At 32.6% G+C, this 144,179-nt stretch overlaps 7 protein-coding genes and 1 long non-coding RNA gene across 13 annotated transcripts; 6 read left to right on the forward strand and 2 right to left on the reverse strand.

The window, feature by feature from the left end:
• The first annotated feature begins 18,270 nt into the window (after positions 1–18,270).
• On the forward strand, positions 18,271–36,053 carry LOC126742029 (SET and MYND domain-containing protein 4-like). Of its 2 annotated transcripts, none has more exons than XM_050448553.1 (5): positions 18,271–18,432; positions 19,036–19,389; positions 24,391–24,944; positions 35,275–35,664; positions 35,719–36,053. In XM_050448553.1, the coding sequence occupies exons 2-5, from the start codon at positions 19,039–19,041 to the stop codon at positions 36,047–36,049; spliced, it is 1,626 nt and encodes a 541-aa protein (XP_050304510.1). In that variant the 5' UTR covers positions 18,271–18,432; positions 19,036–19,038; the 3' UTR covers positions 36,050–36,053. The 2 variants fall into 2 exon arrangements, with proteins under 2 accessions (XP_050304510.1, XP_050304511.1); XM_050448554.1 differs by having other exon boundaries at positions 18,278–18,428.
• An 892-nt stretch (positions 36,054–36,945) lies between these two features.
• Positions 36,946–39,395, forward strand: LOC126742166 (uncharacterized). Its single transcript, XM_050448740.1, has 2 exons — positions 36,946–38,251; positions 39,103–39,395. Exons 1-2 carry the CDS (start codon positions 37,329–37,331, stop codon positions 39,116–39,118), a joined length of 939 nt encoding a protein of 312 aa, XP_050304697.1. The 5' UTR covers positions 36,946–37,328; the 3' UTR covers positions 39,119–39,395.
• A 3,651-nt stretch (positions 39,396–43,046) lies between these two features.
• LOC126742308 (uncharacterized) lies at positions 43,047–58,238 on the forward strand. The gene is made up of 12 exons (XM_050448949.1): positions 43,047–43,154; positions 43,207–43,503; positions 43,626–43,838; positions 43,894–44,086; positions 44,137–44,558; positions 48,960–49,112; positions 49,178–49,451; positions 49,511–49,688; positions 51,127–51,316; positions 51,433–51,753; positions 57,681–57,971; positions 58,022–58,238. Exons 1-12 carry the CDS (start codon positions 43,148–43,150, stop codon positions 58,201–58,203), a joined length of 2,721 nt encoding a protein of 906 aa, XP_050304906.1. The 5' UTR covers positions 43,047–43,147; the 3' UTR covers positions 58,204–58,238.
• A 2,097-nt stretch (positions 58,239–60,335) lies between these two features.
• On the forward strand, positions 60,336–78,777 carry LOC126742099 (inositol polyphosphate-5-phosphatase A). 4 transcript variants are annotated; one of them, XM_050448635.1, is made up of 9 exons: positions 60,336–60,520; positions 60,631–60,728; positions 61,012–61,242; positions 61,296–61,463; positions 61,518–61,775; positions 65,146–65,307; positions 65,364–65,606; positions 71,206–71,551; positions 78,308–78,777. In XM_050448635.1, the coding sequence occupies exons 2-9, from the start codon at positions 60,672–60,674 to the stop codon at positions 78,433–78,435; spliced, it is 1,593 nt and encodes a 530-aa protein (XP_050304592.1). In that variant the 5' UTR covers positions 60,336–60,520; positions 60,631–60,671; the 3' UTR covers positions 78,436–78,777. The 4 variants fall into 4 exon arrangements, with proteins under 4 accessions (XP_050304592.1, XP_050304591.1, XP_050304590.1 ...); XM_050448636.1 differs by having other exon boundaries at positions 60,340–60,520; positions 71,206–71,242; XM_050448634.1 differs by lacking the exon at positions 78,308–78,777 and having other exon boundaries at positions 60,624–60,728; positions 71,206–78,142.
• Positions 78,778–83,305: 4,528 nt separating this feature from the next.
• Positions 83,306–86,638, reverse strand: LOC126742409 (lysyl oxidase homolog 3A-like). Its single transcript, XM_050449062.1, has 7 exons — positions 86,407–86,638; positions 86,208–86,357; positions 85,989–86,154; positions 85,775–85,935; positions 84,311–84,505; positions 84,024–84,261; positions 83,306–83,968 (listed from the first exon to the last, which is right to left on the reverse strand). Exons 1-7 carry the CDS (start codon positions 86,609–86,611, stop codon positions 83,593–83,595), a joined length of 1,491 nt encoding a protein of 496 aa, XP_050305019.1. The 5' UTR covers positions 86,612–86,638; the 3' UTR covers positions 83,306–83,592.
• Positions 86,639–88,729: 2,091 nt separating this feature from the next.
• On the forward strand, positions 88,730–92,007 carry LOC126742135 (myosin regulatory light chain 2). The gene is made up of 4 exons (XM_050448699.1): positions 88,730–88,859; positions 91,061–91,219; positions 91,278–91,561; positions 91,623–92,007. Exons 1-4 carry the CDS (start codon positions 88,857–88,859, stop codon positions 91,786–91,788), a joined length of 612 nt encoding a protein of 203 aa, XP_050304656.1. The 5' UTR covers positions 88,730–88,856; the 3' UTR covers positions 91,789–92,007.
• Positions 92,008–95,876: 3,869 nt separating this feature from the next.
• On the reverse strand, positions 95,877–99,136 carry LOC126742136 (uncharacterized). Its single transcript, XR_007662493.1, has 4 exons — positions 98,739–99,136; positions 97,916–98,181; positions 96,792–96,942; positions 95,877–96,450 (listed from the first exon to the last, which is right to left on the reverse strand). It is a non-coding gene; the product is annotated as an uncharacterized LOC126742136 (long non-coding RNA).
• Positions 98,998–110,900, forward strand: LOC126742134 (TWiK family of potassium channels protein 18-like). Of its 2 annotated transcripts, none has more exons than XM_050448696.1 (4): positions 98,998–99,476; positions 105,928–106,194; positions 106,535–106,737; positions 110,150–110,900. In XM_050448696.1, exons 1-4 carry the CDS (start codon positions 99,137–99,139, stop codon positions 110,783–110,785), a joined length of 1,446 nt encoding a protein of 481 aa, XP_050304653.1. In that variant the 5' UTR covers positions 98,998–99,136; the 3' UTR covers positions 110,786–110,900. The 2 variants fall into 2 exon arrangements, with proteins under 2 accessions (XP_050304653.1, XP_050304655.1); XM_050448698.1 differs by having other exon boundaries at positions 99,334–99,476; positions 105,917–106,194.
• Positions 110,901–144,179: the final 33,279 nt, after the last annotated feature.

Consider the following 144,179-nt stretch of genomic DNA (forward strand, 5'->3'; position numbering starts at 1 on the left):
CCAATTATTTGTATATTGTTGATTTAGCTAATTAGATTTATTTGGAAAAATTCTGTGCAGGGACACCATCTTGTTGGAATCACATGTTCGCTATGTCATGAAGAGAAAACTCTTCTGAACTGGGATCTATGTAATTTTCAAGAATTCCTTAGTACCTTGGTCTTGTTAGGTTGTCATTGAATATATGTCAAATAAAACACGTTCATTTAAAATACCAATTTAAACATTAAACCCCCATCTTGTTTGCTGGTGAACTTCGCGGTTTTTAAATGGATTTTCATCGGCCCAATAAATATTATTACGGAAAATTCCTTTAATATTTTAGAGGAATATTTTCTAATAAATTTAGTGAACCTCGCGGACACCCCAAATTTCTGCAACTTATAGATCAAACCGTCATGCCACACTCTATCGAAGGCCTATTCGATGTCGGGCGTGATCATGGCGGTAGATCCCTTCGCATTAAATGAATCCACCAGACTCTGTTGTATCCGTGCAAGTTGATAATCCTCTTGTAAATCCGCACTGCTCTTCCGGGATTATTTTGAGTTCATCTAGCTCCTCTCATAATCTGCTTAGTACCGTCTTTTCATAGATTTTTCCCAGTGATGGCAGCAGACTAATGGGTCTGTAACTTTCCGGTTTTTTTATGTTTTTACCCTGTTTAGGTATTACTATCACAATTGCTTTTTTCCATTCGACCGGAAAATAGCGCAGGCTAATACATTTGTTATAAATGGTTTTTATGTCCAAGAGTGTATTGTCAGGTAGTGTTTTCAGCATTTTGTTGTTTATTTCATCATGGTCTGGTGCTTTCTTATTCATTTGGTCTTTAATTACGTCTCTTATTTCTTGTAGCCTTATACTTTTGTAGTTTGGTAATGCGTTTAGAGGCAGGTTTTCGATTTGTACGTTTGATAGCTCTATTTCTTCACGTAATTCGGGATTTTCTGGTATATCGTTTAGGTCAAATTGTTCTGTTAATGATCTGTTAAAAGTTTCCGCCTTATCCCAGTCCGAGTATACCAGAAGACCGTCTTGGTTTTCTATGGGCGGGAACTCTGTTTTTGTTCTCCCTCTCAGTATTTTTGAAACCTTCCAGAATTTTGATTTGTTTTCGTCGCCATCGTTAAGTTCTTCTAAAAAATTTCCCCATCTTTCATTACTGAAGTCGAAGACTTCGTTTTTTAATATTTTCGTAAGATTATTCGTAATTCTTTTTGCCGTCTGTTTCTTGTTCTTATTAACTTTTTAATTCTCATTGGGAAGACTATGGAGTGGGTGCTTGGGATTGGGGCTTTAGTGGTTGCTAAATTAAACGATTCTTTAATTGCATCCGTTAATTGTTTTATTGAGGAATCTATTTCCTCAATAGAGCTTGGAGTTGGGATTGGATGATTTTCTGCAAGTATATTTTTAAACATTTCCCAGTTGGTGATAAGTTTTTCAGGATAGGGATCTTGCATAGAGGTTTGAGCTACAGTGATTAGGATGGGGCATGTAACTTGCAAGCTAAAAGAATTGAAGTGGCTTAATGTGCAAAATAGAGAAAAACTTCATTACTGCAGTTTCCTATTCAAACTTTTAAAAAACAATAGTCCCTCCTACTTACGAAATAAACTTAAAACGGGAACTACCAGACATAATCGAACAACACGCACGGTTTTAAAATTTGATATCCCCCGACATAGCACTGCGATTTTTCAAAGATCATTTTCTTTCTGTGCTTCAAAGCTAATAAATAAATATAATATTAGTCACTGTACTGATAAGTCTTTCCAATCCTTTAAAAACAACCTAAAAAAGATATTGATTGAAAGCCAACAATAAATATCGAGAAAAATAGCAATAATATAAAGTAATAACTTAGAATTAAACAGTCAACTGGATAATTTTATTTCAACTTTTTTTGGGATTGTTTTTTTTTTTTAATTTTATTTCTATTGTTCTATTTAATTTTTTTAATAAGTATTTGTATTGTTAAATCGGTCATGCATATATATAGTATTATGATGTCAAGTAGTCGTTAAACTGTAAAATTTGTATTTTTCTTTGTAAGTTATAGTTAATTTTTTTTTTTGTCTTCTGTATATTTTAACATTTTTTTTTTGAAACAATTTATTTAACCACAATAATACAATGTATAACGAGTTTTAAGAATTTCTCCAATCAGTGTTTGAAAACACTGGCCCCGAAAATAACAAAACAGTAATTAATTATCTATAGTAAACAAATGTTGCAATGTTGCTTATAATTTTTTATACATAAATTAATTAACGTTTTTTAAATCTTTTAATTTTTTAACAAAAAATCTATAGTTATTTATATCTTTTATACAATGAGGTAAACTATTAAATGTTTTAATTGCATCTGTAATTGGATTTCTTAAACCTATGTTAGTTCTTGTAGAAACTTGATAAACATTATTTAGTGATCTTGTTTGATGATTATGTACATTATGGTAAAACATAATATTTATGTTACTTTTTTGTCTGTTGTTTATAATTTTATATACAAGTTTACATTGTTCTATCTCCAATATCACTTTTAATTTGTTTAAACTTAAATTTGAATAAATTGTATTAGAACTTGTAAGCCAATCAAAATTAAACAAAATTTTCAAAATTTTATTTTACAAAATTTGAGCCTTATTAAAATTAACTTCACCGCACATACCCCATACTGGCAAGAGGTACCTAAAATGTGTGAGAAAGAAGGCATTATAAATTTGAAATTTACTTTTTTCAGACAAATAATCTCTACTCCTATATAAGGCAGATAGCATTGGAACTGTTTTATCAAAAATTTTGTTTAAGTGTAGTGACCAATTTAAATTTTCATCTATTTGCAAACCTAAATATTTAATATTCGACACTTTTTCTAATATTACAGTATTAATATTAATATTTAGATTATTGCTGACTGACTTATTTTTTTGTTTGAATATCATGTATTTGGTTTTCTCAATGTTAATTTTTAATTTATTTGAAAACAGCCATTTAAGATAACATTTTAGGTCATTATTAATAAGTTGTGTTAAAGAAGTTTTATCTGTTCCAGCATATACCAGTACAGTGTCATCTGCAAAGGTAAAATATCTTGCTTTTAGCTTGGCTAACTTGAGATTCAGTACATAAAGAATATATAAGAGAGGTCCAAGAACGGATCCCTGTGGTACCCCGTAGGTGTTAGATAACCATTCACTAATAATATTGTCAAGCTTTACGTACTGTTTTCTGTCATACAAATATGTTTTAATTAAGCTGTACAATACATTTTTAAATCCCATTTTAAATAATTTGTCTAAAAGAATGTCTATGCTTACTACATCAAAGGCTTTTTTTAGGTCTATGAAGACAGCTATAACTATTTGTTGTTTATCTAATGCCATTGAAATACAGTCTACAAAATCCACAACCGCACCAAGTGTACTACTGTTCTTTATAAAGCCATATTGATATTTATCATTCAATAGATTGCAAGAGTTAATGAAAGATAACATTCTATTTTTTATTATTTTTTCAAGAATCTTGGAGAATACACTAACGACCGAAATGGGCCTGTAATTATTCATATATCTTTTATTACCTGACTTAAAAAGAGGTGTAATTTTACTTATTTTTAACTCTGATGGGAAAATCCCTTTTTGTATAGTTTTATTAATTAACCGTACCAAAACAGGTATTATGTATTCTCCAAGATTATGTATGTCCCTAACCGTAATATCGTCATATCCAGGTGCTGAGTTTATTTTAAGTTCTTTTAAAATTTCTGATATTTCCTCTTTATTAGTTAATGTTATAGAAATAGAACTATCATTGTAGACTTCATCAATAGAAAAAATCTCGTTTGATAGTTGAATCTCCGTTTCCAAATCTTTAACTATTGATTCACCGACCTGAGAAAAATATGTATTTAAATTATTTGCAATGTCAAGCTGAGAATTAATAATGTTATTTTCAATTATTAATTCATTAATTATTACTTTAGATTTTTTATTTTTTATTAAGCTGTTGATAAATGCCCATTGCTTTTTAACATTATCTCCAGCTAAATTCCATTGGGTTTGAAAATACCTATTTTTAAAAGCACGTATTTTATTATTAATTTTATTTTTTATGTTTTTAAATTCAGAGATAATAGTTAGGTTTTCGGGTTGGTTAATTTTCATTTTGTATATTTTATCTCTTTTTTTGATAAGCTCAAGAAGTTCAATATTTATCCAGGTGTTATTTTTTCGTATTCTTAATTTTTTTGTATATTGAGATTTATTTTTACATTCATTAATTAAATTAATTAATTCTTGAAAAGTTGTTACGTTAATGCTTAATATTTTTTGTATAAATAAGTTTACAAATTTTTTATAATCTACAGATTTGACTTCATAATCTACTTTTGGTTTATAAAATTGCACAGGTGTTTTAATATCAAGCAATATAAGTTTGTGATCTGAAATTGCATTTTCTTTAACATTAACTTTACAACTTAAATTACCACTATAATCGCTAAGAACATGGTCTATAAGAGATTTTGATAAACTGGTAACTCTAGTAGCGCATTCCTCATTTATCGAGTTATTATTCAGTTTTTGTAGCGCCAAGTGTATCAAATAATCACCATAACAGTAACATGACACATGATAATCTAGGTTTAATTCAATTTCAACTGGATGAGGTTGTAGCAGGAATTAATGATCTGCATCCTAAAAAGGGTGCAGGCCCTGATGGCATACCTTCGTTATTTGTCAAAAATTGTTCTAGAGGACTCTCATATCCTTTATATAAATTATATAATCAATCGCTTTTACAAGGTCAATTTCCGGATGCGTGGAAGGTTTCCAATGTAATTCCTATATATAAGAACGGACAAAAAAATATTATCTCCAACTACCGTCCAATAAGTAAGCTCAGTATATTTGCAAAATTATTTGAAAAACTTTTATATACATATTTTTTTAAGTTAGTGAAAAGACAATTAATTTTTGAACAACATGGGTTTTTTGCAAACCGTTCTATAGACAGCAATCTTCTCACCTATCTTGAATTTTTAAAGAAAAATATGGACAAACGTATTCAGGTTGACAGCGTCTACACGGACTTCAGCAAGGCCTTCGATAAAATTAACATTTCAATTTTGCTAAAAAAACTAGCTCTGGTAGGGGTGGGTGGTTTTCTTTTAAAATGGGCTGAATCTTACCTCTCGAATCGAAGGTTCACAGTCTGCATAAACGGCGTAAACTCCGAAATAGTTAATGTAACGTCGGGGGTGCCACAAGGATCTCATTTGGCCCCCCTTTTTTCATAATATTTATAAATGATATATTTAAATGTTTTAAACACTCGGAGTTTTTGCTTTATGCAGATGATCTTAAATTCTTTAGACCTATAAAATCACACGAAGACTGCCAGCTCCTGCAGGAGGATATAGAAAGCCTTGTTGAATACTGTCGGATCAATTGCCTTTTTTTAAATATTGAAAAATGTCAGTTTATTTCATTTACTAAAAATAAATTAAAAATTCAATTTAATTATAATATAAATAATGTTGATCTTAAAAGGACCCAAGAGGTGAAGGATTTGGGAATCATTTTTGACGAGAAGTTACTTTTTGATAAACATATTAATACCTTAGTGTTAAGTGCGTATAAAATGTTAGGGTTTATTAATAGGCAGGCTAAAATTTTGAAATCCTCTAGATCCTATATTTTTTTGTATTATGCATTTGTTTATAGCAAGCTTAATTTTGGGTGTGTTGTTTGGAATCCGATTTACTCAATTTATAAAAATAGATTGGAATCTGTGCAGAACAAATTTTTAAAGTGTCTTTATTATAGGGATAATTTAAATATTGTTACTAATGACTTAGGTGATATAAGAAAACATTTTGGTATACTTACCCTTGACAACAGAAGAAAAGTTTCAGACCTTTTATTTTTGCATAAACTGTTGAATAATAGAGTGGATTGTCCATGTTTGATGCAGGGGTTGAGATTTAATGTTCCATCACGGCAATTGAGACTTAGTGATCTTTTTAATTTACCTTTCAGAAATACTAACAGTTGTCAGTCATCTCCACTGTGCAGAATGATGAGATTATCAAATTTTTATAATAACATAGATCTCTTTTTTGAAACCCAAAAAAGCCTGAGAGGTATATTGAAGAGAGAGCTACTATAATTCGTATCCCAGACTTTGTGTTTTTTGTGTAAGAATTAGTATGTAAAAATTAGTATTTAAAATTTAATAGTCCTTTTCCGGTTTCGCAATTGTTAAGGGTATTTAACTTTAGTGTCTGCAAGTTTGTATTGTTTCTATATTTATAATAATAATTAAGTGGATACTGTAGTGGGTTTACCTGTTTGTATCCTTAAGAAAATAAATAAATAAATTAATTAATTTTAAAATTGTTTAATGCTATTAAATCTTTGTACTCTTTGGTTACTTGCGAAACATCAAGCAAATTAATATTCATATCTCCAACAACTAAATGATTTTTTGGGTGAGTACGCATAATATATTCTAAATATGGGAAAAAATTACCACTATTAACAGTGGGTGGTTTATATATAACACTTATTTTTAAGTTTTGTTCCCCTAAGCTAATACATATCCAGTTTATTAACTCACCCTTCCTTGATTTCTCAATTTCACGAAACTTAATAGATTTCTATTTTCTATTAGTAACTACTTAATAATTATGTGTTTTTGTGATAGTAATAATATTATTGTAATATTTATGTGTACTCGGTTAAGTTAACAGCATGCTGCCCTTCGCCGAGTATAAAATAAAGGCCTTTTTATTTATTTATTTATTTATTATTTATCAGAGGAACTAAGGGAGTCCATATTTTCAACCACAATGTTATATGGCTTAAGTTTTTCGTGACAGCTATATCTAGAATATCAGGAGTGATATGGTGATAGTGTGTAGGGTCTTTTGGTGCTACTACCCACAGAACACAAATATATAGAGAAGTGGTGGTTGCATACAAACTGAAAGAAATTCTTCTGACAAATCAGCTAGCGGCCTCTCGCTTGGCAGCGGAAACTGTTGTAACTAACTTGACAGTTTGACGTGTCTAATTGGACCAATCGAAATGGTAGAAAGGCGTGGCCAAATTAAGGCGGGAAATCACATTTTATTTAATCTGACAATCTTATAATTTAATCGTAATATCTAAAGCAAACGCCTAATCAAAAAGGTTACTCATAGAGAAAAGAGCCTTTTTGTTTAGGTGTTAGCCTCAGATATTAATCTGAACAAAAATAAAACTTCAGCTTTATTTTACATATCTAAATAGGTTAATTTACTGCAATAATCTACGAAAGTGTACTAACAATAGTGTACGACATATAACCAATTGGACAAATGGAAATAAAACAATGTTTTTTTTGCTTTAATACATTTATTATTTAATTTTCCTGGAAAAAAAATTACTTAAAATGATATACATAATATTCAATAATTCATTATAACAGACATTATATAAATTAGAATTAATCTAAAAATGTTTAAAATTATTTTATTAGCACTGAACTACCCTAATTTTATACAGATTAGAAAAGGTTGTCAACATTTTTGTGCTGTTTTCTCATAATACATCTAAAGGCATTCCCATTAGGTTAATAATATCCTTAACACATAGAGTCAATAGAGGATGAATTATTCTTATTTAATATGTACTTGTATCTGTTTCCTAAAGAAAAATTAAACAGATTTTAAAATTATTTAAATTATAATCTAAATATTAATTTGTAAAATTAATTAAAAATTCTATAACAGAGTATTATTGAAAGAAACAATATATCCATCGACAAAACAAAATAAACTCTTTCAAAATGAAAACAACTTTTTAGTATAAACATATATCACTTACATAGAATATATTTGTTGGTCTCTTATAATACTAACAACATATCTTGGAACTATAATATTACTAAAAACTTAATTCAAGGATAGATGTTTACATAAAATAAAAAGAAACTCTTAAAAAAACAAGTTGTAAGAAAAACATTAATTCTGATCCATTCCGGGTGCTCAGGTCTCTTAGCCGCTATACCTATGTCTTGTCTCAGTGAACACAGGAAGTGCTATGATACGAGCAGGAAATAAAATAAAAAAATAGACAGTGCAAACCTTATAGATCAATTTACTAAATGATTCATGTAAAAAAAAAGACAAAATAAATGTTTAAATAAATATGTATTGTAGTGTAAAGCCAGGGGTATCAGCATTATTAAAATTTGTGGAGAACTGATCAGAAGAAATTCTATAGCTCAAAGTCTTAATAATATTTACATTACATATCCCTCTCCATGTTTTTCTTGTAATATGAACTGAAGGAAATTAAAAAAATCTTTTATTACTGTTTCTCAGAAATATTTAAAATATACACACTCTTACATCAAGGTCAGGAAAATTTCAATCAATTTTTAATTGTTGAATAGAAAATGAGAGGCCAGATATTTTGTAATATGTATGTATAATAATCAAGTTAAAAATTAAATACTTGAAAAGTGAAAATTCTTCATTGAAATCAACTAAATTTGATTTTATTAAAGACTAAAGATTGACAATACAAAAACATAATAGTAATAAATAAAATCAGATTTTCTTACCAGAAACCTGGAATTGCTTGCCGCAAATTAATTAAAACACTACTCCCAATATTGAAAGAGAACTTTTTAGAAAAAAAGTCATAAATTTAAAATAACATCCTTAAAACAAATAACAAACTCAACCCACGCTGGCATTCATTGAAATGAACTTATGAGTAATTTAATATTCATTTCTCTATGAAACAAACTCAAATGGTATGACAATGACAAATGATGTTCTATCAGTCAATGTCAACAACTGTCTGTCAGCTCCCTGTCAATTTTGCCAAGCAAGATGGCCGATATATAATTCCGATTTTCACCATACAAGTTTCATCCATGATATTTTCACTTATGTATCTTTCCAGTGTGCGTCCGTTCGTGCATTTTAATCAAAATCCGAGCGTTCGCGTCGAGTTTATCCTAAGCGCCCGTCTGCGTGCGCATCGTCCTCGGAATGTCGTCCGTTCGTTCTCTCTCTACTCTCTGTCTGTAGTCCGTTGTTCCCGCCATTACTGTCGTCGACGCCATCGCCACCCTTCCTTCCCGTCTTTCTCTCCTCCACATTCGTTCATTTGCCTTGCGAATTCGGTCTCGTATCGTATACCCAGTCTGGGTGCGTCTCGATTTTTTCGGTTATAAAATCCCGCCACGTGCTTTTTTTTGTTTCAATTTTTCCACACAGTTTTCGGGTATCTCGAGTCATGTCTGCAGCTTATCGGTCAGCGATTGTGCAACACCACATAAAACCAGGTAAGCGCTGAACGCATTCATTTGTTCTATTTCGTTGAAAATTGTCACGGTAGGCCGTGTGCTTTGTCACCTAACCTCATTTTCGTCTAACTCTCAATACTATGACTCCTGATGCAGGCTTGTGTTCCGTCTAATGTTGCATGTGTTTTATTTAAATTTGTGACTAGATCGAACACTCGCCTGTAACAAGAGATCTGTCGCCCAGTAAAAGAACAACCAACAAAAAAAAATCAACATCAAACGGCATAGCAACAGGTCGGTGGCGTCATTGTTTGGGTCGGATTTATATTGTTCTTTGGTGATCTAGTTGTATGAGTATGATTTACCTCATAAAGCTGGTTCAGCAAAGCACAATGTATTCGACTATTCGACGTGGGATTTCGAGAGAATTCTAAACCGATTAGAGGAAAAGATCCGGCTTGTGTCTGCAGCATCACACAAAATGGCGGACGGACGCGTCTATTGGCAGCGCCATCTTTGGTCCTCCACAAAAGGTATGTATGTTTTTGTTTCGCCCTTATTGTTTAACCTCAAATAAATTAGATGGAAGACTCAAGATTTAGTGAGTAATTCACATTAAATAATAATACAAGAAAACTCTTTTTTTCGCTTCGTCTCAATTTATAGAGTATTTAATTGTTTGTCTGATGATATCATAGAAATGCTATGTTCCAAGGTGCTGATCTATTAGGTCCATAGATCAAATGATAGACTATTTTTATTTTGTATAGCTCTATTTACAAGCATTGATTTTGAGGGTTGAATAAGTGCAGGATTATCTCTAGAATAAAAATGTCAGTTGAAGGGAGTTTATCAGTTTAGATGAAGAATTATAGGACATAACCTCTAAATTTTAGATCAAGAATTTATAGGATATAACCTCTGAATTTTTCAAAAGTGTTATTGTTCAAAAATAAACTAATCAATTTTTTTTAAATGCTTATGCCTGTCCTCTTCCTCTTGTTTTTTATTTTTGTGTAGAAAAATAAATAGGTCCTAGGTGTTAACACCAAAAAAAAAATGTAATCTACCCTGTTTGGAAAGCACCAATTTCGGGTATCATTTACACTGAAAATATAGCCATTTGATTCAAGTATTACGTATTTGGTACACACCTTGTAAATGTAGCTATCGTAACAGTACTTTATTGTAAAGTGTGAAAAGACAGGTTTTATCAGTTTGTCCCATTTATTTATTTATCGACAGGCTTAACCCAATTTTACAAAACAGTTTATAAAAAATAATATAAGATGCAGCAGATCTAACATATAACTAATATTATCACATTACTAAATCTACTAGGAAATTTATAAAGTTAGACAGTGTTAGTAATAAATTAAAATAGTTCAGGTAATGAAAAAGAAGTCATATAAAGGCAAATAAAGTTTTTTTTAATAAAGTGTGGAAGACAATATGACAAGAACAGTATAATCATCCAATATCAATCGGTATATAACCCTTTGAGACCGGATTTATTTTTTAAAACTTTTGGTGAAAATTTTTCTTTTGCTCAATTAATTAAAGATTATTTAATATGCTTTTAATATTAAATCTTTTTTTTTGCATACAAGTTAGTTACAATGAGGTGTGCTCACTGTAAGGACACTAGGCAGATAAACAAAAAAAAAATTGGCAAAAACTAATTTTTTATTGCTAGAAAAATACATTGATTATAAAAAATTTATTTGGTATGATATTGACAGAAAAACAGTTTTTCTTATCTGAAAGGCACAGGGCAACATCACACCTAAAAAAATAACAATAATTAACTACGTTGTACAATGCCTTGGTACTACAAAAAGCACATCTTCCAGGCTTGCCATATAGAGGCATGTGAGAACGAGAGTCGTACCGAATTTCGTATGGTACAGTAGGGTCAGTTCACTGGTTCTCGGCCTTTTAACGGAAATTTTGACTTTGTAACCAAATTAAACATAGAAGGAGGCTTTGAATTTTAATTTTACCCAATGCAAAATGTTAGTCAAAGTGTTTTTAACAATTAAGAAATTTGCGTAAGTTTTTTTTTTCAAAGATTTAGCGTAAAGCGAGATAAAACTAAAAAAAGTGCCATTTCACTGTTTCTTGGCTCCCCCCCTCACAGTTCTCGGCCATTTTTGTATCGGTTCTCGGCCACCCCAAAACCTATTTTATTTAAATAATATTCTAGATTTGTCTATGTAGGGTTACACATTTTTAAAAAAGTTTTTGTTAATAGATACTTACCCATCTTTAAATTAAAGAAAATCAGTGTAAAATTTTACTTTTAAACAAGTTTTATTAAAAATAAACAGTTTAATTTAAATAAAAGACTTTAAAGATAAATAATTCCTTTTTAACTAAAAACAAACAAAACAACTTATTCTTAAATATTGAAGGTAAAATGAGCAATTATATTAAAACTAATCAGTCTCAACAAAACAGGATACTCTAGTATAATTATTCACATTAAAATGCAAAGTAATATAGTACGTTATAGATAAACTTATAATAAATATATGGAAAACTTAAAACCTAAATACTTCATTGCACGTGCATTATTAAGCGTCATCACATTCATCACACTTGTATTCTTTGCCTGCAGCAACACTATAGGGAACATTATAGAATTCCGTACATTTTTTGTGAAACCATTTTGCGCAATAGTCACAACCAATGTTTTTATGATCTTCTTCTTCCGTGTCACTATTAAGAGTTTCTTTACACATATCACATGGTATCTTTTCTTTGGTTTTTGTTTGTTTTGTTTCTTCCTTCCTTTCCTTTATTCTCCTTCTTTCTTCTTTTCTTTTTTCAATTTCAGCCTTTTTAAATTCTTTTTCCTGATCTTTTTTTTTTAAATATTCCATCCATTTGTCACTGCTAATTGCACTTGGTGCTCTTTCATTTTTCGATCGGTTTGTATTTTTGCTACGTTTAACTGGTTCAGGATATACTAGATGTTCGGAAAATGCACCATGCATTCTATCAATGTTTTCAGTACCTTGAACCGCAGTTTTTTCGTTTTTCTGGTTCTTCTCATCTTCTTTTGAAATTTTTCCTTCTGATTTATTTTGTTGGAAACTATTGTCTTTTTCCTCGTGGCACCGTTTTTCTTTAATCTTTGAACTACCTTTTTTGTTTATGTCAAGATTATTAGTATTATTTTCATTACCACATACGACGTTTGGGACATTTCCTACTTCAGTTTCAAAAATATCATCATTAAACGTTGTACCGCGTGTAGGAGCCGCTAAAATTTCAGAAATATCAATCAATGGAAGATCATCATCTTGATCATCTTTACCATTATTTAGAAAGGAGCTGGTCATAATATTTTGAATTTTTACGCTGTCAATATTCAAATTATTATCAACAAAAGATGAAAAATTTACCTGCTGATTTTCGGAAAATTCAGTCTCCATGTGAATTATCTCCACGTTTTCAGAAAAGTGTGTATCTTTATCAGGAATACTGAGATCTGAGTTGAGATCAAATATTAATTTGTCAGTATCAAGGTCGTTGTCTTGAATAATAATATCTGATTGATTTTTGTCATCAATGTTAAGAACACCTTTACTTACATCTATTAATAGTTCTAAACTGGCTTCTGATTTATTACTCTTATTTTGGTTATCTTTTTCGAGGTTGAAGAACATTGTGGTTCAAGTAAGTTAATTTCGCTTAACACTACGTCCACATTTATACCGTAGGATGTTAAATTGTCTTTTATTTTATTAATAACTTTTTTGCAAGAAGTTATGTCACGCTTCGTTATATTTTCGATTGATTTTCTTTTACTTTTATTTATCGCTACTGCTTTATCAGCCACACATTTGCTGTAATCTAGCTGTGATCTGGCATCGGGATTTAATGGAAATAGTCCCGATTTTCTGAAACCATTTTTTACTGATGTTTCGAATCTCTCTGGTTCAGAGAGTATCTCGTTAAACAGGCTACAAAAATTAATTTTGGTTACAGAGCAGTTCAGATTTTCTGGTTTTCTTTGCCAATTATGAACAGTTTTTTTCCACTCCAATTTCATTGGCTTAAACACGCTAACATCAGCCGGCTGGAGCAAGTGCGTAGTGTTGGGAGGTAGAGCATATAGAATAATTTGGTTTGCGTCACACCATGTACTTATTGCCATATTAAGGTGGGATTTATGCCCATCCACAAATAGAATTACAGGCTTTGGAATTTCTTCTTTAATTAACCAATTGTTAAAATCGTTACATATAAATTCAAAAAAGACATCCGATGTCATCCACCCTTTTTCAGACTTTCCCAACACCCATCCACTGGGCATATTGTCAATGACAGACCTAGGTGGTCTTACATATGGGAATAGAAAGTGGGGGGGCAAAATTTCCATTAGCGTTGAAAGTTATTAATACAGTAATGTTTTCTTTTTCGTTGCCTTGTTTAACAGTCAGCAAATAACGAAAACCTTTAGGACCCAAAACTTTCCCATTGGATGGACACAGTGCGGATCCCGACTCATCACCATTGAAAATCCTTGTTGGATCATTAATTATGTAAGACAAATTATTACTCTCTAAGTACTCCTTGAGGTCATGAAACCATTTTCTTACGGATTGTTCTGTAACTGCAGCTCTAGCTTTATTTATTCCCTCAGCTTCTCTGACGAATATCTCGGGATTTCTTTTTAAGAAATTTGAGTACCACGTTTGTTTTGGTACACCTTTCTTAAATAAATACTTACCAGAATCAGCGTTAATTTTTGACACTGTATCAAAAAGCATCTGCTTCGTAATAGGGAAACCGCATTTTGCCAGATTAACAATCCAATTTTTAATTTTTTCTTCACCATCAGTTAATTGAGGAGGTGGTCCGGGTTTTTGCAGCACGTCTGGTACTCTCCCTTTTATCCTATCTTGGATGGTCGCCCTGGGAACACCAAATGTTCGACTTGCCTCCCTTATTGGCATTTTGTTTTCTCTAATTTCAAAAAGTGCATTTTTCAAATTCTCTTCACTGTACTTAAACAGTTTCCTTCGAACCTTCGATGGATTGGGTCGAATAACCTTGGTATTAGTGGTTCTTTTTTTCTTCGATCTAGCCACTGAAAAAAAAGTTAGAATCAAAACTTTTAGAATTGCGTTTAGGCCGAGAACCGAAATGACTTAACTCTACAATGATTTTAATTCTCGGCCCCCGCAATATTCACAATTGCCGAAAAATGCCAGATCTCGGCCCCTATCTTTCAGGATAATTTTATTATTAAAATAAACACCATCTTCAATTTAATTTGCAGGCCGCAATCTAATATCAGAAAAGAAGCATTGTTAAACTAAATGTAAAAACTAACAAAAACCTTATAACACTTATTTTTTACAGTTTTATTTAAAAATGAAAAATAATCTTTTAAACTAATTTTCGGCCCCTCTGGCCGAGAACTAAAAAAGTTAACTTTTTTTAAACCGGATCGCGGCCACTTAATATTTTAATTGTAAAATCATTTTTTGCTAAATTTTAGCAATAAATTTACACGTTTTAACCCTTCCCTTATAATCTAATGTATATTACATTCACCTAAAACAAAAAAATTGTAAGAGACTTACTATTTATTTGGTTCACAACACTAAGCAAAATTGCACTTTTCACACACGTGTGGTCTGTTGCTTGGAAGGTCGACAACTAAATGATTTTTCGCGCGCTTGTCATTTGCAATGTCATCTTAAGCCCCGGCGTTTTTGACAGAAAAAAGATGCGGGAAACGATTTTATCATTCAGAGTAGGCCAATGGCAATAAATTTCCTTAATATTTGGCTTTTAGTCACAAAAAGGCCGAGAACTAGTGATGGCCGGATAACCGGTGAACTGACCCTACGTTTGAAATGATTCACCGTTGCTGATGGCCGACCCCTTTTCGGTAAACCTTGTTCAGCTCCCACAAGTCCTAGGCCCACTGAAAGTCGAAAAAGTTTTAGCGAAAGTTGCGCATTGGAATCCGTTCTTTTTTGATACAATATGAATGCATTTACTAAGAATAAATCTATGAAATAGAAAAAAAATCTATGCCACCACTTTTTCGACTTTCGGTCAACCTCATAAAGAGTTTTTAGCATGTCCGTCTTATCCACGTATCCCATATGCGTATTATATATTTCTTTACTAGTTAAGGACAAGTAACATCTTCGGCGGAACCATCTTTTTTTTTGCGGGAAACCCATTGATTTTTGCATGGATCCAGATAATTAGTTAAAAAATGGACTGGCCTATTATCCACCCCTTGGGTGGATACAGTCACCCCTTGTTAACTGCTTGTAGTAGATCTGTTGGTAGATTCTTTCGATCTTTTCTGACGGTACCGCAAGCGTAAATCAACTCAGTTTGCAGTTGTTTTTGCAGCTCGACCGAATTAAAATAATTGTCAAAATATATTTCGTACCCTTTTTCAACTAAGTCTCTCGTAAGGTCTCTAACAACTCTACCACCAAGAGACTTTTCGGTCATTTGACCTATTTTACCAGTGTAAGCTAAAGCAAGTCTCATTACTCGGGCGCAAGACCCTGGATTTAACACTTTGTGACACTTTTTCTATAAATAAATGTATATATTTTAATTATTTTTCATAATGAAGTTAAGACATAATAAAAAATTAATCAAATAATTTGATTCAATATATGGAGAAATAATAAAACTTGTGAACTCTGCCTGAACCTTCAGTTGTGAGATGATTTTGTGATGTTGCCAGCTTCAGGTTAAATATCAGTAAGTGTGCTTGGATATCATCCTCCCTAAATAAAATAATCTTTATTGTATGCAACCAATAAATTACATCTATTCTATATACATACAAAGGTGGAAAGTACCGCTAGGCGTGTTTTAATAACCACCACAATAAATAATAAAAGGACATTTTTCAACACACAATTTTCTTAAAAATAAAAATTTGAACAAAAATGATTCAGAGAACCATACCCCCGTATTAAAATATCAGCAGTCTCCAAAAATTTTTTTAATTTAGACTTAAAAGAGGCCATGCCTAAATCTTTAATTTCTGCAGGTAGGCCATTGTAAATACAGGCAGAAGTATATATGAAAGAACTTTTCAGAAATTCAGTCTTATGCTGGGGAATTGCGAGTGTGCTTTTATAGCGAATATTTACATTCTGTGTATCTCCCCTATGAATAAGGAATTCTGACAGATATTCTGGTTCATGAAAATTAAGTAATTTATATACAGTGCAGCTTATACCCAAAAATCTTCTTTGGGTCATATTAAGACTATAGACCTGCTTTACATGCTCACTCACATGAACCCTCCGAGGCAAATTTCTAGTAAATCTTACACAGGAATTTTGAATTTTCTGGATTTTATATTTATTTTGTTCAGTTAAAAAAGGACTAGTAATCCCATAATTCTAAAGTAGAAAATGCCAAGAAAATCTCTGGACTTAAGTGTTGAAGTGATCCTTCAGCTTTTTGATAGTTTGGTTTTGTCAATCCGGAATATGGATTAATGATTAAAGTGATTATTTTTGACATGCAGGTATTTCAGGAAATTTGTTTTATATCCCCAGGCAGGTCGTGCTAATGACCTTTTTTGAGTTATTGTTGATAAACTGTCTCCGAGTAGAAGAATTAAAATATATTTGTGCACTTTTTTTTAAAATACAGAAAAATAAAATATATTCGCCTGAGATTTTTTTGTTTTAAACAGTGAGGACTCACCATAAAGCAACCTCTATAAAAGCTCTCCCATTTATAAACTTTGTGAATCTTTTAACATTTCAGATATTGACATTCACTCAGCTAGTTTGAATCCGGCTAAGACAGTAATACTAAATAAACAGAGACATAATTGAGCTAACTATTACTGTTTAGGTATTTAGTATTTTATTGGTGTAGGTATAATTTGTGTGTTATTATGTGCATTTGAGTGCTTATTTACCTTTGTATTTCTTTAATTTTTAAGTTAGTATCTGTAAGTAGCTTCATAGCTGTTGATTACATGTATCAAATAAATAATTACTAGGCAGTTGATATCTTAGAAATTTCTTTTGCACCCTGTCAATTTTATGAGTGTGGTAAAATAGAATGAATAGTCCCTCAGTGAAATTCTCTGTGAAAATCTGCACTTACCATTGATTTATGTTAACATAACTTACAACTTTTAGGTACCTAAACCTTAGGAAAGTAAGGCAACATGATCTGTACAATACTGTAGATTAATATTGGTAAGTCAATATACAAGGGAGGTTATTTAGGATATCCTATTTCTCCTCACATATTTGCACATTTACAGGCTTAATTTAATGAAAATGCGCCCCTGATATTTATTAATTTTGCCTTTCATTATATCACTTTGATAATAATAAATGTATGGATCAATTTAAATGATTAAAAGGTCATGAGAAGCATCTAAAAAAACATCAGGACTGATTTATCTTTTGTTCACTCAAGAAATCCCTTACCTAATAACAGCGGTTTTCCTTGATCTTTAAAAACAACCTAGCCAACCCGGTGGAAATGTCATTGCAAAAAATGTAATATTCAGCATTGAATTTCTCGCAATTACTTGCACTTTTTAATTTGATAATGTACATAAAATCCCGTTGCAGTTGGTATTTATTTGTTACAGGTGTAAAGCAGCTGCTTTGATGCACGCAATGGAAGAACAGAAGGAGAAGGGATTCTGGCTTGAAGGAACTTCTGGTGTGATATGTCGATTTTGTATCATATCACAGCCAGTAGTTACCTACGATATGGAATCCCGATTACATCAAACCGTGGGAACCACGAAGTTAGTTCTCGAAGAAATTGGTCTTACTTAATTTTATTTTGGCCTATTTTTACGATTTCTGATCGCAATTTCATAGTATCCGCTAGAGAAAACTTTTACAAAAATAAATAAACATTTTAATTTGGAGCGATGATGCGCGCGTGTGGTGTTTCTGGACAAGTGGCCCACGCTTTTTGGAAAGGTGCCAAATTCTGGCCCCCCTCGACACTCTCGCCGATTTTTCCGAATTAAATTTGAAACACTCGCTCGATCGTTCTGTTATAGTGTCTCGCTTACGTAAGTGTTCTCTTGCGGTCAGTTGTTTTTTCTTTTTTGGAGTCTTATAAGCAGTAGGTAAATACCTTAATCAAGTATATTATTAGTAGAGCTTTTATAAATAGTATTCAATTAAGTAGGCTATAGGAAAAGTATATTTTCCGTGACATTAGATGGTGTTTATATTATTTTCTATTTTGGGGTCTATTACATACTATTGATACAATTAGGGTTTTAAATTATGCGCAAAATGTATTATTCCAAACTTACACGTAACGTACATAATCAATTCTCGTAGACTTTTATTATTCAGAATGACTAACAAGCGGTTTATAATGTATGTCGATATAAGTTGAACATCAGGTTCACTGTTCTCTTTATTATCTTTGGGATTTCCAAAAAAAACAGCTGAATCCTGTTAAGGCTATAAAATTGTAATTACTTGTAAACGTGGCATTTTTTATACAACTCATTATCACTTGAACCTAATTTCCCAAAGTTTCTTATTAACCATTTCAAAATATGTACATGATTTCTAAAATTAGGAGTTACTCAAGCGGGCGATAAAATTGTGAAACCATATTCACTGTATGCTAACAATATTCTAGGGATATGTTATGTATGGCCGCGTGGTTTGAATCTTTAGATTTGAATTTCTAATGCATGTCGATCGTTTTTAAGAAAATGATTTCGCCGGGAGAAATCGAAGATCCACAAATAACCAGCGAGCAATTGCTCTCCCTAAAGTCGGACATCCGGATCGTGAACATGCTGGAAGAGTTGGCGCACAAACACTGTCCCTCGCAGTATCGGGACATCGAGGGCGGCGGAAAAATCGCGAAAAATAAGGAAAAGGCCCTGGGGTTCCGGGAGGACGGTAGGAAAATGCTGAGACAGAAGAACCACTTTAAGGCCCTGTTGGCTTTCACACAGTGTATAGCCAACGCGGAAGACAAGTCGGAACTTTTGGGTTTGGGATACGGCGGCAGGGCCGAGGTGCTCTTTGAAAAGGGATATTTTCGCGAGTGTTTACAGGTATTGTATATGTTTACATAGGATTTATAAATTATTTGGTTCTTATATGTACAGTAGTGGCAGAAAGTAGAGCAACTTTTAAAAAAATAAAATTTCTTGACAACTAACAAAGGAATAACAATGATATTTATCCACAATACTTTTGGTCAAGTAGGTAGTCTTAAATCAGATAAGAATTGATCTTCTAAATATTTCTGTTTATTTTTAAACTGATAAGAATTTGTGTACCTGGCAAAAAGTAGAGCAACATTTTTCTTAGAACTTACAAATCGAATAATATTAGTTTAATTCCAGCTGTTTACCGGTTGCATTAAAAGCAAAGTTAGTTTACAATGCCTAGAGGACGGCCTTTATCCGTTGATTTAAAAACACGAATTATAGACTGTCACAAAAATGGTGAAAAACGAATCAATATTGCAAGAAGGTTTAGTTTGAATAAATCTATAGTATCGCGAATAATTTCACGTTGTGTGAAGCATGGACATGGTTTACCTAGAAAAAAAAACAGGAAGACCAAGAAAAACCGATAAATATCAAGATAAACAAATTTTGAAAATATCTCAGAGTGATCCATTTTTGGGTTCAAGTAAAATAAAGCAGCGTTTATCAGAAGCATTAGGCGTTCAGGTATCTTCAAGGACAATAAGAAGTAGATTATGCGAGGCCGAATTATTTGCAAGACGTCCAGCAAAAAAGCCCTTATTATCTGCAAAAAACAGACGATCCCGTCTTCTTTTTGCTCGATTTCATTTGCACTGGACAATTAATGACTGGAAAAAGATAATATTCAGCGACGAATCAAAGTTTAATTTGTTTCAAAGTGATGGAATAGCATATGTTCGACGTCTTGCAAACCAAAGGTTAAATCCCAGATACACTTGTCCAACAGTAAAACATGGTGGTGGATCAGTTATGGTGTGGGGCTGCTTTTCCGGTTTCGGAATGTGGCCACTTCATAAAATTGATGGGATAATGGATAGATTTATGTACAAAGATATTCTGGAAAATGAAATGGTTCCATATGCAGACGAGAAAATGCCCCTTAGGCACATTTTTCAGCAGGACAATGATCCAAAGCATTCTTCTAAATATGTAAAGGCTTGGTTTAGACAGCAATATATTCAAGTAATGGACTGGCCAAGTCAATCACCAGATTTAAACCCCATTGAGAACCTATGGGAAATTTTGGATAGGAAAATAAGGGGGAAAACTTACAAAAATAAGGACGAATTGTTCAATGCATTACACGAAGCTTGGATTAATATGGACCCAGTAATAATTTCTAGGTTACTGCAATCTATGCGCCACCGTTGTGAGGAAGTTATCAAAAATGATGGATATTTTACAAAATACTAAAATTGTAATTGTATTTCAGTTTTTACTAAAAGAAAAACATCAATTCTTAAAAAGTTGCTCTACTTTTTTCCGCCCCAGAATTAATTTTTGTACATAAAAAATATAAATAAAGAATATTAAGTTAAGTTGTTGATAGATTTATAATGCTTAGATCTTATTGGTATTATATTTCCAATATGATTGTATTTTCTTACTAAATAAAATAGATGTGTTTAAAATAAAGAAGTTCTGCCACTACTGTATATATGAGGCGATTAAAGTAAAGGTGGTATAAGTAACTTGAATATGATTTTGAGATACAAAAAGTTCTACAGGCAGACACTTTAATCAAATGCAGTATGGACAATGAAAATGCATTTTGGGTATTTTGGTGTACTAAGGACCTATGTATCCATTTAAATTTTATTTCTAATTTTAAAATTAAATATTAAGAAAAAGATGCTATTGAGGTTGTTTTTAAGCGGGTGAAGTGATCTATATTACTTTGCCTTTAAGGAAATGCAATGAAAACCTTATATGTTGTTGCAAAACACGCGTTTTGTTATTATTTTAATAAAGTAGACACTCAATACCGTGAACTCAAAAAAACAAAGGCTGTTCACATTATCGATTTATTCACGTTAACGAAGGTTACACTTTATGTGTACTAAACATTTATAATTATCAAAAGTAACAGAAACAAAACGTAATTAACATAACAAAGTTCATATTCTTACTTAAAAATATTATTTACTGTAAAGAAAAAAAGATACAACAAATTTCAAACTTTAAGAAATTAGTTTTTCTTAAAGAAGTCTGAAATTTTTGTTTGTTTTTTAGGTTGTTTTACTTTTATCATCACAGCTTTCTCTCTTAATTTTTTTAAGACTACAAGGTCATTTATGTCAATTTCTTTTTCCTCTGCTGTCCACAGAATCGCTATATTAAAGGCATTAATTGCCCTATCTAATGAAATTTTATTTGAGGGTTCCTGTTCAACCTCATTTAATACTTCTGCTTCATCCGATTGACATTCTTCAATGTCGTCCTCTGCAAAATTATTGTCACACTGATTTCACTCTGCAATGTCAGAATCTTCAAAAGTTTGATTGTTATCCAAATTAAGACTTAATATTCAAATATAAAATGACACAATTTACCTGAGGTGTCAATGTTTGTAAAAGACCAAGAGATTCAGATATGGGTTTCTGAGCAGTGCTGTTTTATTGGTGTTTTAGGAGAGAAAGAGGTACGTTTTCATCATCACTGTCTACATCATGTGTAGAGGGCACCACATTTAAAATGTTTTTCCAACATTTTTTGATAACTTAAGAATCAAGATGATTCCAAGCAGACATTAAATTGATCACTGCATCTTTTATTGTCAGGTTTTTTAGGGCATCAATGACATTCGTATTGTTGGCCACTATGGATGATAGAAGACCTTTTCTGTAGTAAAATTTTGTTAGCCTAATAACATTTTGATCCATAGGCTGTATGAGTGGGGTGACATTAGGTGGCAGGTACATGGTTATAATTTGTCCATCTTCACTTTTTAATTCTTCTTCGGTTGGATGCGATGGTGCATTATCCAGAAAAAGTAGAGCTTTCAATGGCAGACCTTTATTTTTTAAGAACCTCTTAACCTTCAAAAAATTAATATGGTTGTACTAATCATAAAACAAAACTATACATAAGGAAAACTTACCTGTGCCATTTTTTAAAAATTGCGGCAGTCATCCAAGCTGATTTAGAATGTTCATAGTCAACAGGACACTCGAAATTCTTAAACGATCTTGGTTTTGCCGCTTTACCAATCACCAATGGTTTAATTTTATGAAGCCCAGTAGCATTAGTGCAAGCCAAAAAATTTTTTCTTTGTTTCTCCATTTTCTACCAGTAGCTGTTTTTCCTGTTGACAAGACAACAAGATGTTTTTTCTGGTAATAATTTCCAGTAAAGTCCTGTCTCATCAGCATTGTAAACTTGATCCAATGAGATTCCAAGCTCTGCTATTTTATTTTTTAGAGCCATTTTAAATGGGTCTACAAGCTCTGGTTGAGATGACAGTTTTTCCTCAGAAATTTTTAAAAAATGAATTCCAAATCTTTGTAACCATCCCTCACTAGCGGTAAATGATTTATCCCTTTCATTGAGCTGTGAATAAATGGATTTTGCTTTTTCTTTAATCATGTCGCCACTTACCATTAAATGTTTATTCCGTTGGTCAAGAAACCACTTGTACAGTCTTTTTTTCCATTCTTGGAAACTGGTAACCCTTTAGGGTTTGTCTTTTACCTTGTCCAACATACGTGTTTCTAACAGCACTATAAATCAGTTCCTTTTTCTTTTTTATTTTGCAAATTGTAGATTTTGCCACACCATACTTTTTCGCTAAATATGTAATACCTTGTCCATTATTTAAGTCTTGAATTACAAGAGATTTTTCATAGAGGGTTAAACACTTTGGTTTTTTAAGCGACATTTTATTTAATTTACAAACGATCTAACACCAACACAATTTAAGTCACACTAATAAAAATCACTAAACTTTATAACCACTAAACTTCAAAACCACACTAACAGACAACGTAAACAAACGATGTCTAATTACATTAATTGTTTCCATTAACGGGGGATCGTTTGTTCACGGTATACGGTGGTCAATGCATAAAATAGTGCTGTTTCCGTTATGCGGGGTTTCCGCTATCCGATATTCACACTATCAAGTGTCTACTGTATAAGGGTATTTAAGTAAATTTGGAAGGATTCTTAAACATAGTTTTCATGAACTCGTTGCTTTCTTCCAAATTTGAAAGTGGTTTATCGTTCAACTGTTTAAAAAATTCAAAGTACTCATCAGAGACACTCTTTTATTCTGTTGATGAGTTTATAACCACGCCTCTGAATGAATGACAAATGTGCTCAGATCTTGACAGATTTTTTGTTAAATTTTATTGTACTTTTTTATTACTATTATAACTTTGTTCAGCCACAGTATTTATGTTCTTGTTAAGATGTCATAAGTATGTACTTGTTTGTATTTGATTTTAAATTTGTATAATGACTTGTAGGTATGTAATTTTTTTTCTTTTAATCTCTCAATTGTTGTTGAACTGTATTTTTAACTTCTGCATATACTATTTTTCTTGGTTTAAATTTGTGACTTGTGTAAGACTGTAAGGTTACTTAGCATCAATAAACTACTTTACTTTACTGTATTTTGACGCTGCAAACTCTTGAAAAAAATCCCTAAAAATGTGAAAAAATCGTCAATATTCAAAATTTCCAATCAAAAAACTCGACGTTTTCACTTTTCCTTTCGGCACCTCATATGATAAAAGCTGATGAAATATAACCAAACTCCGATAAACAAAAAAATATTTGATACTAAAAGATCTTATGGCCTACAATTTTACATCAGACCAGTTTGGTGCGCGATCGATTTGGGTCAAACCAATAATAATAAGCAAATCAAATTCGCGCTTACAAAACACGTTATATTAACATACCGAAAATCACGGTATATAGTAGAATTCAGAGCGGCAGTAGCCTTGTCGGCTATTTCGCAAAGCAATGACCTACTAGCCCATAACACATAAACATTTACTTCAATTAGCTTTTATTTTTTTTTAATAGCGTTTCGATCTGCCATTTATGTTTTAGGACATCGATCGAGCCCTCCAAAACAACTATCCCAAAGACCTCGTAGAAAAACTACTGGAAAAACAAACTGAAGCCCAATCGAACCAGTCGAGTCAACCGTTAAAAAAGTACCACGAAGAGACGCCGTCGCTGTCCCACCCGAACGCGAAAATCCCCTCGGCGTCGGACAGCGTCGAAATCCAAAACGACGGCTACGGAGGGCGTCAGGTTGTAGCAACGAAACCCATAGAAGCCGGCGAAATTGTGGTCGTAGAACGTCCGTATACGGTAGCCGTAGGTACTAAACCCTCTCAAAGGTACCTGCATTGCCACGAATGCTTGGAACGTTGCTACAACTTGATCCCCTGTCCGAACTGTAGGACGGCGCTGTACTGTAGCGAAAAATGCCGCGATACAGCCAAAGAATGGTATCACAGTTACGAATGCGATCTGTGCCAATTCGATTTCAACGAGCTGCTGAACGTTAAAACTGTTTTAAAAGGATTGAGGGAGTTGACCGGTGTAGGTGCTAACGGACATCAACAGTTTGATGGGACAGTTTATAAATCGGACAGGTACCATTAAGATTAATTAGGAGGGTTTGGTAACTAGGCTGGTAATTTGAACTCCGCTAATTTAACCCATTAGTGCATGAAGCAGGATGGAATAAGAAACACATAAGTTTTTTTATTAAACATTTGTTTAGTGTACTTCAAATAAGCAGGCAAATGTGGAAAAAAAACTAGAAATGTATACATTTGAAAAAAAGAACAGTCCCTTTGATATGCCTATTTAGTGTGATAAGCCTTGAAACATTTTGGGGTGTAAGCCCGCATTACATTTTACGCAAACAAAATTTTCCTTTTTTTTTGCAAAATGCACACCTTCTATCAGTCTCAGAATATTCCACCAAATGATTTATATTATCAAATCTAACATCCAGTGGTAAGGTTGGTCTTAGTTTCCCTTTTACACACTTTACGCCATGTGAATGCAGCAAAGCTAGGGCTATGTTTCTTCGAAATATAGCTAAAGAAGAACTTATTGGATCCTCAGGGTGAATTATTCTCATAAGTAGCCACGCATTTACTATGGACACATCAAAAAGATAGGCAAAAATTGGCCACCACCATTTTCTTTGTCTTATTCGGGTCCTATAGTTGGCAACCATGTTGTCTAATTTGTCTACCCCACCCATCCCTCTATTATAATTATATATTACATTTACCTTAGATTTAATTTCTCTGCAGTAACGTGGAGCTGTTTTGTTTGCAGATATGTCAAAATTTGAAGCAGCTGCTACAACTTTGTTGTCCTTCCATTCAACAACTACAACATCTTGACATACAGACTTATGACAGGAGCCTCTTTTTTCAGTTTTCCATTCTTGCTTTGACCTTAGTAGGCTATTTTCTACTCTATTTTCACGTAAAGTACCTGTGGCAGAGTAACCATCCTGAGACAATCGACTAAGTAATTTTAACGAAGTAAAATAATTATCAAAGTAAAATTGATAGCCTTCATTTGACGGTATTTTAGCTTGTTGAATTAGGGATATGACAACGTGGCCTTCTATTCCATATTCTTTATTCTGGAATAAGTTAAATTATTTTGTTTGCCCATATAAATATCAAAAGCTAAAAGATACCCATTGTTGGTACAAAGAGCCCAGTTTTTGAACCCAAATCTTATGGGCTTCCCCCTAATAAATTGTTTCGCATAATGTTTTCCATAATAAGGAATCATGCTCTCACCAATACTTAGTTTTTCAGCAAGACCTCCGTACTTCCTATAATTTTCATTTAGCCGCCCAATCGAAGCTTATAAAGTCTATCATCCTTATCTATTTTAGAATTATCGTTCATGTGCAAATTCCGTGATATTGTCTCAAAACGGTTGAGGCGAATACTTTCTGCTAATATTTTTGAATATCATTATTAGCTCCCCAATACATTCGTTTGTTTGGATATTTATTACACTGGTATTCATAGTCCATCTCCGAGAGAGTCGCTGAGATATCTCTCGCCGGCAAATATTTCGGCGGGCGAATAGGTGGCGAATCGCAAAAATGTGTATTTCATAATCGAACGCTGAAGAACCGCCGGCTGGCGTTACATCAGGTATATCCTCTTGTATATTCTCATTGTCCTGAATGAATATGTCGTCGAGATTATCGTTTACGTCAATGGCTTTATTATGTATCACCGCACAAGCTACAATTATTGTAAAAACCGTTTCCAATTTATTACCTAGACCTTTCGCCAAACAAGGAAATCGTCTTTTCCAGACTCCAAATAGTCGTTCCACTATATTCCTAGTTCTTATTTGGTTCTTATTGGTTCTTATTTTGTGGATGTAATAATGGAGTCATAAGATAAGGTAAACAGGGATATCCACTGTCACCTAATAGATATCCATGTAAGTGACCAGCTTCAAATCTGGCTTTTAAAACACTATTATTAAAAATCATACTATCGTGTTCTCGACCTGGCCATAAGGTCCATAATTTTTTACAATTTAGGCCTGCCTTTTTAATCAATTTGGGCCTGCAACCGCTTGTACATTTATGCTGAATGTACGTTTTCTGTCCTCCGGGATTTTTTATAGGAATATGCGTGCAATCAATGCATCCAATAACTTCAAGAAAGCGAGAGATTCGGTAAAATGCCTAATAAGTTCGCTGTTCCTCTGCAGGTGTGATAGGCATATTAATTTGATTTCGAGCTTGGTGAGCTATAACTACGGAAACTTTTTTTATTATTCTGGACACTGTTGGCTGCGACAAACCTCTTAAATCACCACAAGTTAAGTAAAAATTATTTCAGTTAATTTTTGAAGATTGTATAGGTTAATAATAGTAAATAACGAACTGCACATCATTATAAAAATCAAGTAAATTGTCAAGGTCCGTTATATATCTTCGACGAAGTACAGGCCCATGTAACATATTATTGATGTCATTGATTTCATCTTCTTCTGCATTTAATCTTACAATATCGTAGGCGTCTTCCATTATTATCGTTTACCAACGTGTTTACTTTTTGGCGCGTCGCGGAAGTACCTATCTACAAAATCCGATCGCCACGCTGAAATCTGGACTCACGCTGTCTTCATCCGTTAAAGCGCCGTCATCGAGAGGAATTAAGTAAATGGAGGCTTTTTCGGGCTCATCATCTTCTAATTCCAGCAGTAATTCATGAAGACTCAATCTGAAAACAAATCGAACTTCAGTGGCTAAAATGCATGACGTCCCTCAAAAGGAACGGAAAATTATAAGTCGTATTAGGCAAAAATTTTATTATAAGATAAAGACATACAAAATTAAATGCCTTGTTTTTGATTCTAATCAAATTTTATGGCGTTAAGTTTCAAAATATTACTCAAAAATAAAACAATACTTACCCGCCACGTGCTGTTGTGTATAAACTAGGGTTCATGCTGGTTTCCTAATACAAATTAAAATACAATATGGCACTGGAGTACGACTAGCTCGTTCAAAGTTCGTCAACAGACTACCGAAATAAATAAAAACAATATTTTAATGTTTGCGTAATAATTTAATTCCTGCAAGTCGATGGGTTTATAAATGGGCTCAGTTAATAAATTATTCACTAATGGGTTAATAAAGAAGACATACAGAAGGAGGTTTTTTCTCCATAGAATAAATTTCCAATTTTGTTGAGTCTATGAGGGAGGGTAACTCATCATATTCGAATTATGAGACAGTTTTGCCATTAACCAAAACTCGTTATTTTTACTCACGACACGTGTTTGGCTAACGGTGTTAGTGTCTTACTAAAACTACTTACAAATGGCCTTATACCCAAGCAACGCATATATTATTATCCCTAAACATATATTTATTAATAATAATAATAACTTGTTTATTTAGCATATTGGCGACATACAAGGCAAAAGAATTTGCCAATATATTGTTCCATGATCTGTCAGACAAGAAAAGTTTCAAAATTATAGTGTTTCATTGACCGATGGCATAGAAGTAATTTTTTGTTTATCATTATTTATTTTTGGAAGGCATACAGACACAATGGACTCATTTCTGGAGTACGATGAACCTGAACTAATAGATTTTTATCATCTGATATAATAAAATCAATTAATGTGCTGCTATTGTTTATTATTCTTGTAGGACTATTGACTAGTTGAGCGAATCCAGAACTATATACAGGGTGTCCGGAAAAAGGAGGCCAATCCGCCTGCCACATATAGGGTGGACCAAAATAATGCGACTTTCGTTATGCCATTTTTTAATTGTACGCTCGCTATTCAATATACAGGGTGTCAAAATGGGAAATATCAAAGCGTTTTTTTGAAGTTAGTCGAGTGTTTCATAAGATATTAAATTAAAATTGGATGTGAGAGGGTTTTTTGGAAAGAGAAATAGAAATCCGTTCATGTATTCGCTATACCTTGCAGATTGCGCCACCTGCGGTATATTGCATGTGTTAAAAATACCAACACTTTTTTGTACCCCTGTATAATAAAGTTCTAATTATCCAATATTTTCTTGTAAAAAAAAGTAGTCTCAATAAATGTCGGACTGAGAATCCGTTTCTGAAGTTAAGAAAATAAACGAATAATGATCCTAAATTATTTATTCTACGTGACCTACATTCATTTGTATACACATACAAGCCCTCTTTATTAGAGAAAATCTAAGGCTTTAAAAAATATTTGGTTTTTCACGGATTGGCCTCCTTTTTCCGGACCCCCTGTATACCTACTGTTTAAATTTAATATTTATACCGTCAAAATATTTGGATCCATTAAGAAATATTTCTACACTAACATACTCCTTCACACACTTTAATGTTACTCGCTTATATTTGATATCTTTCCTTATTAAGAGAAAAAAATGAAAAGTCTCAGTCTCAAAATATCTTTTTTGGTGTATTAATCAGGGAACACGTTTCGCTAATAAAGCATCATCAGAGCTACAATAAACAGAAAAACACACGTAATTACAATAAAACCTTACACTAAAACAAAATCGATGTGTGCGTGTTGTGGGTTGGTGACGAGAATGATTTATTGGATTTCTTGCCATTTATTAACTCCCTTCATAATCAGATCTCTTTTACGCTGGAAAGAGAGACAAACGAAAAATTACCCTTTTTAGATCTTCTTTTATACCGAAATAATAACAGTATTTCTTTTGAAGTATATCGCTGCAACAGATATTACAGGGTGTCATTGAAATGGTGTAAAAAAATTCGGGGGGTGATAGTACTCCTAAAAATTTTAAAAAAAGTTCCTATAACTATAGGGCAGAAAATGCATATTAAGGGAGTTAGGGGCATTGAAAGGGTAAATTTAAAAAACGGTTTTTTGAAATTGTGGGCTTAAAAAACGAGATAAAATTTCGAAAAAAAATCCTCTGCCATAAATTTTGACCCAAAATCAAATGGTGATACTGAAAAATAATTTGGAAAATCGGAAAGGGTAGTTTTTGCAAGGGTAGGGGGTTAATTCGTGAATAACTTTTTTTAGGTTATTTTTTTCGCAACGTGGGTTCATTTTTTAAAAACTACATACTTTTTCCTACAAAAAAGGTACTCTTGTTGCACATCGCCCAGAACGATGGTTTTCGAGAAAATTGAAGGCAAAAAGTTTGCTCTGATGGGTTGCTAACTGGTTAAACAACATAAACCTATGAAAGTTATGGGGTTTCAAAAGTAAACACGTAGTTATTAAATAATTAATTGAAAAATCTAAATTTTATGATTTTTAAAACATCTTATTGCTTTAAAAAACGAAATAAACCAATTACCAAAATTCCTTATTAAAATAATGCATTTCTTAATTCATTCATAGTAAATGTTCAAAGTGACCACCATTCATTTCAATGCAGACATCTGCTCTTCTTCTCCATGATCTGCGTACCCTGTGGAATATCCCTGGGGTTGTACGAATTTGATTGGAACAGTCGATAATGCGTTGACGTAGTTGCTCTTCAGTATTAATCGGCACTGAGTAAACCAAAGTTTTCAAGTGGCCCCAGAAGTAGAAATCTAATGGATTAAGATCTGGTGATCTTGCTGGCCAAGCTTGTGGACCACCACGTCCTATCCAACGCCTCTCAAAAACTTGGTTTAAATGATTCCTCACCGCTAGCGGAAAATGAGCTGGTGCACCATCATGCATAAAATACGTGATCTGCCTCTGTGCTATGGGAACTTCCTCCAAAAGTGCTGGTAGATCATGTATTAGAAAATTAAGGTAACTTTGACCATTTAGCCTAAAATGTTTATTATTATAAATAACAAGCGACTTTTCAAAAGGTGTCAAATTAACCTCGGGGGTAGAAAAAATGGTCCAATAAGTCTATCGCCAAGAATTTTTCAATTAATTATTTAATAACTACTTGTTTACTTTTGAAACCCCATAACTTTCATAAGTTTATGTTGTTTAACCAGTTAGCAGCCCATCAGAGCAAACTTTTTGCCTTCAATTTTCTCGAAAACCATCGTTCTGGGCGATGTGCAACAAGAGTACCTTTTTTGTAGGAAAAAGTATGTAGTTTTTAAAAAATGAACCCACGTTGCGAAGAAAATAACCTAAAAAAAGTTATTCACGAATTAACCCCCTACCCTTGCAAAAACTACCCTTTCCGATTTTCCAAATTATTTTTCAGTATCACCATTTGATTTTGGGTCAAAATTTATGGCAGAGGATTTTTTTTCGAAATTTTATCTCGTTTTTTAAGCCTACAATTTCAAAAAACCGTTTTTTAAATTTACCCTTTCAGTGCCCCTAACTCCCTTAATATGCATTTTCCACCCTATAGTTATAGGAACTTTTTTTAAAATTTTTAGGAGTACTATCACCCCCCGAATTTTTTTACACCATTTCAATGACACCCTGTATAATCCAATTTAACTCCGATTCCCCTTATCAACACAAATATGCAGCCTTTCATTCAATGTTTTACCGTTTATTTAAATTACCTCTGTCCAAAGACGCTTTTCAAAAAGAACATAATATTATAAAAATAATTGCTGTAAACAATAATTTCTCACTTTACAGCTTGAACAAATTATGTTACAAATTTTATAATAAATACTGTCCTATCACATCGTCCACCCACCGAACAACACCAACAATAATAATTTTAGATGCCTTAGTTATTTCGGCGGCTTTTCTCGACAACTTGCAAAATTGTTTAAGCCTTTTAGCCTTTCCATAGCTTTTAAAACGACTAACTCACTAAGAAAGAACCAAGTAAAGACGTGGGATAAAAGTGACCCTCTATCTAAATCGGATGTATATTGTCTTAATTGTAAGGATTGCCCTGCTGTTTATGTAGGACAATCAGGAAGGAGAGTATTCACAAGGGTACAGGAACACCTAAGCCTCGTTAATAAATTGAGGGACACCGACACCACAGAAACTAAGTCAGCATTCGCTAACCATTTATTATCAACGGGTCATAGTTTTTCCGTCTCTGAAAATGTTTCCATTGTTCACGAGTGCCCTAAGGGTAGAAAGTTGGATCTCTTGGAGAAAATGGAAATCACCAAAGCCAAAAAGAGTCCAAATTTGACATGCGTTAATGATGTTTTCACCTTTGAGCCAGGACTTATCTTTAATAATCTTGTTTCTGCTCACGATACGCATATATGCTTTTGACTCTTAATATTCATAAGCAGGGCTGGCCGGGTGGTTAACGGTCTGGTGTTTCACAGTTTAATTTTAACTAATTTTTAATTTGATTTTGTTTTAGTGTAAGGTTTTATGTGTGTTTTTCTGTTTATTGTAGGTCTGATGGTGCTTTATTAGCAAAACATGTTACCTGATTAATACATAAAAAGATATTTTGAGACTGAGGCTTAGAGTTTTATTTTTTTTTGTCTAGCTACGTAGGTCTCTTTGAGATAATGGACGAGTTTTTTCAATTTCCTTATTAAGATCATTACACCGCCTGTTCTTGTATTATTAATACCCACCACCTCCAGTTCACACATCTCTTCTACAGAAGACACATGAGTTTCAGATAATAAGTAGTAAAATTCTTGGTTTCTAACAATTTATTAATAAAACTATATTATCCTTGTTATTAAGATGCCCCTAAGAGTTTAGATAAACCAGATTCGAATTTTTATCAATATCTTTTTCTAATTGCTACTTCAAATATTTACCCCTTTGAAGATCAAGACCTCAACTTTCAAACCATATTTTTATACACTTAGGTTTATCTTCCAAGCAATCATGGTTACCAGTACATTTTGGGCAAACCATGCAACCAGTGCAATCTTTCATAATATGACCATACTTATTTCATTTATTATTTAACGAATTTTTAGTACATTTTTGGTTTTGGTATATTTATCAACCGTATATAGCCAATGTATCTTTATTAAACTGTAGAATATACGTATATCATATACTATTCTGTTTACAGAAGTCAGAAAATTTCGGCATTTAAAAAATTGACACGGGATTTACATATCTAGTTTTTAAACTCGATTACTACACCTCAAATATTTGATGGAAAAATCACTGTTTTTCATCCATATTATCCCAGCTAATAAAGCTGTTTTTATACTAAATATTCATATATAAAATTTAATTAAATAGTGTTATTAAATTAAATATTGCATATAATATATTCTGTAAAATCATTGTTTTTCATCAAAACAACCCTTACCCCCCCCACCCACCCCAAACATTTGCCCAGTAAGAAATTCTTTTGAAAAATCACCGTTTTTCGTTCATAATATCCAATCTAATAGCACTGTTTTTGTATTAAATATTTATTAATATATAATTATATCAAATTTAAATAAACAAACTATTTTATTAGCTTAGATATTAACCACATAACCAACTGTTATTCATGCTTATTATTTTGGAAAACAATGATTTTTGAAAACAATTTCTTACTGGTAAGTTGTGTGGGGTGGGTGGGAGGGTAAGGGTAGAATTAATGAAAAACGTTTTTTTTTGCAGAAAAAAAATTGTCTGAGAGAAAAATATACGTATATAATATATGATTCTATTTACAAATCAAAGAACATTTCGGAATTTAAAAAAAAATCATAAGGGATTTACATATCTAGTCTCTAAACTCGATCACTACACTTCAAATATGTGATAAAATGACCCCAATATCACATATCTGCCACTGTGTAGGATACGATATACTTTTCATACACCTATATATAGTGTAATAATGGAATCTAGAAAAAAATATGAAATGGAAGGATAACAATTTAAAAAAGAGCAATTCACGGAAACATCAAATGAAACGAGGACAAAGTTATGTCGTCACTTTGTGGAGAAAAGACTACCTTCTAAAAAAGTAGGGCAGACGAGGTTGCAGTGGCCATCTTTTACTTCATTGTCATATTTTCTAACCAATTTGAGCTCTATATTTTTTTCTTTAAGGGAAATAAATAAATAAAGTGTGTCCTAATAACACAAGAATATATTTTAAACTAAAACACATATTCTTAAAAAAAATTGAACCTTTTCATCAGTCTTGATTTGGTATCGAGGTAGAGTGGCCTTGACATTGGGGCACACTGGCTACTAACAAAGAAGTACAGATTAAAACTTACATTTAGGAATGATTACATTATATTCTAACCACTAAAGTCAATGCCGAACTTATAAGTTGTACGCAATCTGGACGTACAACCATAAGATTACCACAGATTTTTCCAGGGTGAAGTACCATTATACAAAGCAAAATAATAGGCGAAGGGTCCTGTTTACTTCACAATCTTTATTTAAAAAATCCCGACGCGTTTCGGTTGTTAAACTATTGTTAAGGGAAAAATGATATTATCACAAAATCTCCATAAAAAGGTTAAAAACAACGGCACACACATAACATCACAACAACTAATCACACCGTATATTTACAAACAAACAACGTTAGTTGTAGCAAAATTATGAATATACGGTTTCGTAAAACTTGTAAATATAACCTTTTTGTGGACATTTTGTGATATCATTTTTCCCTTGACAATGGTTTAACAACCGAAACGCGTCGGGATTTTTGAAATAAAGATTGTGAAGAAAACAGCACGTCTTCACCTGATTCCAAAATCTCTCACTTAACCTTTATAGTATTATCTTTCTTATTTTGTTTTTGTTTCAAACTCTCTTTTCGGCATTTCTCCATGTGTTCCTGTTCTATTCTATTCATTACGGGTGCGCTTGTCAATATCTCTTCCGTCCAGTTTTTCGTTGTTCCGTGTCATTACCTTTTGGATATGGTCGTAAATTTTGAGGAGGTATGAACAGAGATTCAGACTTATTTTAATCTACTATACTCACATTTTTTAAAATAAAAATATTAACTGAGATACAGTAGAATTACTACAAATAAGTAGTGACCACTGTGCCCCATTTTCAACCTGGCCACTGTATTTCAAACTAATCTAAAATACATATTTTTTTAGCCAAACCTAAAATATTTTGCCTTTTTACCTAAGATACTTTAATGTACAAGTATTAATATTAATTAAGTTTCTTTACGGAAAAATAATATGATATAAAATGGTAAAAAAAATAAGATGTACCTGAAATTTTCACACACACGTTTCAAAACGACAACAGACACTAACACGAGAATCGTAAATGTTAGAACGGGTACAGGAAGATACTAGATACTTATTATGGTGATTTACCCTCTTTATCCTAGGTGACCTAACATATAAGCCCAAGGAACAAAACTTATTCAAAAGTGACTAAGGGTGGCAACTGTAACCCGGTCTCCCCTATCTTCAATATTCAATCTCTTCACTTCCGAAATAGACTTCTTCAATAAAATCCGTTAATTTAAATAAGACAGGATTACTTCCTCCTTTGCCATGTTGCCAAACTTGCCTATAATCCATCCATACAGTTACCACTTTTTAAAGTTATTATTTTAAGATATGAAGAAATCCAAGTGCTTCAGACCAACAAAGAAAAACGATCAGTACGCGACTTATTCGAGGCAGCGAACGAGGCGTGCATAATTCACCACTTTTTGGCGAAATACTCCGATTTCTTTGCGAAATCGCACGTCACCGAGGAGCGCCTCAAGGAGCTCCTCTTCCATCACTATTTCAATACCACTTTGAATAAAATAAGCGTGGAAAAAACGAAAAAGAATTCAATAGACACGGAATTCCACGAAGTCGGCGAGGGCGTTTATGCTTTTGCCAGTTTGTTAAACCACCATTGTTACGGTAACGTTACGACGACGTTTTACGGGGCGACTTTAGTACTGAGGGCCGCCAAAAACATCAAAACCGGAGAACCTCTTTATTTAACTTATAAGTAAGTGTGGTGCTTGGGTATAAGAGGAAACATCAGACATCTTTATAATTTCAGAAATTACAACTTTGCTGAATACCCTAAACTGGTCAGATCCCACCAGCTGTTTAAATATTACCAGTTCACGTGTAGCTGCGAGGCTTGCGAGAACAATTGGCCCATCTTCGACTGTCTTAACCCGGGGGACATTGAGAAGTACCAACAACTGGCCGAACAGATTAAGGCCACTTTGAAGGATCCTAATGGGGATATCGACGGTTTACTACTGCTGGTTACCAATCAAGTTAAGAAGTTTTCGAACGCGGAACCCACGAAAGTCGATGTCAACGTTAAGCGGATATTTTGTGATTTGCTTAAGTTTTATGGCAATAAAATATCTGATTTTTAGTATATCCTCTTTGTTTGTTTTTCCTTTTTTTGTATTTGAAGCGTCGAAACTTTATTTATTTAGTTGTTGGGACATAAAAGTAATTGCTCAGAAATCGTTTGATCCATCATCATCTTCCAGGTATTTGAAATTATGTTGAAACTTCCCTGGAGTTTAAGACGTTTCTTCCAGGCAGTCATGGTTTACATCTTCCAGGTGCTTGGAAGAAATTTCGATTACTCCAAAAGAGGGTTTCACTATTAATATGTGATGAATGCAAGGTATTTATTGCTAGAATGCCATTTATAATCTAAAAAAGAAATTAAATTGTAATTAAAATCTTTCAAAACGAAGACATGCAATTGTCTTATAGAACAAGCCCATAGTAAAAAGAGCGGATAAGATATACGGAGTTCGATAGACCCTGCAAAGTTATGTCTTGTATACGAAACAGGAAATATTGTATAGAAATGAAGCAGAAAGAGTATATATATTACAAAGAGTTTTTATTACAGTAGTAGAAGATCAGACAATAAATCATAATTAATTAAGGTACGTGCGCCAAATATTGCCATTGTTCCTAATATCGCCACCCCTCCTTACTCAGCCAGTATCGAGACTAAAATTTAGATGGCAGCACCAAAAGTTAGTTTGATTTGTCGGCCATTTGTTTTACCATCGAAAGGTTTAGTCCATAGAGTAATTAAAAGTATGTAATATTCATTTCTCTATGGTTTAGTCTATGTCTTTCGTCAGACGTAGGAGCACGCTATTTGTTTTTCTTCTCCGCTTTATAAACAAGTTCACATTTTACGTTGATTGTAATACAATCTAACCTAATATTTTCTGGTATTTAATATTGTCAGTGCCAATATTAGGAACAAAATATAATTTTTTTTGTAGAATGCCAAGAAAAAGAGCTCAGTGGTCAGAAGAAGACCTACGCTCAGCGTTGCAAGCCATAGGGAATGGAATGTCCATCAAAGCTGCTGCCAAGCAATACAGTATACCTCGTACAACACTAGGCCTTCATCATAGAACCCAAAATTCTAAAAAAAAGCTCGGAAGGTCACCAGTATTATCTACAGAACAAGAAAATGAGTTAGTGCAAAGAATCCACAGACTAGCTGAGGTAGGAATGCCTATAACAAGCAAGATTTTAATGAAAAGTGTATTTTCTTATGCAACAGCAAAATACATTTCAAATCCGTTTTCTAAAATCTCGAATAGGGCTGGTAGAAAATGGCTCAAGTTATTCTTAACTAGGCATCCGGACGTATCGAAAAGTTGAGCTCAACAAATGAATATGGCGCGAGCCCAAAAAATGAATATGCCAATCGTTGATGACTACTTTCATAAGCTAAGAGAAACCATCGAAAAGCTAAAGTTATTTGACAAACCAGGTAACATTTATAATATGGACGAAAAAGGGTGCAGATTGACAATTCATAAGCAACCAATTGTTTTAGCCAGAAAAGGGGCAAAGCGCGTACATTTAACCGCACCCGAGCATGGGGAAAATGTGTCAATTGTAGGTTGTGGAAACGCACTGGGTCAATCAGTACCACCTTTTGTGCTTTTTAAAGGACAAAGGTTAAAACCGGAATGGTCTGATCACTTGCCACCTGGCTCAAAAGCAATTGTCACAAATAAAGGAAGCATGACATGTGAAGCCTTTATTGTATGGCTTACTCATTTTTCCTCATTCAAAAATTCTGGCCCAACACTACTAATATTCGATGGGGCTAAAAGTCACCTTGATATTTCTATAGTTGATGCAGCAGACCGCATGGGCATAACTTTATTTTGTCTTCCAAGCAACACTTCACATGAGTTGCAACCCATGGACAAGTCTGTATTTAAAAGTTTTGAGACGTTTTGGGATCAAGAAGTTTTGCAGTTTTTAATGATAAACCCTGGAAAAGCAATTACGAAAATGAGGTTTGGAGAAATTTTTACTCCCGTTTGGTTCAAAGCGATGATTCCATCAAACATTATTTCTGGTTTCAAAGCCACCGGTATATATCCATTTAGACCAGAGGCTATACCTGAAGAGGCTTATGCACTAAGTTTGATCACCCACAGAGAAGAAAACGACGTAGTAAATAATTCTCAAGGTGTATCAGATGTCGTGGAAAGTTCTTGCAGGTCAATTGAGTCTGCAGACAAAAACAAAGCAAGTACAAGCGGGTATCAAGTGCCAAAGAAAACTGTTGCGGTTCAGTTCGCAAACGCGAGTACAAGCGGATATCAACTACTAAAAAAACCGCTTCAAAAAAGAAAGAAGAGTCCCGTTTCTAGCACAGATACCGAATCACTATCGGATTTTAGTCTTGACGATATATCCGATGAAAATGAACCTTTGGTAAATTTGAAAAAGAAAAGTTTAGAAGATAAGTTTAGTCGAAACAAAAAACAGACTACACAGACTAAGAAACTTAACACCAGGGCTATTGGGAACTATGAAAGTGATGACGCGACAGACAGTCGACAAACAGCAATGACGATAAAATACCATTAAATAAACTAATACAAAAACAAAAAGATGTAAAGAGACTAACTAAACTGCCACAAAATAAAAAAGATGATACCATCACAGAGGAAACCATAAACTCTAATCAGAATATGGACTCAACACCCGACTCTAAATGCTTAGATACTTCGTTTAAAGATATTGGATTGCTCATTACCCCCGAAATCAAAGTACCTACAGTAAAAAGGAAGCCGGCTTTAAACAGTAAAGCCCAGCAAGTTACCAAAGATCTTTTCGCGCCAAAACCAAAATTGGATTCAACCAAAGTTGTCAGAGAAGCAAAAAGTGGTACCAAAAAGAAATCGAAGGAAAAATCAGAAGAACCGAAAAAATCGTGGTTTCGTTTTCTTTGTAACACCTGCCGGGAAGAAGATATGCGCTTGTGCATAGTTTGTTATAAATATGTTCATGAAGCCTGTGTAGGCCTAACTAAAAATGACAAAGAAAGGTTTATTTGTCCTTACTGTTCTTAATTTTTTTTAACTGTCTGTTCTATCTTTAATCTGTAGTTCCATAATGACTGAAGATCGCAATAAGAAAGTTTACTTATCTTTTAAGTTATCAATTTTTGTTGTCTTAGAATAATTTGTTACTTTTTCTGTAGTTCCTAATATTGACATGGGGTGGCAATAATAGCAGGTCTGGTGATCCCAATATTGCCATTGTCGACCCCAATAAAAACTTACATTAATTTAGTTTCTATTTAGTTTTTGGATTTAAATAAAAAATAATGTTAGAAACAATGCATTTTTATACCCGTGCGTAAAATTGTACTCACCTCTTAATAACAGTTTAAGAATTACTTATAAGTAAGCGTTAAGGTGGCAATATTTGGCACACTTACCTTACCTAAAAAAAAATCATAGTAAAATTTAAGTTATTAATAGAATAATTCAAAGTAAAGAGCATGGTGTGCATTTTACTTCATTTTCATAACTCTTCTCTCATAGATAGTTGCCAATAGAATAATTGTCATTTAATATATCGGGCACCCCATACGCTTATTAACTATGATTTGCGTGTCATAATAAAGCGTGTTCTTTAAGGTTTTTTTTATTATTATTTATTAATCCTGGCAGTCCTAATAAGAGACTGTTATTAAATTATTGTATTGTCATCGGTCCTTGATACGTATGCAAAGTTTCAAGTTGATCAGACTGTTAGAAACCAGTAAAAATTAAGCTTAAAGATTCAGTTACATAAATAGAACTCGAGCTAATAAAAGGGTGTTAAAAATGATTGGATATACTGGCGAACAATCATTAGACCAAGAGGACGGCAAAATTCGCAAGCAAAATAAATGAATTACACACAAGACCATTTCAAAGTAACATATACATCAAGTAGAGCAAGACTCAAAAATAAGTGCTGAATATTCGGAATAAGGCCTTTTTGATAAGAGGACACGTATTATGTATAAGAAAGTGTTCATAGACTGGCAATGTTTCCCAGTATATGAAAGTGTTTCATCACGATGCTATATTATTGCCAATGTTTTCATCCTGAAAGCAGCGAATGCACCAAGGATGAAATTTCTGGAAATTGTAATGGCAAATATATAGTACGCGCGGATGTGACCGCAATGTTTGCAATTGTGCATACATTTTAAAGTAGCCAATCATAAGTGTAAGCTTTAACTTAAAACTGATCACTCGACCAGGAATGTACGTACATCTTTGAAATATCAAATAGGAATTTTGAAGAACAAAATTGACTACAAATAAAAGGCATTTAACACCCATATGAGGCTCTCTTAGAGGAAATAAGCATGGAAAATAAAATTTTGGCAAAAAAGTGGACGAAAAGACGTTAGAATTATTTTAAATAAAGAATGTATTGTAGCGTTTTTTCCGTTCATTAGGTGTGAATTAAAAATAGTCAACTAATTTATTTACACTACGAAAATCACTCTCACCTACTATAGAGATATTTATTATTGAATCTCTCGCTAATATTTCGAACTTTACGTCTTTACTGGACTAATGTGGCTCCGTATATACTTATTACAGAACGCTGTTCCGGTAGATTCCCGCTAACCTTCGAGACGTCGTTCGGTGTACCACTTGTGTCATTCGGAGAATCAGCTGGTTTCTCCGTGTTTACATTATCGTTGGGTCGTTAGGGTATGATAAGTTTAATACATTTTAACATTAGAAGCTTTAATAAAAATAATGATAACTTAGTTATTGTTTTAGAGACATATAAACTGCAAAATATGGATGTTATTGTTCTTACTGAAACCTTTCAAATTGCATCAGTTAAATACTGTATTATTTCCTAGAATTTTCTTTTGCTCAATTGACCAATTCTAAAGCAACTACTTTTATCACCATTTAATATTGTAATAAGATTAATGGGAATAAACTATTTTCTGGACTAGTTTTTTTTAAGAAATTTATTTCGGAAAATAACCATGCTAGCACATTATACAAGGTTTTCAGAACTATGGGATCAAACTTTTGGGGATTATTCAGTGCAACAGTAGAAAACATTTGAGTATAGAGACCCATGTCCGGAAAAGTGTCACTACGGCCTAGTGTGGCCGCCGAGACGAGACGAGACGAGAGAGAGAAGACCCTCTCTCGTCTCGTCTCTCGCTTCTCTCGTTAAAACATAACAAAACTACCAAAAAAAAAAAATAAAGACAGGACGCTGATCTATACAGGGTGATTTAAAGGTAAGCGGAATCCTGTCGAGGGTGTAATCCTTGCGAAAAAATAAGGAAAAAAAATTAATTTGATACTTTAGTTACCATCAAAGTATGATCAAAAGAACTCATATTTACCTTCAATATTACTAGAATATTTATAGAGAAGATTAGATTTATATATTATGTATAATATGTATATGCATGATATTATATATTTGTATAGAAAAATAATAGTTATAATTAGGTAAATAATCTGTACATCGTATTTGTACACACTTGTAATGTATTAACTAACTTTGTTCTTTACTTGCTTTTGTACTTTAAATTTACTTATATGTACTACGTACATAAGTGAAGATCATGTTAAGATAAGCGTTACTATTTTTTAATAGTAAGTTGTGTTTGTACATGTTGTCGTTATTTTTTCTTGTCCTTAAAAATTAGAATAAAAATTGGCTTTTTTTTGGTAACACAACTTGTTTGATCATAACTTAGGTAATTTACTTGATTATTTTCAATTATTCAAAAATATAAAAAACCAAAACCTACACTAAAAAAAAATGAAAAAAAATATGCGGTCAAAATACAATCCGTTTGAATATTCTTAATGAATAAATGAATGTTAAAGTGACGCCAATCTTCCGAAACCGAGGTCTCTGAATCTAATAGGCTTTTGTTAAGCCAACAGGGTGTTTCCGAAATTAGGTACATAAACACACATTTTGTAAATAAAACACCTACATTTATTATTAGCGTATCGGTACAGAGTACTAAAAGTTATGCTTTTCATGTACCTATTTGAAAGATCATATTAAAATATTTTTTACGAGAGAGACCGAGAGAAACGAGAACTTCTCGTCGAGAGAAGGTGTTTCTCTAGTTTCGTCTCGTGTTTTAGTTCGAGAGAAATTTGTTCTCTCGTCTCGTCGAGACAAGACGAGAGACGACAATCTCTCGTCTTGTCTCGACTTGTCTTGCGGCAACACTACCACAACTCTAAAACGCGTTAAGATTTAGGAAGACGATGAATTGCCTAAATAGGATTTAATGCATTTAATTTTTGCCGTTTGTACCGTCACAATAATTGTTCAAAATCTCACTACACCAATTTAAACGTCGCAAATGATTTTGGCGGATTTGACTAAAAATTTGGTACTCGTTTTGAACGATTTCAGATGCTGCTATAATTCGTCCAATTAAGTCTCGTTTTGTTTCCACTGGAGTTTCGTAGACCTAATAAGACTTTACATGTCCCCACAGGAAAAATCAGGAGGCCAAGAAACTGCTCCAATGTTATCGTTTTTAAAGATAACAACACACAAGCGCCAACATTTTTGCATTAACATTGACATTGACAATTTAAACAATTGTTATGTTGCTATCATGTCCAAACGGCAAAAATTAAATGCATTAAATCCAATTTAGGCAATTCATCGTCGTTCTACATTTTAACGCGTTTTAGGGTCGTAGTGACACTTTTCCGGACACGGGTCTCTATACTCCAATGTTTTCTACTGTTGCACTGAATAATCCCTAAAAGTTTGATCCCATAGTTCCGAAACACCCTGTATAAAGTAATGTTTTACCATATACTGTTTTTGTTATTTTTGATACATTTGTTTGTAACGCCTAATTAACATACATGAAATGTACTAATCCCGTTACATCAAATTAATATTAAAATTTTACATAAATGGCAAAATATTTATGTACCCTCAATATAACATTTTAATATTGCTCAGATGTTAATGAGCTCTATCCAATAACTAAAGTTCCATACAGTTAATTTCCAGTCACTTCTCTGGACGTACTCCTGGAGTAAGATTACCCAATTTGACAAAACTGCCTTCTAAAACCAGTTTGACGTGATGACTGTAAAATTGTAGCGCACTAATTTCTTCAACATCTTAGGGTGGGAAAGCCAAATTATTTTAACATGCCAGGTGAGTAATCTCCATTAATCGACACAGTGCATGTTCAACAAACGATTTCCAGAATACACCTTCGAACTAGAAAGAACCCCGTACTATAACAGCCGTCGCGACTTATTAAGGTCGATCCTAGCGCCGAAATTGTCCGATGCCAAGAGGAATTTGGGCGATACTTTGGCCAAAGTGGTTTTTGACCAATGCGAAGACGCTTTACGCGAAGATTTCGGCCTGAAGACGCCGTTACATGGACCCGGAAACGTCCTGTGGGTGTCTCCCAGTGATCTTCTGATCGGAAAAGTTGCACTTAAGCCACCGTTCACCCCGAAATGTTTGCAAGCCTTGACCCATAAAGGGATTTTGGGTAAGATGGAATTCCAGCTGGACCATATCCTCAGCCCTTACATTTTCTTCCTGAGAGATTATGGAAAATGTTATGTTTTCTCTATTGTTGGTGGTTTTGGTAACAAGCTGAAATTTCCGTAGAAATTGGTGAAGGCTTGGAAAAGAAATTCAAAGAGGACATGGAAAGTGATAAACAGAAAGCCCTGGACAAGTACAAAGCAGAACTGCTCGCCACAATTGAAGACAGAATGAAATCCGAAATTAAGGATGTCGAGATAAGGGAACGCCTGGCTTGCCACATCGAAATGGAGAAGAAGCAGGAAGAGTTTGGGGTTACCCTTAAAGAAGAATTAAGTGAGAAAGTAAATGACTCATTAAACCTCAAGCTTATGTTTCATTTATAATTTAGATAAACTGGAAATAAGAATACGCGAGCAATATGAGCAAATACTAGCGGACCAGAATCATCAGTTAAGCACGAAATGGGAAGAGAAGGTGCAAAAGGAAGTAGAAAAAACGGTGGACATGATGACCAAACAGTACCAAGAAAAATTAGCTGAGCAAGAGGAGAGACTGTCTTATGCATTCACTTTGGAAATAAAGTACAAAACCATTGAACAATTAATTTCTTTTACCTCATACTCCCTTTTAGGAAAGAACAAGTTCTAAGAGACCACGAAGCGAAACTAAGCAAACGAAAAATGCACGACACGTTGCGGCAATTAAAACACCACCTGGAATGTACGAACTTGGTGAACATGATGTACATTTTGGCCACCGAACGTCAGAAGTGTTGCGACCAGAAGCAACTGATCGAAGATTATTACAAAGCGGAAATTAAAAAGCTGGAGAACCGTCTTAAGGAGAAAAACCTGGCAATACAGGGCCTCAAAGAGGAAAAACAAAAGCAGATAAAAGAAGTGAACATTAGGGAGATTTGCTTGTTGGAGGTCATAAAGCAGTTCCAAAAGTTCATTAATTTCGCCTTCAAGTCTGCTCCCACACAGGCGGAATTTTTGCTTTCGGTGGAGAAAATGATGGTGTTCGAGTTGGCTAAGGAAGTTTCCACAACACGTAAGTTTGTGTTGATTCATACCATAGAAGTGCTAATATCGCCATAAAATCTTGTTTTATATACAGTAGCGCTTTCGTAAGAATCATAGCTGTACAACTGCCCTTGTAAAAGTAACTGATGACATATTTCAGGTGTCTGATAAAAATACTGTTCGAGTAGTCGACAAGTTAGTAATCAGTATTAAAATATTTTTTATTGTTAGGTTCTGGATGCTACACACTTAAGAGCCAAAAACTTGGTTTGCAAGAAAACATCTAAATTAAATAGTCATTTATTGAACAAATAAAAATGATAATATATAAGAAAATAAGGGATATTGAATTTTATGAATTATAAACTAAAAAATTTTTATCTATCGTATTTTTTTATGAATGCAAGTAAAAGTTTAGGTATAAGCGGTATTTAAAGAGATTTAATACGTAAGAAGTTTTTGATATTTTTTTAACTTTTGTTGAGCTGTTACAGTATTGAACTTAATTTTTTGTATATTATGTACTTTAACGTTTTTGGGTTTAATTTTTTTTTTGTATTTTACAGAAGTAGGACAAATATAAATTTAGAGTTGATGCATATTTAGACGGCGCTATCTTTGAAATAAAATACAAAAATATGACTTGTTTCACTATGGAAATTGACAAATTATTGTATTCTGATAGTCATAAATGTTATAATTAAAATTTGAAATTTATGGAGTATGAATATTTCGTAATCAGGTGTGTTGTATAATAAAAAGCTATACTTGTCGCATCACATACAATGCGTAAAATTTAATGGATAGCAGTCAAGTTGTCGAGTAGTTTGTAATGATGTTTCTCTAAGGATCTACACTCGATCCCCTTTTCTTTATTTTGATTCCTTCTATGCCGACGATACATAAATTTATTTGTCATTTAGGCCGGAAAATATCGATGACACCAATGTCAAGTTTTCTGAAGATTTTAGTTCCCCGACAAATGCCTCTAAAAAGCAATGTTTAAGTTTTAATCCTCAAAAATGTCAGATGCTACTATTTCATCTGGCATTGACTAGAGAGCAGTACAAATTTAATATTAATATTCCTATTGAGCAACAACTTGATTGCTCAATAAGTGCTAAAAATCTTTGAGTAATTCTGGATGTAAATTTAAAATTCTCCGAATACGTCATAACTGAATTGAGTGAGACTTTACTGAACTCAAACTTATATATAATCAAAGATATCTTTTGAGTGTTGTGCTTTTAATAAGTGCAAAACCGAGAGAGATCAAACAGCTACGAAGAAAAGGACTTTACATTGTTTGATGTAACATGAAATAATTCTTAATATCTGTACCAACAAATTAAGTTTAGGCGCTATATGATAAAAGTGCTCTTTTTTGAAAGATCATTCGAATACCAGGTCCTATGGCTTCATATAATTCAAACTCTTTTTTTTTTCTTATCTAATTTCTTTTTAGTTTTAATCTTTTCCCGAAGATGCTAACATCAGTAGTGAAACACGTGTCGACAGTAAAAGAAAGAGTTTTGGTTAGTGGTAAAAGTTTCTCGTGATTAAAAAAATAAACATGCTTACAGAAAAAATATTTATTTATTTATAAGTTTAAAATGTCTATATACGTTGTGTACCTGTATGTCCTCTTAAAGTACATATAAAACAGCAATAGTGTATTTATTTTCTGTCCTAATTAAACAAAGCTACTAAAGCTAGCAAACTAAACAATTTAAAAAAAAAACAATTTTAAGTTATTTATTGATCTTATCATAATTCATCCCCATCAAGTCAAATAGGCGTATCTCAAAATACTTAGTTCTAAGGAAAAAGAGTTTCAAAAAAATAATAAGTTTTAAAATTGTGGTAAAAATTAAAGATGCGTATTAATATTTTATACTCCCTACATAAAGTAGTATATGTGCTTACAGAATTTTTATTATAAGTTACAGACCTTTAACCTTTATATGATCATCTCTTAAAAGAGATACGCCTATTAGTCGTATGCTAAAATTTTGTTTCTTACTGAAAATTCATACTTACGCCTTATAAAAAATACAATTAATTTGCTTTAAACAACTTAAACTTTATTTATAACAAAAAGGAAATATAAGTAAATTGAAACGTGTAAATCAAAATACTCATTTTTAGATATAACCAATAACATAAACACTCAAGAACAAAAACTAAATTCAAGTTTATTTATGAAAATCGTATTAGGTTGACATTTGAAATTGCACATTTTGCATATTTTGCACTACACAACTTTATTCTTAAAAAAAAAGCAAAGTAAATGAATTCATACTCAAGAAAACGGTGGTTTTTAGAAGTTACTAAAACTTTAAAAACAGACCTAAATCAAAGAAAACGTTAGGTATAGTAAGAAGTTGCCAATGTGGTAAATTTTTAAAGAAATCAGCATGTTCTTTGAGTTTTATTATTGGCGTGGAGTCACTACATACGGCCATCAATTCTTTATATTTTTCAGATATTTTTGGGCCAATAGGATCATTTAACAAAGATGGTAAAGTCGAGATTTTAAAGGCTGTTCGTTTTAAAGTAATATATTTATAATCTTCTTGCATGTGGCTGTTTTTAAAATAAATATTTTCGGTGCTATATTCTTTTACCGTTTCTTACCGAAAGGATCTTAAGATTATTGAAACTTTTTTAAAATTCATAAAATCGTCGGACATGGACAATGTATGGATTATTCCTTCTAGCAAGTTTTATAATTGAAGCCAACTGGGATGGTAAAAATAAATCGCCCCATCGTTTAACAGCATTATCAATTGCACTATAAGCAGAGTCACCTTCATTTTGACCGATCAAAAAAGAAATAGAAATAGTGTCTATATTTTTAGACAAACTTATCACATACAAGAACATTGATATTACTATTGAATTTTTATTTTGACCACTACATCCGCCTGAAAATGAGTTAATATTTGTAATGCCGTTGTCATCAAGAAAATTTAGGTATTTAAATAAGCAAGTGGAAATTTCATTGGACCTCGCTTACTTAAACCTTCATGCCACAATAAACAATGGCACTCTTTAGTCTTAATGTTATATACAGTCAAGTTATAATTTGCTAATCTGCGTTTATAAAATTACTTTAACTCTCATTAGTGATTGGTAAAGAAATCACTTGCTGAAGGTCGAACACAGCGCAAACTTCTAAAGGATTAGGATTACGTTTTTTGTGTTGTTTTTTTTTGCGAACTTTTTCTTTTTCAAGTACATGCTGCTGGTAGGGTTCTTCTAGTTCCAGCTTTTTGACAGGATTACCTTTTCGATATGTAAAACACAATTCGCACTGATTTTTTGGATGATGAAGAGATAAATGGAGTCCACGAAGAACATCAAGGTAGAGTACATAACTAACTTGCTCAATATATAAATCACGCATGGTTCAGTAAAGTAATTGTCATCGGGTGTAACTTAACATTATTTAATTTACTATAAAGTCTAAGGGACGTAAGTCGACATACGCCTGTTCGTCGTATTTCAAACTTCAATATTTTCGTTTGCACCATACGACGAAGGGACTTTCGCAAGTTCTTTTCAAATTTATTATTAGGAGTTACGCCCAGACCTATTTTGTTTATCTGAAAACCAAGAGATACGCCAGTATGTCATAACAAAATATATAAGAAAGCAGTATGTTTGACAGGCTTATCTCAAAATTCGTATTTTTTGAGATACGCCCCTTCGACTTAATAGGGACGAATTGGCATCAAGTTATAAGTTTCGAGGCTACATAATTAAGAAACCTAGTGATATATTTAATTGATTTCTTTATTATATAATTCATTGGCAGAATATAATCTCTATAGGCTCTCTCTGCAGATTATTTTTAATATATAATTTTGATTTATTTTAAATGGTCTCAATAATTAGACTGATACGCCCCATCTCATGTTATAAGTCCGTAAAATACTTGTATGGGTAGTTCTCTGCTTAAAAAATCTCAAAGAATATAGAATTTATGAATGAGTCTTTGAATTTTATTTGCCAAACCTGGTCTGTCCACTTCAGTTCGAGGTTGGCCAATCAAATAATTCCCAGATATTTCACATTTGATACAGTATTAATTTCAAGGTGTGGGCTTATTTGGCTAATCAAATTAAAATTTGGCCTGTTGGCATTTCTTATAATAAAAACAATGAAATTGGTTTTTGTAATATTTAATGACAATTTATTTAAATCTAGCTATTTTTTTCTGACCTCATCCTATAATAGAATCCCTAATCAATTTAAAATATTGCTTGCTTTACTAAAATTTAAAGGGGAATTACATACCGAATATTATTATCTTGAATTCATATAGGTACTAGCTAATAAGATTCTCTATTTATTGTTTATCATTATTTATCAGTTATTGAAATAAGTTGTCATTCACAAGTCATTATTATTTATCTTCCTATAGCTGTTCCCAAAGTCAAAGAATCAGCAATAGTGCCGTGGCTGCATGATGGTACATCAGCTCAATCTGTGTCATCTGCAGAAGTCTCTTCTCTGGACATCAAAGACAACCATGACTGCTTAAACGAACTAAATCCGCCTCTGAAGCTGCAGTTAGGCGAGTTAATTGACTTTTTCCTTTTTAATAAAAACTATCTTTGATCAAAAATGTTCTGACTTTAGACGAAAGCGATGCACTTCCAGCGATATATTTTAAAAAGAAAACGTACATCAGGGAAGATTTCCGGGATATGTTGGACGTTGGCGTACCGATGACGCCTAGCAACGATCTCTGGAATAAAGACGTCGAGATTTTGATGGATAAATGGGCAGATATGGTGAAGGATGACAAGAAACCTGCCGAACGCAGATCTAGAATGGCATCCGATGATACCCATGTCGATTTATATGAAGCTGATAAGACAGATTCCGTTTCGGAATACATTATTCCCGAGAGGTTTTTTAGCGTAGCATTCATGCCCTCTATATACATATAAAGAAAACCCTTAATTTCAGACGAAAATCGAACAAATCTGTGGTGCAATTTGTTAATAAAGAGGTTAAAAGTGAGGAACCGGAGAATCCGTCGCGAAGACTTTCGGTAGACTCAAAACGGACCTCACGTAGGAGCTCCATAAAGCCTACTGCCTATTTTTTCGTTCCTCCTGAGGGGACCCCTGTACAAGAAATAATGGTAAATAAAATACTAATATATATGACAAAATCTTTATTCAAGCAAATAAATAAATACAAGTTATCCTAAATTTATCAATACAACCTCTTGCAACCATCACTAATATTTATTTATCTTCCTTTAAAACACAAAATACTTGTTATGACATGATTCCATTCTGCTAAAACCTTATTTAGGTAAACAATTAGTCTTATTAGTAAAGAACATTCAATAGTGTTCTTATTTATTCTTATATGTATTTTTGAAACATGAAATTTCTCATTTACATTTAATAAAAAGGGCTGAATGCAAATGCCTCCTATTATCTAGTCACTGAATATCTAGTCAAACTTTTTGACTTGAAGGGGCCTTAAGAACCTTTTTAATCAGATCAACATTGAATTCGACTTGTGGACCCCATATAATAGAGGCATAGTACAAGTGAGACCATACTTAGTGCATTGTATAATGATTTTTGTAATTCGTAATTGTTGATAGAAATATTCAGATTTGCTATAGTTTTATCCACACTAATCTTTCAATTATTTTGTAATAACCATCTATAGTACAGCAATACGACCTAGTATGGTAAAGTTATTTCTAAAGTATAACAACACTGTCTTGTCGTGACTTTTTAAATCTGTCAACTATAGGCTTAACACAAATAATGAATACAATTCTTATTGTACAAAATTGAACTAGAAGGGTCATTTATTGTAAGTATTATTATTTAAATAGGTTTTAACATCTTTATGATCATTCTCATCATGGAATCAGCGTGAATCAGTTGACTTTCTTCGTGTGATTCTCGACCAAAACCTTGCTTGGAATGTCCATAATAACAAATTGAGTAAGAATCTTACAAGTAAGAATTATGCAATATTTCAGATTACCTGCAGGTCTACTATACTATTCAACAATTTCTTCTGCCTTAACATATGGGCTCTTAAAGATAAACAGATCCTTACAATTGTTGAATTATTCAGTGTGCCTTCTACGTATGTGCATACAAGTCACTATGCAACATGTGACTCGAACAATCTTTACATTCCCAGTGCTAGAATAACGTAGGTACAAAAGACTCAGAAATAACATCCTTAAACATCTTTTACCATTTTCCAAAAACAATTCAGTCACATTTAATGGCGGAAAATCCACATTGACATTGGAGGAGTACTTAGTTATTTGAGAAAATATGTAACAAAAATTGGTCAATGTTCATACCTTTGCTCTCCTCTTTTACTTTTTTGTGCTTACGTTAATATTTTAAATTGTTTTGATGTACCTATATGTATTGTGACTGTTTTTATTTAGGATAATAATTATTGTGTTAGTTATATAACTTGTATTGTCTTAGTTTAACTTTTTGCTTGACAATTCAAAAACATAATTTTAATTATGTAAAATAAAAGATTTGATATTGATTATTTCTTACAGTCATCAAAGATTATATTTTTAGGTGGACAAGGGCCTGAAGCCAGTCTCTTCCATGCTTTTAGCGGCAAAGGATTCACTTGAACTACTTAAGGAGAACAAAAGAAAAAGTGCTGTAATAACCACCCCTTCGATTGATAATTCTTATGTTAATTCTTCTATTCATTCAAAAGAAGTTGTACATCCACTTGATGAGCTTCCAGTACTTAAATCAAGTAAGATCTTGATACTTTATATATGTACAATTATCCTTGGGTCCATGGTAATTTGTTATAGTAGCTCTCTTTATGTACATTAATCTGTATATAGCCAAGTTGATCTTTATTCCCAGGCATCAAATCAGAAAGTTACCAAAAAGAATTAGTGGTGGAAACAAAAGACTCCCTCCTAATGCGTATGACCAAAATGGTAAAGACCCAATCCTCCCGGGAGTTTTTGACCACACCCAAGGATTCCATTGAATTAAAGAAGCAAAGTTTCCAATCAAACGAGCTGAAGAAGCGCGGTTCCAAGTTGATAACCGCCAAAAATTCCATAGAACTCCTGAAGGAGTCCTTGCATAAATTATCAGTCCCTTCAAGTTTGTGTCAAAAAAGGGATAAAGAGGAATCTGGAGATCATATGAAGAGGGCACAGTCCACAAGTTTTGCTGGTAAGTTATCACAATCTTAGCATGACTCTGGTACAATACTCTAGTTAGATTTTCCCTAGACATTTTTAATATAATTATAACATTAGATTGAATGTGTTTTACATTTACAAGCTAGTAACAATCATGTAAATGTAAAACACATTCAATCTAATGTTTCACCTAGCCAACTAACTCTAATGTTAAATATTCAATCTCTGCGACATAAAACTAGTGAACTTTCACTTTTTCTGCATGACTTAAACTATCCTAGTATTTTATTACTTACTGAGCACTGGCTTAAACCGGGTGAGCTTATTGATCTACCAAATTATGTTATTTTGTCTAGTTTTTGTCGGATTTTGTCTTCACATGGTGGATGTATGATATTATTATGTAAAAACTTGTTAGAACACAACTTTTTTTAACAGGTAGATAAATTTAACCATCTCCTAAAGGAAATGACTTTTGAATTTACTGTAATTTACTCCAAATCCATAAACTTATATGTAATTTGTATTTATAGATCTCGTCTAGGAGACTGCAGCGAATTCTTTTTAAAATTAGAGGCACTTTTATTTGAAATTCCATCGGCAGCTTACGTAGTTCTTACAGGAGACTTTAATATCAACTTTAATAATAAAAATTCTGTCTTTACTCTGCGCCTCGATCATCTAATGGGGGCATTTAATATACATATGCATGTAAAAGATTCTACTCGTATAACACAGTCAACAAGCTCCACTATTGACTATATTTATTCTAATTTTCCATATGACTCCATGGAGTGTACAGTCGCAAATTCTGCTTTATCACACCATGAGTTTATACTATGTAAAATAGCAAATATACAAAAGGAATGTAGTGTATCTGCACAGCGGTATGGTCGGATTTTTGGTATTAATAACTTTAATAAGTTTCGTCAACTTTCAGCTCTTGAGTCCTGGAATTCTATTTTCGATTTATCTTCCTTTCACACAAAAGTTCTTTGATGCTTCCTTCCCAATGATTAAAATCAAACCGAAATCCAAACCTATAAAATCTTGGTTCCCGAGGGGTTTGAAAGTATCTTCAAGAAATCTGAGATCTCTTCACACAATAAGAAAGTTCACTGACTCTCGAGTTTTTCATAACTATTTCAATTCTTACCGAGCCTTGTCTGATAAGAATCTCTAAGCAAACTTACTACTCTAACCGTTTAAGTGGTTCATCTAACAAATATAAGGAGAGTTGGAAAATTATTAATGATATTCGTCACAATTGTGGTAAGCAGTCAAGACAATGCCCTGAAGTCTCTCCTAATGATTTTAACAATTTTTTTTCTAAAATTGCTCTACAACTTCCGCAAAATTTGAACCCCTCAAAGACAACCTTTCAGCTAAGATTTTTCTCAACCTTCCAGAAACGGCGCTAAAGGCACTAGTTGACGCAATTAACCTTTCTTGGAGCAAGGGGATATTTCCATCTTGCCTAAAATCAGCTAAAGTTATCCCAATTCACAAGGGTGGAACTCTTGATAATCCTTCCAACTTTAGTACCATTTCTCTCTTGTCTACGCTATCAAAGGTAATCGAAAAACTGGTTAAAAATTAGGGATGCGCCGAAGCGTAATTTTTTCGATTCGGCCGAATACCGAATCTGTTTAAATTTTTCAATGATTCGGCCGAATTGTTATTAAAGCTATTGAGCGAACATTAAATTTGTTAAGCAAGAGGGAAAAATAAAAAAAAATTATGTCATTATAAACATGACTTTTAAACATTTATTAACAAAAGACATCACATTAAAAACCCAAATATAGGAAATGTTATTTCGATATATTCATAACAAACAAAAAAATAACTTGCATAAAAGCTAAAAAAAATAGTTCAAAAAAAAATTAAAAAAAAAACAAAAACGAACTGAAAACATGAAAAAGAGCATTATTTTTCAGTACTGGAAATTTACAGGAGGTAAATTATGGTGGATGAACAGCAACTTTTCCGCATTTTTTGGAAGTAGTCTGCTTCTAGTTTCATCATAAATATTAACTGCTTCCGAAAAGGACCTTTCACTATATACACTAGAAGCAGGGGCTGTAAGAAATTTTAAAACTATCTGTAAGTAATTTAGGAAAAACTGTTTTTCGGTCTTTCCACCAAGTAGTTAGATTCTCGGTTCTATTAATTAAAGGTAAAGACAGGTACATTTCAAATTTATCTTTAATGCTATTTTTATTGGGTGTTTTGGTTGCAGAACTAGCTGCAATTTTGTCAAAACATTGCTATAATTTACTTTGGGATGATCCTACTTTTTCACTAGTTTTATCAGATAAATTATTTTCTAAATACATTGTTTGTTGAATTCTTGATAATGGGATATCATCATCGTCAGAGTTAGTTGATTCTCCTTGTACTGAAAAATAATGCTCACACTCATCTATTATATACTGTTTATAATTTTCAAGATTATCACTTTGAAAAAATGCTAACTTAAACCTAGAGTCTAATAAAGTTGAAATTACAAAGAATTTATTTTTAAATAAAACATCGAATCTCTTTGAAATTTGATCAAAAACGATTTGCTTCATTGTTCCAACCCCAAAAAATTCAGCCTGGTCCTTCATCAAGTATTTTTTTCAACGTAACAACAGTTGGCAAAACTTCCGATATCAACGCTTCATTCGAACTCATTTTTTTGGTAATCTCTTCGAATGGTTGTAGAAGATTTATTAACGATTCTAATAACACCCACTGGTTTGATGTTAAATTATCCACATTATGATCGGCTGCATAGACAGTTAAAGCTCTCTTTTGCTCATATATTCTTTTGATCATTAAAAAGGTGGAATTCCACCTAGTTGGGACATCTTGAATTAACTTATTACATGGTATATTTAACTCTGTTTGAATTTCTTTTAATTTTGTACATGCGGCAGATGAATGGTTAAAATGTCCCACCATTTTTTTGCAAGTTGCTATTAAATCCAAAACAGATCTTTGAGTGTCTATAGTTTGGGTAATCACTAATTGAAGGGTATGAATAAAACATGACACACTAGGGATTCCAGCATCGTTACAGCCCTTTAAAATATTAGCACCATTATCTCGTACCATCAAATGAGCTTTGGAAATGTTTATATTCCACATATTTAACATATCAAAGAATACATTTTTTATTGACTCACCAGTATGACTTCCAGGAAAATGTTTACAGTTCAACACCACATGATTATACTTAAAGTTAGAATCAAACCAATGGCCCGTGAAACTAATAAAACTCTCATTTGTGTGAGAGCAAGTCCATAGATCAGATGTTAACGATAAAGAGTCTACATTTAATAAACAGTTTTTTATCACTGTCACTAAGCGGTCATAAATGTTAGGAACAATATTTTCAGTAAAATATTTTCTGCCGGGTAAGGTATATTGAGGCGCAACTTTGAACATCAATCTTTGAAAACCCAAATTAGTTACAATAGAATAAGGTAAATTATCTAAAGCAATAATTTCACCTATTGCATAATGAATAGGTTTTGCACGGTGATCGTCGATTTCCCATTTAGTACGTGACTGTAGAGAATCAGCAATTGTTGGCCGTTTTAACTTTTTGATCGCAGATTTTCCTTGGAACTCCTTATAATCGTCTTTATGTTTTCTTAGGTGGTTAATCATTGATGTTGTTGTAGCGCTCATACCAATTCCGCCTCTAGATACCTATCTCAAAATTACACTTACTACAACTTGCATACTTATTATTATTTTCAGATATCACATAATAACTCCAAACATCACTACTCCTTTTTTCCATTTTTAAATAAAGTGAGCTAATCCTCTCGCACATAAAAGTTTTTACGCGGCTCGCGAACAAAACCGAATAGTTAAAAAATCGGCAGAAGCGGACGAATACCGAAGCCGAATCGATGATTCGGCGCATCCCTATTAAAAATCGAATAATGTCCTTTTTAAAGTCCAAAAACATCCTCACCAGACTTCAATTTGGCTTCCGTGAAAATACCAGTACCAATGATGCCATGTTTAATTTCTTTCATGAGCTTTACTCCCAGATAAATGCTGGTGGAGTTTCGGCGGCAGTTTTTTGTGATTTGTCGAAGGCTTTCGATTGTGTCTGCCACAGGATTCTGCTGCGGAAGCTTCATCATTATGGATTTCGGCGGGTTTCATCTTCTTGGTTTGCTTCCTATCTGCAAGATCGGCAACAACGAGTGCTTGTAGGATCTAAGTACTCTGATTACCATCCTATCACCTTGGGAGTTCCTCAGGGTTCAGTTTTAGGGCCTATACTTTTTCTCTTCTATACTTAAATGATCTTACCAATCTTAATGTACGGGGGAAATTTACTCTATTTGCTGATGATACCACACTTATTTGGCACAGCCCAGACACAGATACTCTGCGAACTACATTAGCAACTGATCTTCAGGCAGTAAATCTCTGGTTTGAATCAAACTTGCTGTCACTAAATCCTCAAAAAACCAAATTATTGTGTTTTAAGTGTGCTCTAGACCACGTGCCTTTTTCTAATTCAGTAGTTCAGCAGTTTGATAATACAAAATTTTTGGGTATATTCATTGACAGAGAACTCAGATTTGAAGAGCATATCCTTGGTACTTGCAAAAAGGTGTCTGCAGGTTGTTTTGTAGTCAGAGCGCCTACCCTGGAGCTTGGCATGCAGTTTGGAAAGAAAGACAGAAAGAAAAGAAAGAAAATGTGCTATATTACGTAAGACAACAAAATCTTGTGTACAAGCATCCTAAAAACTAAAAAAATACAAATTCACTTTAAATTTCAAACAAACATAACATCTAAAACATTTTACCATAAAATTTACACACATAATTAAATATAACAAAACAGATTGAAAAAATAAAAAAAAGCATCTTTTTGATAACCTTCTACAAATGCTGCTTGTTTTACAGAAGCGTGCTGTACGTTACATCTGTGGGGCTAAACCAAGAGATTCCTGTCGCCCATTATTTGTTAGGCTGGACATACACACTGTCTTCTCCCATTCAGAAAGTGGCCTGCTTACTTTTTGCAAATCGCTTTAAATTTATAACCCCAAATCCAAGATACTTAACGCGTCAAGTGAACGATCTAAATCTTCCAATCCCCTCCTCCACATTAACTAAAAAATCTATTTTCTACGAGGGAATCAAAATGTTCAATCGTTTACCAGGTGGAATCAGGGAGGCAACATGTATTGACACTTTTAAACGTAAATTGAAAATACTTTTGACCGAAAAATGTTACTATTCACTGGATGAATGCTACGTTGACACATTCTAATTTTCCCTAAGTGTAAGTTTACAGTATTTGAATTTTATTTGATTTGTTTGTATGGTTTGAATTCTTTGCTGTCTTATACTTGAGGGGATAATTATGGAATTTAATTTACTTTTTATGTATTTCTTTTCTGCTGTTCTTATGTATTGTTTTCTGATGTTTGTTTTGGAACTCGAGTGTGTATGGGGTGTAGTGGTAGTAATTTAAGGTAGCTTTGTTTAGAACAATTTTTCTTTGTTACTAACAATAATGCATGTTTTTTTTTTATCTATCAAACATAATGTAACAATATAATAAGTTAGTAAAGTCTGGATCTACATCAGCTATCTGACACAGTATATGTATTAAAATTTATAATGCACATCGAGAGTGCTACAAAGGAGCTAACACCAGAAATTACAAAAAATGTTGGCACTGCACTGGTTGTATGTACAATTTTGTCAAGTATTGTTTTAGATAAATGCTTATTGTATCTTTAGTTTTTTTTCAATGTTTAATTAGCTACTTTTTAATTTGAGGAAACAATGTTGCTATTTTGTAACCTTCCTAAAACTAGCCCATTAATTATTTTACCTCTAAGTACTAAACATTCCCAGGATATCCACTTACTTTGCATCATTTCGGTGTCATTAAAATCCCAAATATCCACTTCTTGTTCACTTATAGGAACATGCTGTGAAAAATGTAAACATTTAAAAGAACTGGAACAAATCGATGCATTATCGAGCAGATCAAGTGATCAAGCTCACAACGGCCTAATGACAGAGGCAGATGAGAAATCCGTGAAAATTTCCTGCATCCAAGTGATCAATTTGGATCAAGCTGCCACTTCTCAGTCAGTCGTTTCTTTTAACGCTGAACCCATATATTTAAGAGAGGAAAAGTTGCCCAGTGTGTGTAGCAGTAACACTGCGAGAGCCAGTGGTAAAACTACTGGCAGATCAAAGGGAGTTAGAGGTGTTAAAGTAGTACAGTTTCTTTTTGTTTTATAAGGAGTTTAATTGTAGGGAAGCGACCCCAAGTGGTAAAACAGAAATCACTTTATCACTGTGAGGTGGTCGGGGATAAGGATGCAATGCAAGGAGACGAGAGCAGTTATGAGTTTACAACAAACCGAATTCACTCTTTAATTAAGTTGATGAGCGATCAACCGGATTTGATGAGGCTGTTTACAGCTGGATGTAGATAGTGTCGAATAAAGATTTAATGGGGAGTAAAAGATAACTGGTCTTTGATTTTTGATCAAATACTTTACATAATTATAATGCTTTAAATTGTCCTAGTCTAGGCACATAGGAATTTCCACAATAGACAAAGGAATTTTTAGGTATATGCCCTCAATATTTATTGATTTCTTATACAATATTGACCACTTACTTTTATCTAGTTTAATTTCTTGATTTACTGTATACTGTTTGTTCTTATTATTAGTAATTTAAAATGGAGGATTGGTATTTTTTACTTGCATAAGATAATTAGGAAGAGCATTTATTGTAAGCCTCAAGAAGTGTTATTAAGCATACCAAGAATACCAAGCTTTTGATAAAGATTGAATCATCCAGAAGGTGTTCCTCATCTGTGGCTTTTATTTCATCTTCTTCATCCTTAACCCTGGATAAGAGACCCTAAACAGGTACCAGTAAGGTGTCCTTTTATTCCAGGCATTTTAAATTAATAAAGATTGGAATCGCCAAACTCTAGTTTTGTTTACAAATGAAAGCATTAATGACATTGACCTAATGACAGACAGTTGACGCACTGTACCATATTTGTACAATTTAAACAGTACAATATTAAGAAACATTTTCTTCAGTTCAGTAACAACAGAACAGTCTTTTTTTATTTAACTGATTATCTAATTAATTTTATAGTTACTACTGGACAAAATATATTCTTTATTATTAACTTGTGCAGTGTTTTTTTTCAAGTCATCCTATTCTAATGCAAGGACTATAAACCTATTATACAAAAGTTTAGAAAGCAATAAATACAGTTAATAATTTAAAACAATTATTAAGGTTCTATTTATAAAAGTATACAATTCACACTTCACATAGTTTAATAACTATTAATTAATTTATATTTTTAACATTTTGAATTTGGCGCCAACTGTCATGTGTATGACCGATTATGACGTGAGGTAAACCAGAGGGAAAGATTGAGGTTCCGATTTTTTAAATCAATATAGTGAAAAATAAAGTAAAGTGAATCTTGTTTATTTGTAGGATCCTACATTTAAAACAATTATTATTAAAGTGTTATTTATAAAAATATACAATTGTGGTATTGACACTAATGACAGTTGACGTACAATAGCAAATTTGTACAAATTGAAAAGTACAATGAGCAGTAGATGATTAATTGTCCCGGATTCCACACGACATGCTCATACTTCACACAGTTTAATAATTATTTAATAATTACTAAGGTTTCATTTATAAAAATATACAATAGTGACATTGACACTAATGACAGTTTACGTACAGTAAAAAAATTGTACAAATTGAAAAGCATGTACAATGAGCATTCCACTATTAACTGTCACGGATCCCTACCACTTAACGTGTTTACACCCAATTTAACATTTATTTAATAATTCAAAACAATTATTAATGTTTCATTATATGAAAATATAAAATAGTAACATTAACACTAATGACAGTTAACGTAATGCCGAACAGTTCAAAATGAACACAGTACAATATCATGGCCGTCCTTGACTCGGCTGACGTGTGACATCGAAAATATTATTTGGACTAGCGTAATTTTCCATCTTTGTTTAGACGGAGATAAACTCGATTGACGTGAAGTAAATTAAAGTACTAATAGTCCAGTAGCAACCGAACAACAAAAAATCATTTTTTACCTAACAAATTTTATCTTTCATTCAATATCAGAGCTTCATAATGCCTATTAATATATAAAACGTGTTTAATATCAATAATAATATGTTGCTGCTACTGGATAAATCCACTTAGGTTAGGATACTATTTATTTAGTCCAGTAGCAACAGAACAGATTTTTAGTAAAAATTCAACTTATATTATTTAATTAATTTTGATTCACTCTGTTAGCTCATTAAATTAACATAAAACTCATTATTTAGGAATAATGTCGAGTGCAAAACTTTTGCGTACTTTGTTTATAGTGCAACAGAGTACGCAAAAGTTTAGAGTAAAATAAATACAGTTAATAATTTAAAACAATTATTAAGATTTTGATATTGACATTGACACTGTACTGAATTGTACAAATAGTAAAGTACAATAAGCAGTACATTACTAACTGTCCCGGATCTATAACACATGTATTCACATCCGTTCCGAGAAGTATTACACACTCCATATTTTGATTAATTTGACATTTAGCACCCATAAAGGGAGAGATCCTTATCATCCCTTTTAAATTAAACCAAAAAAAGGAAACGATGTCAGGGGCGCAGGACTATTTAAAATAATAATTAATAAACTGCACAATTCACACACCATAAAATGCCATTAAATCAAGTAAGTACAAAACCTCATCAAAACCCCATTAGTTGGTCGTTCTATTTCGAGTGGTTTATTGTGATTTGATTTCTCCATAAAATTTTCAATTGAAATCCGTAAGTTTTTAGGTGAACTAGCGACTAATTAAATCCGGGCATATACAATTAAAATGGGTTCTGTGCCAGTGTTGCTAGTCACCGCCAATGTAGGGTCCATCTTTGAGGAGGTAAGTGTAATATTAATCTTGACTATCCTGTGTTTGCTTACTGCTTGACCCAATTACTTGTTGCTGATCAATAATCCTTTAATTAGATGAGAACTGCTTTGTTTTCAACCAGGATGTTAATGTCATTTAGCTGTATCATTTTATTATCATAAGTATTGTTTTCTTATAAATTCTGTCAGGGTTCTAGCAATTTCTGTAATATAATTAATGTCTTTATAATGATACTAAATTATGCATTTTAAGAAATAAGAATCATTAATTTATGATTAAATTTTATTAATAGCCAACTGAAATGCTTAAACTATGGACTGATGAATTCCTATCAAAAATTGCAAGTCTGGATGCCAAGTTTATTGCCCTACATTGCCAAGAAGTCGGAGGCAAAAAGTATGAAAAGTCCATGAAACATGTGGAGAGGTTTGTCCAGATCCTCTCCATCAGGGAGGAAATGAAGAATTTCTCCCACACCCGAATATTTCTGGACGAAGACTATACATCTGTAGAAAATTTCACTGTAAGACCTTCTCGATTTGACATTCCTAAAAGTTTATTAAAAACAATTAATAGGCTTTAGGAAACCTGTATTTTATCCATAACTCTATACAAGACGCCTTCATTTGGGACTTTAAAAAATCTGAATTTAGGCCAGTAGTAGGTACTGAGACCTTCTCAGGAAACATTGAGTTCGTTGATACCAAAGAAAAGTCCAAGTTTCCACAACATTTCTTTCCAGAGGTACATTAATTAATAAAGCGACTTTATAGCATGATTAAGCCACTTCCTTTCCAGTGCAAGTGGTCCAGAAAGGGTTTTATGCGCACAAGATGGTCGTTGTGCGGCACCGTGTTCGATCTAGTCAATATCCATTTGTTCCACGACGCGTCCAACTTAGTCTCAATGTCTTCGTATCCATCAGTGTATTGCCGGAATCGACAGAGGGCCCTGGAGCACACCCTCTATCGGTTCCATAATGATCCTCTTGATAATGTACCTTATTTTGTTTTTGGAGACTTTAATTTTAGGACTGACAATGAGGGAGTGATTAGGGTAAGTGGAGAAGCCTTAGATTATTATTATGTACACGAATCCCCTTGAATTATGACATAATTTGGTTCAATTTAACATGTGCAGCCATATTGCAGCCTGAGTGCAGTCCAAAACTGTCAATAGCATTACTTTAGACAAGCAAAAAAAATTGGAACACATAATATACAAGAACTAGACAAAAAATTAAACACTGTCTGTTATACTTTATGAATACTGAAAAAGAATTTAAGCATAGAAACACTAAAAATAAAATATTTTGCAAATGTTCAATCTTTAGTAAGGTTTGCGGTGGATCTAGTATATTGGAGGTTTTTGTCTTATGAAAAGAGAGGAGCAACTCGAACAATTGAAAATATATCATTAAGGGATTCCTCCAGAGGAAAATTAAAAAAAATAATTTATTAACTGTGTATGCTTTATATAATTTTTAATGTATTATTTTCTTTATAAAAAATCAACATAGATTTCAAAAATTGGTAAACTTACACCAAAATTATTATACACTCTCATGAAACGATAATGTCCCTCAGAGATTGACATCTACTAAGAAATTACCAGCAAATACTTGCATTTTTTATTTCAATAAGTTACCAGCAAAATTAAAAAAGGAAAAAACATTCCAGTTTTTAAGAAATCTTTATTTAGCATATTACTTAACATTGAGGGTAAATTACCTCGTGCTATTATCCCATGTTATATAGCTTAATTGAAGCTGCTGACTGGCAGGAGGTGTTTGCCTCTTTTGATCCTAATGTATCTTGCGACAGCTTCTACAGTACACTTAACGAAATATTTCATAGAGCAGTTCCGCTTAAAATCGTTAAAAAATATAAATTTCCAGTCTGGTTTAATTCTGATATCATAAAGAATATCAAACTAAAGAATTTCATTCGAAAAAAACTCAAGGAATACAGAACTCATTATTATGAAACTCAGTTTTAAATAGTTCAAAGCAATATTAAAGAACAAATTAGGATTCCCTTTTTAGAATTTTCTTGAACAGCTGAAAATCGAATGAATGTAGACTCATCCGATTTTTGGAATTATGTGCAGAACAAGAAAGGAATTTCGCGTATTCCCGGAGTAATGCTGTTTCAGGATCGTACAATAAAAGATCCACAGCAAATTGTTGATGCATTTGGAACTTTCTTTCAAAGCGTATATATAGAGTTGGACCCATCTAGTATTAATGTTGGTATTGAATCGAGCCAGACTATTAACAACTCTCTAAATTGCTCTTATAATTTTTCGGAAGATGAAATTGTCACCGCCTCTAATAAACTAAAAAGTAAGTTGACCTCCGGTACCGATGGAGTACCAAGTCTTGTCGTTAAAGATTGTATTCGCGGTTTATCAGGGCCTATATTGCCCACATATTTAATCTTATCTTGTCTTCAACAGTATTTCCCGATAAATGGAAGACTGCAAGAATATCCCCGATACTCAAAAAGGGACCGAAGAACGACATTTGAAATTACAGAGCTATATCGATCTTATGTAATTTCTCCAAGCTTTTTGAAATAGTTCTTTATAATAGAATATATGCCCATGTCAAATTAGACATAGCACCTAATCAATTTGGTTTCATCAAAAATCGCTCCTGTACAGTAAACCTGGCTTGCCTAAATGAGTATCTGTGTCAGCATTTGGATAATAGAGCTCAGGTTGATGTAATATACCTTGATTTCTGCAAAGCTTTTGACCAAATTGACCACTTTGTACTTCTTCATAAGCTAACATTTTTTAGTTTTTCTACGGATTTAGTTGTTTTGATAAAATCTTACTTATGAGGTCCTAAACAGTTTGTTGAATATGAAGGCTTTAAGTCTCCTATATATGAAGTGTGCTCGGGAGTTCCCCAAGGATCTAACTTGGGCCCGCTTCTCTTTTTATTATTTATAAACGATCTTGCCAATTTACTGTCTTGTCAGAGTTTACTGTTTGCGGATGATATAAAATTGTTCACAAAAATAGATACTGAAGACGATTGCGAATTCCTTCAGGTAAATCTTAACAAAGTAGAGAATTGGTGCAATGTCAATAGACTATATTTAAATGTTAATAAATGCTCTATTCTCTCATTTTCTAGAAAACTGTTGCCAATCAATTTTGACTATAGAGCAAATAATGTTGTGTTGGCCAGAGTGGATGAGGCGATTGATCTGGGAATTACTTATGATGCAAAATTAAGCATATAGCAAAAATAGTTTCTGACTCTGCCAAATTGTTGGGTTTTGTTTATCGAAACTGTCGGCACTTTGAAAATATTAATACTTTAAAACTACTTTTTTTCACTTACATATGCTCAAAAATAGAATACGGATCTCTAATTTGGTACCCAATTTATCTACCTGATAAATGATATTGAGCGCATTCAGCGCAAGTTTATGAAGTATCTCTGGTTTAGAGAGGAAGGTGTCTTTCCAGCCAGAGGTTTGGATAATCAATTATACTTAAATAAATTTAATATTATATCCTTAGCAAAAAGAAGAGAAATTCTTTCCATAAAATTCTTATATAACCTTATTCATAACAAGATTGACTGTCCCACCCTTTTGGCTGGATTAAGTTTTCGGGTACCAAGAATAAACTCTAGGCATTTTAGATTATTTTATGTAAAACCCGCTAGGACTAATATTATGTATAAATCCCCTATTAATATAATGTGTCAGAATTATATTAATAATAATTTACATGAACCGTTCGATATTTTTGTTGACAGTTTAAGGTCCATTATAGAAGGTATTAAGTAAATAGGTGATGCAGAGTCTTTCTAGTATGTATATAGATAGTCTGTTTAAGTGGATAGAATGTTAAGCATTTTGATTTTTAATTTTTCATTTTTAAACTCATTTTGGTAAATTTTTCTTTTTTTTTTAATATATTTTTTTCCTTATATTCTTTCCTGTAATTGGGTAACAAACCTGCTGGAAATAAATGCCTCTTTTTTTTTATTGAGCCTTACAGCATTGAGGAATGCATGATTAATAATATTATTTAAAGTTAAAGTGATCTTTATGGCAATTTTCATTTTAAATTGTTTGTTGAAAAAATTGCTCTTTTGTATACTTAACAATAATATTTTAATGTGTTTCTTATTTATTATTATTTCTATATAAAAATTTTTCTGATTTAGCTTGTATTAATTAAAAAATTAAATTATTTGCTAAATTAAATTGTACTTTGCCGTCTGACTACAATTCATTTTTCTGTGCAATTTATTATGTTTAATTTTTATGTTCTATGGCTCTTTGAATAAAGACATATTGAATTGAATTTACAGATAATCGATATTTAATTAACTTCTACTAGTTGACCAATGATTTGCCTTGCCTTGTCCGTCCCTCACTAACTCCTAGTTATATTTTAGACGTTAACAAACGGTTTAACAAAAACTCGAGTGCAAAACACAAAAAATAACGATCAAACAAAACTGCACTTCAACAATGAGGAGAACGACTTAATACTCTCCGTCGGCAAGAAGGAGTTCAGCCATAACGACCATGAAAAAGTCTTCTTGGACTTCGATTGGGTAGATGCCCCCTAAAATAACCTTTAAAACCCTTATAATTTATCAGTGATTTTCAGTTGAAAAAATTCGATAAGGAACCAGAAGCGTTCTCCAATATCCTCGCCGAATATCCCATAGGATTTGCCCCCTCTTACCCTTTTGAGGAGAAGATCAGTAAGGGAAGTTGCTATATGCCCACCCGGTGTCCTGCATGGTGCGATCGTATACTTTTCAGTCATTCTGCCGAAAAAATAATCGAGGAATCGGATGGTTATGACTATGGACTGTTGGGCATGAACACTTGCATGGGAGATCATAAGGTGAGTCAAAGAATACTACTTATACTTTATTTTCCTACTCCAGTCCTGAGTTTATATCTTTAAAAATGATGGGTAGTAAGTTATTAGATATATATTGGTTCGGTCAACGAAGGTATGCGTCCGAAAATCAATATATTAACTTGAAATAGCAAATCTAAGTCACACAATAAATAGAGAAACACTTTGCCTATAAGTCTCTGTTGCAACTATGTCCTCCATAATCTTACTGCTTGGATTGTAGAACGGCCTGTACGAAAACAAAACCGTGACGTATCCAGTAAATCGACACCTCATATGCCAAATGGCGTAACCCACAAAAGTTATATTTTACAGGAGGGTCAAAAAACTTAATAAATCTTTGATTATAATTATTTTTAATAGTAAAATTTTAGATTTTTGTTGCTAATTTTGTTAAGAAAAAGTTTTATAAAGCAAATCCTAATAAAACTAATATTAATAAATAAAAAATTAACAATATTAAAAAAAAATGCGGGTTACAATATTTGGCTTATCAAAAAGTTAAGAACATTATTGTTATAAACTCTTTATCGGGGGGGATACGCTTTTTGGTTGTAATGAAAACAGTAATGTGCTCTTAATAAAAAACTTTTATTTTATAATTTTTTTACTTAAGTATGAAGGTAATACCTGCGCAAATACAAAAAAAAAACTTTAATTTTTTTTTGTAGATTTCTGCAATAGCTGTAAGGGGTATCTCATCATCACTAAGTTCATCTTCTTCATCAGTTTCTGATAAAACGTCTGGTAGATCAGAGCTGGGTTTTAGATTTATATATTCGGTGTGGTACATCCCTGATATTATTGCCTTTTTAACAAGGTTTTCTAGATCCTTAAATTTCTGTTCCGAAAGTGAAAGTTTTCTTTGGTATAATTGAGATGGCTTTACTTGTTTGGAGTGCCTTGTGAGTTGATTCTTTTTTGGTACAGTTAGTAACTGGTGCTCTTTAGTTTCCTCAAATGCGTAGAAGAGTTTTATTTGATCACAGTCTTTGGCAAACCTAACTCTTCGAATACTTTTAAATTTAATCTGTTTTCCTGAATCAGTTTTCTTGAGCGATTCAGGGTAAATATTTTTCTGAAATGTTTTAAAGTCTTTAAAACTCGAAAATACAAGCTTTATAACTTCGTATGGCTTTGCGTGTCGTGCATTACGAATAATAGTAGGCCATTCCGATGGAGCCCAAATTGTCTTTCTTTTTATAGCCGTTTCTATAGAAGCATGGACAGAATCAACAGGCATATAGGTGTGACCTGGTAAAAGAAAGGTAAGGGATATTTGTTGAATATTAACTGAAACAGATCTAATAAACCAAGCAATGCAACTTAACAGTTGGTGATTTTTATTCTGCCCTGGACAAGAGTCACAAAACAAGGCCACTTCCGTTATAGTTTTTCGAGCATCCACTTGTTGAAGATGCATCTCCATTATTGTGCAAATTTCATTCGCTCCTCTCTTACCATCCTCTTCACCCCAAAGAAAACAATAAACGTTTTTAGTGCCGGACTCATAAAACGTTTCATTATAGAAGGAATATTTTCGCGAACAATAGAGGAGCATACTGTCTCCATGGGGAGTATTGAGAACTTTTTGTAAGTCGAAGCTAGCGCATACAAAATTTAGATTGGTTTTGGCTCGTTGTTGTTCTTTAAGATGCAGTTTATAAGAGTTTTCTTTTTCTCGTAAATGCAAAGTAAGTGCATCATTGTTGGTTTCTCCTTTTGCTTGGGACTCACAAAACGAGCATTTGTCTTTTTTAGGCAGATGGAATCCTATATTATATTTTCTTTTAAAAAAATCTCTAAAGAATTTTTCTTTAACCGATTGTTGATGACTTTCTGAGCAGTTCTGTTTATAGATTTTATACAAAGTGGCTACATTTTTAAACTCTTGTGGTAAGTAACGTTTTGTAGTTTTTCCCCGACGACCCCGACAATAATGCGAGGTAATGTTGTTAAAAATTGGCGTAAATAATCAATAACGTTACTAGGAGTTTTATTTTTGGGTTCAAACTTATCGCGGCCCTCAGGTTTTGGAGTATTCATATCAGTTTTATTTTCATCCAAATACATTAGTCTTCTTTGAGAAACACAAAGAGTAGCCAACAAAAATTGTTGACATACTTGTTTCTGTTCAAATTATTAAATATTGCCGGTCTCTGATCTTCTGTAAAAATTGTGGCACATTTATGTTGGCATTTTTTGTTTTGGCAAGGATTTTCTTTTATTTGTTTCTCTCTTACTACTTTTTTATTTCGTTGTAGATATTGGTTTCCCGAAAGACGCAGTTTTTTTTGTATATCTCTAAAACTATCCGTTTTCTTCTTTTTAACACCAACTTCTCCAACTATTTCTTCTTCTACTACCAGTGTGGGAAGAATCTGCTGAGTATGGGCTTCAGCGATGTCTGCCAACCCATTTCGATCGAAATTATTGCCCGATATTTCTGGTTCCTCTTCAGAGTTAATCTTCTCCTGAATTTGAAAATGAAAATCATTTGGAATAGACACTATGTGTGGTTCAGTTGTAAAAATTACATATTCACAGGCAATGTCGGGTAATGCGTCTGTGGATGGAATAAAATCTAAAATTTTAGAATTAATTGAAAATAGCATTAAGCCAATAAAAAAAACTACTACCACAAATTATTTTATCAGCTAGTATTTCACAACTTCCGGGTTCTTTTATGTTGTTTGTCAAAATATCTGTTAGTTCTTGATCAGGTGTCATACAGTAAAATGGTTCTACTGGTTTTACGAACATTTCTGTTTACTTTAAGCTGATGCAAAATATATTTGTTTATGTCACTGTCTTCAATATTTTCATGTGCTTCTTGCTCTTTTTGATTGACATCTGAATCTACTAAAGAAGCGAAACTTTGTGTTGCCTCCTGGATAGCGTCATCCTCAATTATTATATTCCGCTCCAAAGCAAGAGCAAATTTTTTTTTACTTCGAGAGCTTGACATCATTATTATGGCTCTAAAAAATTAAACAATTTTATATTATTCAATTTTTTACTTTAAAACAACCAAGATAAGCAAAACCTATCATTTTAAAATCAAAATTGTCTGTCTATTCTCCCTTGCAATATTCTATTATTTATTTCTACTATCTATGCAAGCAACTATTATCCTAACCCAACTTTATAATATTTCACTTTTTAGTGAAAAAATGTCCTTTTACACTAATTAGTAGTAATTAATATACGCATTTTAGTGCTGTTATAATACTAACTTAAATGCCTTTTATTAGAGATAATAAAAAATCAACTCACAAGGAAAGGTTTCAATTAACCTGTGAATTGATTTTACCGGCATCGTCCGAATACTGGCCTATTTATAATAATATCATAATATTATTATCAACTGACCTTATGATAATTATTGACAAATTCACTCTTTTATTATAAATTAGTCTGACACTTTTTTAGAAAAATTAAAAATATCAGCAAAACAACAAAGACAGATCACTCCTTGAGTTCGTACGCTAATATACATGTGAGCATGTGTGGGTTACGTTATATGGCTCCTGACAATTTTGCGCATTTTTTTTTTTACCTTATTTTTGAATAATATGGCTTACTGCATTTGGCCTTGTTCATGTTAGGTCAATCCTTTAAGAAATAGGGTTACACTTGGGGGATACATCAACTGGCCACTCTTTAAAACGGTTACTCCAAACTTGGAGATTTTATGTTTTTCAGTTTTTTTGATAATTTAGTTTTTCTTGTGGGTTATATCATTTGGCCAGCTAATGTATTTTTCGGAGAAGAATCGAGATATGTACTTAACTTAATTTCGGCTATTTTGTGGGTTACGCCATTTGGCCTATGAGGTGTCGAAATTATTTTTTTCAAAAAAATCGGATATTCTGTTTTTTATTAGGATTTCGAAGATTTTACTTAAGATGGGTACTATAGTCCGACACCGAACTTAGATCGCTTTTTTTTTGAAAATAGGAACTACCCTGGACAAGAATTAGAGATAACTTTATGGACTGAATGCTTGGTGTCATGATTACTGCGTTCACTTTCTGCATTAAAATTATCACTTCCAGCAAAGATTTCTGAGTTAAAACTCTTTATTTTACTTACTCTCGACACGTGTTTCGCTAACGGTGTTAGTAACTTCGGGAGAAGATTAGAAATGTAAAGTGTAGTTTCAATTACAAATAAATAACAAATTCCTCTGGTTTTTTATTATATATTTCTCGAACAAACCAAACATGGGAAAGGGTCACGCAGATTCCTTTCCACATATCCCATGTTAAATGAATTGTCAACCCAAAAAGTTAAAAAAACAGTCTTAAAATTACTAATAGGTATCAAATTCAAACAAAATATAATTATTACTTCAGATCTCGATTTTTAAACTTACGTACATATATTATAGTATTCTAAGACCGTTTTGACTCAGTTAAGCCTTGATCTCTACTACAAATAATGGTATTTTCGGTAACGTTTTTGGAGTTAAAATAGGGCGTGGCACGAAATTTTTTTTCGTAATTTTGGGCGACATTTCACACAGGGCGTAAGGCGGAATATTTGTAAATCCGGCACTGGGATTAGTTGCACTTTTAACATCACTCGATAGTTTTTCCACAGCCCCCGATATTTTTTACACCATGTCAATGACACCCTGTACAGGGTGGTGCGATTTCGACTGTTTTAACAAAAAACTCGTATTTTCCGAACAGATAGAAAAAAATTGACTTATATGTCATGAGCTCAAATTTTGTAAAAAAAAATTGAAAGTTATCAAAATTTTACTATGTCAAACTGTTTGGCCGCTAGGGGGCGTTTCTTGAATTTGGTCGATTTCGGTAATTAGCAATAACTTTTTTGCTATTAAAGATAATTGACTTCTGAAAACATTTTCTCAAAGTACTTTTTAATGATAAATATTTTTATGTTATATATTTTTATACAGGGTGTTTCATAAAGTTGATATTCCAAAAAATTTTTTTTTCTTTTGGAACACATATTATTTTTTTATAAATTCTTAAAGCCCTTGAAATCCTTTTTTCAAAAATATATAACACCATATATCTCATTTTAGCTGTTTCAGATATTTCCGATATTACATTGTCATTTTTCCATTTTCCAAGTTTTTTAATTTTTACAAAAGTAGGCTATGGAAAAATTTACTTCATTTAGATTATAAACTTAATATTTTCCGATATATTATAAAAAAAATAAAGCAATTAACAATAATTTCTAGGCATATTTACAGAGTTTAATAATAATTATAAACTAATATTACAAACTAGAGCCATTTTTTTCAAAGTAAGTCTTCAAACTGAACACCTCCTTCTCGAATACATAATAAACACCTTTTTTTAACTGATTTACAAGCGTTTATAAGCTCAAGAGGTCTAATAGCACCAAAAGCTTGCCTAGTCGCTACTTGCAACTCTTTCCGTGTTTCGATAGTTTTTTTTTACAAAATTTCAACTCATGACATCTAAGTCAATTTTTTTCTGTCTGTTCGAAAAATACCTGTTTTCTGTTAAAACAGTCGAAATCGCACCACCCTGTACCTTAATGAACTAACTTAAAACGTTTCAATTTTATTTTGCAGCCGGTATTCCTGAGAATATCCCTCCGGAGCCACGCAGGTACAGTTAAGTGTTGTGACCACGAGCTGTTCGTTTGCTTGTCCGATCGGTGTCGGTGTTGTCGCAATTTCGCTTCGGTGACGATCAACGTGGTGGACATGAGCGAGTACATCAACCGCTCCGTCAACGACGTTACGATCGATTCCACCCTGTTGCATGACCGCGCGTCCAAAGGCATGTTCGCGCACGACCCTTACACCCCCGAAAGTTCGAACTCGCGCACCCCCTTACAAGAGGAGGATGAGGACGAGGATCAGCAGGACGAGGAGGACAGCCGCAGGAGTTCCGTCTCACCCACGGAGTTGAAAAGTAAATTAGAGAATATTATTTGTAAGAAAGGGTTGAAGAAGAAACGGTCTTCGATTAAGGATGATTATTTGGAGACCGTGGCCGAGTTACTGAGCGGTAGTAGTAATTTGAATAGCGAGGGGGATCAGTTGAGTTGTAGGTTTGGTCCTGGTGACGGGAAAGTCGGTCGTAAACGGAAGAAAAGACGAAGAGAGTGGTGCTGCGCGGTTGCATGATAATACGTACTTATTTTAGGGTTTTTTTTTCGTTTTTTTTTTTGTGGAAGAGCATGGATCTGTACTTAGTGTCTTTTTTTTTTTTTGATCAGTTGCGCTTGAGCATTGACCTATTTTATTTAACCCCCCCTCATAGAAATCCTATCCTATTTATTTTATATTTATGCATCTTATTCAGGGTGGTCCAGTTTCAAAAGCGGCAGATAAAAAATCTCAAATAAATACTAGTCATACATTCGAAAAATGCTTCGTGGCAAAGATAAAGGGCGTAACCCAAGCAACACACGATAGTTAAATAAACGTTTATTTTTGGTTTACACCAGGTATGCTTTTACCATGTTTACACACAGCCGTTAATGCGCATTAGCGAAATGCGAATTAAGATTTTAAAAGCGTTTTAGCACTACTAATTCGAATTACTTTAAAACGTTTTAAATATTATGTGAATGATCTCCCTGTAATGCGCATTAAGGTGCGCAAATTCGCAATAATTTTCAGTGTTGTCAACTAACTAAAAATTTAAAAACCGAGACAGGGCGCGATTTCGCAAAATTTAAAGAATTATATTCATTTAATAAATTTATTTTTACTCTCTTCAACTCAAGTAATTTATCAATAAATTATTTAGGTTGGCAATAAAAATCAGCTGATTAACAATAACGTTAAAACCCTTGTGTAGACACTTGCCAAAGCGTTTTTGCTGTAATTCGCAATAGCCCCTAATGTCACGTGTAAACTTAGTAACTTATGTGTGTCGAGGAAGTCTACCGACAAACTTTATAGAGTGATGTTCCAACATAAGAAAACATTTTTATAAAACATAATGTATGTTCTAAAATTCCTTCTTTCGGATTTACAGGGTATAAAACATTTTATTGAAGGGCATTTTTCACGTACAAGACTAAAACAACTTTTTATCAATGGCGTCCGTAAAGGGTTTATCGCAAATATTTTTTTATAAGAGCACAGTGTGCCACGGCAATTTTGTGAAATAAATTTTATTTTTTAAATAAAAATCAGATCGCCATATACAAATTAATAGTTTAAAAAACAATATTCGATAGAAAAACTAATACATTAGATATATTTGCCTTTTTGACGGACATATTTGATATGGACATACCTTTTTGCTTAATTTTCATTTAACCCATTATTACATGAACTTATAAAAATTGTTTTTTATGTATTTTTTCTTTATGAATTAGTTAAATGACTTAAATAAGATATAAAAAAAAATACAAAAATCAAATATTAGTTTTTATTAGTGTGTTATGATCCGTCCCTCAAAAGGGACTCCATGCATAAAATTAATATTATTTAGTTTATATGGTAATTTTCGAAACAATTTTTTGAATGAAGTCCATAGTCACATTTTACACATATAAAGTTACTTTTCTTCTTGCATACTTGGCACCTTCGATCAGATTCATTGTACCGAATTAAATGTCCTATATTATCAAATCTAGAGGCTTTATGAACTGGAAGCGCAGTTTTTCCTCTACTTGGTTTTTTACCATAGGACTGTAAAAAACGATATACCTCCGAGATTCTAGTAAGGAGGCACAATTTACATCATTTGGTCTTTAGCTTTTTCATAAGTACCCAGCCATTTGAGATGCTTGCATCTAATAAATATGAAACTATTGGCCAATACCATTTTCGCTGTCGCATTCTTGTCCTCGCAGCCCATCCATTTTATCAACTCCTCCCATGTGTTTATTGTATCCAGCTATAATTTTTGGTTGTGGAATTTGTTTTTTAGTTTTAGTTACCTTACACCATCTAGATGTGGTAACAATGTCATTACTTTCGAAGTTGGTACCCAATGTCACAGCCTTGTTGTCCTTCCATTGTACAAAAGTAACGTTATCACTTCCACGCTTCCCCTTGGTTTTGATTTTCATGAAGTACTTTCAGGAAATGGACACTTTTCCGTTCGAATCTCTCTTACTGTTGCCGTTGCACAAATTTTATTTTCCGAGAGATGGTTCAGTAAACTCAGGCTTGTAAAATAATTATCAAAAAAAAATTATATCCCTGGTTAGAAGGCACTTCCGATTTATGTAGTAAGGACTTAACCACGTCTCCACCAATCCACAATTCTAACGGATTTTGGGCTTCTTTTGCTTCTTGAGATGGCTCTCGTGGCACACAGTTTGTATTCGTAGAAAAAAATGGGGGGATCTGCGTTCCATTCGTATAGCTTTCTACGTTTAGGGGTTGAAAAATTGCCTTGACTTATACCTGACCCAGGTTTAGAAAGCAGATCTGCTAAAGGTATTAGATCTTCTTCATCAAAATCATCTTGTTTATTAGGTGGGGCTTCATAGGTTTGACGAGATAAACCCTTAGAGTTTGGAAATAGTTGGGTTAGAGGAACTAGATCTTCTTCGTCAAAATCATTTTGTTTTCTGGCTCTTACTTAACAATTCTGCTGAAGTATTCCACAGCATAAGCGATCTACATCTCCGATATGCTCATAATCAGAGCTGTCGCTGTCTTCTTCTGTGTCTTCGCCTAGGTCTTCCAATGTAAACATCAAGATTTTGTTGAACTTCACCAACTTGAATTCATGCAGAGATAATCTGCAAAATACGAATTATACTGAGGATTGTCTATTTTGCATAGAGTCCTTTATAAGGGACAGAACAAATATTTATGCCTAAGAAAACGATAACATATTTTTGTTTTGCAGACAAAATTGTATGATGATTCTAACCTCAAACACAATATATTTACTGAATTTCTTTACCCTGGTTTCAAAACCTATCGATATAAAAAATTAAAACTTACCCTCCATTTCGAGTAGAGTAAATTAGGTTAATATTTTGTGACTGATTTTACAACAAATAGCGAACGTCTAATGAGGTCAGATCAGGGGATCGTGCAGGCCATTCCTCGTATCCCTATCCACCGATTTGGAAATATTCTGTTGAGGTACTACCAAAAAAACTAACATTGTTTTGTAAGTGAAATTAAGCTGTAACAACAACTACAAAAATAGGCACTAACATTTTTAATTTTCGATGCTTTGACAAAATCTTCTATCATCTTTGTCTTCTGTATTGATGTTTCCACTTTTAGTTTAAATAGCGGGAAGATTTTTATAAAAATCATGGTATTCTGGGTTAATAATATTAGCATTGCATAATGCCATTTAATATTCATACATTTTTTTAGACATTGAGATTTCGGTAAGCTTTTCAAAGTTGTAAAATATTTTCTATCTTTGATTTTGTAAAATAATAGTAGGGGAACTATGGACAAAATGACATACAGTTTTCGTATTGCTCCATAAAACTTTAATTTAAACAGTAAAGAAGGTCAAAATATGTAACAAATATCTTTGACACATCAATTTTTCATGTAACTAAATATTTTGCAAATAATTGTAAAGGTATAAAAAGTTAAAAGCTAAACACTAAAATGTAACAGAAAACCATTTTGTCCATACTAAATGGACAAAATGACATATGTTCTATGGATAAAATGACATACACCAAAACTACTTTGAATCAGGAACACATAGTTCGCAAATAAACATTTTTGTCTTTTGAGACACGTCGGCGCAAATAGCATGAGCCCACTGTGAACATACCTTACATCGTAACCTGTTCTCACCAGGTTTCGAACGCGAATACAGGTCGTTGCAATATATACAAGGGCAATCGTCTTCGTCAATTTGCGAATCACTTGTGAATGGATCTTCATCATCTTTGTCATTCTCATTGTAATCAAATACAGTTCTTGTAACCCTTCTGTTTTTTGTTTCGGAGATGACTTGCGTCATTTTTGTTGACTAGTGTCATTTTTGGCTTTTACCTCTACCATATTTGGCGTAGAAGTGAGGACTAAATGAGTTTGTTGCTTCTTTGGTCTTCTCTTTCCTTGACCTCTGACTAGATTTCCTTGCGGTATAGGTGATAAAACTTCGAGCGGAACGAGCAAAGCATCTTTAGAGGGTCCAGGTTTCTCTTTATCCACGGATTATTTCATCTGGTAGGGTAGAAGCAGTTTCATTATTATCAGATCTTGAGCTTGCTGATATCTCTATGGACATAGGTTCAGGAGTCATTATTGGAACATTTGTTGTCTCGGCAGGCTGAAACATGTATTCTGGAAAGATATCGGAAGCAATAGGCCAAAGACCAGTGTTTTTAAATCCTTGGCAAGCATTTTGCACGGTAGCGGATTTGCCATATGCCTGATTACATAAATTCCCCATGTGCAGATGAGTCACTACGCGGCCTGGATGAAGCTTTAACCACTTTGATATTTCCTGATTGAAGTAGGTTTTTAAAGGTCCATAAAAGCATACATCCAAAGGTTGCATCCGATGGGTGCAATGTGGTGGCAGACATACTATGACTATACCATTGTCTTTAGCATATGTCAGTGATTCTAATCCTTTGTGACTAGCATGACCATCGAGGATGAGGAGAACCTTTTCAGTAAGATTAGCCTTTGCATAGGTTTGAAAGTGTTTGAGCCATTTGAAAAATAAATCTGTGGTCATCCAGCCCGATTCCTGTGCAATTCCAAGAGTGCCAGTTGGAGCTCCATTCAAAAGCTCATTTTAAAAATTTTTCCTCGGGAATATTAACCATGGTGGAATATAAGAGCCTGTTGCATTCATGCAACAAACAACACTAACATGAGATCCACGCTCAGCACTTGTTAAGCATCCGACTTGCTTCCGACCAGCTGTTGCTAAAATTTTCTGTGGTCTCTGAACCGTGGACAGACCCGATTCATCCATATTATAAACTCTATCCGGTGAAAAGTTGTGTGTATCCAACAGTTTTTGATATGCCCTAAAGAATTTCTCAACCTGCGGTTTATTAAACGCCTGAGTCCTAGCCGCTGAAGTCGGTTCTGGTTTGCGTGCTGAAATATCTTTATTCCTATTTAAAAATCCGGTTAGCCATTCTTGTCCAGCTCTTGGTTTTTCTACATTGAAAATATGGGCAAATTTATTTTTTTCGGCCAACTGGAAAGCTAAGTTTTGAACGTCTTTACGAGTTAAACCAAAAAGTCATGTTTCTAGTAATTTTAAATGATTAACTAGCTGCCTTTCAATTTCAGGGGGAAAAGTAGGTTTGAATCTGCCTAATCCTTTATCAGTGGCATTTAATGATTTGTTCTTTCCTAATGCATGTCGTCTAAGGGTCGCCTGAGGTCTTGGAGGTTAAAAGCCAACCCATTTTATTTTGCTGAACAGCCTCGATTGCATTTTTCATGGACAGGTCACTCCAAGATTGCCGATTGGTTTTTCTTTTATAGTCGCGCGGCATACTAGCACTGTTACCTGTAAGCGATTAAATATAATGACAATTTTTAGCGTGTTAAATTATAACGGACAAAATGACATACTATGTCATTTTGCCCCGATTACCATTATGTCATTTTGTCCATATTGAAAACTTAACAATTTAATATTGAAATTGTAGAATAAATGTTATGTATTTATCAAAGTAATGGATCCATGTCTTACAATACACAATAGAGCATTGATTTACAACAAAATCAATTGATTAAATAATGAAAACTTACCAAAAAATCGAAAAAAAGAGAGAAGATTCTCTCTTTTCTCTCAAGATTCTCTCCTAACTGAATTTTGAATATTGCCCGCTTCGCAGGTGATCGCCAATCGTTTGGAGCACGTGACATACTAGTCGGTAGGGTGGTAAATGGCGCGAATTATGAAATAATGGTCATATGTCATTTTGTCCATATATGTTATTTTGTCCGTAGTTCCCCTAATTTTTTATAAAGGTTGAGAAATCAGTGCTTTTTTAATGGCAGATGAGAGTACAGAATAAAAATCGAATTAAACATAAAACGATTTCTGCATAAACCGAATTAAAAAATGGCACACTGAAAATAAAAGTATAAGTACCTATACAATTCCCTTTGATGAGTTTTTTAAAAATTGATTATTGGCTTAAAATTGTTAAATATTAAGTATAAAAACTATTACTTGATGTGAGACCCAAATTGTTTGATACGATATGGACCATTATTCTTCTGCTTTCACTATGTTAATCATATGGTTTAACTATGCTAATTTAATAATCAGACCTAATTTCAAGCACCTCATAGAAAAATAAAACCTGCATCATATGGGTTTATTTGCATAAAAAAAGAGATCCCATATATTTTTGACTAGGTCTATATAACCTAGGCTTAATTTATATTACTGCGAGATAATTTCTCTTTTAAGGGTTTAAATGTTTAACTTAAGTATACGAGTAAGACTGACTTTAATTCAATTAGTTTTAAGTTTGTTTTTTAATTCAAGGTTTCCAAGTTGGCTCATACTTATTATATATATATATAAATATATTTTTTTTTAATATAGAGCTTTAAAGTTTTATTTTGTCTTGTTTTATTGTTGCTCCTATTTTCGCTTTTTTTTTGCTTAAGTTGTTTAACATCTTGGACCTTCTTAGTTGGTAAGTACTTTATAGTCGCTGTAGCTAGAGTTTGTTGTTGTTTTGAACATTTTTAATATATTCTTTACTGAACCAGTATGTTTTAGGTAAAATTATCGATGAAGTGCTGGAAAAAGCCATCAAGGTCGATGACGAGCAAGAAAACGGAAGTGACTACGTTTACATTCGAAATATCGTTCATCCCATGAAGGTTATGAAGGAATCTTCAGTATAAACACATCCACCCAAGATAAAAAACAAGTACAGGGTTAAATTAGGTATTTACTTAAATCGATCATAAGCCAAAAAATTATTTATTTACGGCAGTACTTACCCTATTGTATCTCGTATTTTAAGATTTAAAAAAAAACTTACAAATATATTGTGTATACTTAAATGTTGTTATTGTATCTTAATTCTTGATGTCTAAATGTATTACAATAATAATAGTTAAAATATTTAAATCCCTAGATAATGAATATTTTTTAAACGTTTTGTTGTCCTTCGTTTTAATTCTTTTATACGAGTTTATTTCTGTTATCCGTTTATTGGAATAAAACCAGTTGATGTGATAAAGGTTTTTGTGTTTTGACATAATTTTGAACCGGTACATCCAACAATTTTCTTTACTATTAAATAACATTTGTGAAGTTGGTCCAGACTGGCCTGGCTCGAAGGAAAAACCATTTTTAGAATTCCCAAAATTTACCGTTTGCTTTTAAAAATTCAAACCTTTGCTGGCACCTCCACCATTTTTCCTATGAATGAAATTCAGTTTCTTCGTAATGGTCCAGGCACAATTTCCTCAAATGAAAAGAAAAAATTCATTTGCTGCATAAGATTTTCAAGTACATAACCCAAAATTGTTCTCTGTTACTTTAACACTTTCGCGGCCCTTTTACCATTTTTCTTTCCTGATAAATTAAATATTTACACGAGTGAATATCTTGTATATATGTATAATTTAGTACAGAATATTCAATACTCAATTCATTTCAAATTTATAATTCAATTAACCAAAATCCAGGCTTACTTACCCTGCCTTGAATTTGTTTGTGTTTATGGGTAGCCCCGGTGCATTCACCACTTATTTCATATTAAAATTTGCTTCTCATATAATCAACAAAAAAAACATTCTTCACCGTTAGACTAAATTTTTTTAACAGTGAACTTGGCAAATCAAATCCTAAATATCTTTAAATCTGTCCTAGCACCTTCTACATTTTTGAAAGCTTATATTTTTAAGATTTCTTTCGCGGTTTTCCTGGAACATCCACCATTTCTTTCAACTGTTCTATAAAAGATACACAACTCAAAATTGACATCTTTATCTTCAACCTTTTGCCAGCGCCTTTTTCCAACGTTAAATTCAATTTTTTTCAACAGTCAAAGTTGATTCGGAAAATCAAAGCTTAAAAACTCTCGGTAATAGTTGAATCTCATTTGCCATAAAGGAAAAACGTTGACAAATTAAATTCAATGCACTTATCATACAGGGTGTCCCAGCGAAAACGAAACAGGTATTTTTGGTATGAAAAAAATTTTTTTTTACAAAAATCTCGAACACGTCGATTTTATTTTCGAGGGGGACAACTTTTCCTTACCAAGGCACCCTCATACCAGTAACCCTCTTCGAGAAGGTGGGATCACCCCTAAAATCTTAAATAGAAAGAGGGGTCGTGTGATACCTTATTTTAAAGGTCTTTTAATTCTGAATATAACTGCCAAATTTGAAGTGGCTAAAATTTTTTATCCGGATATGACAGCTTGTCAAAATTGTAGAAACAGCGAAAATGAAAAAGGTATTTTGAACTCTGTTTTGGATAATATTTTTAAAAGAATAAGGAAGTCCTAATTTCAAAGGGGTCACTTATTAATTAAGAGGCCACCCTAATACCTGGAACCCTTTACGAGGGGTTGAAAGCACCCCTTAAATCTTAAATAGAAAAAGGGGTCGTGTCATTCCTTATTTTGAAGGCCTTTTTACTCTGAATTTAAATGGTGACTTCTGAGTGACTGATGGATATCTTGTGGATATAAAAATAGCAAGAAATATCTTTACTGCCAGTAAAAGTGGAGAGATAAGAAATACCTACCCTTTTCCTTTTGTGTCTTTTAAATAAAACAAGTTTATTTAAATTACGTCAATTTATTAAATGTTCAAATTGTGCCCCGCCTACTTCCATGCAGGAATACAGGTTTTGCTCAAAACGATGCCTGACGTTTTGAAGAACTTCAGGTGTTATCATCTGACACTCATTTATAATTCTCTGGCGTAAGTCTTCTAGGGTATCTGGTTGGGTAGCGTAAACTTTTGTTTTTAAATGCCCCCATAAAAAAAATCTAATGGGGTTAAATCGGGTGACCTAGCTGGCCATTCCATAAAAGGTCCTCTCCTTTCAATCCAACGATCAGGAAATATCTTATCAAGATATTGCCTCACACCAGCAGCATAATGTGGAGGCGCTCCGTCTTGTTGGAAAACGACTTGATCATCATCAGAATGATTTCCGCCTTCCATTATTTCTACTATTCTTGGATATACGGCATTTTCCAAGAGATCTCGGTACATTTCTCCATTCAAATTTCCAGGCAGAAAAAACGGACCAACAATGGAGCCGCCCAATATTCCCGCCCAAAAACATTTAACTTCTCAGGAAACTGGGTATGAACTTCACGAAACTGGCCCGGATTTGCATTTGACCAGTAGCGGCAGTTATGACGATTTACGTTGCCATTAAGAAAAAAAGTACATTCATCTGAAAAGCAAATGTTGTAAATAAGACGCGGATTAACAGTTATCATATCACTAAGCGATTCACAAAATTGCACTCGTCTGTCAAAATCGTCCTCATTCAGTTCTTGCACCAGATGAATTTTGTAAGGATGGAATTTATTATGCTTAAGTATTCTATGAACACTACTTTTGCTTACTCCTGTACTCGTCGCCAATTTTCTGACACTTATTCCTGGCTCGACATGAAGTTGACCTAGGACAGTTATTTGCATTGCTTCATTGACAACAACAGCATTTTGAACCTCACGCTTTTTATTTAAGACACTGCCAGATTCCCTAAATTTAGCAACTATTTCTAGAAGGTATTTTCTGTTGACTCGTTTTTCTGGATGAAGGTCATTAAATTCTTGTACCGTTCTATTGGCACAATTGTTATGCCGAAAGAAAAACTCTATCATCTCAACCCTCTCTGCAGTAAAATAAACCATTGCTAACAGTGTTTCAACACGTAAAAGACTGGGTAATAATTTAAAACTAATTAAATAAATGCTGCTTTATGAAAAAAGTACCAATGATATTTAGCAAGCTAAATAATTTCTTCAGATACTTGTGTTTGCATTTTATTTGGTATTTTGTTTTTATTTATGATATGCTGATAAGGTGTAATAACAATAATATTAACAATACTAATAAATTTTTAATCATGTTTTAATGATCCAATAAAAAAAATGTAAGAAAGGGTTTCAGGCATAAAGGTTATTTAAAGCATTTTTTCCAGAATTTTATTTGGCTTTCATATTCAGAAGAAATCCATCAGTCACTCAGAAGTCACCATTTAAATTTAAAGTGAAAACGCTTTCAACATAAAGTATAACACGATCCCTCTTTCTGTTTAAGATTTAAGGGGTGCTTTCAACCCCTCGTAAAGGATTCCAGGTATTAGGTGGCCTCTTAATTAATAAGTGACCCCTTCGAAAATAGGATTTCCTTGTTCTTTTAAAAATATTATCCAAAAAAGAGTCCATAATACCTTTTTCATTTTCGCTGTTTCCGCAATTTTGACAAGCTGTTTTATCCAGAGAAATAATTTTAGCCACTTCAAATTTGGCAGTTATATTCAGAATTAAAAGACCTTTAAAATAAGGTATCATACGACCCCTCTTTCCATTTAGGATTTTAGGGGTGATTCCACCCCCTCGAAGGGGGTTGCTGGTATGAGGGTGCCTTGGTAAGGAAAAGTTGTCCTCCTCAAAAATAAAATCGACGTGTCCGAGATTTTTGAAAAAAAATTTTTTTTTCATACCGAAAATAGCTCTGTTTCGTTTTCGCCGGGACACCCTGTATATTTTTAAAATATCTATCGCTTTAATAAAAAAACGTACTCGTGAGAATAAAATACGATCTTCCCGACACCTTCACCAATTTTGCTATGACCTAAATTAAATTTTTCGTAATAGTTTAATTGCCTCAAATGAAAAAAAAACCAAACACTCCTTCGTTTCATGTGATTCAAAATTCTTTTTACTATACCGAAAAACGTATGTACGTATACTTTACCAGCGCCTACACCATTTTTCATATAAGTTAAATTTAATTTTTTCGTAGTAGTTTGGACTCAATTTTCCGTCTCAAATAAAAAAGGTCTTCTTTTAATTACACCGAGAAACGTACATAACCCCAAAATTGAACTCTTTCACTGATAAATTTAATTTAAACTGTCAAGAATTTACTGTCTAGTGATGTATGAATTGCGCAAGGTAGTATACTGGGACCCGTTTTGTTCATTGTATGTAATAATAATTTGTGCCCGTTAATGAATTAATTCAGCCAAAATATGCTGATGATATAAGTACATAGTTAAAGCAGATGAATTCTTTGACAAAGTGAATAGAAAAGTGTTAAACCAAGAGAAAATAAATGAGTTAATGTTTAGAACAAAACAATACAACATACCGAAACCGTTGCAAGTGGAATTAGGCAATAACAATTTAGATGTAAATACAAACGTACACCTTAACTGGACTTACCATATAGAACACTTACTAAAAAAACTAAATTTTTGATATGGTATTAGAGTAGCAAATATATGAATGAATGTTTACATAGATAGGATCATATAATCTAGCTCTTACATAAAAATCTTCTCATTATACATATATATGTGTGTTAAATTATTTAACTTTCTTTCTCTAACTAAATCGATAGTTCCATTAGAAAATTTATTTAAGATTATTAATAAAAAACGTGCTGTGAAGAAGAGTCGCAATTGTCCCGTCACCTTCGCCATTTTTGATGCATATGAGTTAAATTCAATATTTTCGTTATGGTCCGGGCTGATTTGCCTCAAATGAAAAAAAAAGACAAGACACTCATTTGCTACAAATTTTTTTACTGTACTGTAAAACGTACATAATCCAAAATTATCGCCTTTTTCTTTAATTATCAAATTAAATTTCTTGAACAGTCAAAAACTGTTCTGGTACCTCCACCATTTCTTTTAAAGCTTTAAGTCTCATTTATTTTGTCATTCAAATTTCTTTTAACTATCATAACTTAATTTCCTGATACCTCCACCATTTACCGTAATAGTCCAGCCTTATTTGCCAATTAAACTTCAAAAAACTTCTTAACAATCGTTTATTCAACCCAATCCAATCAGGGCAACTCCAAACGGCAATTCCTCACCGACCCATGGGCTGTCGTATAAATAAAATCGCACATGGCCGCGTTATTATCGTAACCCATTTCGGCCACTTTATATTCCGGGTTCACCGCCACTTTAATCCTATAGTTTCCTGGATCCAGATCGGATATATCCACCCATTGACAGTCGACGGTATGTTTATAAATGTCCGAACAGTTGACGGTAATTCCCTGATCTCCGTAGTTCGCACACGCGTACTTGGGCTCCACGCCTGGCAGACACTGATTATCTTCCAGGCAAAAGGAGGCTTTATGCCCCTCCGCCACTTTTTTCCCTTTGGAGTCGAAGATATCGAATGTCGCAAAGACTTCCATGCTGTGGTAATGCCTAAAAAAGAACCATTGGGATATAAATAATTAATTATCAAACAGAATTACTTAACATGTGACACATGTGCCATTCCCACAAATGCTTGGGTATCAACGGCCTAAAATCAGCATTTCCAGCATTCAAAATCCTTGCGGTAAACCTCAGAAGCCTTCTGGTTTCCAAATGCCAAGCGTCGTTCTCTTTTTGGACCTGATAAGCCGACGATGCAGCACAGTTTTCTTCCATGGCACACTGCAGGTAGAACATTTGGAGGTCTTGGAGGTAAGCTGACCTGATTAGCTCCTCTTGATCTAAAATTATCTTTTTAAAGGTTGTCCACTCTTTTTAATAGTAATATACCTATCACGAGGTCTGACAAAGAGTGAGTGCAAGCTACTGCAGCCACCTCTTTGCCCTCACATCTACCAGTGAGTGATTCATCATAAATGCATTCTCCGAAGTCAGTTTCGTTGCTGAAACATTTTACTCCTGCCAGGCTGGTGTCTGTGAGGTTACCTCCAAAGTAAGTGGTTTGGATGGCATCAGCAGCGTAACCTTAAAATAGAAATACTTACTAAATAGTAATGGTTATACTTTTGTTATAAGGAAGTCATGAAAATATTTTGGTTGAGTGGATCAATTATATTTGCCTATGGGTAAGGATTTTGAGGTGCAAGGAATGTTTGTATATGAAATTATTGGGAAATGAATGCTTTGTGATTGTGTGAAAGTTTTTTTTTAAATTTTTAATTATTTCATGCATAAAATTTAAAGGAAAGTGAAAATTTGTTGAGAGTATTAGCCTCAACCAAATTTGCTCTGACTACCAAAATTCTTAACTTAAAATCACGTTTTTAGCACCAAGTAAATCTTCAAGAATTTCACAATATTAACGTGAAAAAAATATGAAAATATCTTTATTGGTTCCTGAGTTATGACCAAAAATGTCCGCTACTAAGTAAAAATCTATATGTTGCCTTGAGATTCATTTTTTCTCAAATTTGGTGGCTATTGGACTTTGGTTCATAAAATTGGCTCTAGCTCAAAAGATTTTTAAGGTACAAAAACCTTTCGCATATGAAATTGTTTGGAAAGAAATGGATTTTCTTCCACTAAAAACTTTTAAATAACCTATAATTACTTCATGGAAAAATTTAAAAAAAAAGTTAAAATTGCTAGAAAAATATCTTTAAAAAAATGGCGAGACAACAACTATTGTAACTTTTTAAATCTTTAGTCAAAAATTACGTTTTTACCATCAAACCTATCCTCAGCAACTCTATTTCCATACTGTGGAAAAATTATGAAAATATTCCAACTCGTTCCTAAATTATACCCAAAAATGTCCACTGATGTATAAAAATCATGGTGGTGCAATCAGAGTTTCAAAAACCCATATTAGGCAGCTCTTGAACCTTAATAGGCAAAATTGCCTCTACCTCAAAAACTTTTTGAGGTGTATGAAATTATTTTGAAAGGAATGGACTTTCTTCCACTAAAAGCTTTTTATGAATTTTCGATTATTTTATCAAAAAACTTTAAATAAAAGTTAGCAATAGCCAAAATTTAAAAAAAAAAAATACTCCACGAAAAACTGCTGTAACTTTCCAAATCCTTAGCCGAAAATCACCCCATTAGCCTCAAATCTATTCACAGGAACTCCAGATTAAAGAATGAAATGGTTCTTAAGTTATGACTAGAAATAGCGGTTAATAAAAAAAATCTTCAAAGTGCCATTATCTCAGAAAGTTTTGGAGCTACAAAAAACGTTCATATATGAAATTATTGGGTAAGAAATGTCCTTTATATTATTTCAAACAGTACCTAAAGAAAGGGTCCTACAAACAACCAAAGCTTCCCTAAAAGACCATCCATCAGCACAAATTTGATCCCAACCTCCTCTGGTGTTAAGAAACTCAACTCTTCCTTCTGATGTCACTCTGCCACCCTGAAGTCGAATCTTCTTGACAACACTTTTGATTTTGCTAAAATTTCTTTATGAGTCACATCATTTGCTTACATAACAGTTTCTCATTACGTTTTATAAGATTTTTTAGGTTCAACTGGTTTCCGAGTTAGCTCCAAGCAAATGACTCCGGCCGCCTCAGAATCAGTGCAATCATGTTTACCCCATGAGTCAAATCTGCAGTTGGCCAACTCGTCTTCTGAGCCGTCGCAGAAGATGTTGTCCAGCCAGAATTTCCCTGGAAAAACGTTTCATGGAATGTTTGATTTCTTAGTTGGACGGTTAAATTACTTTTAGATTTTCCAAAATAGCTGTTGCTGGTTGGTTGAGCGTTTTCACTCTGGTAGCCGAGTTGTTTGCAGACGACTGAGGCCTCTTGAAGATCCCACTCGTCATCACATACCGATCCCCATGTGCCTTGATAGAGTATTTCCACGTTTCCTGTAATGTTAATGGATAAAATGGGGAATTTTTGCTAAAGTTGACCTGCCTTCGTACTCGTCCCTTCCGCCCACCAAACGTATTCCGCCGTCGATCTTTTTCAGTCTTTTCAAGTGTTTTCGGATCAAAATACTTTTGTTCTTACTCAACGATTCGACGGACGTGGTGGACGCGATCGTCGTTACCGCACAAGTTAAAAATAAAATTAGGTCTAGGTGCTTGACACTCGGCATTTTCGACACAATAAAACCCATACTAGAAGTGAATTTTCAACGTTTAATGATCATTTACCTTTGGCTCTTATAAATATTTCGTTATGCAAATATCTAGGTCGCGGTGAGAATCCGAGACGAGAATCCCGAAATTTGATATTCAAATTTTGGGTTTGAATTTTTTTTAACCCTCCTGTATTTCGATGGGTTTTCAATAGAGTGGAATATGGGTGACCCTGTATATAGGACAATTTATGCTGTTTTCAAAATGGTATAAAACGTCATTCAGGATGTAAGGGTTTTTGAGTTATGTCAATTTTAATTAGGAGTAATTTTTTGAAATTTTCAGGTAGTAAAAATCACTCTGTATATAGACTGATTCAAATGATCTATTCAAAATGTAATAAAACATGATTTAGCATCCAAGGGCCTTTGAGATATACAAATTTTTAATAAAAGTGTTTTTTTGAAAGTATATTTTTTATTCATATGCAGGTTTTTTATTTTTTCTTAAAGCTCTGTATCTTTTTAGAGCAATTTAATAAAAATCACCCTGTATTGGTTTATGCTTTATTAAAATTGGTATCAACTATTACTCAGCATCCAAAGGTCCTTGAGATATTTTAACTTTAATTAGGAGTAAATTGTAAATTTTCTATTTTATTTTTTACACAATGATCTTTATAGTTAGAGCCTTGTAACTTTTTTATTATTAACAGCCGCGTAATAAAAATCACCCTGTATATACACTGACTTATGCTCTATGCAAATTGGTATAGAGAATTATCTAACACCCAGAGATTCTTGAGTTATTCCAGTTTTAATTAGGAGTAATATATCGAAATCTTTAATTTTTTTTGTAGAATAGTTTTCATAATCAAGGCCCAGTAACTTTTTTATATTTTAGGGCAATTTAACAAATATTACTCTATAAAAAGACTTATTTATACGCGATCTAAATTGGTATGAAGCATTACCCAATATCCAAAGGTTCTTGAATTACATCAATTTTTATTAAGAGTAATTTTTTGATTTTTTTCTCTAATGGTCCTAATTGTAAAGGAGACACTTAAGAGTTTTTGAGTTATTCCAATTTAATTAGGAGTAATTTTTAAATTTTCAATTTTTTTTTGCAGAATAATCTTTATAGTCGAGACCTACCTACTCTTCATTTGTTTCATTTTTAATTAGGAGTAATAATTCTACAGTTTCAGTTTTTTCTGCTTGAGTACGTTAATTTGAATAAGGAGTAATTCTTTAAATTTTCGACCTTTTTTGGTTTAATAGTCTTTATACTCAAGGCCCTGTAACTTTTTTATTTTTAACACCAGCTTAACAAAAATCACCATGTTTATAGCCTGATTTATATTCTATCCAAAATGATATTAAACATAAGTTAGCATCCAAGGGTTCTTGAGTTATTTCAATTTTAACTAGAAGCTATTCATAAAATTTTTGATTTTTTTCTGTATAATGATCATCATAGTAACTTTTTTATTTCTAACATCAGCTTAACGAAAATTATTCTGCACATACACTGATATATGTTCTATTCAAATTGGTATTAACCATTACTAAGCACCCAAGGGTTCTTGATGGCAGCTTAGTAAGGCTCTCCTATTCTCTATGCACTATATCCTAATGCACTCAAATGCCTGGACAAATTAAAATATGCAGTTGAGTGGCAGCCTTCATTCTTCTTTTTTTCGCTGTTATGTGACCAAATGCACTCAATTCTCTGGAAAAAAACTCTTCCAGGCTCTCCTATCCTCTTTTCTCTCTCAGAGAGCCCATATTAATCAGAAGTGCCTAATTTTTAAATTATTTTATTATTTTATTGAGAACCTTGTTGTAGTTTTCGTATTTGTACTGGTAAAACAATAAAATTTTTGCTACACATAAATCCATATTTTCCCTCATTAAATTTCTGCTAAACACATTTAATTAACGAAAAGTTTATGAGTTATAAGCACTTTAATTAGCAGTAAATTTCCAATTCTGCGTAAAAAAATCCCAAAATTAGTGTTGCTCTGGCCAACCTGGATATCTTAGGCAAAAATACATCGAGTTCCTATACTGCACCTCTAACCTAACAATAAGCAGAGCCAAGTCACCGTTAACGTAAGTAAGAGAGAGATAGAAAGTGCAGTATCCTATTTCTGGCAGCTACTTTTAAGGTTTGCGCGATATCCAGACTCGCCCGTCCGAAGTTATTTAAGTAACGTTTCGGAAAAAGTTTCTTCAGTCGCGGGTGTTTCTGAGAGAACGAACATCTACGACAGACAAAATGGTAAGTACCCCCACAGCCACAAAATGGATTACACGCTTTTCTGGATGAATTTTCTTGGATAAGGACAGTGAATTGTGTTTAATTGTGTGTGTGTTGTATTTTTTTTTGAAGGGTTATAATGTGTTTTAGTACCTGGATGAGTTATTGTTATGTAACTGCTGGTATGTGTGTAATTAATCACGTTAATTTTGGAATGATTCGGAAGAGGCAAATGGGAGAAGTTTCTCACTTTGAAATTAGGTGCTCCTGGGTTGAGACCCATTTTGGCCTATATAACTCTAAAACCATTGGTCCAATATCCAATGGAAGTTTTCCTTTTAGTGCAATATTCTGAAAAGTTTGATACTTTTGTAGAAAAACGGGTTTAAAGCTGGTCATGTCTTGAGCAAAAGGATCCTGAAAAAATCCACATTTTAGTTCTATAATCTGAACAATAGTCTCAACTAAATTTAGCCCAAGCCAGATTTCTTACAAATAGACCATTTATTTTTAAACAAGGAATTCAGTTACGTGACCAGAATAAATTCCCTGGAACGTGTTATACAATTTCGAAATCGAAACTTAAATCTTTGAATTATTTTTGGCGCGGCACCAAAATAGATAGTAGGTCAGGAGTCATGGTTAGGAAAAAAATAGGTAATTTGGGTATTTGCATACAATATTGACACACTTTTTTTTTATGATAAATTTTTTTAAAATTCGTTCCCATATTTAGGCCCCTATATGTTTGGTAATATTAATGGTGCAATATTGAGGATTCGACTTTAAATAGTCTGACTTATTGCCTTTTCAAAATGGCATAAAACATCTTCCAATACCTAAAACTTTTCGAGTTACAAGGGTTTTAATTAGGAGTAATATTCAAATATTTTAATTTTTCTTGTTGTCAAAAGTTTCTTAGTCAACACTTTGTAACTTCTTTATTATTAATAATAGAATATTGAGCATTTATCTGTAAATAAACTGATCTCTTGCCTAATATAAAATACCTCCTAATACTCAAAGTGTTTTTATTAGCAGTTATTGAAAAAAAAAATTATCGACAGTTTCAGTAGTATAGTCGAGACCCTCTAAGTTCTTTATTATTAATGATAAAATATTAAGGACTTATCTATAAACAGACCGATCTTTTGTCTATCCAAAATGGTCTAAAACACCTTCCAACACCTAAAACTTTCTGAGCTACGAGTGTTTTAATTAGGAGTAATTTCCTAAAATGTTTCATTTTTCTTAGTTAAGACCTTGTAATTTCCTTATTATTACTGATTCAATATTAATGACTTTTTTGTAAATAGACCGATCTTTTGCCTGTACCAAATAGCATAACTACCTTGCAATATTTACAACTTTCCGAGTTATGAGTGTTTTAATTAGAAGTAATTTTTTTTTAATTTATGATTTTTCTTTATCAATGGGTTCGTAGTCAAGACTTGTATATATTATCCTTATAATTATTGAAGATTTATTTATAAATAGACTGATATAAAATGGTATAAATACCTTCCAAAATCTACGTGTTTTAATTAGAAGTTGTTTTTTATAATTTCTTAGTGCCAATAGTTTTTTAGTCAAGACTCTATAACTAATATATTATTAATGGTAGAATATTGAGGATTTTTCAGTAAATAAACTGATCTCTTATCTATCCAAAATGGTATAAAAGTTCTTCTAATGCCTTTTTCAGTTCTACTTAGGAGTAATTAAAAAACAAATTTTGTCAATAGCTTCCTAGTGAAGACCCTGTAATTTCCCTATTATTAGCCTTTGAATATTGGGGATTTGTTCGTAAATAGATTGATCTTGTGCCTATCCAAAATGATGCAAAACACCTTCCAATACCTATAACTTTCCGAGTTACAAGGATTTTAATTAATTTCTATTTCTGTAATTTTTAAAAGTAGGATATTGAGGATTTTTCTGTAAATAGACTGATCTTTTGCTTATTCAAAAAGTAGTAAATCACCATCCGACACCTGAATCTTCTCCAATTATAAATATTTCAATTAGGTAAGGATTTTTCTTTTTATTCAGAAATTTTCCTTTTTTTCTTGTTTCTATTACCCTCTTATTCAAGTCTCTCTATTTCGATTATTTCCAAGTGCATCTTAATAAAAATATACCTTGATCCTTTTTCTACCTAAATTGCCTTCAAACCTTGGAGTTTATGAATTACGACTATTTTAATTAACTGAATGTTCCAGGCGGACAAAGAAAAGAAGGTCAAGAAGAAGAAGAAGGAAGAAACCAGCGAGGCTCCAGCCGCCGCCGCTGCCCCAGCCGCCGAAACCCGCACATCCTCCAAGAGCTCCTCGAAGAGGGCCAAACGTTCCGGCTCCAATGTCTTCTCCATGTTCTCCCAGGTACCTAACCTCCTCACGCTCAATACTCCGTAATACTCACTTAATATATCCCTTACAGAGCCAAGTGGCCGAGTTCAAAGAAGCCTTCCAGCTGATGGACCACGACAAAGACGGTATCATCAGCAAAGAAGACTTGAGGGCAACCTTTGACGCCGTCGGTAAGATCGCCAGCGAGAAGGAACTCGACGAGATGATCCGTGAGGCACCCGGACCAATCAACCTCACTCAGCTGTTGGGTCTCTTCGGTAGCCGAATGGCCGATTCCGGTGGTACCGACGACGATGAAGTCGTAGCCGCTGCCTTCAGGTCGTTCGACGAACCCGGTGGTATCGACAGCGAGAAGTGAGTACTCTCAGAAGCTGTTGAATCGTTCTAGAGTGATCTAACTATTTTTTTTTACCAGGTTCAGACATGCCCTGATGACCTGGGGAGACAAATTCACCGCCAAAGAGGTCGACGACGCGTTCGACGCGATCGACATCGATGACAACGGTCGGATCGACACCGCCGCCCTGATCACCCTCCTCACCGCCTCCGCGGAGGAGGAAGGTGAGGGTGAGGCCGCCTAAGCGACTCTCTAATTTACCACCACCCAAAATACCCGCGAACGGCTACGTCACGTGACATGTTATGTTAATTGTAGGAGCTCACCGTAGGCGGATGACACCGTCGCCTCCAAATGTCACAGTGAGATGTGCACAACTTACTATCACTGATTGGTCGCACACGTTATCTTAAGCGACTTTTATTTTTTAATTTAACGTTTAATAAACAATTTACATTTCCTATTTTGTCTTTTACTTTATTGTTGTTTCTTATATTATTTTAGTTGTAAATAAAGAGGATGTTTAAGTTAATCATATTGTGTGATTAAGTCGTAGTAGTAATCTGACTGTAAGTAAAAGTCTCAAGGTCCAAGGGTTTCTGAGATATTCCACTTTTAATTGGGTGTAATTTTTTAAATTGAAATATTTTTCGCTTTAATTGTTTGTGCATTTAAGGCCTTGTAGCTTTCACATTTTTAAGGACAGATTAACAAAAATTACAACGTATACAGACCGATGTTTCCTCTATTCAAATTGATACAAACCCCACTCCTGAATCGAATAGTTTTTCAATTATGACAATTTTAATTAGGAGTAATTTTCTAAAAAAAAATCTCTTCTTATACAAAGACTTATGTATATCCTCCATGTTGCTATATTATCTTGTCTGTAACATAACAAATGCAGCCTAAAAAAATCAAAAACTGTATATTTAGGATTTAAACCAGTCCCAGCAATAAATTCCGAAATATCAGAATTTTATGATGGTGATGACCAAGAAAAATTATTATTATGTTCAACCAATTAATATTATTAATTGTTTACCTGGAAAACTATTTTGAATATTTTTGTTAAACACAAGGTGTATTATTCAGGGTCCAAGCTAGTCCAAGCATTAACTTAGCATAACCAAAGTATCAGACTTTTTCTGTGATGATGGTGGCCAAAATAAATTATTAATTTTCACGGTAGGCAGTCACTTTAAAGCCGAATATCTGAAAAACTAGTGGGAATATTCTGGTGAAACAAAAAGTACGCTATTGAGAAAGTTATGATATTGAAAGATGATATTTAAAGTCCAAACGTATCCAAATAATAATTGCCGCCGAAATATCAGAGTTTTTCTGTAGAGATGACTAAGAAAAATTTATAATTTCCAAGGCCAAGTATCTGCAAAACTAGTGAAGGAATATTCTCATGAAACTGAAAGCATGGTATTAAGGAAAGAATGCTCACGAAATGATATTTAAGGTCCAAGCCATATTTTCCAAAACATCAGACTTTTTCTGTGGTAATGACAAAGAATGGAGAGTTAGTAAGAATAATTAGTAAGAAGTTTGATGTTGATTAATATAATATGATATTTTCCCTATCCAAATTAGTATCAACTGTAACTCTATCTATATTTTTTTTTGGTTTAATTGTTTTCTTATTCAAAGCGTTGTTTTCTACATATTTTTAGGTTTTCTTCTAAATAGAAATTTTAATTTTTACTTTATTTAAAGTTCTGTAACTTTCACATTTTTTGATCTAGCATTTAATAAAAATCACATTGTTTATAGACTGACGTTTCCTCTATGCAAATTGGTATCAACCATATTCCTGCATCCATCCATTAGTTTCTTAGTCATAGCAATTTTAATTGGGTCATTTTCTAAAAAAAAAAAAGGTTTTGTTTTAGTTGCTCTTTTATTCAAAACCTACATTCTCTATACTTCTATGAATTTTTCAATTTTAATAATCCTCTTATTTAAAAGTTCTGTAACTTCTACATTTCCAAATACATCTTAGGAAAAATCACTTTGTATATAAACTGCAGATTCCCCTATCTAAATTGATATCAATCGTATCACTACATCCAAGAGTTTTTGCATTATGGCAATTTTAATTATGAGTAATTTTATAAATGTTTTTTTTTTTTTGATTTGATTGTTTTCTTGTTTAAAGCCCTCTATCTTCCAAATTCATTAACATGTGGAAGATAGAATTCAATTGGTATCAATCATAACCCAGAATCCTAGGAATTTCTAGTAGAGCTCATGTTAATCAGGATAATTCTTTTCAAGTTTCGAGTTTTTCCAGCTCACTTTCTGATTACCTACCTCATATTTCTTACTTTGGATATTTTCCTTCAATTCCTCCGTATGTATTATGAGATGGTGAAGTGTCTAATCCAATTCTGATGGGATAGTGAATGCGCGGAATCACAAAAAAAATTGATGATCCAACTTTGGATCCACAACTTGTAAAGAGCAAGTTTTTGGTGGAGGCATTGGGTAAAGCTTAAACCTAGAAAAAGCCGGTGTTTTCGATTCATAACTTGAGATCCTAGACGAGTCTAGAATTTATTCAAAAAATTATAAAATATTTATTTTTGCAGTGATTTAAGTTATAACTTGAGTTCTTGCGGTTCATAATTTATAATTATTGATATCTGGGATACTGTAAGGGTTTCTCGAATATTTTCTAAAAAAATTATTAAAAACTATAAACTACTAAAGTTCATACACGAAAAATCAAGATAATAACATTTTTCTTACTGGATTGCCTGGAAGAAACAAAATGATTTGTCCTATACTTAATTGTTATATTGGCAAGTGAATATCTTGATTTTGAGTAGCTAAAATATTGCCATTATTGATTTATGGAATACACCAAGGGATTATTAAGTAATTACTGATAAAATTATTGAAATCTATATACTAGGAATCAAGATATTGACATTTCTCTTACTGGAGTGCCTGGAAGAAATAAAATACTTTATTTCTTATTGACAACCAAATAACTTGATTTCTAGTGGCTAAAATATAAGCAACTTAACAAAATTGCAATTTTAAGGGATGGTAGACTTAATGCTCATATCTCTGAAAATATTATAGCTAGAGTGAGCTTTAACTGAGAAGCTATGTAACAAAATAATATATATTTTTTTAAGGAAGAGAATTTCACCTTTTCAATGAATATTCATTTTAAATTTGGATGTCCATATAAATCTCAGTATGTAAATAATGTGATGTTTAATCAGTAAGTCGCATGCCAATAATAAATTGATTACCTCACGTTTAGGACCCTATAAATGTCCACATAATTTCCTTAAAAAGTACCAACAACCTCGGCTTCCCAGGCATTTCAAGTCGCTGTAAATTTGCCAAAAAAATCCATAATTAACAACATTTCCTGCTAACACCCGACCCGATGATCGTCATCTCGTTATTTTCAGCGCAAACATTTCCAAGTAACTCTGGAGTTTCAGAATTATGGCAATTTTTACTAGGACTAATTTTCAAAAAAAATGTTTGGCTATTTTTTTTGAAAATTAGATTAGATGTAACATCCACAGTTATTAATGCGGCCTAACAAAAATCATACTGTATATTATATAGACTGATGTTTTCTCGGAATCTCTCTCGTAGGGATTTTGAGTAAAGTCGATTTTAATCAGGATGACTCTTTTGGCATTTCGACTTTTCAAAATTCAGTTTCCAATTTCCTTCCTCAATATTTCTCAGCTATTTTTTCTTGAGTTCCTCCTTATGTATAGATTAGATGGTGAACTGTTTAATCTAATTCTGATGGGATGGTGAAAGCGCGCAATCAAAAGACACAAGGAATTGATTTATTTATTGTTTTATAGCCTTTGCAATTTTAATTATTAACTTAATTTTATTTACGGCTGTGTTTTGCGTGCGTTTAACATTTATTGTTTAAATTGATCTTGATTCTAATTCTGCAGATCTTTTTTGGCTTTTTTGGTTGAGGAATTGATGATACAACTTTAGATCCACCACTTATAAACAGTAATTTTATGGTGAAAGTAGTGGGTAAAAGCTTAGACCTAAAAGAAGGCGGCGTTTTCGATCCTTGACTCGAGATCCTAGACGAATCTAGAATTTCAGATTCAATTAAAAGATATTGCTGTTAAATGAGCCTGGAAACCTTATGTTTTTTAACTTTAGGACTGGACGTTAGGTTCATAAACTCTTAAGCTCCAATTTCTAAAATCCACTCTAACTGCTCCTGGATTCTTGAATTCCAAGCTATACTGAGTTTCAGCTTCTGTGAATGGCATTTTTTTTCTAGAAATCTTAACTGAACACTTTTCTACATATAAATAGACATAAGATTCAAGCCAGAATTCCAGAAGTTATCTCTGGCATTGTTTTTTCCTTATACGCCTTGAATGATATTAATTTTTTTTCCTCAGATTGATTTAATGACGAGTCATTTATCAAAGTAGTGATTTGAAATAACCCGTGACAAAACAATATTCAATTATTATTACCTAGCAGTGATTTTTTCATTGATAAACATTTATTTATTCATTGATAAAACATTTATCTGCTGTGGTTGCAGTTAGTTGTTTCCAGTTAAAGTAATTTAATCTCTATTCCAGGAAATTGAAACCAGAGAAAGAGATAGATAGCTTCAAATGCTCACTAACTTGAGAGCTCCTGCAAAAAACTTCCAGGCACTTGTGACTTGGTGTCCTTGGAGTTCATGTTTTTCAGTTCAAATAATTGTGTCTGTTTATTCCAGGCAATTGATGCGAGAAATTCTTGTACTGCGTGCAACTGACTGTAAGTATCTGGTTGTGTGATGTAATGTAATAGCTTAGTACTTCATAGAATATACATCCAGTTTCTAGGTACTTATAATTTGCTTTCTTTCGACATTTTTCTTAAGTGCCTGGAAGAAATAAAATAATTAGTCTCTTATAGGGATGACATAAATATCTTGATTTCTAGTGGGTAAAATGTGGAAAAACGGTGCTATCTGGGTAAGAAGTAACTAATTTTAACTAATTTTTGTTGGCATTATCTGTTCAAATTAAATAAATTATAGCAGTGATTTCAATGAGCATTAACTGATTAAATAAAAATATCGATAGTGATTTTAGAGAACATCCAGAAGATTACAGAAATTATTCTTTAAACAAAAAATATAAAGTCAGTAAAACGATGATCTTAGCAGTGATCTAAACAGTGAAGCAACCCTTTAAATAAGAATGCCAATAATAAATTGATTACCTCAGGTTTAACGACCCTATAAATGTCCACATAATTTCCTTAAAAAGTACCAACAACCTCGGCTTCCCAGGCATTTTAAGCCGCTGTAAATTTGCCAAAAAATCCATAATTAACAACATTTCCTGCTAACATCCGACCCGACGATCGTCATCTCTTTATTTTCAGCGCAAACATTTCCAAGTAACTCTGGAGTGTCAGAATTATGGCAATTGTGTCCTTGGAGTTAATGTTTTTCAGTTCAAAAATTGTGTGTGTTTATTTCAGGCAGTTGATGCGAGAAATTCTTGTACTGTGTGGAACTGTTTAGGTATCTGGTTATGTGATCTAATGTAATAGCGTAATACTTCATAGAATATACATCCAGTTTCTAGGTACTTATAAATTGCTTTCTTTCGACATTTTTCTCCCTAAAATGCCTGGAAGAAATTAAATAATTTGTCTCTTATACGGATGAAGTAAATATCTTGATTTCTAGTGTCTAAAATGTTATAATGATTAATTTTTGGGGTATTTCAAGGGCATTTCAACTATTAAAAAAATTACTAAAATAGATGCATTAAACATTTAAGATTTTACATTTTTCTCATTGGAGTGCTTGGAAAAAAGAGAATAATTTATCTTTTATTGGCAAATGAGTATCTAGATTTCTAGTGGGTAAAATGTTGTAATTACTGATTTCTATGATATTCCAATTATTGAAATATTCATTCATTCCTTGTACTTCAAAATTAGGACATATTAGGCCAATATGTCTTAATTTTAGAGAAACGATGCTATCTGGGTAAGCAGTTACACAGTAATACATTTTAACACTGATTAAACAAAAATCTCAGTAGTAATTTTAGAGAGTAATATCCAGAAGCGTACAGAAATTATTCTTTAAACAAAAAATGTGATGTTTAATAAGTAAATCAGTAAACGATGATCTTAGCAGTGACCTAGACGGTGAGAAAACCCTTTAAATAAATTGATTACTTCAGGTTTAACGACTCTATAAATGTCCACATAATTTCCTTAAAAAGTACAAACAACGTCGCTTCCCTGGCATTTCAAGTCGCTGTAAATTTGCCAAAAAATCCATAGTTAACAACATTTCCTGCTAAAATCCGACCCGTGATCGTCACCTCTTTATTTTAAGCGCAAACATTTCCAAGTAACTCTGGAGTTTCGGAATTATGGCAATTGTGTCCTTGGAGTTAATGTTTTTCAGTTCAAATAATTGTGTGTGTTTATTCCAGGCAGTTGATGCGAGAAATTCTTGTACTGTGTGGAACTGTTTAGGTATCTGGTTATGTGATCTAATGTAATAGCGTAATACTTCATAGAATATACATCCAGTTTCTAGGTACTTATAATTTGCTTTCTTTCGACATTTTTCTCCCTAAAATGCCTGGAAGAAATAAAATAATTTGTCTCTTATACGGATAAAGTGAATATCTTGATTTCTGGTGTATAAAATAGTATAATGATTAATTTTTGGGGTATTTCAAGGGCATTTCAACTATTAAAAAAATTACTAAAATAGATGCATTAAACATTTAAGATTTTACATTTTTCTCATTGGAGTGCTTGGAAAAAAGAGATTAATTTATCTTTTATTGGCAAATGAGTATCTAGATTTCTAGTGGGTAAAATGTTGTAATTACTGATTTCTATGATATTCCAATTATTGAAATATTCATTCATTCCTTGTACTCCAAAATTAGGACATATTAGGCCAATATGTCTTAATTTTAGAGAAACGATGCTATTTGGGTAAGGAATTACACAGTAATACATTTTAACACTAATTAAACAAAAATCTCAGTAGTAATTTTAGAGAATATCCAGAAGCGTACAGAAATTATTCTTTAAACAAAAAATGTGATGTTTAATAAGTAAATCAGTAAAACGATGATCTTAGCAGTGACCTAGACGGTGAGAAAACCCTTTAAATAAATTGATTACCTCAGGTTTAACGACCCTATAAATGTCCACATAATTTCCTTAAAAAGTACAAACAACGTCGCTTCCCTGGCATTTCAAGTCGCTGTAAATTTGCCAAAAAATCCATAATTAACAACATTTCCTGCTAACATCCGACCCGATGATCGTCATCTCTTTATTTTCAGCCAAACATTTCCAAGTAACTCCTGCCCCGGCAAAATCCATATGTTACCACCATATTATTTTAACGAAATGCGATAATTTCTCGGTCAGACCGGATCGCTTTTATTTAGTTTCCGCGGCAACTCTGGACGACCGAAAACTTGTTTTGATGCGTTCTAAAAATACAAAGTTTTGTATAAAATATCTTCGACTAATAAATAAATCGGAGCGTTGTTTAACAATTAACTAACAAAAAAATGGCCGAGGACGGTGTGCTAAACACACCCCTGCCGAGCGAAGGGGGCGGTAGTCGCAGGGTGGCATTTGCCGCCCCAAGAAAACATCATCCAGATTCTTTATCTGTGAGGTCCAGTGTGAAATCTCCGACCCCCACGTATGGCAGAAGAGCCTCGGTGTTCATTTTTGAACACCTCTCGGATATGAAGGACGCCGGCTTGGGCATAGGGGAGAAATTCAACTTATGGATCTACGGAAAAATGCGATTCTTAAGCAGAAAATGGTTCACTCACTGTTTCTTGATCGTCGTGATGATCCTGTACACCGTCGGTGGTGCCGTATTATTTTTAACCATCGAAGGTAAATATTTATATGGAAGTTTTATTTTTAAATTTAATGACGTATTTATTGAGTGTGCGGTGACGTTGGAAATTACGTTTGCACACAGGAATTGATAAAATGTGGGCCGCGAGACATTAAGTTGTCGCGTTTTAATTTTAGTAAGGAATTCGGACAGGCAGGCGAATATTTCAAAGTGTTTTTGTATAATATGCATATAATGTAAATTTTTTTTTGATATTACGAAAGATATCTATAAATCCTTTATACAAGCAATATTACAATTATAGAAAAAATGTTAACGAATGACAAACCATAGACCAATCTCACTTCTTTTTGTTCCAGATTCAGATTCGTTTATTCATCTTAATATACAAAAAATGTCTAACTCACCTCAAATTTTTGCAAAATTGCAGTAAAATACATTTACATGTAATACACAATAAAAAAGCAACTATTACAGTAGCATTAGTTATATTTTTTTTAAATCAAGTAAATGATAAATAGTAGACCTTATACTAAACCTAAAATTGTGTTTAGTTTAAATTAGAGTTAATTGCCATTAAATATATTTACATTATCAAAATTAATTCATATTAGTTTAAAAAAATCTTAAAAATTAAATGATAGAAACTTCTGATTGCTGTAAAAAGCAATTTTCATTAAAACCGCTTTAATCTTAATAATTAATTTAATTGTAATTATAGAGACTCAAAACTATTGGAAAATTTGTTATAAAATTTGATCGCATAGTATCCCGGCCCAGTCTGATATCTTCCCAGCCCCCAATAAGCCAGCACCATATCCCAAGGAACACATCATATATTATTATTGTTAAATATATATTTATTTAACGACCTTTTAGTAAATTTTTGGTTTTGGTATTTACTATTTATTAACCGGTCAAGGTGTATTTATTAAACTGTAAAATATACGTAAATCATATACGATTCTGTTTACAAAAATGAAAAAATTTCGGCATTTAAAAAAATTGGCACGGGATTTATGTACATATCTAGTTTTTAAATTCGATTGCTATACCACAAATATTTATTCAAATTCTTCTGAAAATATTATATTTTAGCCAATCTAATAACGCTGTTTTTATACTAAATATTTATATATAAAATTATATCAAATTTAAATAAATAGTGTTATTAAATTAAATATAGAATATATTATATTTTCAGTAAAAACATTGTTTTTTATCAACAAAACCCTTGGGGTACATTTGGACCCCAATTTGGAAATCTGACACTGATCGGATTATCATTCTTATTCTGAGTGTTCCTGAGAGAAAAAGCAACCTTTTCGGGCAAGAATTTTTTTCATGAAAAATTTAATTTAAATCACGTTTAACCTATAAAAGCTTGAATTAACCCAAATATTATGATATTCCCAAACTACTGCCATTCCCTGTTTTTCCTTGAAACGCAAGCGTTACTCGGTTATTGCAAAACGTAAAATTAATTACTCCAAAGCAGCACGTTGAACGGCTGTTTACGTCTCTGTAATCATTACGAGCGACTCGAAACGAGTGAATCTGATTAATATGTGGCAGTATTCTTGGATAGGTATGATTCTCTTTTATCCGAACTTTCATTACATTCCAAAGTCATATTGGGTGGCGATTTTATTGTCGATTATACCGATTTTTTTGTCACTCAATAAATGAACTTTATTAATAAGCATAAGCATAAGATGCACGTTCGTTTTTCGAAAATATTGATTTTTTTTTATTTCTTTGACACAAAATTCATAACTCAAAAAGTTGACCAAATATCACCTTGAACATTTGAACACATAATTTATAAATAATTTCGTTGGACAACTATTTCAGCGTTTTTTAAAATTCTTACAAGAAATTGAGAAAAAAAATATTTTTCGAAAATATTGATTTTTTCTTTATATTTGTTCGATACAAAATTCATAACTCAAAAATTTAACCAAATATAATTTTAAAAATTTGTACACATAATCTATGAACAATTTCGTTGGACACCTATTTCAGCGTTTTTCAAAATTCTTACAAGAAATTAAGAAAAAAAATATTTTTCAAAAATGTTGATTTTTTTTTATATTTATTCGACAAAAAATTCATAACTCAAAAAGTTGACCAAATATCATTTTGAAAATTTGTACACATAATCTCTAAATAATTTGGTTGGACACTTAATTCAGCGTTTTTCAAAATCCTTACAAAAAATTGAGAAAAAAAATATTTTTTGAAAATGTTGATTTTTTTTTATATTTCTTCGACACAAAATTCATAACTCAAAAAGTTGACCAAATATCATTTTGAAAATTTGTACACATAATCTACGAACAATTTAGTTAGACACCTATTTTAGCTTTTTTCCAAATTCGGACAAGAAATTGAGAAAAAAAATATTTTTCGAAAATGTTGATTTTTTTTTATATTTCTTGGACACAAAATTCATAACTCAAAAAGTTAACCAAATATAATTTTGAAAATTTGTACACATAATCTATGGACAATTTGGTTGGACACCTATTTTAGCGTTTTTTAAAATTCTTACAAGAAATTGAGAAAAAAATATTTTTCAAAAATGTTGATTTTTTTTTTATATTTCTTTGACACAAAATTCATAACTCAAAAAGTTGACCAAATATCATTTTGAAAATTTGTACACATAATCTCTAAATAATTTGGTTGGACACCTATTTCGGCTTTTTTTAAAATTCTTACAAGAAATTGAGAAAAAAAATATTTTTCAAAAATATTGATTTTTTTTTAATATTTCTTCGACAAAAAATTCATAACTAAAAAAGTTGACCAAATATCATTTTGAAAATTTGTACACATAATCTACGAACAATTTAGTTAGACACCTATTTTAGCTTTTTTCCAAATTCGGACAAGAAATTGAGAAAAAAAATATTTTTCGAAAATGTTGATTTTTTTTTATATTTCTTGGACACAAAATTCATAACTCAAAAAGTTGACCAAATATCATTTTGAAAATTTATACACATAATCTATGGACAATTTGGTTGGACACCTATTTTAGCTTTTTACCAAATTCGGACAAGAAATTGAGAAAAAAAATATTTTTCGAAAATGTTGATTTTTTTTTATATTTCTTGGACACAAAATTCATAACTCAAAAAGTTGACCAAATATCATTTTGAAAATTTGTACACATAATCTCTAAATAATTTGGTTGGACACTTAATTCAGCGTTTTTCAAAATCCTTACAAAAAATTGAGAAAAAAAATATTTTTCGAAAATGTTGATTTTTTTTTATATTTCTTGGACACAAAAATTCATAACTCAAAAAGTTGACCAAATATCATTTTGAAAATTTACACACATAATCTATGGACAATTTGGTTGGACACCTATTTTAGCTTTTTTCCAAATTCGGACAAGAAATTGAGAAAAAAATATTTTTCGAAAATATTGATTTTTTTTTATATTTCTTGGACACAAAATTCATAACTCAAAAAGTTGACCAAATATCATTTTGAAAATTTGTACACATAATCTCTAAATAATTTGGTTGGACACTTAATTCAGCGTTTTTCAAAATCCTTACAAAAAATTGAGAAAAAAAATATTTTTCGAAAATGTTGATTTTTTTTTATATTTCTTGGACACAAAAATTCATAACTCAAAAAGTTGACCAAATATCATTTTGAAAATTTACACACATAATCTATGGACAATTTGGTTGGACACCTATTTTAGCTTTTTTCCAAATTCGGACAAGAAATTGAGAAAAAAATATTTTTCGAAAATATTGATTTTTTTTTATATTTCTTGGACACAAAATTCATAACTCAAAAAGTTGACCAAATATCATTTTGAAAATTTATACACATAATCTATGGACAATTTGATTGAACACCTATTTCAGCTTTTTTTAAAATTCTTACAAGAACTTGAAAAAAAAAATATTTTTCGAAAATATTGATTTTTTTTTATATTTATTCGACAAAAAATTCATAACTCAAAAAGTTGACCAAATATCATTTTGAAAATTTGTACACATAATCTCTAAATAATTTGGTTGGACACTTAATTCAGCGTTTTTCAAAATCCTTACAAAAAATTGAGAAAAAAAATATTTTTTGAAAATGTTGATTTTTTTTTTATATTTCTTCGACACAAAATTCATAACTCAAAAAGTTGACCAAATATCATTTTGAAAATTTGTACACATAATCTATGGACAATTTGGTTGGACACCTATTTCGGCTTTTTTTAAAATTCTTACAAGAAATTGAGAAAAAAAATATTTTTCGAAAATATTGATTTTTTTTTAATATTTCTTCGACACAAAATTCATAACTATAAAAGTTGACCAAATATCATTTTGAAAATTTGTACACATAATCTACGAACAATTTAGTTAAACACCTATTTTAGCTTTTTTCCAAATTCGGACAAGAAATTGAGAAAAAAAAATATTTTTCGAAAATGTTGATTTTTTTTTATATTTCTTGGACACAAAATTCATAACTCAAAAAGTTGACCAAATATCATTTTGAAAATTTATACACATAATCTATGGACAATTTGGTTGGACACCTATTTTAGCTTTTAACCAAATTCTGACAAGAAATTGAGAAAAAAAATTTTTTTCGAAAAAATTGATTTTTTTTTATATTTCTTGGACACAAAATTCATAACTCAAAAAGTTGACCAAATATCATTTTGAAAATTCATACACATAATCTACGAACAATTTAGTTAGACACCTATTTTAGCTTTTTTCCAAATTCGGACAAAAAATTGAGAAAAAAAATATTTTTCGAAAATGTTGATTTTTTTTTATATTTCTTGGACACAAAAATTCATAACTCAAAAAGTTGACCAAATATCATTTTGAAAATGTATACACATAATCTATGGACAATTTGGTTGGACGCTTATTTCAGCTTTTTTTAAAATTCTTACAAGAACTTGAGAAAAAAAATATTTTTCGAAAAAATTGATTTTTTTTTAATATTTCTTCGACACAAAATTCATAACTCAAAAAGTTGACCAAATATCATTTTGAAAATTTGTACACATAATCTATGGACAATTTGGTTGGACGCTTATTTCAGCTTTTTTTAAAATTCTTACAAGAACTTGAGAAAAAAAATATTTTTCGAAAATATTGATTTTTTTTTAAGATTTCTTCGACACAAAATTCATAACTCAAAAAGTTGACCAAATATCATTTTGAAAATTTGTACACATAATCTATGGACAATTTGGTTGGACACCTATTTCAGCTTTTTTTAAAATTCTTACAAGAAATTGAGAAAAAAAATATTTTTCGAAAAAATTGATTTTTTTTTAATATTTCTTGGACACAAAATTCATAACTCAAAAAGTTGACCAAATATCATTTTGAAAATTTGTACACATAATCTATGGACAATTTGGTTGGACACCTATTTCAGCTTTTTTTAAAATTCTTACAAGAAATTGAGAAAAAAAATATTTTTCGAAAAAATTGATTTTTTTTTAATATTTCTTGGACACAAAATTCATAACTCAAAAAGTTGACCAAATATCATTTTGAAAATTTGTACACATAATCTATGGACAATTTGGTTGGACACCTATTTTAGCGTTTTTCAAAATTCTTACAAAAAATTGAGAAAAAAATTTTTTTTCGAAAATGTTGATTTTTTTTATATTTCTTCGACACAAAATTCATAACTCAAAAAGTTGACCAAATATCATTTTGAAAATTTGTACACATAATCTATGGACAATTTGGTTGGACACCTATTTTAGCGTTTTTCAAAATTCTTACAAGAAATTGAGAAAAAAAATATTTTTCGAAAATGTTGATTTTTTTTAATATTTCTTCGACACAAAATTCATAACTCAAAAAGTTGACTAAATATCACCTTGAAAATTTGAACACATAATTTATGAATAATTTCGTTGGACACCTATTTAAGCGTTTTTCAAAATTCTTACAAAAAATTGAGAAAAAAATTTTTTTTCGAAAATGTTGATTTTTTTTATATTTCTTCGACACAAAATTCATAACTCAAAAAGTTGACCAAATATTACCTTGAAAATTTGTACACATAATCTATGAACAATTTCGTTGGACACCTATTTCAGCGTTTTTCCAAATTCTTACAAGAATTTGAGAAAAAAAATATTTTTCGAAAATATTGATTTTTTTTAAAATATTTCTTCGACACAAAATTCATACCTCACCGGCAGTGGTCAATTTTGGGTATGGGGGCCATATGCATTAGCAGTGCAGGTACATTTATTAAGTTCGTGTGCTGATGACACTACTGCAGCATATGCGGCTGACTCTCTGGAGGGTGCAGCAAACAGGAATGGTTTAACATGAACCAGTTGGGCTCTGTTTCATTTTTGACCTATGAAAATACTTTGTCTATCACAACCAATAAATTGAAATTAAATTGAATCATATGCATCGTGTCTCTTGTATTATTAATTAATTACTAACAGTTTCGTTTCAGGCCAAAACGAAACCACCCTAATAGAGCGCGACATGAAGTTACAAGTGAGACATCTGCTGGAGGAGATCAGGACGAAATCACTCACCGCTCCCGAAGAGTTTTCGGAAAAGGAGTGGATCGGGGCTGCGGCCAGGACCATCATCAAGTTCGAAGCGAAGATCACTGACGCCTACAGACACCATCCGTTGGTCGTATCCCATACCAGCGGCAGAGTCTGGACCATATGGAATTCGATCGTTTATTGTGCCACCCTATATACCACAATAGGTATGGAGGATTTTATTAAGGACTTTTCTGAACATTCTCATGTTTATTCTTTGATACCCTAAGATGTACTGATAATATTGATATTTTGGACGTTGATGATAACGTAATACGAGTATAACACCCGGTATAACTAATACCGTAATCCTTAACTTGGCACCAGTATCATCGAATGATTAATACGCAATAAACATAAATTCAGATTTTGTTTTTTTTTTTTTATAAATACATTTTAATTTTAACCCACACGCCTGGAGCCAAAAGATGTAATTTATTATTTATATATAAAATCCATGAATGAATAGCCCGGCTATTTTTAAATTTAAAAAATTGTATATTTTAGGTTATGGCCATCTATATCCGACGACGTTCACCGGCCGCGTACTGACCATGGTATATTCCACAATAGGCATTCCATTATTCCTTATAGTGCTTACCGATTTCGGTAAGCTGTTCACCAGAGGAATTAAATTTGGATGGTCCTATATTAGGAGATTTTACTATACGAGGAGTTGTCGACGGGTCAGGCGACAAAGTCAAGTTGAGGTGAGAATATCTCCTAATTAAAGAGCGGTAACTTAAAGGCAGCCTTGCTACTTTCGTCAAGGTGTATTTGGGATATCAGTAAACGCTCAGCATTCCATGCTAAAAGTAGAGAAAGTTGATTTTTATTGCAGCCAAGTTGAAACGTTCTTATTGACCTTTTAAGCTTCATATCTTCTAAAGTTTTCATCAAACCATTTTGATAATTAAACAGGGTTTTCCTAACATTTTGCTGCTTGTTTCATTAAATTCTGTTGAGTATCTTTTGAGATAATTGACACCAAAAGCTCGAAACTCAGTAGTTTTAAAAATATTTTAGCTGTAAAATAAAATGTCCTCTTGAAAGTAGTTAAGAGATGAAAATTGCTTATATCTTCTTTAGTAGTTAACCTACAGTCATTATCATCATAATTAAATTTGACAAATAAGTGATCAATTGCAAGAATCTTATTAAATTTTTTTAATAGAGTCAACAGTTTAGGAATTATGGCCTTTTGAATTTTGCCTAACGTCAGTAGCGCCTTGAAATGACAAGCTTAGGGTTCTTGGTGGATAACTCATGGTCTACTGAAGATAGAATCATAAAATAAGCTTTATTCGATTCATAATAACCAGCTTTAAAATGTCGATAATATCTACTAAAGCTCTAAACCCTATACTTTTGAAGATATTTCAGTTGTAAGATAAACTATCTTCTTGAAAGCAGTTAGGCGGTGAAAAATTGGTTGTATCTCTTTTGGTAGTTGGCTTACAGTCATAAACAAAATTAATAAATAAGTGATCGATTATTTTTTTTCAATAGGATCAACAGTTTAGAAGTTATGACCATTTGAATTTTGCCTCACGTCAGTAAAGCCTTGAAGATTTGCAAAATACAATTTCCAACCTCGAAATTTTTGGCAATTAAATACAAAACGATCTTAGGTGACCCTCGATTCAAAAAAAATTGATATTTTTGACAAGAAAAATACAAACATTTAATTAAAAAAAAATTTACATAAATGTCTTGAAAAACCAAAAACCCATTCAATTATACGATCAAAACCTAAATTTTAACGAGAAAAAATTAACACAGTTTTGGGTGCCAAAAATTCAGTTTTCAACAGAAGAGAGTTTTTCCAAATTCGGAATCAATTTTACAATAGATAAAATGTATAGCGTTTCAAAATCTACTAAAGATGTTAATTAATGTAAAAAGTTCAGAAGGCGGAAACATCCTTGGCTTATCATAGATAATTTTAATAAACCTTTTGAGTTTGTCATAACCACCTTCCCAGATATAGAGAGCATAACTTAAAACCCATTCCATTAGTGCTTGATATATTTGTCAAGGTTCTTGGTTGATAACTCTTGATCTACTGGTGCCAGAATCATGAAACAAACTTTAGTTGATTGACAATAATCATATCCAAAATATTGAAAATATCTACTAAAGCCCTAAACCCAATACTTATAAAATACTAAAAAAAAACACCCAAACATACTTTTTTCAATCAAAATTTGTTTCAAAATTCCCCTTTTCAATCGCTCTATAGGTTAATAACTACATCAAAGATCTTAAATTAACTACAAGTATTGGGGAGGTCTGGGTAAGATCCGAGACATACAAAAGTAAACTGCGTTCCAAGATCTCTGGAATTATTTAAAAACAATCAAATTTTGATATTTTGGACATTATTAAACATACAGGGTGTCTGAAACTAACAAAGTTAGAAAAGCGCAATATTTGGTACAAATGTTATACAGGTAGAGGGAACTACAACCACCATATTTTGATTATAGGGTCAATCACACCTTAGGCCAGATGTGATTGTTATACCTTAAATTAAAGGTTTCTTGCAGTAGTATTCACCTGCTTAAGAATTTTTGTTAAATTTTATACCGAGTCAAAGAAAGTAATAGTAAAAAATAATCTCAGTTTTTATAATATGTTATTTTATTTAATTAGACGATCAAAATGCATTCCATTTTTGGGCTGAATAAAAGTATAATCTATTTTCAAACTGATTTCTCACATTTTGAAACACTTCTCTTGGAATAGGTGCACATTCTGTATTAATCCGTTGCCGAATATCATCGAGTCAAGCTGGTTGCGTTTTAAACACAACAGGGAAAAAAGTCGAGAGGTTTTAGATCTGGTGACCTCGCCGGCCATTCCGTTGGACCTCCTCTTCCAATCCACTGATCTGGAAACGAATCTCTTGGAATAGATGCATATGCTGCAATAATCCGTTGCCGAATATCATCGAGTAAAGTTGGTTGCGTTTTAAGCACAACAGGGAAAAAAGTCGAGAGGTTTTAGATCTGGTGACCTCGCCGGCCATTCCGTTGGACCTTCTCTTCCAATTCACTGATCTGGAAACGAATCATGTAAAATTTTTAATTGCCTCACAGGAAGAACATAGTGGGGTGGCGCTCCGTCTTGTTGAAAAAATTAAGCATTTACTTTCTGGTATAACCTAAGACCTGCATTACAACATACTGCATTTGAACTTAGTAAAGAAACTTTTTATCGGATTAAAAAAATTATTGACTTTTTTGACTGTGAAGTATAATCTGACACACTTGACTTAAATTGGATATTGATCAGTAGCAATTAAGAAAAAACAGTTCAACGTAGAGTACTTGAATATCTTTGGCAACGGATTTATTACAAAGTGTGCATCTATTCCCAGGAAAGACTTTCAGAATTTTTAGTCATACTTTGGGTTTAAAATCTTAATAATTAAGGAATTATGACAAGGACTACTGACCGACTCTATAAATTAACTTATTAAGTGGGTCAGTAGGACTTAAATAACGAATGAAACTATTAGAAGGGAAATGATGGATTTGTTAGCTTTCCGCAAAAGAAGTAGTTAAGAGGCTTATTTATACTAGATATGCCCCTAAAAAGCAACAAAAAGCCTATAAACAATTTTAGAAATGAAGGCTTGAACTTCTGACATCAAAAAAGTTTATTTATGTAGAAATTAATTATTTAGAATGTATGCATAATATACACACTTTTTTTGTAAGAAATAAAATTGTCATCTCAGCATTTTGAAAGCAATATATTTTTTTCAAAATACGGCCAAATGAAAATCATTTTGAGTATCTACTTAAATAAAATAGCACTTTATAAAACAGAATTTATGTATGTGAACTTCAATTTTCTAAAGCATATAACACTTATAAATTCCTATGATACAACCAAGTCTAACACCTCGTCTTAAGACGACCATCGATAACCCAAAGCTTAGCAATAAGTAAACTACGTTTCAGATTTCCCAAAGTGCCCAAATGTTTCTGAAACGAAACGAGAAAATCAGTCAGAACTTTGAAAACTTTCTTTCCAAATCCCTCTACAAATAAATCAACGCACAACTACGTTCCCGAATCTCATTAAACTAATCAAAATCTTTCCTTCTTTCAGCACATAATTAAAGGAGCTCAAGTGATGTACGAGTACGCGACTTTTCGACGGATGTCCTTATGGGGTGATCCACCGAAAGACCCAGAAAACCCATCGACCCCATCGATGTACTTGAGCGAACCCCAAACGCCCGCTCTATCGGCATTTGAAATCGACGATGAGTTTAATTTACCGATTACCCTGGCACTCATCATACTGGTGGCCTACATGCTTATAGGAGCCGCGGTCTTCATGGTATGGGAACACTGGGACTTTTTCCCCGCATTTTATTTCGTGTTCATCTCGATGTCCACGGTGGGTTTCGGGGATATCGTGCCGGAGAAACCCGCTTATATGATCCTGTCGATTGTTTATTTGTGTTTTGGACTCGCGTTAATGTCCATGTGCTTCAATGTTGTTCAGGATAAGTTGAGTGATACGTTTAATAATGCTTCGGCTAGGATTAGCAAGACCCTTGGGGAGGATAATGATGATGCCGAAGATGCGGGTGATAAAGATGATGATGTTAATGATGGTGGTGATAAAAAAAGTGAAGGGGAGGATAAGGAGAAGCTTATCAATGGTGAGGTTGAAGGGTTTAAGGTGCAAATAGAGCAGTCACCATTTGATTTTTCGACTGCCAAGTATGCAAGATAGCATTAAAATTTTATGCACTTTGGTGATTCAAGGCTGTTGTGTTCTCGTAAAGCTTATTCAATTTTTATTTTATTATTTACAATGACCATTTTTTTAATAAACGTACTTATGTATATATTATTTTTGTTGTTGTATACCCCTAAATAGAGGCTTATATACATACATATACAGTGCATCCCAAAAGTTATGTCTAAATTCATTTAGAATTCAGGGGTGTGTTCAAAAAAAAAACGCTCAGACCCGTCGATCTTTATTTCAAGTTGCGCATTTTTGTACATGAAGTTTGTATATAAATAAATTACGACCATCAACTTAATTTTTTCAAATGAAAGCACTTTTTTTAATTTCATTTTTGAATTTCGCGTGGAATTCATGCATCATGTCTATACCTAAAGTCCACAGTTATCGAAAAAAAGACGACCAAACATTATTATTGAAGTTCACCTTACGAGTCACCTTATCTGTGACCGTGTATTTTCATAGAAACTGTATGACAGTTGTACGCCAAACAGACTTTAACGCGACGAGTGGATCTCGATTTTCTCCAATTTGAATTAGTTTCAGCATTACTAGCTTTATTTCCAAATCCATTGGACTCAGACTATCCTGACGAGGAACTAATTTTCCAGCAAGACGGCGCTCCTCCGCACTATGCTGCCATTATGCGTACATTTTTGGATGAAACCTTTTCCAATCGGTGGATAGGAAGGAGAAGACCCATCGAATGGCCTGCTAGGTCGCCTGACCTAACAAGAATGGACTTTTTTTTGTGGGGATACCTCAAGTCGAAGGTATTTGTTAATAGGCCAAATAATCTAGACGACTTGAAAGAGAGAATTCGCGGAGAAGTGCGCGCCATAATTCCGGAAATGATTGAAAATGTGCAATGAGACTTGATTGATTGCCTTGGCTATTGTCAAGCCGAATGGCTACCATTTTAAACATTTAACTTAATTCTTGTTCTTTTTTTTAATTTGTTACATGAATCGTATTTTTTTCGATAATTGTTGACTTAAGGTATAGGATGATGATGATGCATGAAACATACGTAGAATTCCACGCGAAATTCAAAGATGAAATAAAAAAAAGGTGCTTTCAAGTTGATGGTCGTCATTTATTTTTGAGCAACCCTGTATATACGAACTTCATGTACAAAAATGCGCAACTAAAAATCGACGGGTCCAAGCGTTTTTTTTTCGAACACACCCCTGACTTTTAAATGAATTTAGACATAACTTTTGGGATGCACTGTATAGTGTTGGAATCTAAATTAAAATGTGATAGGTCAGGTGAGGTTTGCCTAATCCGGCACGTCGCTTTTATGCCTTTTTCGTGTACATCTTTACGACCGTAATAATGACATGCGCCATTAAAAGACAAAATATCCCATTACATATCGCGAACAAGCAATAAAAAAGGCAAAACGATGATCAGAATTCCAAATTAGTAAAAAAAAAAAAACAAAAAGGTGAGGCCCGATCAAATTACTATGCGACACTTTAAATGTATTACGGGGTCGTAAATTGTAGGAATCGCGAGGTCCGATGCGGTTCTTTTTTTCTGTGTTTGGCTCGAATATTTGTTAGGTAGATAGAGACTAATCGATTATGTACAATGGTCATCTTTAAACATACCAAGCAATACACGATAGTTAAATAAACGTTTATTTTTGGTTTACAACAGGCATGAATTTCGGATAAAATGTTCGCGAGATATACAATTATTATTTTACAAAAGATTAAAGACGTCTACAAAATGCGTGTAATAAGCTTGTCAAGAGATATAATTACCATTAACAAAACGTTGAATATTTAGTTATAGAAAAACAGTATAAGACCTTTATTTTAATCGTTAAATAATTGTTGATTGTGTCTATTTATAGTTAAATTGTGGTATATTATGTCCAGAAACTTTACCAACAAACTTTACATGGTGATTCTCCGACAAAAAAAATAAGATTTTTTTTATATAATAATAATAAACGACTTTTATTAATTATTTAAAAAAATACGATAAGTTAACATAAAAGAATATTTGTGTGCCTTTGATAGGCAAAGTCTAGCAAATTTTGCTATTCTCACTTAACCATATTAAATTCCACATAATTTTATAATTTATAACGTATTTCTGTAAAAGCTATCCACATAAAAAATCATATGACATGAATATTATTTTAATAAGATACCCACCATTTTACCAACTCCTGGCTATATATATTGCTGTTTATAGTTCATTGTCCATTTGTTTGTATGTCCATAAAAAACTCTCGCGAGTTAAATTTAAATTTGTTGATATTAAAAGTTTTAAAATTATCCGGTATTACATTGTATATGCTGATAGGGTTATATATAAATGATCTTTCAAACATAGCTGTTTTATGTTGTGGTATAGTATAGCGATGCCAGTATCTTACATTTGTATTATGTATTATGTCCTAGGTAAAAATTTAGATTTTTTTTATTTAGATTTAGAAAATTTAGACATAGTATGTATGTACATACTTATGACGTAGGGGAGACTGGGGTCAATAGTAACACGGGTCAATTGAAACAGTAATCAAAACTTTCTTCGGCTACAAGATAGAAACAAATTGCGCGCGTAATATAGACCATAATATCGACAACCATTTTCTGGCAGTACGCCGCGGGCCAATAAATAAAGTATACGTACCTAGTCCGAGATTTTGTGTTTTCACGTATCCAAAGTAAGTATTTGCTATATTTCTTATGCATGTCTAAATGAGTCTGTATGTAAAATAAATATTATATTGATAAATAAAAACTTGTTTTTAGTGAAGTCATCACAGTAAGTATAAATATTATATAAAATATAACAACGTCCCGATATCTCCATATAGGCGTTCCACTGTGCGCTGCTTGTTAGTGTTTTGAAAGTCGTATCCAGTTATTCAGGGTTATAAAGTCAATTCCAGGTTCACGGCACAATCAGAATTAAGTCACTAATCGATTTCTTTACACAAAACAATTTTTTTTTCTTATTACCTAAATAAACTATACATACCTAGCGCAGTCGTTCGTGTAGGTGTCTCAAAGATTCCTGGTTGTGCAAGCAGTCCAAGAAAACGTTGCTGAAGCCAAGAAATCGTCAGTTTTAACTGTTTGTTGAGGCATTGAAACCAACCCAAGGCAAGAAGACCACAGTTGCGAGAAGTAAAATCGTAAGTGAGTTTTCCTTTCCACTCCCATTTAATTTTATGATAATTGTTGTGTGTATATTTTTAATTTATTTTTTAATTTTTGCAATTTATTATTAAGTATATTTTTTACTAAAAGTGCGATAATTCGTTTACATTAGTTAAATTTTAATGTCAAATAGTGAAATTGATAATCTTACACAAAACCTTTCAAATATTTCTTTAAGAAACGTAAATTTAACAAATTTAACGTTAGAACCAAATTCATTAAATATGACTACCCTTACAGCAGCAAAAGAGATTGCTCATACTCTTAAAACATTTACAGGCAATAGTGATCATCTAGAATTTTTTATTTCAAGTGTAGACAAATTTTATAATAGATATTATATAGGCACTGTAGATGAATCTCTCAAAGAATTTGTTTTTGCTTCAATATGTTCTAAATTAACCGAAGAAGCAGGCGATTTTTTACTTTGTAGACCGGATCTAACGACCTGGCCCAAAATAAAAGACGCCTTCAGACAAAAATTTGGCGATAGAATAAACCGTCAAGTACTTTCTCAACAGTTAAATTTTTTAACTCGATCTAGAAAAGAGCCCATTTTAGATTTTATAGAAAGATTAAAAATTTTAAAATCTCGTATTTCCTTAAAAATCGCTGCTGATGATTCCCTAACTCAAGGTACAACAGACGCTTTAATGGAGCAAACTGAATTAATAACTGTTACTGTTTTAATGTCTAACTCTCCTAGCGAGCTTCGAACAATTTTAATGTTACACAATCCCCAAAATATTGATGACGCAAGTTCAATTGTTCTAAACCATTCACTTATCGAACAGCAAATAAATGCTCGTAGTTTCATTCCACGACAAGAAATTTATAATACACCCCAAAATAGAACATCTCCACTAAGAAATAATCGCCAAAATTTCAGCCATATGCCTCCACCAATTCAACAATCTTTTGTTCCTCCACAAAATCAATATTCTTTTCAAAATCCCTTTCCAATGCCAAATAACAACATTCAACCCCAGTTTTCAAATAATACAGGTGCAATATCTAAACAACCATTTTCAAGCCAACCTATAAATATTCAACCCCAACCCGTACGTCAACATTTCCCCACTAACGAACAAGTTTTTGGCAAGCCGAGAAATGTATTTTCTAAAGAAAATTCAAATGAATTAACCAGCCCCCCAACCCCAATGTCTACAACAAGTAGAATGCCGTCTGCAATAAGTAGAAACACAGACGTTCACATGCGCTCAATTCAAAGCCGCAATCCACAAAGGCAATATCCCAGAAATCTAAATTCAACATTCCAAAATCAAAAGCCATACCCATTTACCGACTTAGCATATCTAGCAGATAGCCATATTCAATCCCAACAAGAATATGAATATTTCCGTGAAGAACAAGAATATCAAGACACTTTCGAAACCCCTGAATACTACGAAGAGAATGAATATTTTGAAAATTACGAAAATTCCCAAGATTTACAAAATTTTCCCAAAAGCCCTTTAAACGAAAATCCGTCCTAAATCTAAATAGTTTTCAAGTCAACTCCCTGCCCTATATTCAACTTCAAAATCCCCCAGCCAAACTTCTTATTGACACGGGTAGCCACACATCCTTAATCAGACCATCTTTAGCAGAAGAATATTTTCCACAATTAATTTTTCCTTGTAAACACACTTTAATAACTTGTACCGGCAATACCAACACCCAAAATAAAGCAAAAGTCCCCCTTTTACATGAATTTAATATTAATAATGAACTTGAATTAATTTTATATAGTTTTCACGACTATTTCGATGGAATAATAGGTATGAGAGATTTACGTAAACTAGGTCTTAACATTGATATAACAAATAGGCTTTTAAAAAATGATACGACAGAAATACCTATTTATTACAGAGACAACTTTGACTTACAAAAAATAGAAATACCACCCTTATCTATTAATTTTCGACGAATAAAGTTGTAGTTAATTGATGGTCAAATTTGTGTAGAATTTATTTTGAATTAAATTTATTCCTTTTTTAAAAAGTAGATGTTCAATAATAATTCCATCACTGGCCATACCAATCATTTAAGTACCTACTCTTATTTTTTTTAAATACCCATGATCTTTAGAAAAAAAAACATGAATATCTTCTCTGCTTTTTTGGAATAGCCTCATTTTTAATTTATATCGGAATGTTTTCTCATCAACAACATCTTTTAAGTCATTAGGCAAGGAATTAAAGAACTATTTCTTTTTTTGTTAAGGGAACTACCATACAGTTTTTCTTAAACCTAGTATTTTGCTGATGCAATATTGGTTGTTTAGTTAATTTCTTTTTCTGCTTACAAATATCGTACTCCATTTTATTCTCCATCATCTCCTGGTCAATGAATATTATGTTGCTTCAATACTAGTTTTACATGAGAGAGGAGAAATTTTATTATGCGCGTTTTATGGCGTTTTATGGTCATAATTTATTACTGTAGATGATGAGAATTTCCTTAGAAAAAAGCCGTTTAAACTGAGTAAAGAGAGCCGTTAATTAAATATAAACTAGATCGACCCGGTCATTTAGCCTTCAATAATAATCGATCCCTTAAAGGAAATTAATTGTGTTGCAAACGGGGCAAACACAAGAGCTGAACAAGTTAATAAACTCAACAATCAGCAGGGATATCAATCAGGAGGTGTCCCAGCAAGCAAAGAAGAAGTAAAGAGAAAGAGAGAGATAGCGCCCGTCAAATTCCACCTTGATTGGTTGTTAGCCGGAAAATTAATAGTGTTTTTTTTGTTTATTTTACATGTTAATTGTGTAAAATTCACGCGTTTATTTATTCATGGGTTGCCCCCCCGTCGGGGAGCCGCATAATACATCTCTCTTTAGAGGCTGCCATGACGGGCCGATTTTTTATTTTTAGGGTTGCCTGCGTGCTGCGCTGCGCTGTCTGGCATCGTATATCTCTCCTTGTTTGACATCTTGATACACTGTTTAAGGTACCAGATATTACTTTTTAAAACTGATAAAGGTAATATTTACATCTCAGGTAATTAAGGAGAAAATCTTGATGGGCTGGAACGTCACCTCTTGATTTATTGTCCGGCTGTTTATTAACGGTATAATTTATTTTTTATTTTATCTCAGAAATTTTATGGAAAAAAAAAACATTTTATTTTATTGCCCTTTAAGGCTAGCGTTCGTGTTTATTCGGAAAGCTCTTTCTGTGTCCTTTAGCTTCACAGGATTTAAGACTAGCCGGTAACCTATTAAATTCTATTAAGCTCCTATAAAATATTGACTTGAGCAACTGAGTTGTATTACATCTGTCAACTAGGAAATCTGTTCGATTGCGAGTATGATAATTGTGAACATCACTAAAAATTGTCAATTTATCACGGATATAATCTGGTAGCAGACGATGTTTTAATTTAAAAATAAACAGATAAACATTAAACATAATTCTTTGGTTCACAGACAATATACCTAGGACGTTTAACATAGACACAACTGGGGTATAACGATTAGATTTAAGGATCAGTCTCATAGCTCTATTTTGTATTATTTCAAACTGGTTTAATATATATTGGGGTAAATTAAATAATAATGTGGAACAGAATTGCAGATGGGGAAGGGCAATGGCATTAGTTTTGTGTGCATTAATAGATTTTTTCCTATGCGTGCTATAAATCCAACTTGATGTAATTAGCATGCGCATATATTTTAGGCTTGCGTCCAAAATAGTCCCTAAGTATTTTATTTCCTTCTCAAAAAGAATTTTTTCTCCATCTACAATAATGTCCATAGCGTCAATGTCTACCCGGCTTAATCTTGATTTTCTATTAAACACACAGAATTTTGATTTATTAGTATTTAAACCTAGTTTATTGTCGCAGAGCCAGCCAAATAAGTTAGTAAGATCGGTGTTTATATTAGATACCAGTTCATTAAGATTTTTACCAACTGTGTAAATCATGGTATCATCTGCAAATAATACGATTTTACATTTTTTGACTACTTTTATCCTATCATTAATATATAGTGTAAACAATAATGGACCTAACACCACAGTGCCTTGCGGTACACCAAAGATAACATCAAGAACACCTGACAGACAACTTTTATAAAGTAATGGAAAAATTATACAATTTTCAAAATAATTATAAATATTATTAGAACCTTTTACAGAATAGAATAGATATAGATATTGACCAAATGATAAGAAAGTCTGTGATAATCTGAACCAGTTTACATCTGATTTGTGGATCTCAGTTTTAGTCTTAGTTCTTTATATACTTTTGATTTTTGTTTCTTGTTGAATACCGTAAAATGGGGTAAATAAAAACAGTTTCGGACCTTTCCTACTCTGTTGCTAACATTATAGTCACCTTTTGACAACAAAAAATAAGGAATCTACAGGTCTCGACTTGTAGATCAAAAAGCGCATAATAGATTTTTTTTTAAATAGAGGTTTTTCCACAAAAAAAAATAAAAACGCTCTTTTTTTATTCACCCTTAATGTGGGGTGAATAGAAACACCTGAAAAAAATTTTAAATTGTAAAAAAAATATAAATACACAAAAAAACTGACAAAAGCACAAAAACATTTATTTCTATAGAAATGTAATAACATATTATTTAAATTAAACAACTTTGATGCAAATTAAATTTTAAAATGTCTCTTCTTGACGTAGATGCTTCTATCTCGTCATGAACTAGAAAAACCTCTACAAAAACCTGGCTAAAATGAAAGGTGGAAACATCCGGAACTTCTGGAAATCCATAAATATATCCTGACGAGTGTTTGTTTCGTGGGGCGACTTCTTGAGAAAGTGGCTTCAATGTCATTTTCTGTAATATTAATGATTTGTCGGATAAAATATTTATTTCTTTGTCTATTTCGATCTATTAAATCAAGCGTAATAGGAGAAACACATCGGAACAATTTATTCTCAAAGCAGACTGATGCTGATGAATTATTTGTATCCAACTTATTCTCGGACTTATCGGTGAAACTTGGTAGTGAGTCTGCATCTGAAGAATAATCTTGATCTTTTTCCATTTCAGAGTCTTCACTTGAAGAATGATCTTGGGCTTTTGCCATTATTGGCATGAAATTACTAAGGGGCAAATTCATTTCCGGGTCTGAATCTTCATCTAAGGTTTCCATACGTCTTTCCAAATCATTATCCTCTTGATCGTGCTTTCAAAATCTGCACTTGTAACGCTTTTGCCAGCAGGAACTTGAATTTTACGACGTCGACTCTTCACATTTTGACCATCGCCATATCTCATTGTTCTTAGAAGGTTTACCAAAGAGTTATTAAGTCCTTCTTCAATGTTCTGATTCTCATCATTTGTCTCGTCAAGATTTTGCTGCGGAAGGCGTCCCAAGACTTGATCCCTATGTAGTGGAAAAATTCCACACTTTCTAAACCCAGATTGTATCTGTTTTTTCCAGCATTAGGCTCAATAGCCTTTTACAAGCCATTTAGCAAGAAAGGGAATCTGTCCTTTGGAACCGTGCAATGCTTTAAACCAGCCATCATTTCCCATTTTTCAAGGATTTGTCGCCAAGCTGTTTTAAGAGGCCGGAAAAATGCCACGTCCGGAGGCTGGGTCAGATGAGTAGAGTTAGCCGAGAGGAAGATAAATGAAATATTATTTTCTTCGCAAAGAATTACCGTACTTGCAGAAAAATGTGAACTCAGATTGTCGCCAATTAAGTACTTCTTTCCCGGTAGATCTTTTACTGCAGGTATGACAGTTCTCTCTCCCAATCTGAGAAGGAAAACGCATCAAACTTACCTGATGGACTTCTATTAAATCTGACGTCCTTTGGTCCTCCAACAAATTTTTAGCTTTGTAAGCCACGTATGGTGGGAACAATTTTCCATCAGCTGAAGCAGCGTACATAATAGAAACGTTCTGGATAGCGACAGCCCCTTTTCGAGATTACTTTCTTTCTACCCGGATCGTCGGTTAAATTTGTTTCGTCGTAATTTATTATGTTTGATGGCGGTACATTTTTCAACTCCGTGGCTAAATTGTCAAAATAAGCAATGATAGTATTGGGAGAAATAGCAACTCTTGAGCGCTTGATGTTTTGGCAGATTCTAGATCTTAATTCATTTTGAAAGAATAGACAAAGTCTCTGCCAGGGATATTATCTTTAAATCTCGTTATTGTAATAAGTGGATACCCCCAATCGGAACAAACTATTAGTTGATGGACTAAAATATCTTCTTCTTCTTCTTGTTTGGTTAGGGCTGTTTCTCCTCCATGACGCTTTAGATTTCGGTTTTTGTGGTGCCGATAAAGCACAGAATAATGAATGTTGTATGTTTACTCATCCCGTTGATAATTGAAGCAAGGGCTATTTTTAGAGTTTTTTCATCAATTTTCTTATATGTTCGCCCCCTTAATGCTAACTTTAAAAAATCCGTTTTGCAGAAAGTTGATTTCAAGTTTGAGAACCAAAAAAAAAACAACAAATATTTCTAGAAACTTAAATTTTATTCTAAGAAACTAGCCTTTTTGGAACTTTTAAGCATTGCCATTGAAAAAGATTATACAAATTACTATTAACAAAAGTTTGAAACGAGATGTCTACTTTTAGCACAAATTTGCAATATATCTATTTATAGCATGAATTTTTTAATAAAAAACAAAAGTTATCTGGTTGAAATGTATAAGCTAAATTAAATTATTCTAGTGTTTGTTTTTGTTGAAGAAAGTTTATTAAAATTCTTCTTCAGTATCAGAAGAAGCTTCAACTCCTCTATAAGTTGAACGATCCTGACAAGGCAGTTTTTGATAAAACGACCGAAATTCTTCAGGAAGACCCAGAGGTTTAATCGTAAATAAAGTATGTAAAAATTATATTTCTCTTTTTTTAAACCTAGCTGTCCCATATATAGTGGTTCCAGGACAATGGATGTAGTGCGTGTCTTCCTTTAGCAATTATAGTATCTAAATTCGTCATCAAAATCTTTTTTAAAACGTAAAGTATTAGGGATATTTTTTGCCAACCTACGGGTTTTCTATTGCTGTCTTCTTTTCGAAAAATATAAGCCCGCTCAGAATACTTCTTCCAGTCAAAAATATCTTTGTGTGTGACGTTATGAATTATGTATGGTTTGTCCCCCTTTCTCCGAGCACATCTCGTGATTGTTCTCCAGTCAGAAGGAATATTTACCTTGCCGACTCTTTTAAATTCGGTAGCTATGGCAGCATGCATTGAGTCGCATTCCATTTCGCTGTGTCCTTTTACCAAGAACTTCAAATCTATAGTTTGCAAGTGAGATATTTCTTGAACCGCTTTCAAGCACATACCTGCTACATACTTGTTTAAGTTTTAACCTCCACATCTGTCGCTGTAGCAAACGATATGGTTAACTGCTTCTGGCAAATATCTAAAATAAGAATAGAGCCAACTAGCAATTTCGCAGCTGCCTCTTTTTCCTTCGATTTCGCTCCACATAAAACAATCACCTTGATGAGAAACGGTGTCATAGATTGTAAAATTGTAGGTTTTAAGTCTTTGCTTATAAAATAGCGCATTATTAGTTTTGTCACTCGGAACCAAAAGAACTTGCTGCAAATCAAAGTTGCAGCAAACAACACTTCCCTCAGACTCGGCTGCTTTTTCTTTGTCAGATTTTTTCTCCTCACGGGCTCTATTTTTCGCACTTATGTGTGCTTGATATTCAGACTCTAAACTACTCTGATCACTTTCAGGGGTATTATAGACCATGCATATTCTACACTGATCTTTTCGTGGACGAAAAAAGCCCAAATTGTAGTCATTGCAAAATACATTTCTGTAAATAGCTGCAGTTCCAAATTCAATATTTGGCTCTTCACAATCTTTTTTATACATATTACCGTACATTATTGTTATGTTTAAGTCTGGATATAGGTATTTTCTTTGCGTCTTTTCACGGCAATAATGGGAAGCCATTACTGGAAATTTCGCAATGTGACTTCTAATTGCTCGAATTATTTCAGGAGATGTTGATTTTTTCACGTGTTTTCCTCTGTTGTCACTCGTACTTAAATTGCCTTTAGTTCTTTTATTCAAAACTATGTCCACGACACCTTTGTGTACGCCAAGAGTATTAATAAACATTTTTTTGCAAAGTTGAAGTTTGTTATCAGTTCGAGGTAAAAAAAATAAAATTGTGCTATCCCGTCTTGAATTTTGTGTAGTGGTCCATTTTTTCTTAATTTTTTCCGTGTTGCTATTAATAAAGCCCCTTTGCTTTTCATAAGAATCCAACTTGTAGTAATTCTGAAATACTTTAAGCCTTTCTTCATAGGAAACCTTATTGCTGCACTTACGTCTACAAGTTGGTGGACAAGGATCTTTTAAAGATGTTCCAGGTACAAATTTTCCTTTTGATGAAACATAGGCCTTTCCGTGCAGTCTTCTTTTTTTTGATACATTTCGGTTCCAATCGTTAATATTCTTTTTTCTTTTCCTAGGCTTGCTAGTTCTAGTTGGAAATTCCTCCATACCTTCTAATTCTTTTTAAGGTTTGGCAAAATCTACTTCTTCAATAATTGTCCTCGCAATTTTTTTTGGTTGCTTAAATGTTGCGGATTTCTTATACGTAGTTTTATTATTCCTAGGAGGAGCTTTCTTTGAAATTGTTTTTAATTCCATGTCCGAATCGCTTGAAGAGCTTGATGGAATAAAATCAGAATGTTCCGGCAAAAAGGGCTCAACATCTAATTCAACGCAAAAACCACTTGGTCCAGGTTGCATAATAGCCATATATACCCTTTCTGCGAAACCATTGTTACCATCTAGAAAAAATAACAGCCGTTTTAATTTAGGAACAGCTTTTAGTAAAGTATTTTTATACCTTGGGCATCACCGATAATGACGAAATCAGAAATGACCTTTGCTCTTGGTAACACATTATCGGCTGCGATAAAAATCATAATTAGTTGTTAAATGTTGTTCTATTTTACAAGTGTCGTTTATACTTTAAACCGAAGTTTAAAATGCAAATTGCAATGCAAGCATGTGCTGTTTAAACTTCGGTTTAAGGTTAAACGGCACTTGTAAAATAGGCCCTTAAACTATAAAAGCAACTTACTTCCGGTATCCGTTAAGGGTGATAGAGGCTGCTGTCTAAATGGAAATAACTGCGTTGATTTATTTACTTCAGCTTCTAGAAGAAAGAATTAGGGTGCAGAGCTTATAAGATTACTTATAAACAACAATATTAGTTTGTGTGTTATTTTACATAACCTCACTTTTTTAGACTCCAATTATTATTCACGAGAATTGCTTTTTTAGGCTTATTTTAACTTACCTTTAATATGCTTTAATGCCTCCAGAATTTTTTTACCTCTTGAAGTCATATTTTATATTTAAATAAACTCGTTCCGCAAGAAACAAACAAGAAAACACACTCTCATCACTAATCGCCACGAGTTACAGCTGGTAACTGGACATCTCAACTAACCAGAGAAGAGGACATCCAAGTAGATTTAAAAAATAACGCAAGAACTAGATAACTTAAGTTATCTCTATTGGCCTTGTCAAATGATTTTATTATTTTAATGCAACAACTAGGCAACTTGAAATATCCCACTATAGAACGAAAAAAGATAGGAATGTCGAAGTTAACTACTTTTCGCAACTTTATTTAAATACCTTTTAGTCATTCTAGGAGATATCTAGTTATAGCATTGAAAAGGGGACAACATATTTAATGGGAAATTATAGATAACTCAAAATAGCCCAAAATCTAGTTTTAGCATTGAGGGGGCGATATGTTTTACCTCGAGGGTCTGGTTTATAAACGCGAGGCATTTTCCTGCAAAAGAAAAAACAATTATGGGGTGGATAGAAACAGCGGGTGAATAGAAACAGCGTGTTTCTATTCACCCCAAAATTACCTTAAAGTGACGTTATGTATTATATTACATCATAGCAAAAAAAAATAAGCAAGACAAGCAATTTCTGAAATAGGCAATGGAAACCAGACACCTTACAGCTACTTTAACCAAAAACTCAATGTCTTACCTGTTTTTAGCTAATCACTGTGAATAAAGTTTTGCTAGTGATAAAAAAGCACGTGTTCACTCCGACGGGTGGTTGGTACTGCAATCAAGGCTTCTAATATAAAACATCTTTGGCCTGTTAAAGTAATTATGTTGACCGTTTGAGAACAAATTTGAAGCGTTAGGAGGTTTAATTCCGATGTTGATTTTTTTGAAAAGAAGTTTCCCGTTTTTGTTGCTGTTCACCCAGCAGTTTCTATACGCCCCATTTCACGGTATACTCTCTTTTTCCCCCGACTTAATATTTACTCTTTCTTTTAGTTTATTTTGTAGCAATTTAATGATTTTGCAAAAAAAAAACAAATAAAAGTGAAAATTCTCTTTCCCAACCTTTTTCAAAAAAGTCTCAATTTATTTAAAAAACTCAATTACAACTAATAAGTGTGCTCGATTAAAAATACACGTTTTAAGAGAAATGTGAGTTAATTAGGGAAAATAAGTCGAGAAAATAAAATAAATTCGACTTGACACAGTAAAGGACGGATATCAGTGAATCTGATGAACGTGAACCATCTGCGTTAAAACATCCGAAAAATGTCCATTAAACCCTTTTTGTAAAATTAATTAAAACAATAATATGGCTGTTATATACGCTTCCCGGTCTGCTTTCTCGCTTTTTCGTTCCGGCGTCTTTCTCTTCTTAAGGCCCGCACTCCGCATCGTCCGCGTTTAAATTCTCATAAATAACGCGCTAACAATCTACTAGTGACAGCTTGTTAAGTCCTAACCACAGGTTAGGTTATAATTAATGGCTTACGTCACAGCATAATTGTTGACTCGTCGCTATTATACCCACCTTTAAACGTGTACGGCCATTTGTTAACGATATTGGGGTATTTCAGGTGTTTATGTTGGCATCCCTTTTTACATGCGAGAAACGTGTACGGCATGCAAGTGTGACTCTCATGGAAATTAAGGGGAAAATGGAATTTCGAAATGACTCTATATTCCGTTCGGTTGGTAATTACCGCCGCCTCGTGATCCTTTCACCGCTTTTAGTACGACCGTCGTCGGTCGATTCGCGAAAATTATGCATAATGTTATTACATGAATATCACTTCAAAGGAGTACGCTTTTCAATGATCTTCTTTTACGGAATGATAATCGCCTACTCGGTATATGACGTTAAATTACTTCTTGGAACGACGATTTACTTTACAGTCGGTAAAAATCAATTGCGGTGTGTCACAATTAAGGGTCCATCCATATTTGCTTCGCAATTATCTTTTTAGCTCAAATGATGACAGACAAATTTATTTGACATAATAAAATTGAAAAAGCTAAGGAACGTATTTCTCGAGACCTTGCTTCCAAAGATCACTCTGGCCTCTTCTCTTTGATAGGATTCACTGTAGAGACAAGTATAAAAACTCTATTTATTGATTGTTCTGTGTCACGGTCTTGTATTGCCTCATTTCAACTATTGTGGTCCTTCGATTCAAAGCGTATTCATTACATCCAGAATTGTTGCGTAAGACGAACAAATGGAATATGATAGAGATGTCACTGATGAGGTTGGATATGGAAAATTAAATTAAAGAAATGTCCAGGGTACCTGTAACAAAAAGTTAAATTCAGATATGATATTTATGACTCGGACTTAAGAAATTTAATACCATCAAATCTCTGTTTAAATGTAAAATAAAGAGTTTCTTTATTAGAGTAATTTAATGTTGTACCTAGTATTTGCAATATTAAATTATATTTTTTTTTTCTGTTTTTTTATTATATTTACGCATATATATGTACATTTACGCATATATTTCTTAAAATAATTTTATAGCATATGATATACTTTTATTCATACAGCAAAAATTTTTTAGAGTAATTTTATTAGCTGTATGATCAATTTCGCCATTTGTAATTTACTCTGTAAACTATAATAAGAAATTATTATTACTATTATTTAAAAAAAAAGTAATTAAGGAAAACAAAGGCAATAGTTTTTATCCTCGTTGGTCCTAAATTAACTTATAGTACTGTGGGTTACCATGGTAACATGGAAAATACGCGCTTATATTTTGCTATGATTTTGACGAGGGTCAAAAGTATAGACTTTAATTTTGCAAAACTCATGGTTTAGTAATTTCGAACTTTTTTTTTGTAAGATTACTAAATGTAAGATTTTTCGGTCACAGTTTCATTAGTTTTGTATAGATTTTGTGTCAAAATGGGCCTTTCCTTAATCAACTCTATAAAATATTCACATAATGTACATTCAATAAATAAACACTCAATAACATTAACCCTACAATGCATGATTTTTTAAATTTATTTCAAAAAAATATTTTTGGTTAGGTATTAGTGCTGTGAATGGGTAAAAAATATTTAAAAAAATCTTTTGTTTTTTTATTATATATTTTTTTAATTTTGTTTAAATGTATCACATATGCTACAACACGCACTTATGATACAAAAAAAAGGAAAAATGGTCTTAACAGTTTATTGATGGAAGTTACCAAAACAATTTTTATTTTTATTCAAACATAGGTGAACTTTGCATTTTTCACAAAAAATAAAAGAAAATCCTTTACAGCCGAGTATTTTACATCGTTGCCTGGTATTACTCCAGTTCGGAATATGACCAAAGTTGTCAGTTCTTACATCTTTTGGAGGAATTGCGGTTGAAGATGATTTTTTCTTTTTTTGTTCTAAATTTCGGTCAAGTGAAGAAGATGGCCTTCCCCTCTTTTTTGAATCATTCTGCCCAACGTTGCACAGACAATTGGCAATTTCAGCACGAAATTTTTCCATTGACATTGTGGCTGTGGTTCCTATTAGCCTCTCTACCCTCCGATAGAGAAGCCATGCGTTGATGATGGTAATGAGATTTTGTAACGCCCTAAAATACTATCTAAAAGATCCACTCCGCCCATATGTTTGTTAAATTCTAACACTAAGTTTGGACATGGTACTTCTACTCGTTTTTTCTCTTTTTTATCAAACCTTTTCACTTCTTGAACTGGAGAAGAACCCATGTATGTAGAAAGTAATGTGACTGCTTTCCTGCTGGATAGCCATAAAACTGAGGCAAAAGGAGTATTTTGAAAAGAAGTTACATATTCTTCGAAAGAACCTCGCGTTTTTTTTTGAAAACAGTATCACTAGAAAATTTGCAGTTGGGCAAACGATTCCTTCTCACTGTTCCTAGCGAAAGAATGCCATTTGAGAATAAATATGACATCAGAGGAATTCCTGTATAATAATTATCAAAATAGACAATGTAATTGCAGTTTTTGGGAATTGAGCGGCACAAGCGTATAACAACGTTTGCTGAAGCCCCAAGGTCAGGCTCATTTGGAAAACGGTATTTCTCAGAATTTTCTTGGCCCGAGTATATTTCAAATTGGTACGCATATCCCGTAACACCAGATAAAACATATAATTTATAGCCCACTTGTGAGGCTTTAGTGGCATGTACTGTTTCATGTAGTGTCGGGCCTTTGTTGCACACATTTGCTCATCTACAGATAGACACTTTTCAAATGGAACAGTTTGGAACGTTTTGTTCAAAGAGTCGATAACTGGCCTCAATTTTTGCAGACGATCATGATCCGCATGATCTTTAGGAAGCATTTTCGTGTTATCATTGAAGTGTAGCATTTCACGATTTTTTTCAAATCGATTGATACTCATGGTGTTTTTTCGAATCCATATTCCTCAGACCAGTATCTTCTGATATTTGACATATTTATTACCGACATATAAATGCAGATACCAATGTACTTCTTTATTTCTCCAGTCGTTATATTTGCCTGAAATATTTCCTTGTATCTATAGTGCCTTGAAATATTTTTTTGATTGCTGTAGAGGTTCGATTCTTCAGTGATTTTCTCAAATAGCTCATCGGTAAAAAAGTATCTAAAAAAAAATCAACAAATTACATACTAAACTGCAAAAGGAATAATTGATTTATTAGGTTTTACCTGAAGAACTGATAGGGTGTTGATAACTCCATTATATTTGTTGGAAGATTTTCATCACCTCTAAATGTTGTACCTTGAACATTTTGTTCAAAAGATGCTTGCTTTCAGCAAATAGATTTGAATGCGTCTTTATCCAGTGTAAATATATTTTCTTCTGTACCGTTCGCGTCTTCATTCTCAGGTATTATTTCGTCGACAATATCTGCCTCATTATTATTTTCAACGTTCGAATTGGTTAGTTCTACACCATCTAGTTCATGCTCAAAAATAATTGGAGTATTTTCAATGTCCAAATTGGCGTAATCCACAGGATCTTGAAACTTGAGCAGCCAATTCTAAGCAATTATCAACGTTTTTACTTAAATTATCTTCGTCTAATTCTTCCAAATCATCGTCACTTTCAAGAAAACGTTCTGCCAACCTTTCCAACTCCTGGATTGTTAAAGGTTTTCGAAAATCCCTTTTTTTGTCCATCGCCCTGAGATTAAAAAAAAAATCATAAAAAAATAGAATTCTTCAATATTTTATATGTAGCAGATATGCTACATGATGCATTGTAGGGTTAAATAAATGTCCTGCTTAATAAATAACATTAAATTCTTGGGACCAAAATTTCCTAAAAAAATTCTATAACATGCATTTATAAATACATCAAGAATATTCCTGGAATATTCATGTAAAAATTATTTCATTCTGTTCCGTTATTTTGAAGATTCTTTAAGAGAATTCGTACATAACCTTAGAGACTTATGTCAAAACCTAGTCAAACTCCAAATTTCAGCCCAATACAACCAATAACAAGAAAGTTATTAAGCTTACAAAACTTGTGTTTTTTTCAATGGATGGAACAAGGATGGGTAGATGTTTTGAACCCTTTGAAGGTCACGGTAGTGTCTACAGTTGCTCGACCGTAATTTTCATATTATTTAACCGTTTGCAATAGGATGTTCCTTGCACAATTAAACAAAATACAAGACACATATTTAATAATACATCCTTGAAAAAAGTGCCTCTAATTCGTCCTGTATTATTTAAAAAACGCTTAAAAGCTTCAACCGTAATTTTGCAAAAAAAATAACTTTTGTGTGAGTCATAAATCGTTCCAAGAAAAATAAAAATACCAAATTATTTTATGAAGAAAAGTGCATACTTTGTGCCTTCGTTGGTCCCAAATCGGCTAATAGTGCTGCGGGTTGCCTATGACAACATGAAAGATACGCCTACGATTTTCTGTAACTGACGAGGGTCAAAAACAGAGACCGTTATTTTGCAAGAAAATATTTATGTTTATTTAAGTAATTTGGTATTTTTTTGTAAGATTAGTAAAATTAAGATTTTTCAATTATTAATTATCTTTGTATAGATTTTGTCTCAAAATGGACCTTTCTAGAACGACTTGAAAAAATATTAGAATATATTCCCTTTTTTTCATACAATAATTTTCTTTATTAAGAAATGACGTGAAAAAACTTATAGCTTTGCTATACTTAGACCCATTTTTACTCTGAAGTTTGTTTTGACATGAAATTTCCCTAAAAAGACAAACATTTCCAGGCCAATTAACTGCCCGTAATTATTATATAAATGCCATTAATTAATTATTCCAGGCAAATGAGCAAATTTAATTATAGTAACAAAAATACTTGTCAGGAGTGTAGCAGGGATATTGGTACATGTAAAATCCTAAATATTCCATGTAAGTCCTTAAAAAATCCTCTAATATAAGGAATGTTCCAGGAATTATACTATTCATGGCGTTTAAAGAATTATCTATAATTAAAGATATTCTTATAAGACTTACATAAAACTTTTTTGAGCTGTAATTTATGATTCTTATATTATGTACTGCATCAGGAAAATTTCTAAAATAATAAAATTCTTAATATCTCTGGATTCTTTTCTACAAACCCGGGATATTCTGGAAAAATCTAATCTAAAACGAATATACCCAGAATTATTTATATTAACTATTTTAAGGATTTTTATATACTATTCCAATAAGAGGGATACAAAAGGCATTTTATTTATCATTCTGCAGATTCATAAAAGATTTTTGGTATATATAGATAGACCCAGAATATTGTGTCAAAGTAGACATTCTTAAAAAGAGATATATAAATATGTTATTAGGTTTTTGTCGACATTTATAACTGCTCTTATAAAGGTTTGGATTTTAAGTTGTCAAAACTGTCTCTGGTGATTGTCAATTTGACAGTTGATGATGTATTCGTGGTCAGTACAGTTTGCCATTTCACAATAAATAGACTTACTCCAGAACAACGCTTTCAAATTGTGCAAATATATTTTAAAAATCATAGTTCAATGCGCGAAACGTTGCGTCCATTTTACGGTCGACATAATCGGCCATCCGCGCAAGTTATTCGAAAAACCATGGATCGTTTTCGTACCACGCATACTCTAGTTGATAATACGCATCCACAAAGACGCCATACAGTGCGCACAGAAGAAGTTATTGCTGCTGTGGAGCATAGTGTTAAAGAGGACCCGAATGAGTCGATTCGCTATAGTGCACAACAATTGGGGCTGTGCCCATCCACTTTGAGGAAGATTTTGCGGCAAGATTTTGGCTTGCGAGCTTACAAGATCCAACTTGTGCAAGAACTGAAACCGCGTACCCATTATGCGCGCCGTACGTTCGGTGAATGGGCGGAAAACAGTATTCAGCTTGACCCATTTTTTCAATCCAAAATTTTGTTCAGCGATGAGGCTCATTTTTGGTTGAACGGCTTCGTCAATAAGGAAAATTGTCGAATTTGGTGTGGAGAAAATCCAGAAGCTTTTGTTGAGACGCCCTTACATCCATTAAAAGTCACAGTTTGGTGCGCTTTATGGTCAGGAGGAATCATTGGCCCATATTTTTTTAAAGATGATAACGACCAGAATGTTACAGTCAATGGAGAACGTTATAGAGCCATGATTGCCGACTTGTTTGTTCCTCAGTTGAACCGACTTGATGTGGCAGAGCTTTGATTTCAACAAGATGGTGTAACATGCCACACAGCGCGTGACACAATCAATTTATTGCGGGAAACATTCCATGATCGCATAATTTCACGCAATGGACCTGTGAACTGGCCTCCACGATCGTGTGTTCTCACACCCCTGGATTACTTTCTTTGGGGATATGTGAAGTCACATGTCTTCAAAGATAAACCACAGATGTTGGATCACTTGGAAGCAAACATTCGCCGCGTTATTGCCGAGATACGGCCCCAGATGCTTGAAAAAGTGGTGGAAAATTTGACTTCCCGATTACGCTACATTCGAACCAGCCGTGGCGCGCTCATATGCCCGAAATCATTTTTAAGCACTAATGGCATAACAATATCTTTTAAATAAAACCAATACCATGTCAATAAATTTTTATACCTCTCAAAAAAACACCCTTTACATCAAGCATCTTTCTGCCTTAATATTATTTGTATAATGCGAGGAATATTTTTTATATTCTGCAAAAATTCCAAAGATATCATATAGAAACAAGCCTGTATCAAATACACCAAAATCATAAATACGTTCCAAAGATAAAAATAGGATGTCCGCAGCATTTTACATGAAAAAAAGACTGTGCCATCAAAGTTATTAATCAGCATAAATAAAAAAAAAAAACGAAATTATTCTTGGGATATCATAGTTGAATCCCTAAATTTTGTTCTATATATTTGAATTTGTGGAAGAAATATCCCAGGTACGTACGTCTCTAAGGTTGCTAAAAAACGTCCATAAAACGACTAAACATTGACTTTATGTGGTCGTATGATACTCATCATTTCCAAAAATCCCTACAAAATCATTTTTATAAAAACAATTTTAATATTCCAAAAATATACTTTTAATGGCGCACCTTACAGCGTAAATAGTCAGTCGAGTAAAAGTTTCATCGCGCGACCTAAGTGGTTTACATTAGACCCTCTAAAATAAGTATGATAAATGAGAGGCGAACGTTAAATTTAGAAATTTCACACTCACTTTACCACCAAACCCAGTGAAAAAGAGCAGTTTTTTACACTCGCCATATATAGCGGGCAAAAGCAGTTTCAGGTTCGTGATATCTGGTTATTATGGCAAGCACTACCTGCCGTAGCCCCAAACCCGGGCTCCAATTGACTTTGTAGCCCATAATTGCGCCCCATAAGCGAGACTAAATGATGCCTATCTGATTTAGATATGCGTAATAACAGTCTTTAAGACGGTTTAAGACGTCTCAAAGATCCCCTATTAACTGCACGGTGGAAAGCTTGACTCTTGGGTTGGTCCGGTCAACCATTATAGAGAAAGCGATTGCCGATTGTCTTTAAATTTGCATACAATATATATATTAGTAATGATAGAGGTTACTGCTTAAATGGTTAAGATGGCCTCCATAAAGCCGTTTGTAACATTCAAAAAAAATCAACCAGGGGATGACGCAGAGTATTTTTCAAGATGGCATGAAGAATATCCCCCTTTGAATTTAATAGTAAGATAATGACACGAAAAATGTTACAAGAATATATATTTAAGATGTATAGATCTTCCCAGTAATGCCCCAGGAAAAAGTACAGTTATTTTTTTAATAAATATTGATCACACAATATAATCGCTAATTAACAAAGTATTACTTTGTTAAAAAATGATGAAGAGAGAGGTTGGTAGTCCAGAAGCCTGGTGTCATGCTATATAAAGAATAAAAACGAAAAAAAAAAGAAACATAAATAAATGGATGGACATAACCTCATTAGGCACAAAGGTATGATAATATCGAGATTAAAGACCCTTGGCACGACATTCTTTTACATCGTTTACGAAGATGAAGAATACCGAGAACCAACCGAAACGAAAAATAATCGTAGCAAATTATATCTAATAAATTAGTGGTGAAGAGAAAGAGAGACAAACGAACAAGTCCTATTAAACAAGCTAACATCTTGATAAAGGCCATAGTTCCGTGGAAAGATGGACGGCGATGTACGGGCATAACATTAATTTTAACCCAACAGCTTGTCTTAAAAAGATATCAGATTACTTGGATCTCTCAGAAAAACTCACCATTTAGGCGATACCGTGCCCGCGTGATTAACAGGTTACAACAATAAGAATTTTGTCGTTCTGCCTTTTATATTCTGGTTAATTTAACCTTTTTATTTCGGTTTAGACTTTTAAATTAATTGCTTTTAATTGAGCCATTGAGGCCCCGATGGGTGTACGTATATGTTAATCGCGTCCGTTAAACCTCCGAGAATTATTTTAATGAGACGCATCTACTAATTTGTTGCTCGTTAATTAATCAGGATTTTTTTTATTTTTATTCGCTGCTCAATTTGACATTTCACGAACGCTCATTATTTAAATGTATATAACCTTAAAACTTAATTGCGGATTTCAAAAATATGGGCGTGGTTCCCTTGCATGGAAATCAGCAAAAAAGTACGCAAATTATTTCATGAAAGAAGTCTGTTCTTTGTGCCTTCGTTGGTCTTAAGTTGGTTAATAGGGCTATGGGTTGCCTACGTACTATTTGTTTTGACTTACGGTTTTTAAGTACGGCATACTAAAATCTATGAGCATTTGTGTAATTTTCCAAGAATTTTTATGTTAAATAAAAAGGAAACAAAGGTTCACGTTTAATAATCAATTTAATGTAACCATAACTTCAGATCTTCATTATAGATCTCACGTATCAACATATGGGCGTGGTCCTCTTTTAGGATAGAACAGAATTCAATCGTCAACGCTCACCAAACATGGGCTGTTGCAGCTGTCAAGAAAATCAGTCAAAAAAGGTCAAACATAGCCTCAATTTCCATTATATTAAATAAATATTTATTATTTAATCTAAAGGTATTTTATTAAAGAAGTCTATAGTTTGTGTCCTCGTTGGTTTTAAATTGGCTTAAGATACGCCTACTATTTTCTATAACTGACGAGGGTTAAAAGCATGGACCATAATTTTAAGGTAATAATTGGAGAGTTTTTGAGTAGCTCATACTAAAATCTGTAAACATATAAAAAAAGAAACATAACTAGAGATGTCAAAAATACGGGCGTGGTCCCCATTCAGCTTTTGATAGCTGTCAAGGAAAGAAGCAAAACAAAATACGTAAAGCATCGGCTTTGACAGCTGTCAAGGAAACCAGCCAAAAAATATCAATCATATCCTCAATTCCCATTATCTTAAATAAATATTCATTAATTAATCTAAAGATATTTCATTAAAGAAGTCTATAGTTTGTGTCCTCGTTGGTTCTAAATTGGCTTAAGATACGCCTACTATTTTCTATAATTGATGAGGGTTAAAAGCATGGACCGGAATTTTAAGGTAATAATGGAGTAGTTTTCGAGCAGATCATACTAAAATCTGCAAACATTTAAAAAAAAACATAATTAGAGATGTTATAAATAGGGGCGTGGTCCCCATTCAGCTTTTGAAAGCTGTCAAGAAAAGAAGCAAAATAAAATACGTAAAGCATCGGCTTTGACAGCTGTCAAGGAAACCAGCCAAAAAATATCAAACATAACCTCAATTCGCATTATATTAAATAAATATTAATTATTTAATCTAAAGATATTTCATTAAAGAAGCTTATAGTTTATGTCCTCGTTGGTTCTAAATTGGCTTAAGATACGCCTACTATTTTCTATAACTGACGAGGGTTAAAAGCATGGACCGGAATTTTAAGGTAATAATGGGGGAGTTTTTGAGCAGACCATACTAAAATCTGTAAACATATAAAAAAAAGAAACATAACTAGAGATGTTAAAAATACGGGCGTGGTCCCCATTCAGCTTTTGATAGCTGTCAAGGAAAAAAGCAAAAAAATAACGCAAAACATAACCTTAAAAATGAATGAAAATAAGAAATATATTTATTTTATAAAAATAAGGTCCATTCTTTGACATCTTGTTGATCGTAAATTGGTTTGATGGTACGCCTTCTATTTAGTATGGCTGACATAAAATCATGGACCATCGGTTATTATATGAATAATTTTAATATTAATCATATTTAAAAAAAAATTGTAAAATATTAAACCGACAAACTAAGTGACATTAAGCATACAATTATTTTACTTAAAAAATGGTTGTACTTTGTGTTCTCGTTGGTCGTAAATTGGCTTATAGATCTGCAGGTTGCCTATATAGCAATGATGATACGCCTGCTATTTATGATGACTGACGAGGGTTCAAATAATGGACCATGAGATTTTGCAAGAAATATTCTTTCAAGGTGTAAGGAGGGGAATTTATACTTAAATTTAAAAAAATATTTTAAAAGTTGTAAAAAATTTTTATTTAAAAATTATTGATTTATCAATGTCAATTCGATATTTATTTATCGCTTATTATATAAACATTACCTCTAAACATAATTGGAGAGGTCAAAAACATGAGCGTGGACCTCGTTCAGCTTTTGACAGATCTTAAGGAAATAAGCAAAAAAAGAATACGTAAAACATAACCTCAAAAACTAATTAATGAAAAATTCACAATATAATTATAATAGTTGGTCGAAAATTGGTTTGATAATAGGTCTACTCCTTATGATGACTGACGAGGGTTAAAATCATGGACCGTGGGCTTTTGTATGTCTAATTTTAATATAATTTATCAATTATTTAATAATACACCTACAAACATTATAACCTACAAACTGAGTGACGTTAAATATAAAATTATTCTGTTAAAAAATAGTTTGTACTTTATACCCTCGTTGGTCATAAAACGGCTTGCAATGCTGCGCGTTGGGTATAGAGCATGCATGACAGTTCTACTATTTGATATGACTTACAAGGGTTAAAAGCATGGACCACAAATGCAAAACTGTTCAAGAATTATTGAAAAATTCAAACTTCTATTTATTCCAAATCTTGTATAACTGAATGAAACTGGCTTTAGCTAAGGAAGTATTGGACCTAGAAAAATGGTTCAAATATGAAATAGTTCCACAGGAAATGTCCTTCCTTTAAGTAGAAACTTCATTTTAGTCCCTCAAATAGTTATCAGGTTATCCTTAAACGAAATTTGCTAAAAAAATTGCCTTTAACAAAAACTGTCATAGGCATGCGAATTTTTAACTTAGAATTATATTTTTGCAGAGAACTAATCTACAGACTCGTCTCTTCAATACTGAAGAAGAATTACAAAGATATCTTATATAGTTTGGAAATTATATGCAAAACTATCCAAGACTTATTGAAAAAGTCAAACTTTTCAATTTATTCCAATACCCCTAAATGTGATCAACTTTGGGACTGGATAGACAAAATTGGCTTTAGCTCAGGGAGTACTAGACCCACAATGATGTTTCATTTACGAAACTAATTCTCAGATAATGCCCTTTCTTTAAGAAGAAACTTCATTATAGTCCCTCAAATAGTTATCAAGTTAACCGACATTTGCTAAAAAAATTACCTTCAACTAAGATTGTTGTAGCTATGTGTTTTTTCAACCTAGAATCATATTTTTTGCGGAGAATTAATCTATAGAGTCATCTTTTTAATACTGTAAAAGAATTATTAAGATATTTCATATAGTTTGGAAGTTATATGGAAAAATGTCCAAGAAATATTGAAAATTTCAAAAAATGAAAACTCCTAAATTTGATCAACATTGGGACTTGATAGATAAAACTGGCTATAGCTCAGCGAGTATTAAATCCACAAAAATGTTTCATATATGAATTTATTCCGCAAATAATGCCCTCTCCTTGAGTGGCAACTTCATTTTAGTCCCTTAAATAGTTATCAAGTTATAAATAAAACTATATTAAATAAAACTTATAAATTGCCTTTTACCAAAATTGTTGTAGCGAATGTTCAAACTAGAATTATATTTTTTTGCAGATAATTAATCTATAGAGTCATCCCTTTAATACTATAAGAGAACTATAAAGATATCTTACATAGCTTGGAAGTTATATGGAAAATTGTCCAAAATTAATCAGAACTAATTTAAATTAGAGAAATCTCAAATCTTGTGATCTGCTAGACAAAACTGGCTCTAGCTCAGGGAGTATACGACTCACAAAAATTATTCATATATGAATTTACTCCTCAGATAATGCCCTTAGATTAAATAGAAATCTCATTTAAATAACTCAAATTTTTATCAAGTTATCATTAAACAAAATTTGGTAAAAAAATTGCCTTTTATCAAAATTGTTGTAGCTATGGAAATTTTCAACCTAGCAGCATATTTTCTGCAGACAATTAATTTAAAGAGTAATTCCTTTAATATTGCAAAAGAATTATGAAGATATCTTATAAATGATGATGATGATAATGAATAATATTAGGGGTAATCTCAGGAGCTGGTGCTTTGGTAAATCTAGAACCTTTACTAATATCCAAAACTAGACCTATATTTAAATTTAGAAATTACTTCATTTCGTTTACATCGTCCAAGCTATAAATTAAATCCCATGGAACAGAATGTAATTCGAGTAAAAAATTATCTAAAATAAAAGCTGAGAAAACATACTAAGCGATAATATTAGAGCCAATACGAAAAATTGCATCAGTTTCAACCAATTGTAACATTAAATTGACCGAAAAACGACTTAATCAAAGGAATTCCGGGAATCGGAGTTAATAAAGTAACAACCCCATAAATCTTCCGTCCCATCCAGATAATTGCATCAGAATAATTGCCGGGCAAATAATATACAAGCCACCGTCCTCCCGCGTTCTAACAAAGCTTCCTAATAGCTTTTAAAAGCGAAAACCATTCGAAATATTAAAGTGAAACCGTCACGGAATACTGGGGGATGCTGCACAAAAGCACAACAAAAGCGGGTACGTTTAACAATACCCCCGGCGTCCCACAACCCTATAAAGTCATTATTCCGACAAAAGAGTGTCAATGGCTGCATAAAAACCTCATTAAATCTGCCACAGAACGTTATGGTAAAACAACACGCAATATCCAGTCGACTGCTCCCAAAGGAAATACGCGACTGCTACAAATATAAAATAATATTTTTCGATGGGCGGGAGAGTTATGATAAGGTGCCAAGGAGGGAGGGTTTGCATAATAAGGTCAGAACGATTACGATTAGGTTGCTTAGTAAGCAATAAGCTGGGGGGAGCTCTTTAGGGAAATATACCACTTTAGAGGATAAGCATTTTTCAACTTTGCATTTTTACAAGAATATCAAGTAGGTATAACTTTAATGAGTATCATGTTTTTTGTTTCATTAGCATGCTTTAATTAGTCTTGGAGATTCTGGACTTTAAAGTGAGTAAACCTCATTTGTAGGCACTACTACAACAAATGATTGCTTGAACCAGTTTGGATCCAAAACAACATTTGTAATGAGTATCATTAGTCTTGGACTTCAAAGTGAATGAACATCACTTTTAGACACTTGTGTCAAAAAAATGCAATAAATCTTTATTAATATTTATATTGCTAATTATATAAGGAATTTAAAAAACCATCTGGATTCGGTTCTGTTATTCTTATTACTATCGGCTCGTATAAAATCATACGCCTAAATGGAAAAGTCGTATGGTTTTATAGCCACCAAACAAAACCTAATTAATATTTTGTTATAATCGACGTATAGAAGTATTACAAATCGATATTTTTCAAGCCGTAAAGGGGTTCGAAACAATAGCATCATAAATTAATGTCGTTTAAATTGAGCGAAAAATTAAATGTATAAAATTGAAAAACACCGTTATAATAATAATAACAATAACATATAGGTTATCGCGAAACAATTAAATACGTTTTAAAAATTAAATTTAATGGTGTTTTGAGTTTATCACTGCGTATTAAAAAATAATATAATTCCTTAAGCCACTGCCTGAAATCCGGTTGTTCAATTAATTATTCAAAAGTCCTAATTCCGTCCCTGCTAAAACATATTATTCATTTTTTTTAATAACATTTTAATCGATCTTAAGTTATGGTTTTGATTTATTAGACAGATTAATAATTGGTCGGGGGCTATAAATTGATTTTATTAGCGCTTTTGTGGTAATATAATTAAACTTTTATAAATCAATGGGCAAAGCGCACAGGCCCATTGTTCGCTCTCGGTCAATCTAAATAAATATATTTTATTACAATACACCTTGTCTGGCATTAAAAGCGAATGAGAACACGGTTTATTCGAACGGAGACAAGCGATTTAACACGACGTGAGATTAGATTACTAACGAATACGCTCCTTGTAACTTCGTTTGCTTTTTATATACATATTGTTAGAAGAAGTTAATTATCCAGTTTAACAATTAATTACTATAAAAAAATAATTAAAAAATCTTAATAATTAAACTTTTCCTAATTGGATATTAGGAAAATAGTGTTTTCTCTAGAAAAAAAACACCTCAGATTGAAGAAAGACCGCCGTTAATTACAAAAACCTCATTTACAAAGTAGTTATTGAAAAATGTTGCAAATGATTTGAAGATCTTATATGATATCACCGTCAGCACGTAAAGGATGTAAATGGTCCATGGTGATCTATCCATGTATATTAAGATTTATTAATTTCTAAACATTCGTATTAATATTTTGTGAATTTTTAAGGTATTTATTGTTAAAATCGCGGTTTGATTTTTTATTAATTTTTTATGAAGGTGGTTAATACTTTGTCTTTTATTAAGGACGTTAGACGTTTACTTAGTAATTTGGACATGGTAATAATCTCAGATGTAATCCAACTTTTCATGCTTTTTCTTTTGTGCTTAATTTTTTAGGAAAAGAATGATGAAAGACCCTGGATAATATTAAAAAATTTAATTAACAAATTGTAATCCTTGATTTTTTTTTTACGACATTATGTTTACCACACATGATAAAAATCACGTTTGAGGTGGACATTAATGCGAAAAAAGAGGTAAAAACCTTCAATTCTTTCCCTATTTACTACCCTAATATAAAATGTATATTTTTTTACGAAATCACTAATTTCTTCCCAATATTCTTGGTCTAACCTTGTCCAAACAATAATTTCGGAGATATTGGATTTTTTTTTTTGTAGTAGTGACTCACTTCAAAGACCAAAATTTCCAAAACTAATTGAAGCATGCTTATGAAATACAGAGTATGATATTCATTAGAATGCTCTACAAATGTTGTTTTAAAGGAAATTAAGGTAAGAATTGAGAAATTATACCCTAAAACAATAGACATTTATCGTACTTTAAGACACAAATAAGTTGTCATAAATCAAAATAAAAATTTTGATAAAATGATGCTGTTCGTCTATAAGAGTAATCACCATAAAAAAAAAATTGAAAAAAATTTAGAGAGAAACTAAAACCACTAAATGGACATCTATCGCACAAGATATTTTTTAATTCAGTCAAAAATCCTGAAGAATTGTAATAAAATGATAGTCCTCGTTTGTGGTGATCATTACTTAAGAAAAATCATGTTTCAAGAAAATTAGACAGTAACGTAGAAATGAAATGCGGTGGAAACTAAAAAACCATAACAAAAAAGTTGACTCATCTCACTTCCAGATACAATTTTCACCTCACAACTGAAAATCTTGCGGAATCACAACAAAATTATGCTCCTTGCTTGTAGTAATAATAATTACGTAAGATAATTTATTTTTCTCGAGAATTTATACAGTAATTCAAAAATTAAATGTTAAAAAACCATGAATGGACCCTTATCGCACTTCCAGGAACAATTTTTCATCCCAGTTTCAAAAATCTTAAAGGATCGTAATAAAATGATGCTCCTCGCCTGTACTGATGATCACTACGTAAGAGAATTAATTCTTCAAATTAATTTAGAGAATATTTAGGAAGAGAAGTACGGTAGGAAGTCAAAAACTATAAGCAAGAAATGGTCATCACCTACGCATTTTTAGACACAATATTTATTTTATCTTATAATGTAAAAAAAAAATTTACATATTTTTTTTTTATTTAAAAAAGGTGGCATTACCTCCCCAAGGGTCTTCTATCTAATCAAACCTATAACCTAAGAGTTGATTAAGACATTACTTTATTTAAGTACCGTTGCACTAAGTTGGGAAGGAATCCAATAAAGATTGACTCGATCCTTCAGAAAAGCATAACCAGAATCACCAGGGGTCGACACATTTACCAGACCCATCGGGCCAACAGAAAAAAAATAATCGTAGAGATACCATCTAGATGGTCGAGGCATTTTTGACGTTTTTTATTATGATACTAACATATACGGAACGATAAAATCGGTGTAAAAATATGGGACCTTTTCGAAATTATTGCCCGTTTTAACGTCTTATTTGTTACCGGGAATTTTTTTATATTTCTTTGTTTTTTTTTTTTGAGGACGTTTTAATCGAACAATATGATTTAAGGGGGGTAATAAAATTTAAATCAAGACCAAAAACTGGCATTCGACCAAAACGTCTCAATTTAAACTCATAATAAGTCACGCGGTAATTTACTTTTTTAATGCGATCTCTATCACCATTATTCACCTCTCGACTCCCACACGGCGCTGAACACCTGAAAATTAATTTTCAAAATCCTTTTCCGACCATCTTTGTTGTTATTATAACCCGTTTAAACCTCTCTCTCTCTCTATGTGGCTCTCGGTATTATTAAAATACGGATAATGTCCGGCATTTATTATCCTTGATTATGATGTACTCGTATTCTCCAGTGGTACAAAGTGATGGTAATGGAATGCGTTCTTATTAACGTCCCGGTTGAGGAACGACTTATTATACGGCCGTTTATGGAAAGAATATCGTTCTTTATAAATTATCAGGTACTTCAAGTGGTACTTGTGCGCTTTGTTGTATTTGTATGAACTGAGAAGAATTGTAACATGATATATTATGCAATATTAAGGTACCTTCAAATGTTCTAATTTAGAGGATGATTCTATAATAATAAATTATTCTCAAAATTACAAAGAATGTGATTAACCAATATCGGAGTAAGCATAATGATGTTTGTTGAATTCGTAGTAAGTATTTTTTAAGTTTTATTTTAAAGGAATATTAGGATAGGTCAAATGAGTCAATTTTTAAAGAATTTAACACGCAAACAATGTTGTATGTAAAGCATCTTTTAAAAAATTACAACATGTAAAAATAATTTTAGCAAAAGCTTTTCTTGTAATTGTAATAAGATGCTTGGGATATTTAACATTTTCACAACCTTTTTTATATAAATCCAGAGAAGCAAAAATAGGATAGTTTTATTCTTAAGTATACTGAGCATTGCAAATCTAAGAGATCCAGACACAAGGGGACAATTGTTTTGAAGACAAGGCAAAACATTGAAGCTTTTTAGAAAAAATTCCAGCCATAGAACACCATTACTGCCGCTCTAAAATGTCTGAAAGTCTATGTTGTGTTCCTGGTTCCAGAAAAATGCATCCTTAAACTTGAGGCAGATAGAACTTATCTTTCCGATTGTGGGAACTCTTTAGGATAGGGTGTTCGCTAGAATCGAAAAGGTTATGAAGAAGCATGAAGAAGAATATGCTAAAAAGATTTTTTCTGAATATGGAACTTCCATTAAGCTACACGATTGGAAATCCGCTTGTCAAAATGTAGCCAAACAGTTCGGAAATTGGCACTTTAAGTTTGTTGCATCGAAATATTTAAATTGTAGTAAATCTGTTAAAATTTGTACTGAGGATTCGAAAAAATGGGGAAATTTTTACCATCATCTTTGACAGCCTATAAAAAATTTTGAAATTAGAGTATCATCTTGAAATATCTTTAAAATTCAAAACGAAGTTTTCTTAACAATCTGATGGAACTTTGGTAAAATTCTAACGAGTTTAAAGAAAGTTATGGATTTTTTGTGATATTTAGTAGTTTTCTCAAACTGGGCCCGTCTTAGCATTCGAATTTCCCTCGCTTAATTAAATTCAAATTTGGAGTAGGATTTGACCACGTTTTCTTTCAAATCTGATTGGTTAAACGGGTTGCCAATAAAGCTATGGCTTACAAATGTCAAAATTACTTCTAATTATTGCACATTCAGTAGAGAGTCAAAATTTCTTCCCGTTAACTAGCCAACCCGCATTTCTATATATTTGTGTAGCGCCAACATTCATATCATCTCAGGATGCTGGTATATTCACAGACTGGAAAATTTTCTCAACCCAAAATCTTGATGATATTCTCAGTGCATTATTTGAAGATCAAATGAGATAAAACGGAGGTGAAACAAAAAACAATTTCGTTTCTAATTAGGCGCCATTAAAACCAACTAAAGAGGCAAATAATAATTTTAGGGAAGATATACGGAGTTTAAATGGTTTTAACTCCGCGCAGCAAATTATATATTAACAAGGTATTCTTGCGTCTATTACCATTAAAGCTGTCACGAAAGACATGGTATAATTGGTTAGTGGAAGTTAGAGGCAATAAACAAGCGTGCATCCCGTTCTCGCCCGTTGGTTCCGTCTCGTTTCGCGGCCGGGCCGTCAATTTACATTTCCAAACAGTGTACGCCTTTCGCATTACCATAATAATTTTAAAAATATTCTCAGAATGTGTCTGGTTAATTTATTGCGCCAGCGAGGGCTTTATAGCCAAAAGAGTTTGTATACGCGGCAAACCGTCCCGTGTAAATAAAAACACTCGAATCAATATATACGAGTATGATGCGAATATAACCAAATGAATCTGTCCTGCTTGCCGTTGTTCGTTCGCACGCGATTTTATCCTCGCCTGTATGTGATTTCTTTTCTTTTATTTTCTTTTTTTCATTGCTAGCGTCCAATAAATAATTTTCATCAAATGTGAAACAAAATTACAAATTATTAATATTTTTAAAAAGGACGACTGTACTTAAACGAAAAGACAAAAAAACCGAAGACTATCGTTACACAAATTTGAAAATTTATGCAGTAATCAAGACGTACATCGCCCACCGATCATTAAGATGCGAATGTTTAGCTAGCAGTATTTACATTCATTACTAAAACAAGACTGTTAGTAATTTTTGAGTAAGTCGGAAGTAAGTCCTGATCAGTGCGGTCAATTTAATTAAATATTATGATTACACTTTTACACCAATTTTTTTTTCGTAAATGACTTTAGTAAAAGAATCCTACAACGTATCAATTGCAGGATCCATAAAGATTTTAGGACAAAGGCATTAATCACACACGGTTTTTATACAGTGACCGCCTAAAGTCCCGCGTAAATTCGATTAAAATTAGAGACATGATTTTTTGAGAAAACGTTTTATTTCACATAAATTTTTGTATACAGGGTGGAATATATGACGTCATCGGTCATTTT

This window comes from Anthonomus grandis, chromosome 11 (assembly GCF_022605725.1).
Source record: "Anthonomus grandis grandis chromosome 11, icAntGran1.3, whole genome shotgun sequence".
NCBI lineage: Eukaryota > Metazoa > Arthropoda > Insecta > Coleoptera > Curculionidae > Anthonomus > Anthonomus grandis.

Bases quoted from the DNA above. Each gene is read 5' to 3' on its own strand.
- LOC126742166 (XM_050448740.1), top strand. From the start codon at position 37,329: ATGAATATGGCGCGAGCCCAAAAAATGAATATGCCAATCGTTGATGAC.
- LOC126742409 (XM_050449062.1), bottom strand. From the start codon at position 86,611: ATGGGTTTTATTGTGTCGAAAATGCCGAGTGTCAAGCACCTAGACCTA. The intron at 86,155-86,207 runs GTAATTTAACCG...ACGTTTTTCCAG, and splicing joins CTATTTTGGAAAATCTAAAA to GGAAATTCTGGCTGGACAAC. The intron at 84,262-84,310 runs GTATATTACTAT...AGATAATTTTAG, and splicing joins TTTGTCAGACCTCGTGATAG to ATCAAGAGGAGCTAATCAGG.
- LOC126742099 (XM_050448634.1), top strand. From the start codon at position 60,672: ATGGGTTCTGTGCCAGTGTTGCTAGTCACCGCCAATGTAGGGTCCATC. The intron at 61,776-65,145 runs GTAAGTGGAGAA...GTTATATTTTAG, and splicing joins ACAATGAGGGAGTGATTAGG to ACGTTAACAAACGGTTTAAC. The intron at 65,308-65,363 runs GTAGATGCCCCC...AGTGATTTTCAG, and splicing joins TCTTCTTGGACTTCGATTGG to TTGAAAAAATTCGATAAGGA.
- LOC126742308 (XM_050448949.1), top strand. The intron at 51,317-51,432 runs GTAAGATCTTGA...CTTTATTCCCAG, and splicing joins GCTTCCAGTACTTAAATCAA to GCATCAAATCAGAAAGTTAC. The intron at 51,754-57,680 runs GTAAGTTATCAC...GTTCACTTATAG, and splicing joins ACAGTCCACAAGTTTTGCTG to GAACATGCTGTGAAAAATGT.
- LOC126742135 (XM_050448699.1), top strand. The intron at 91,220-91,277 runs GTACCTAACCTC...TATCCCTTACAG, and splicing joins TCTTCTCCATGTTCTCCCAG to AGCCAAGTGGCCGAGTTCAA. The intron at 91,562-91,622 runs GTGAGTACTCTC...TTTTTTTACCAG, and splicing joins GGTGGTATCGACAGCGAGAA to GTTCAGACATGCCCTGATGA.
- LOC126742029 (XM_050448553.1), top strand. From the start codon at position 19,039: ATGATTTCGCCGGGAGAAATCGAAGATCCACAAATAACCAGCGAGCAA. The intron at 19,390-24,390 runs GTATTGTATATG...TTTATGTTTTAG, and splicing joins ATTTTCGCGAGTGTTTACAG to GACATCGATCGAGCCCTCCA. The intron at 24,945-35,274 runs GTACCATTAAGA...TATTATTTTAAG, and splicing joins ACAGTTTATAAATCGGACAG to ATATGAAGAAATCCAAGTGC.
- LOC126742134 (XM_050448696.1), top strand. From the start codon at position 99,137: ATGGCCGAGGACGGTGTGCTAAACACACCCCTGCCGAGCGAAGGGGGC. The intron at 106,195-106,534 runs GTATGGAGGATT...TGTATATTTTAG, and splicing joins CACCCTATATACCACAATAG to GTTATGGCCATCTATATCCG. The intron at 106,738-110,149 runs GTGAGAATATCT...TCCTTCTTTCAG, and splicing joins GGCGACAAAGTCAAGTTGAG to CACATAATTAAAGGAGCTCA.